Genomic DNA, 135,260 nt, shown 5'->3' with positions numbered 1-135,260 from the left:
ATTTGAAGGTTTATTTTATTGGTTTATCAAAGTTTAAATGGAACTGGACCTTCATTTTATCAGATTTATTTTTAGTTTGTGACCTCCCAGAGCCCTCAGGTCCTCAAGTGAAGGTCAGCTGGTGGTCCCAAAAGTCAGAACCAAAACATACATTTCAGCACTGTGTGCCTTGCCTGTGGAACAGCCTGCACAGGGATGTGAGGGCTTCATCCACTGTGAAGTTAAAAAAAAAATCAACTAATTTTTTTTAAGCATAGCTTTTAAGTAGTTTCTAAGTGTCTGCATGTTTTTTTTTTTATTCTACGGACTGATTGTTTTTATGGGATGTGTAAGTGTGTACTAATAATACAAATACTTTGATTTTATAGACTTTTCAAAAATGGAATAAATTCCAGATAGAAACATAAGCAATATGTGCAAAAAATAATGCTGGAACAATGTTTATGGTCATTTAATGTCATTTTTTCCCCATCTTTACTATACGGGTGGTTGTGATGTTACATTATAACAAGGTATTGGAGGTCTTCATTCTGACGGGTACTTTCCTGTAATGGTTGCTGGTATCCACCATCTTTCTGAAAAATGTATGAGAGATTTCAATTTTTTTTGTACAGAAAAAAACATTTCTTTTTGTTATTTGTTTTTGCTGTCCAATGAACCAATGACCAACCTGGAGTATCCTTTGTCTTAAATATGACCCAGCAGATGTGACCTTGAACAGAGAGATTAGTGAAATATTATTGTATGATATCTAAAGAGTTAAAAACAACCACTGTGGTTGCAACAACAATTGAAAGTAAGATTTTGACATTGACATCAATCATTTACGTTGTTGTGGTCAGGTCGTCTACTTTGTCACCTTTTTGTTTCTCCGTGGGTTTTGTCTTGCTCAAGTCTATTAAATGTTAAAGTTTGTAACACCAAGCCTTGTTTCCTGCATACCGGGTCCTACTTCACCCGTTTCTGACAAACGGGTCACCAAAAGTTTTTTTTTTTTTTTTTCAGTATGAATGACCGAAACCTCTGATGTCCTGCCCAAAAATCATAAAAATGATTCAAAAAACACTTTTTGGTAAGCAATTACTGCACCACAACAGGATAAACTGTTTTTGTAATTTCGTTTGTGGTATCGCATTAGCAAAGTCTAACCAATGTAACCAGTTGGTTAACAATCATCTTCTGTCTTTTTTTTCTGTAGCTGTTGTTGGGTAATCCTATTTGAATTAGTGTGTGCCTTCCAGCTCATTGCAACAAAAGGTAACACACCCAATGGAAACTAGGATAAATGTTGAACTTTGGTGTTTATTTTTGAACCTGCACCGCTCCTCATTAGCTGACTCATGATTAAGAAGAGGCTGGTAAGAGGCTTCTTGTATGAAATGCTTCAGTGACTGCAGGTATCTTATTGCCATGTGCCGACTCTGCTCACCAGTGGCTCTACTATTACTGACACCTGCAAGGCATTGACACACAACAGAACAGTCTGTGTGTTACTAACTTGTGTTTTTAGTACAGAAATGAAAACGGGTGAATAAAAGCTGTTTGGTGTAAAACCTTTTATTCACTGAACCTGTTTCATTATCATTATCATTTATTCCAGCCCTCTTCATTTATTTTCCTCCTCCTCCTTATGTCCAAGGTACAAACAAGATGCAGTTATTATGGATGCTTTACTGCTACTCTCAGTACAAGGATCACAAATCAGCCTTATGGTGTTTGTTCAGCCAGACATGCATATTTTTACAAAACAGATAGAGGTGAATATCTACAAAAGCATGATGATGCCAATGTAAGCTTCATCCAAAAAGTTCTTCTGAAGTGAATTGAATTGAAAACTTTTATCAATTTGACTTCTGAAAACACAGAATGAGGTCACATAAATCTTACAATAAACATTTGGGAAAACAGTTAAGGACTGCTGTCGTGAGTGGGGTCGCTTTTGTCTGTCTGTCCTTCACATCACATCTGGTGTCTCAGTGCAGAAATAACATTTTTTTTTGTTTTTACTAATAGCTTGATATGTTACTTCTGTGACTAATAACAAAAAAAATGTCATGCTTGCTTCTGTGGGCTGCTAATAATGTGAAATGAACTTGGTATTGCACTCAGACAAAATAAAGGAAATAACAAAGCAAACCAGAATAAAATAAATAAATAAAAAAACTATTAGAAAGTTTATCTTAACATTTCTCTTGGTTGTAGACCTCACAACTGAGCCTCTCTCATCTCTTAAGTCAGTACTTGACTTGCATGCACCTGAATAATTTAACATTTTGAAAAACATCTCACAGATGGTGTAGGTCACTGTGAAATCAAGGCTATGAGGCTGGAAAATTTGTCTTACAGTCCAGTATCAAGTCTCACTGTTTTAGTGTTCAAGCTGATTTTATTGATACAATTTAACTTTTTTTTTTCACTTTTACTGTTGTTTCATGTTTTGTTAATTTTGTCCATTGATTATTTGTGTATCTGTTGCTATGAAGTAATTTGTTAACATAGCATTTTTTTAATTCCTTGACGGATGGTTTGACTGTTCAGTTTTCGACTTTAAAAATCAGACTTCACTACAAGACTTTGAAACAACTCTGCCTGTGTTCAAATCTCTCCTCGACTCAGCACCAAAGTACATCTTTGACTTGTTGATCCTACTTAAACCACCTCGAGCTCTGGGAGACTCAGGGACAGACCTTCTGCTGGCACCCCGGGTCCCGGCTAAACAAAGTGAAGCAGTGTTTCCATTTTATGCTCCTAACATCTGTAACAGCCTAATGTTGGACAGGCTTCAACACTGACAGTGTTTATGTCCAGAGTGAAAATTATTCTTAATGGCTCAGCTGAAAGTGTTTTTTACCCAAATTCTTCTCTTACTACGGTGTTGAAGGGCCTATACCATACAAAATCTAAATTTTGAGCTTTTAAGTGTGTTATAATGTTCATTCCTCAGGAAAACCCCTAACCCCAAAGCAGTATTTTGATCTGTTAGCGAATATCCGAGGATTCCTCTCAAAACCTCAGAGGACCAGCCCCTCCCAATCCACAAAAATCAGCGTGTTCTCACCATAAATACATATAAATAATGTTTTCACAAACTGACGTAGACGAGTGAGAACAGCCCCTTCCAGGAAGAGTCTGCCCTGCCAGCCCCGCCCCCAGGCTAACACACACACACACACACACACACACTTTCTCTACGGAGCTACCAGTGTTTAGCAGAAACTCTTTCCTATTACATGTACATCCATGTTTACAAAAATGTTGTTTGTTGTTGTGGGCGAGACGCAGACATACTGCCGAGGCCGACTCCAAGTCGAGGTCATGAAATGAGCGGTACCCACAAAGAGCGAAAGCCGATGCCTCAGAGATCGAGTCGTCTCATTCACAGGTAAGAAAAGAACAGTAAAAAAAACTACAGTAATATTTGATTTAAAAAATTGTTTTTTGTGTGCAGAAGAACATGTTCTCATATTCATGGATATTGTTTACAGTAAAATGATTAAGAATAACATGGCATAGGCCCCTTCAAAATAAATTTAATTATAATTGATGGTTTTAATTTTGCTGCTTTTTTTTAATCATTATTTTATTGTTGTAAAGACACTGTTCATCCATATTGAAATAGCACAAAGAAGAAATATGGTGGACAGCTCTGTATGAGCCAGGAGCACCACTTTTTGTTTGTTTTCTTTAATATCCTAAGGTATATGCACAGATTAATTAAAAAATATACTGGCTTCTTCTTCCACTTTCGGCTTCTCCCATCAGGGGTCGCCACAGCGAACGAGTCGCATGGTAAATTTGGCAATGTTTTACGCCGGATGCCCTTCCTGACACAACCTTCTCAAACCGGGCTTGGAACCGGCAGAGGTAGAGAAGGGAACAGGGAGCAGCCCGGAGTCGAACCCGGGTTTCACGGACGGAAGGCGCCGCAAACCATACTGGCTAAGAGTGCAAAATAAAACATGGAAACTTGAAAGTGCCAAGAACTTTTCTTTGGGACAAAAAGCAGTTTACTTAGTGCTGTTATGGTTTTTTAGGCTACTGAGCCAACACAGTTTGCCCCCAATAAAGAGGTTTCTGAAAAGATCATAGCGGTTGTTAATTAAACTTAAAAACAAATAAATAAATAAATAAGCAGGTAAGTTATTTTTGTTGGTTTCTTAGCTGTTTTATATTACGATTTGTTTGTTTTTAAAAAAATTGGACGTTTTGTATCATTTTAAACAAGTAATAATTAATAAATTAGAGAACTGCCTGTTTGTGCCGGACTTCATCTCCCAGAAGTAATTGCGAACAAATGTGTTTACAACCAGCTGACATCCGACGTCTTTCCGTCCATTCGCCTCCGATACTCCAAGTCAACCGAAACGAAATCCATACTTGAAAAATTCTTCATGGAAAGCGGTCTGTGCTGACTCGTCAACTCAACTGAATGCAAAATTTTATCGTATTTATCAGATGCAGGTGAGCTTGACGAGACAAGCATTTTATATTGAGTTAGACAGCAAGAGATCAAACAGGCTAAGCTAATGCTAAGGTTAGCCTTCTTCTACCGAAGGACTCGACATTTACGAGAACGACGTTTTGTACCATTCTCTTTCATTCGGAAAGAAAGATTTTATAGCTGTATAACAATATTAGATTGCTAAACGCTTCATGTTAAGCAGTGCATTCTCTTGTCTAAGCAAAAAAATTAAGTTAGCCTTTAGCCTAGCTAGCTTAGTGTTATGTTGACTGGTGGATTATTCTGTTAGAAGCTTAGCCGCTTCCTGTCAAGTCAATACCTGTGCCGATTATCAAAAACTTAACAGCTGATTCTTTGTGTACCACGTGATTGGTTATGCGTCTCCGATTGTGTTGTAATGCCAACTGTGTCATGCTAAATCGCTGGTCAAATAGCTGCTGTATAGTTCCAGTGCCAGGCTGTGGAGATCTGCCTCACACAGTGTTGTTGTTCGTGTCACAGGGCTCTGGCCCCGTCTCCAGCACCTGAAGCACACCTGTCCTGACTGCTCCACGTCCACGGCCTTCCTGCTGAGCCATGACAGCCCAGACGGACCTTGATATGGTGAGTCAAGGCTCTTGAACAATCTGCTGTTCAGGTGCCCACCTGCTGCTTTCAATGTGTACTTCAGAAAGGTGTGCTTCAGTTTTACATAAGATTATTCAAAAGTTAATGTATGCACATTATTCTGAAATGGGGAGGTGGGTGGGGTTATGTTTTTTTTTGGGGGGGGGGGGGGGGGGGGGGGGATTAGCCACCATCCACTAACACTTACTATAGATTGTGACGGCTGTTCCCGTGAACACCATCTGTCTAATCTCAGTTAAAACGTTGGCCTACTTTACTTTCAAGGTTCTGATGTCAACGATTGTACCCTCTTCATGTCCTGCCCCCTCATATTTTAGCCACAAGAAAAGACCCAAATTGTGCTGCTAGAGTCTCTACTATTATATTTATTGCTTTGTAAAGTTGTTTATGTACTTTAAAATTAAAACAGCTCTGGATTTCTTGGTATTTTTACACACAGGGCTATACAATTAACTGTATTTTATTCTCTCAATTCTTCAAACATTTGCTTATAATAAGAAGAACCTATTTCAATCGGTTTGTAGGTTTTTTTAGACAAAATAACGTCAGAATAATACATTTATAAAAGGAGAATAACATAAACTGATGGAGCTGTCCATGTTATGTTATTGAAATATTAGTTAGAAATGTTGTCACACGTGTTACTTTGACCTTAAAAAGGCATCTTGAGGTTCATTGCATATCACTGTTGTTGTCTAACAAACCACATAAAGGTGGCTCAATATTTCTGAGGAGGCAAACGTTGTTTTCAGAGAAAGGCTTTAGAGGTGACTCCTAATATTGTCAGATTAAAAATCTTTCCTCAGATGGGACAACCTATAGGACAGTGTCAGGATTTTTGTTGCCATGGACGTTCTGGCAGATTTGATTTTGTTTTTGTGTTGCAGTGGTTGAAAGGGATGGGGACAAAGCCTGTTAATGATGACATGGGCATGTAACCCCACTCTGAGTTTACTGGGTTCATAGGGAGGAGGAGGAGGAGGGAGTACATAGGACCACCATTGGGGGTGGGGGGTTGTGTTTGTAAACAGATCAGAAAGATGTGTTGTCCCCGGCAACGTGGCTCTGTGTCAGATAAGTCTCTTTGTTCTCTGCTTTGTGATTTGTGAACTCATGAAAGTTCCTGCACCAGATTTAATGGCATCCCTCCGTCAGTTTGAAGTGTTGGTTGTGAAAACGGTCTGAATGTTCATGACCACCTATTCCTGAGATGTGACTCAATGCAGTCGGATCATTTTCTACAGCTGCATTCCTTCTTTCTTGTGTTTTCTGGGGAAAAAAGTACAGTATGTGCTTCTGCTTGTGGGCCATGTTAGACACAGAGATGTATTTATAATTTAGTCTACAAAGATAAAAACAGGCAGATATGGTGACAAACAGAAACTGACTGACCTGACTTGTGAGGATCAGAAAGTTTTAAGATGATTTAATCTGTAAATAGTTGTGTTGATTGTTCTCTGATTCCTGAACAGATTAAATAAATATCCTCCGAGGTCTGAGGAAGTTCAGCTGTTCAGTTAGTCATATACATGTGGAGTATCAAAAGATGACGAGTGAATACAATATCTGATTTGACCTTTTACTGTAATGATTGTCAAATACCTGAGTACAACAATGCAACACAGAACAGTGCTCATATAATACCAGTGAAAAGTGCACAAACGCCCTTTTGTTCATGTCCATAAAAAACGAAATGCATCTCTGTAAATATACTTACCCATAAACCGTGTTTCATGTCAGGAGTCATTCCCCTGACTTACAATTGGGATATTACCTTTAAAGGTTATTTATTCATTTTTTTCTTGTCATTGTGGACATTTCAGAGGAGTTTTTACCTGCTGATTTAGACTAAATGTAAAAGTAAGTCAGGAAAAACCTTTCCCATATTCAGGACAAGTGGTGTGTTTACTTTTGTGTGCATTTCAGAGCAGGTCCCACCATTACAAACCCCTCTGCACGTTTTCGGGGTCCCCTATGGTGGCCATGTACATTTAGTGGCGTGGTCCAGAGCTGTCTGGGGACACCTGGGGTTATCGCATTAGGCTGACAAGCCGGCGAGGAGCAGCAGCACCAGCGCTTTCCCCCTTAACCCCACCCTTTTATCTATTTTGTCGCTGTGTAAGCCCCCCATGAATGAAGTCTCCCAGTCAAAAGGTGGAGGTCTGGTGTGGACGAATCTAATCAGACTGGAATGCTTCTGTGGGTCAGCTCATGCCTCAAGAGGTTAGAGGGAGTTCAAGAGTTTCTTCACCACTAATGATGAGGAATTTTAATGGGACATTTGCTGTTTAAGTTGGGTTAAACAGCATTTTTATTATGGAGCCATATTTATCTTCCTTTGTTTGTTTTAGGTGCACCTCCGCCTTATTCTGGTCAGTGGCAAAACGCAAGACTTCACCTTCTCCCCGAATGATTCTGCCACAGACATCGCTAAGCATGTGTTTGACAACTGGCCAGCAGGTACATTTAAGGGCCTGTATTTGGTTTTGTTACTGTGTGTATTTAATGGAAAAAAGCTGCTACCTGCTATACTTGGGTATTTTTAGTATTATAGGTTTTGGTTGCACAAAAAATGAATTTCCTCTGAAAATTATTTACTTAGTTGAGTTTTTAGACTTGTCTTGACGTTTCATTGTATTTTTCCCTTTATATTCATGATGACTTTCAATCATTTTGAGGCTCAGAGCAGTTTTGGCTCCGATTTAAAAAGTTAAAGGGTAAATTTACTAGATTTATAGTTGAATATTCTGATCACGACTAATGTTGCAGGAAGCTGAATTTGTTTAGTTATTGAAGATAAACGTTTATCTATGTGGCTGTGAACTGTACTAAAATGAGAAAATGTATGAGACTTTTCAATCACAGTGTTGGACTTGGTCAAATATGAGCTGAAAAGTGGCTGAAAAATATTGAACTCAAGAAAAACAAATTACATCAAAATCTCCTCTCCTTCATTTTGTAGTTGTCTTCATCTCTGGTTAATGGTGTATCTTTCTGCTAATAAACAAAGAACTCACAGAAACAATCTTTTCCCTCTCACCATCAGGATGGGAGGAAGAGCAAGTGAGCAGTCCCAGTATCTTGCGCCTCATCTTCCAGGGACGCTTCCTTCATGGCAACGTCACCCTGGGAGGTAGGAATAATCTGACCCTGCCTTCAGCCATAAAACTGTTGGACGGACATCCCAGTGGCTGGTTCAGGACAGCTTCTGTTCAACCTCCTCGCAGCAGGAGGTTTATTTTTGTTGTAGATGATCTCTTGCAGCATTAGATTCATGGGAAAGAAATGGGGAAATTCCTGGCGACAGCATGGAATGTGAAGAAAATGAGTTCAGTGTGGAAAAGTTAGCTTGCTTTGGAGCTGTTGAAGAAGGTTTTTGGTACTGTGCTTACATTTATCTAAACCAGGGGTCTCAGCCTTTAACGCTAAAAAGAGACATTTGGTCCAGCTTCTGACTGACAAAAAAACCTGCGAGAGCCGCAAAGTTTAACTTCACTGTTGGGAAAATACACTTTATTTATTTTTATGTGGCCCGTCAGCCATTCATTTATGTAAATATAGCTTTTAATATTTATACTAATTGAATCATAAAAGTGCTGTAATTTTCTGTATTTAATAATCTTAACCTCTTTTACTGTTGACAGCAACCATTGACAGTAAATGAGAACTGGATGGACAACCCATCCCCCCTCGCGTTCCAAACAGGAAGTAACCCCTGGTCCCAAAATGCAGAAATCCCATAGACTTCTATTGAGAAATAAACACCTTAAATCAAGTCATTATGTTCGTCAGAATAACCATTCTTTATCTACTACCTTTTATTAACATGTTTTTTCTAATCCTAATTTTTTTCTTGATATATTTGCTGTAGTGCAAGTTATTTAAGTTACAAACTGACCAATCAGATGCCTCAATAAAAGTAAGTGGCCTTGTGTCAAACGGTAGAAGCGTTTGATTGACAGATTCTCTTTCAGTGAAAGGGGTGTGGCCTTCTAACATGCTCACTGCTGATTGGAGAGAATGATTGCCATAGAAATGTAGACGAACAATCACAGGTTACTGAGGACGTCTGGTTCCAACATGGTGACGGATAGATAGTGCTTAAACGGCGACTGAATTTGACGTCAATTGGTCGGATCCAGAAGCAAGGCATTTTTCTATGGGTGACGTGACACCTGATTTGTCCAGTGATATATTATACAGTCAATGATAGCAATATTACCTTTCAAAATAAAATAGACCCTGTGTCAAACAGGTCATTACTTGAATTAAAAATGCAAAAAACCCCAGCGTTTTCTACAATGTGCTTTAAGTTTATTTTAATAATAAACCACTATTCCCATCATATTCTCAGTTTTCTGGCATGTTTAAAATATAAATCTAAATGACAAAACTTAAAACGGAACTAAAAAATACTAAGTAACTAACAGAAATGAGCCAAAACTTCAAACCTGTTATCTACTGAAACTGTTTTCATTTTTCTACAAAGCGAAAGAGCCACAATGGAGGGATGATGGACCTACATGTGGCTCCAGAGACTCAGGTTGCAGATCTCTGATCTAAACCCACCTGTGCTAGGCTAAAACCAACATACGGGACGCACTGAAAGCTTTATTCCAAAGGCTCACATTTGAACACCTGTATATCGGCTTTCCTTTGTTCCATTTCGGTCCTCAGAAGTTTTGGGAATCCTCCTCATGCAGCCTGGAGGGAACTTTAGAGAAAACATTTGTACTTAAAGTCTTTCTGTAGAGAATGGTTTCCATTCATGTCTTCATGTGTGGATACAGACATCGATATGAGCCAAGCAGAACACTAGCTTTACCAAGAATAAACCTTCAGGATGAGCTTTGGAGATGTCGATGTGCCTTCTTTGGTGGACACTGTTTTTGCACACGACACTCCACCATGGAAGAAATGTGTTAGTCTATTAATAAATAAAGACACGTAAAAGGAAAAAAAAAAAAATCAATGTTTTTCAGCACTCTGCCCTGAACTTATCATTGATTCCACATTACATTTGTTTTTTTTCTGGCATAATTTGGGTTAGAACTACAAAAGAGGAGAATTTTGACATTTAGCTGCAAGATTTCAAAAGTTTTAAATTGACTTAAGTGAGCCTTTGCATTAACACACATCCCCTCCCACTGAGGCCGGGGCAGGAGGGAATGAGCTGTCATCTGTGGACAAAACCTGGAATTTTTTTGTAATTCTGCAATGGGAACATTGCATCACGCTAAAATAATGACTCATAGTTGGAAATGATGCAAGAGTTGTAAACATATAATGTTGGAGTTTGCAAGACTTTCTGTGAATATCTGTTGCACAATCAAATGTTCTAGTCATTGTATTTGTTATTCACTTAGTTCCAGGAAAAGAAGTTCCTCTTTTCTTTCTTCTGACATTAGATCCTGATGTGATTTAATGTGAGACTGAGAGTAATTTAAGGACAGGAGCTGCTGCAGCCAAACAGGAAACACAAGAACCAGAAAAATGCAACTGAATCAGGAATTATTTTTTAATCTATTGTCATGAGGACAATCATGGGTCAATCTATTGCTTAGGCACTGAAGATGCAGCGTTACTAAGCAACAGCTCATTTCTAAACTCTGTCTGTGGCTGTAATAAATATCGGACAAGTTTTGTGCATTATACAAATGTTCAAGCAGCTTTACAATAAAAATGAACAGTAAATAAATGATGGGTGACATGAATTATTATTAAAGTCCCACTCAGATCATCTTTTGATCATTTTTTAAGCATTTCGTGTGGTCTTTTGTTTATCATTATGCCGTTTTTAGGTAAAATCCAATAACCAGTGTTGTTTTCTAGTTGCTGCAGTTTAATAGAAACTTGCCTCTGAGATGTGGCGTGGAGTAAGCCTGCCTTACTTTCCATCATCAATTTGCTTACACACACGCCTGCTAGCTTACAGTCCCTCACAACCTCAAACTAACATTAGCAATGCAACAAGAATGGCGAGAAATATTGTAGCTATCCAGCTGTACAGTTTGGCACCAGATTCCAGCTCATATGAGGAGAACAAAGACGTACATGGATCTAGTCGTCTACTGGTGGATCTACCCGAACACCAGCTGGAAAGCTTTCAGAAGTTGTATCAAACTTTAAGAATGCCATAAAGAAACTAAAAATGTTTTTTTTCCTGTTTCACACAGACTAACAGGACTGTTCCCCGGCAAAGGAAATATATTGATTATTGTTTTTATGTTTTTTTCTCTTTGTAGCTTTAAAACTGCCACCTGGCCGAACAACTGTCATGCACTTGGTTGCCAGGGAGACTCTGCCGGAGCCCAACTCTCATGGTAAAGACCTGTTCTCCATTTATTCTTTGGTTTGTTCAAACAACAAACTATTCCATTTCTTGCAAGTTTAATCACACAAATGTGCATTGATGTTGGGATCCTGTTTGTTTTCCTCGTCCATCCCCTGAGCTGGTGACTTCAACTCTTTTCATGGCTGTGTTGTTTTCTCGCATAGGTCAAAGGAACAGAGAAAAGACTACAGAGAGCAACTGCTGCCTCCTCCTGTAAAGCAACAGGGATGCCCCCCCCACCCCACCCAAACAAAAACATCTCTCACACACATCCAAACATTATGCACACACTCCATCCTTTTCTGCTGCAGGTTTTCATTTCAGCTGCAAATCTGAATGAAATTGCTGGACGTCCCTTCGTTATTTTCTTGAATTAAACATATTTTTTTTGTTGGGGGTGGTAGATGATTTTATTTTCAGCCCCCAAGCTTTTCTTCTGTCAGCATTTTTCTCTGTTCTTTTAATTTGAAAATCCAGCAGCCTCCTCCGCTTCGTGGCTGATGCGTTTTCTGGAGCTGTTTTAAAACGGTGTCATATGTAATGAAAAAAAGTCTTGGAACTCATGACTCGTCATGGACACAGAAGTGCTCTGAAGATTTGTGGAGTGAAACCCCGGTCCTGCTTGTCACACAGACATTTCCCTGGTCTTACTCTATAGTGTTAACCCTCCCGTTGCACTTAACAAGTTTAATTCTGAAGTGTTAATAGTGTCTCATCTTCACATCCATTATGACTTTTTGGAATGCCGCCAGAAGAACTGAACTCCCCGCTTGGTTGAAGACGTGCCATACTCCTCACGGACAGTTCCTGCCTCTGTGACTGCCGGCGCCGGCGGCGCTTTGTGGCTTCATCTAAAAAAAAAAGACAGTTTGAAAACCTGTGGGTCCACCAGAAACAGGAGCAGGCATTCGCTGGCTATCTTCACTGGCTTCAGTGTGAACTTCCTGTCTTCATAAGAGCCATCATGGGAGCCAGTTAGACGCACACAGAGAAGCTGTTTAAGGCAGGAGGAAGGGTGGCGTCTGTGCCCCCCCCACACACAACTATACCCTCAACATAGTTCTTCTGTTGGATAAAACCAAAAAAAAAAAAGGAAATCTAGGCGGTGTTTCACCTCCACGTCATTTGGATGCTGTTGTTTCTTCTCGTTTGCCTTTTATCGTGGAACTCAGTAATATCATTAATATTGAAATTGAAATATATCAATTTTTATCTTGTGTATAGATATTGAATTTTAGTGAGGGTGAGTTTGTGTGTGTGAGTGTGTCTGAAGGTGTATGATGCAGCGGATGAGGACTAGTAAGGGCATGTGATGTTTTTAAGTGAAAAAGTGCTCTGGGAGCGTTGATGGGCTGGGGATCTTCAGAAACAGTGGAATAACCTTTCGATTCCTTCCATTAGTGTCCTTTGGTTTGTGTTCTTCGTCAATAAGTGTCACTGCTACAGATGTTTAGCTCATTATTAATGTAAAAACTTAATGCAATGTGGTCTACATAAATGCTTGTATTATAAATTAATAAATCTTTACATAACTTCTCTTCATTTGCGTTTATTTTCCGAAACTTTTGCGTGAATTTATATTTTTCAGATTCAAATAGTTTGTCACTGGAGGAAAACAGTAATATTTACACTTGAATCAAGGATGATATCAATGAAATAAAAATTCATGATATTATTAAAAGTTTCACTGTAGTTTAGAATATAAAACTAAACTAAGAAATGAAAAACGTACTTACCCTAGTTTTGAAGTTTTAGGATTCTTTGACAGTCTGAAGGTGGGATTAACAATGAATCCCCTAAGAAAACACTGTTCTCTGCTAAGATAAATGCTGACAAAGATAAAAAACTATCCATCCAGATTAATCAAAACTGAATTTACTTGATTTGGAGCACCAAAAATAGATTTTTAGATCATACTTAAAGTACAATAAACAAACAAATAATTGTTACAAATACTAAATCCCATATTTTCACCCAAACAATATGAAAAATTAAATGGGAGCTGGTTTAGCTCGTGCTGGTTTGCGGCGCCTTCCGTCCATGAAACCAGGGTTCAACTCCGGGCTGCTCCCTGTTCCCTTCTCTACCTCTGAGCCGGTCCCAAGCCTGGTTTGAGAAAGTTGCGTCAGGAAGGGCATCCGGCGTAAAACATTGCCAAATTTACCATGCGACTTGTTCGCTGTGGCGACCTCTGATGGGAGAAGCCGAAAGTGGAAGAAGACTTAAAGTACAATAAACAAAGTCCTGCTTTATAAATATTTTGGGTGACATTGACATTTTTTGTGTCTCTAAATGTTCAGAAATTTGCCAAGTTCATGGGTTGATTTAGGGTTTGAAAAAAAATTTGTTTATTTTTTCATATTTCCATTCCGACCTGTTTGATTTGGTATCATACAAATCTTATTTCACATAACTAACTTTATAAACTTATCAGAAAGTGGAACTTTAGGAATGTAAAATTGAATAATTCTGACATTAAATCCAGGCAAAAGCAGGTTTTTGCCTGGAGAAAATAAAATAATTACTTTGAAAAAACATTTCTTATTCGATTTCATAAATTAATATAACACATTTTAAGTTATTTGTATTGATTCATTGATTTTTTTTAGCATTATTATTTGTGTGAAATCTCAGTTTTAACAGAATATATACACCATTGATGTACAAAACTGTTTCTGCAGAGGCCCTGTCATGACCAAGAGGTTCTCTATTGTCTATTAAGAGGAGCAATCAATATTCTTCAATAAAGTTGCATGTGCAACAAGACATCACTTGACTCAATTTGTTTTTGCAGTTTTATTCATTGATCTGTAGGTGGCAGCATTTGTCCATTTGCCTTACAAAATACACATCCTGTTGTTAAAAGGTCTGACAAAAGAGGCCTTCAAACAAGATTAAAAAAATCAAACGGCTATTGAGAAGAAATACAATTAATGTGATGTTTAAAGGAGAATTTACACAAACGTCCTAGACAGAGATAAAGTTCTGAAAATTTGATGGATAAGGTCAGCAAAAAACAGTCGTTTGGTTTGAAGTTTTTCCTAAGCAGCTTCCAGAAATCTGCTCCTGAGGTGAAGCTGCAGCAAAGTCCAGGTTTCCAGTTGACACTTGCAAAAACACCTTGAAGGAAAAGGGCAGTCAAACCTTTGTTAGTTTTTTTGCACTTTTGAACCGACTACTAACATAGATAACAGTCCTCTCATTTTCCATCTGTCTGGATTTGTTTGGTGTGTTTTTTTATGACAGTGTGGGGAGAACAGGAGCAGACCGCAGTGGTGATATGCAGCGTTTTAACGAGAGTTTGGAGACTTGATCTGTTGAAATATCTGCTACTTAAGCCCCACACATTCACAGCTGCCTCTGTGGGATGAATCACCTTCTGTGGCCCACATGACTCGAGGCATGCCGGCATCCAGCCTTAGCGGTTGGGCTGTGGTCCAACGGCCGCTCACTGCAGCACAGAGCTCTCTGGTGGGCAGTTTGGACTCTCCTGCCTTCCTCCTCTTCATGGCTTCATTCCCTCAGTTGACAGCAGTCCATCATGCAGCTTGAACTGAAAAACCTTTGTAGGTAGAGATTTTGTTACAGTCTACTTGTACTCGAGAAGGTCAACTACAGGCCGGGCTTTTTGGAAATGTCAGTTTTAATTCATGGTTTTTCTGACAGTGAAATGGCCAAAATGGCTCAACGTCTGAACAAAAGGACAAATACTAAACAATTTAAACATAGACCACTAAAGGGTTTTTTTACTCACCCTTTGGTCTTGAGCTGCTCAATCTTTGCACATTTTTTTATTAATTACTACAAACAAAAAACTCTTATCATGTACTGCACACACACACACGCACACAGGCACACACACATGCTTGTGTAGATATACAGTCAGGACCATAAATATTTGAACAGAGACACATTTTTCTAATTTTGTTTCTGTACATTACCACATTGAATTTTAAATAAAACAACTCAGATGCCATTGAAGTGCAGACTTTCAGCTTTTATTCCATGGTTTGAACAAAAAGATTGAATAAAAATGTGAAAATCTAAAGCATTTTTTAAACACAATCCCTTCATTTCATGGGCTCGTAAGTAATTGGACAAATGAAATAACAAATGAAAACAAAATTGTCATTACTAATATTTGGTTGAAAACCTTTTGTTGGCAATGACAGCCTGAAGTCTTGAACTCATGGACATCACCAGATCCTGGTTTTTCTCCTTCTGAATGCTCTGCCAGGCCTTTACTGCAGCGGCTTTCAGTTGCTGTTTGTTTGTGGGCCTTTCTGTCTGAAGTTTAGTCTTCAACAAGTGAAATGCATGCTCAATTGGGTTAAGATCAGGTGACTGACTTGGCCTTTCAAGAATATTCCACTTCTTTGCTTTAATAAACTCCTGAGTTGCTTTGGCTGTATGTTTTGGGTCGTTGTCCATCTGCATTATGAAACGCCGCCGTACCAGTTTGGCTGCATTCACCTGGATCTGTGCAGACAGTATGTCTCTGAACACCTCAGAATTCATTGGGCTGCTTCTGTCCTGTGTCACGTCATCAATAAACACTAGTGTCCCAGTGCCACTAGCAGCCATGCACGCCCAGACCATCACACTACCTCCACTGTGTTTTACTGATGATGTAGTGTGCTTTGGATCATGAGCTTCTCCACGCCTTCTCCATACTTTTCTCTTGCCATCATTCTGGTAGAGGTTGATGTCCTACCAATGGCTAGAAAGGGCTGGCGTACAGGACAGCACCAAAGCACTCATCCTGGCAGCTCAGGAACAAGCCCTGAGCACCAGAGCAATAGAGGCTCAGATCTACCACACCAGACAAGACCCAAGGTGTAGGCTGTGCAAAGAGGCGCCTGAAACAATCCAGCACATAACTGCAGGGTGTAAGATGCTGGCAGGGAAAGCATACATGGAGCGCCACAATCAAGTGGCTGGAATAATATACAGAAATATGTGTGCAGAATATGAACTGGAAACCCCAAGGTCAAAATGGGAAACACCTCCGAAGGTGGTAGAGAATGAGAGGGCAAAGATCCTGTGGGACTTCCAGATCCAGACTGATAGGATGGTAATGGCGAACCAACCAGACATTGTAGTGGTGGATAAAGAACAGAGGAAAGCCGTTGTGGTGATGTGGCAGTGCCAAGCGATGGAAACATCAGGAAGAAGGAACATGAGAAACTGGAGAAATACCAGGGACTCAGAGAAGAACTGGAGAAAGCCTGGAAAGTGAAGGTGACAGTGGTGCCTGTGGTAATTGGAGCACTTGGGGCAGTAACCCCCAAGCTGGAGGAGTGGCTACAACAGATACCTGGAAAGACCTCAGACCTCTCAGTCCAGAAAAGCGCAGTGCTAGGAACAGCTAAGATACTGCGCAGGACCCTCAAGCTCCCAGGCCTCTGGTAGAGGACCCGAGCTTGGAGGAGAAACCACCCGCGGAGGGTGAGAGGGGCGTTACGTTTTTTATCTATCTATCTATCTATCTATCTATCTATCTATCTATCTATCTATCTATCTATCTATCTATCTATCTATCTATCTATCTATCTATCTATCTATCTATCTATCTATCTATCTATCTATCTATCTATCTATCTATCTATCTATCTATCTATCTATCTATCTATCTATCTATCTATCTATCTATCTATCTATCTATCTATCTATCTATCTATCTATCTATCTATCTATCTATCTATCTATCTATCTATCTATCTATCTATCTATCTATCTATCTATCTATCTATATTTATTTATTTATATTTATATTTAGTTATATATATATTTATTTATATATTTTATTTTATTTTATTTATATATATATATATATTTATTTATTTTGACATTTCACTAAATGCTAGATGATCAAATAAATTGATGGAGGACTTTATTAGTGCAGGAAAAGCGGAGACACTAATAATAAATCATAAAAATGCATTTTCCACAAACCAATATGTGTTTTCAACTTTAAAGCAGTTCAATCTGCAATTTTAAAATATTAAAGATTAGTTTAATTTGTATATCAGTTTCCGTTCAAAGGCAAGTAGAAGCTACTGAAAAAAGGGAAAACCTCAATGCCTGACTCCCCAGGGGATTTATATGTGATATATGTGTTATTTTCTGTCATGGTATGTGGTGCTGCAAATCTCCCTCTTCCTCCAGAACTTTTTCTTATCTGCCAGATTTCCTTCTATTAGAACCAGCTGTGGCCTCACACAGAGGCAAGTACAAATAATAATGATCTTTGGTGCATTTATTTCTCACTTTTTTATGTTTTTGTGGAAAAAATGAGCCACACTTTCTGTCTTCCATTTTTTTTGTGCCAGAAAGTTTCCAGTTTCAGGAAAATTTTGATGAAAAACACGTTTTTTCAGGCATTGTCCCACTGATAATTGTCAATAAATGAGGCATTACAGTAACACAATCTATTTGAGTCATTAAAAAAAAATTCAACATGTTTTTGTTTAATACTGGGCTTGACAGACAAGCATTGAAGGGAAGACCAATTGTGTTCTGAAAAGAAAACTTCTGTTTTTTCGGAGTCTACTGTTTTTATAACACATCTTCACTCTCTGGAATCGATTTTTCTGCATCAGAGGTCCTATGATGACAAGAAATGAAACAGTTGAGCGAGTCTCTGTGGAATCACTGACACCTGTGCAGGGGGTGTCTTAACCCAGTGGGGGTTCACAGCTTTCACTCCAACTCCAGAAGCTGCTGCCTCTCTTCATGTCCACAACTCCCATCTCCCCTGTTTGTGGTCATTGTTGTGGGTGGACGCTATCCTTCATCTGTTTAGTGTTTCTAAATTATAAAGTTTATAGAAAAATGGGAGGACAAGGTTCACTTCCTTTTTCATTTAGCTCCTTTAGAGATAGGGTGAGAAGCTTGGTCACCCTTGTGACCCTAGTTTGGAGTAGATCCGCTCCTCCTCCATGTCGAGAGGAGCCAGTTGAGGTGGCTCAGGCATCTACTCCAGATGCCTCCTGGATGCCTCCCTGGAGAGGTGTTCCGGGCATCTCCCACTGGGCAGTTGCCCCGGGGAACCTGTGAAGTGAAATCTGGGCATCTTTGATCAGACTGCTGCCGCCGCGATACGGTCCCAGATGAGCAGAAGAAGATGGATGTATGGATGGATGATGGATGGATGTATGTATGTATGGATGGATGGATGATGGATGGATGGATGGATGGATGGATGGATGGATGGATGGATGGATGGATGGATATTTGTCATTGTGACTTTTTTATGGTGTGGTGGTTAGCTTTCTTGCTCCGGAACAGGAAAGTCCTGGTTCAGTTCCTAGCTGGGTTCTTTCTGTGTGGAGTTTGCATGTTCTTGTGCTCGTGTGGGTTTTCACAGATTCCTCCCACAGTCCAAAAACATGTTTCATAGCTTAACCTCAACATTAGCTTTGGTTTACAAGTTTACATCTTGTGAAATTGCTCTTGTTTGGTGCCTTCTCCCAAGTGTAACCTGAGCAGTTTTGAGTGATGTGATAACTGGACATTAAGTCGCCTTTGAATTGGTTCACTCTGAACAGGTTTGACACTTTGCACACACAGAAACACAGACAGGCCTGGAAAGATTTGTTAATTATACTATTTCGTACAATTCAATTAAAAAAATATAAACCTAACTTGAAAAAGAAGTGTGTTCAGTATCTGTGTGGCACCAGATAGGTATAAATAATCAGTGTTGCAATACTCATAAGAATAAATGAATACATTTTCAAATCCTCCCACATATTTTAGCTTGACTTTCTGCCTCCCCTGTAGTCTGGTGCACAGAGGTGACCCTTGACCCGTGACTAACTCAGTCTTATCTGCAGTCTTCATGTTTGTCCAAAGACCCTACTTTCCACACCTTCAGACCAGCAGCTCCTGAACCTTGGGCACAGCCTGTCTTCAGTGCATGAAAAATGCTCCTCTGAGTCGGGCTGTATTTATTTTGATCCATTCAGGCAGGAGGAAGCTTGCCTTCTTTCCTCTCCAGAGTCATGCCATTTCTGTTTTGATGTGCCAAGAATTGAAACAAGTTGAAAACATCCTTGTTTGTTTATTTACAGACATGGTCTTTTAATGCACATGTGGACACAAATTGATTATATCTACATTCATGCTTTGCTGTTCTTAGTAATACATTTAGCAGAGGGTGTTCTCATGTGTTTCTTTCTGACATTTTCCTTTGTTCTTAGCTTCAAAATAGAAACTTATGAGCATCCACCAATATTTCTGGTATCATATTGCCAAAACTGATTTATGAAACTGAAGACGGTCTGTTTTGAAGAAATTCAGAGCATCTGGTCAGCATCTGTTGGCTTTGTAAGACTTGATGTTTTGGATAAAATTTAGTTTGTATATTCCAGCTATGTAATGTAGAAATGACAGGATTTAAAGAGTAAAAACCTGAAGAAAAAATTCTGTTTAGTGGAGGACTGTTTGCAACATCAGTGGATAATTATTATAAAGCTGTATACAGTAAACCAAAGCATATTATACATTTCAATTACGGTAAATGTGGAAAACTGAGCTCTCAGTTTGAATCCTCCTACTGAGCTCTCCATCTGATTTATGTAAATTAGGGACATTGGGCTGGTTGGTCTACACTGAACTTCATGTGTTTAGAGTGAATGTTCATCCTAACTCTCATTTATTTAAATCGTTTTGAATTGGGAGGAGATGAAAAAAAGCTTTTTGAAAAAATTTGTTTTTGAGATGTAGAAGCTACAATCAGCAGGCCACAGCTCCACTCCATTCTGATGCATCGACTGACAGACTAATAGATCCATGTACGTCTTTGTTTTCCTCGTCTGAGCTGGAATCTGACTCTAAACTCCAGTATTGCTCACCATATTTGTAGCACCGGTAATGTTAATTTGGTGTCGTGAGGGGCTGGAAGCTAGCGGGAGATCACATAAACAAGATGAGTGACGGGATGTGCGGATGGGATTATTCCACGCCAACAGTTCCACCCACAACTCAGAGGAAAATTTATAATGAACTGCTGCAGCTCTGCAAGAACTATGTCCTACAAAATAACAGGTTTTTTGTTTTTGTTTTGGCCAAAACGACATACTCATAAATAAAATAAATACTGATCTGAAAATAAATGAAAAGATGATTAGAGTGGGATTTAAAGTTTAGCCACAGACAAGATAAACTCCTTAGGCGTCATGTTTACAGAATTTTGTCACAGTTCAAATTTTCTCATGGCCCATGTATGTTTATATAAAGGACTATTAATTTTTTTATTGTGTCATATTTCACACTCACAGCACTCCTGTATTAGTCCTGAGTCCAGGGAACAAGGCAGTCGTCTGCAAACAGGGCAAGCATGTGGAACCAAAGAGATCACCGTAACCAAACACGCATACTTTGGAGGTCAAATGCACTCTGGAACAGTTCAGATGAGGTGATGTGGAGCTCTGAATGAAAGATGTACTTCTGCATTTTGAGCTGGAAAATATTTACATGCTGCATAATTCTGAAGATGATATAAATCACAGAAGCATATGAAAATAATCAGAATGATGGCACAGTGAGGAGCAGGTACTTATAAATCAGTGGTATTTACAGGGCTAGTGGGAGTAGAGCTTAGTTCTGATAAAACTGCTACAAGGATTTTTGTCCGTTCATGTGTAAAGTAGGGCCAAATAAATATGTGACGTTTTTCTAATAAACCGTCCAAAAGCACTGCAGGGATAATCTTTAGATGTGGATGTCAGAGAATTTCCCAGATGAACCTTAAAATCAAAAAGCAAAGGGAGACTTTCTATTAATAAATTTGGCATCATCTGTACCTTTAACAAATGTTTTGTTACATGAAATGTAACATGGTTTATGAATCAAGAATTTTTAACCTGTTGAGAAATCATGCACAGAAAATATTTTTGGATTGATTAGCAATTGAGTAATATTTTTGCTTTGCAATGAGGTAATTCTGTCATGTGACATGCATTATGTTTAATAAAAAACTTTTTGCCATCTATAAGATGTCAGGTGTCAAATAGAAAACGTTTTTGATTTTTTTTGACGCCACAAATCTTTGAAGGTATGTAAAGACATCAGCTCTAGATATCATAACTTCAGAATTATAATCTGCAAAATATATAGAAAAAATCAAGGAATACTAAAAGAATAGAGAGAAAATACAACTAAAGACAATTATGGGATGGACATTATCATACAGCATAGGTATAAGAATCTTTCTATGACAAACATATATGTTTAGAAATTTAAGTTATTATTGTAACACACAATCTAATACCAGTTCTCTATTATTTTGATCACTTTATTTAAATATTCACATGGCCTAAAGCTTTAGAGCAATTTTTGTTGAAAATCTGCCTTTGTGAAGTAACTTTCATTCAATGTAGTTTTAAAAAGTATCATTAAAGCCTGGTGTGAGTGTTGTCCGCCTGAGCAGAGGAAGTCTCTGCTGTTTCGTTGCTAAACATTTGTGTTTCTGGTGAAACCAGGGCTGTTGTGGTCATCTCTGATTAGATACAAATCTCCCTGATGATGCAGAACCATCACAAATGGTTTCCGGCTTTATGAGGCTCGTTTGTTCTTTTTGGCTCCAGAAACTGTGTCCTCATTGTTCGGTCCGGGCATGTAGTCCTTCCAGTATTCTGGCCCTCGCCCAAACTTTCTCCCCTCATATCACTCAAAAGCTAAAGTCGTTACACAGCCGGCTGAGGCTAAAACATGACAGATGCAGTTTGGAATTGTCCAGAATCGCTCATTACTCTGATTGTTGCTTGTTGTGGATGTGGATTTGAATCCTGAACCAAGCTTATTGTGTAATCATTACACTAAACTATACTTTTCCTTTTGCTGATTGCCACGGCCCTGGGCTCATTCTATTGTGTAGTTCTGAAGATGGGTGATTTTTCGATCATTTTTTTTGTTCTGTCTCTACTTCAGTTCATGACAAAATATGTAATTTATGTTTTCAAACTGGAACTTAGCCTCTCTGATTGCTCTCCGGACATCATTAAAATGAACTGATCTAGTTGTTCAATCATTTTTATGTCTTCACATTGTTTATGACTATTGCCAAGCAACACAGGATTCTTACTCAGAGTTTTGCAACATGATATGCATGAAGAAAAATGTTGTAATTAAAGAGAGAATTGACTTAATATTTTTTGGAAGTTATTCTTGTTGTTTTTTCTCTGCCTGAGCTGACGTTGTGCTATCACTGGGGTGATATTAGCTCTTATCACTCTGCAAGCCTATTGGGCTGTAAAATCCTTTCAGGGTACCTGCAGTTTTGATTGGTTTCTCTGTGTGTACTGTTCATTCAAACTTCCAGAGAGCTTCACAGTTCATTGCTCTTTTGCACTGCCTGCTGGAGCTTTAATTCAGTTAGAGAGGGTTTAGATGGAGGTCATTGATGGCGTCCGCTGGGCCTCAGCGACAACATTACAACTTTCGTCCTCGCTAATGGGATCTCTTGGTGGGGAATCCGAGGGGTGATTGGGATTAAGATACCTGGTTTGGCTTAGATCTGCAGTTTAGTGTGAGGGGAGCAGCAAATGTGTGGCATATGCTCAGGCTGCTGTTTTCCTGGCACCTCCACATCTCCTGACAGAACAAAAATCCAATCCTCAGAAGGTTTGTATCCACTCTGGCCAGGATGTTCAGCATTTCTGCCCTGACTCACTGAATTTGACTCCATTTGTGACTTGGAGAAAGAATATCAAATAGCAGGGAGATGGGAGCATCAACACTAACTTTCATTGTTGAAGCAGCTTGAGCCTTGAGTTGCAAGTTAGATGAAGGGCTGATGATGATTACATATTCAATAGTGTTTACAATTGACGAGCAGGGAGGGATGTCTGAAATTGAAGTCCCATTAGTTGTTTAAATTTGGGACACAGACACACTTGGGAGTTTTAATTCAACCCCCTAATGACGAGTTTCAAGCAGCATTGCATCTCATTCATGGATTTGAACTCACAACCTTCCAGTCTCAGGGCAGACACTTTACAACAAGGCCACTGAGCTAATTCTTCTCCTTTTCCACTGTTTTCTAGCACATGGAAGAGGTTCGGTGTGAAATGTCAGAGCAGAGAAAATCTTGCTTCAGGCTTTTTCTTTTACAGCTCTATTCCAATATTTCATAGTCTTGGTGTCATTTAATTTCGGCCGAGCACAAACCGCAGTTACTAATTTCTCCTCCAGGAGCGATTTTCAAACTGTTAGCACTAAAAGAGTCGGCATCCATACGACACTATCAAATCTGAGTCCCTGATTGGTCAAAGTCTGACTTGGTTTAACTTGCAATGTGCATTTAATGGCCACATCTTTTGCAGGTAGACTCTGAAAGGAGTCGTAAAAACATGCGTTGCTACATGTGAATGCAAGAGTTTTGAACATGGAAGCCTGAAACGCATGTTTACGTGCGTTTACGCAGACTTTTCTTGGGAAGTGGCTGCTTGAACGCGTGCTGCCGAGGGTGGTGTGAACGTAGCTTGAGAAGATCAACCCTTTTATACTTATTCCTCTAACTTTTCCTCCATCCTCTCATAACTCTGCTTAAGCCTTTATTTTGTTTGATGTCTGTATTTAGACCCAAAGAATTTTCACTATTCATTCAGCACGAAAACAAAAAGAGATCACCTTCAAGAAAGTTCTCTTTCATTATCATCACGTTTCAGAGGAAGAACTTTTAGCTTCTGGTCACCTAAAAACCAAACATCTTTATCCTATTTTCAGAAGTGACTCCTGTTTCATGTTTTTCTTTCTAATTCATGAAAGAAGCTTGAAGTTTTTGCCCTTCCATGACCCTGCACTAACTCTCACACAGTGCTGCACCAGGAGAAAAGGTCAGGTGGAGTTCATGGTTGAAGCTGTCTCTGATTTATGGAGCACAGGTTCAACTCATGCTCTCCATGTTTTGACTTGCTCACTGTTTCCATGTTTTTGTCTCATGCAGAGGAACAGACAAGGTTTGATTTAGATGGGAACTATTCTGCTGGACTCCCATATGAGGACACTGAGGGTGGTAACCGGGGCCTTTTTCTCCTTAAGGACGTGAAATGCCAAATTGTTTTATAAAATGTACTACAGCTACAATAACTCACAGAAATCTCAAGTGGATTTGTTTTTGAGGAATCCCCCAAAACCGGACTTGTTTTGTTGAAACGAAAAAAAAGAATCATGAGGACTTGATAGAGCAGCAGGTTTTGTTATTTAGAGTTGCTACTTTGTGACTTTTTTAGATGCAAAATGTTGAGCTTTACCGGTTTGCTTTTCATTTTTCTGTTTAAAGTAAGAAAGAATGAAAGTAGGAAGGTGGTCAGCCTAATGACAGCAAAGACGGGAACTTCTGCGGCATCCCCATGATCCACCTTGTTGTTTTCAGGCTGGCCCGGCAGCGGTTCTGGTGCTTTGACGCTCTTTGACTGAGGTCCATTCAAACCCCTGTAAACTTCAAGGTTCAGTAGGAAAATGCTTTTGTTTTCTTCTCCAAATGGACTCAAGGCTGCATTCAGTTTGCCTTTTGGTAATTGTTGTGATGTTTTAAGTTGTGCCTTTTATCAGTTTGCCTCGCACATTTAGACTGTATAAATCTGCAAATATGACAGATCAATTAGACCTTGTTTTGGAAATTCTAGTAAATAGAGTAATATGAAATTATCTTGTGTATATTTGCACTTGAGTTTCAGAACATTTTTGTTTTTCCCCCTGTAAAAGATGCAAATGTTTTTATCACTTTTGTGGCCAAATTTGTGGCTCTGAAGTGCAGCTTAACAACAGTAATGGCAAACAACACCTCCAGACCTGCAGATGAAGAAAAAAAAGAGCTTTACTGTCATATTCAAAAAACTCAATTCCCAGAGACATTCAATATGACTTTAATCCTCTTAATTCAAGGTCATCCTGCAACACATCACTCTGACCGGCACCTCCTCGTACACACAGACATGAATACAGGGGATTACCCGTCCAACAAACACACAAACATGTGCCTGTGCCTGTGTTTAATCAGAAGAAATCAGCATGTAAATTGTATGGCTGTGTCTTTCTTGATACAAATCTCAACCACTTATTCTCCCCAAGAGCCACAGCAGAAAGAGCAGCCGTCTGACCCAGCAGGCACCCAAGAAAACAACAGCTTATCAACTTTTATCAACTTATACTGCTATAGAAAAACGAATCATTTTTTTATTTTTTCCATTTACACCTTAAATCAAAAATACTGCAAACATCATGAATGTTTAAATTCCTTTTTTTTTTTTACTTTTTCACTGACACACAAGGGTCACCCGGAGATAGATTGTTTGGAGTGTTATTGAAATGCACTAATGCACTAATGTCTACGACTGCTCTGCTCATGCTTTCAATTATCGTCATTTTCAAGGTAAGAATCAATTCAATGATCTTTTCTTTTTGTCAGTCACATGTCTCTGATGTTTGCTAGAAGTGCAACTTTGATAAGATAATTGTTGGTATTTTAAACCCAAGCATGTGCAGAAGAAACCTTTATTTCATAGCAGTTTTCAACCTGGTAACATAAAATGAAAAAAATAAAAATAAAATAAATTTTAAAAATGCTATGACATCACAGCTTTTTATGGGCTTTTTTTTAAGCGATGACATCACTAATCCAGGTCCTAAATAAAAATACAAAACAAAAGCATTGATGTCATAACTTATCCTAATCTTTAAAAAAAACATGGCTGTGATGACACGTAATGACACGTTATGTCATAACGTGTCATTACGTGTCATAACGTGTCATCACAGCCTTGTTTTGTTGTTATGATTAAATATGACATCACTGATGACATCAAACCCACCAAATAATTGTCATATGACTCCATCATATTTTTAACATATATCACCCCCGTCTCTCTAAACTGTAGTTGCACAGACTGCAGTTCGAGTAGAAGATTCGCATTTAGAAGCGCATTTGCTGTTAAAGTTTTTAAAGCCTTTAATTTATTTTAATTTTTAAGAACTTCCATGATGAGTTTCTTTAGAAGAACTGCTGTGAACGTGGGCTTTCTTCAGGATGGCCAACTAGATTGTTTGCAACAAAAAAATGACAGTTTACGTCACAAGATCGAAGCTCTTCATGGCACTTTGGGTAACAGCAAAAAGGTTGAGGATATGCACAAAGACGTTGACAAACGGAAGAAAGAGGCCTCTAAATTAAACAAAAGTTTGAAAAAAGAACTTGACAAACTAAGTAGGCAGCTTCAGAATCAGATCAATTTGGAAAAACAATGTGAACGTTACCAGGACAAGATAGAAACACACAACCGCATGAATGAAAGGTATCAAAGACAAACGACAAGCATCATAGAACAACTGTCGGACCAGAAAACACTGGAAAACAAACTGAAGGAGCTGAAAGCCAAGGAAGCGCTTTTAAGAAAAAATAAATTGCAAATGGTGGAAGACTTGAGGTGCGTCAACCCTTCACAACATAATAGTTTTAAAGAGATCAAAGAAAAAGAAGTTGTAGTCCAACAGTTAGAACAGGAAACAGAAGCTCTTGAACAAAGACTCAAAGAAATGCAGGTTTCTGTCCAGAAAAAGGAAAATTTCACTGAATATTTGCTAGCCTTACGGAACAAAGAGAACTGTCTGCAAAATTCTGGTTCCAAGCTAACAAGTAAGATCAAAAAGCTGAAGAGAGAAAATAAAAACTATGACTTGATAATGAAGGAACTAGAGGCAGAACAAAAGACCCTTGAGGAGAAAAACAGACAACTTAAGAAGTTGGAGGAAGACCATGAGGAGATAAAAGAGACTGCAAAAGTTTATAAGCTTAAGATTAGCCAAATGAAAGAAAGAAATTTGGCTCTTTCCAAGGAAATCCATCAAACCCAAACTGCTATTAAAAACAAAGAAGATGCTGAAGCAGAACTGTTGGCTTTATGGGCAGAAAAAAATCTTCTCAAGAACAACACAGTCAGGCTTGAGCGAGAGATTCGAAAATTTAAGATTGAGAACGGTGTCCAGATGCACACCGTGCATGCTGAGAGGGACGCTTTGGAGTTAAAAATCCAGAAAGAAAAAGAATCCATCCAACAAAGACGACAGGAAGTCTGCGCTCTTCAACAGGAGCTTCAGGTAATGCATGATGCTACTCAGCAAAAAGAAGAACTAAAAGAAGAACTGTCTAAACTGGAGGCGCAGAAAAAAATTATGCAAAACTCGAGTTTCAAGCTGAGGTGTGAATTACAAGAGCTTCAAAATACTGGTGGCAATTACAAATTATTAAAGCAGGAACTTGAGGTGGAACAGAAGACTCTTAAAAAAGAAAGCCAGAAATTGAAATCTTTAAAAAAACAATATGAAGATGTAACTACAGATGTCAAGACTGTAAAACTAGACATTAAGTTACTCAGGACTGAAAATCAGGCTCTGTTGGAAGAAATTCAATCTTTAGACAGAGTTATGAAAACGAAGGCCAAGGCGGAAGCAGAGCTGGGTGGTTTGAGGAAAGAAAGCTCACATCTTAAAAACAGCATACAAAGACTAAAAGAAGAGATTCAAATAAAAAAGGCTGAGTTTGAACATCTTCCTGAAGGAACTGTCAACTCATCTGATCCACAAGCTCTGTTTGGGACAGTTAAAGAAGAACGGTTTGCTGTTGAGCTTTTAAAAAGGGAAGCCACACACATGAAAAATCAACTGCGTGAATTGGAACAATCTTCAACATTCCAAGGAGGCTTAAGACTAGAACTGAGTGGCGTGTTGGCTCAGAAAAAGTCGGTGGAAGAAAATAATTCCAGGCTGAAAAAGAAAATCCAAAAACTTCAAGAGGAACACCAACAGATGATCGAATTAAAAGATGAAGTTGCGGCACAAAGCAAGGCTCTTGATACTGCAAATGCAGAAGAAAAGGAGTTGGAAGAAGAATATAACCGCATCCAGGCTGATATTGTGGCTCTTCAATACAGCAAAAGCCAACTAGCAGTTGAGAAACAGGCCTTATCGGAGAAAATCCAAGAGAAAAATAAGGTTTTGAAAAAGAAGGAGGAGATAGAAGCTGAGCTGTGTGCTCTGAGGAAAGTTAGCAGTTCTCTCCAAGACAGCATAGAACAGATAAAACAGGAGATTGAAAGAGAAAATGCTGAATTTGACTGTATCAGTGAGTCCAGCTCCAATGAGCTTCCTGACACAGTGATCTCAACTTTGTTGAGGAACGTTTCAGAAGAAAAACTTGCTGTTCAAAATTTAGAACAGGAGGCTGATGTTCTGAGGCGCACGCTACAAGACATGCAAGATTCTGTTCAGCAAAAACAAGGCTTAGAAATGGAACTGTATAATTTTTCTGCAGAGAAAAGGTTGGTGCAAGACAGTATTTCCGAGATGAAGCGTAAAATCACGAATCTTCAGAACACACTTGATGAATACAGTGAGATAAATGCTGAAGTTTTGTCAGAAAGCAAGACTCTACGTACTTTGCATCAGCAACAAAGGGAGTTGGAAAAAGAACATGACAGCATCCAGGCTAAGATCTCAGCCTTTCAAGTCAACAATAGCAAACTGGCTGCTGAAAATCAAACCCAGTCACAGAAACCCCAACAAACAAAACAAAAACAACAAAAACGTTTGAAAAAGAAGACAAAGGCAGAAGAACAGCTGCCTCCTCTGAGGATAGTTACCTGTGTGCAGCAAATAAAAGGAAACCAGCCAAACGAGGGGGCTGTAAATATAAAAGACCCATTTATGAAGAAGAGCGTATCACCATCTACCAGTACAGTTTGTTCAAAACTCCCTTCACTGCAAGACGTTGTAATCAGCTCAGATAGCACATCTTATGGCAATTTAACATACAGAGACATTTCAGAGCTTGATAATGACGGTGCTTCCCTCAGTGACTTCTAAATTCAGGAAACTGATGTAAATTTAGATATCATTGCATAATTTGTTAGAAGACTCAGAATTTTTATTTAGTTATCTTATGGGCTGTTTTATTTTTATTTTTACTTGGTAAAAATAAAGTTTTTACTTTTACTTTTTGTCGTATCTTTGATTATGTATTTGTCATTATCTTGAACTAGCAGTAGGTGTTTTAAATTTATTTTATTGTTTTTATGGTAATCCTCTGTTTTATTTCAGGGAAATAATTCAAAGTGGTAAATTCAAATTAGTGAACCATAATGTACTTTGTTTAATAGGTATTAGTATTATTTAGATGTAGGAATATCTGGGAATAATGTTTCAGATGCTTAGATGTAACGGGGGGGGGGGGGGGGGGTATTTTACTCAAGGGTTTTTTTCTATAGCTGAAATGCACATTTTGAAAATAGAGTAAATGCTCAATAAAGTTTCTTAAACTTATTTAAGCAACATGCAAGCTCAGATCAACCCAGAGGAGAAGGTTCGGCTGGTACTTGTTAAGGCCTCGCCCGTTGTGTTGGCAACTGAAAAAGTCATGGCGGCCTGAAACTTTCAAGCTTTCATGGGTGCTCTCACCTGGCATGAGAATGGATTATGACTGTAGTACCAAACCTGTCTCCAGAAAATGTCAAACAACATATTGAAATTATACAAAATATTCCAAGTGGTATGACCTGTAAAATCTGTCTATTTGTAACATAAAGTAGCTGCTGCAATGTCAATTCAATTCAATTCAATTTTATTTATATAACACGATTTAAAACCAAAATGCTGTGAAGCATTAAACAGGAGAAATTCCTAATAAAACAAAATAAAAACGATCTTAGTACAAATTAATAGAAAACACTAAAGCAGTACAGTAAAAAGTAATAACTACAATTAGAAAACCAATTAAAACAAGATTGTAAAATTGAATATTAAGCACTCAAATCCATAAATATATAAAAATAAAATAAGATTTAAAGCAAATAATATAGCCAATTAAATAAAATTAAAACATTAATCATAGAGGAAATCAATGAGCTAAATTAGTTTGTATTGTGTTGATTAAAATGATTTAAGTTTAGGTGGATTTCTAGTACAATTGAGTTAAATTCTATAATAATTACAATTTTTAAACGAATTCAAGTTAATAGTTTATTGTCAAAGAAGTTGATTAAAATTATATTTAAAATGAAAATGATGGGCTTTTTAAATGTCCTGGCTGGGCTGGGGCCTGCACTCTCCGTGCTCCTGTGCCTCCCTGCTCTTTGGCGTCGGGGGGCTGTGGGACGGTCCTGCTCACTCTGGTCTGGGTGTCTGGCTGGACTGCTCGGCGGGCAGTTTCCCTCTATCTGCCATACCATGCCGGTGTCAGGGGGCCCTGGCTACCTCTGCCGCATTGGCGGGGGCCTTGGTGTGGGGACGGCCAGGCACTCTCCCCCTTTTTGCATTCCGTCATTCACCTCAGTGTGAATGATGATGTGAAGATTTTTTGGGGCCAAAAGCTATGTTTATTACACTTGAGTATGTGTGTGTGGACAGGCCCCGCCCCTTTTGACTAACCTTTACACCAGACAGTAATGAAGATAATCTCCAGCATCTTGTTGCTTTATCATTGCACCCCCCCCCCCCCACCACCTCTGTAACCATCCTCCTTATCTCCCCTTTCCCCCCTTCCTTGTGCCTTACCGCCTGTCTCCAACTTCCATCCCTTCTTTCCTCTTCTTTTTATCCGTCCCGTCCAACGAAACAACGATACAAATGTAATCGATATAAATAAAGTTTAGCCTAAGTTACAAAAAGGGGTTTATACTAATACACACCTAGTGTGTTAGAAGATCCCAAACCCCTGTTGCAACTGTAAAATATGTCCAACACAAGAGGCTTTTAGCTCCTATCTGTCTGCGCAACTGTTGAACAGGACACGTTTAAAAAAAAATCCATGTGATCAATGTTTTGAATGTTTAGATATGATATATATCGGTTTGTATTTGTATGTGTTTTGAAGTTCTCTATGTATTTTTTTATTAAATCTATGTTCTTAAGATAAAAAAAATAGTTTTATTTTTTTTTTCTTAATGATTTTCCTGAAAAATGATTAGAACCATGATTTATACTCCAAAGCTTTTCGTCTTCAGGCTGTTTTTGTGTTTAATGTTGAACTTTTTCAGCACAGTGTTGGTCTGCTATGCAATAACTAAATAAAAATTGTAAATATCATGACATAATGCAAAAATATAAATAAAAATACATACATGCATTAAAAATAATGTAATACATACATATTAATAATAAATACGTATTTAATAACAAAACAAAAAAAACAAATAAAACATATAACTCTGCCAGAGTGTATCTTTTAGATCACTCTGCCAGTCCCAAGCCTGGAAAAAAAGAGGAGGGTATGTTTTGTTGTTGTTTTCTATTCCATGTCACATCTAAGCACTGCTTTGTTTCCCCTCTGCCAGCTCTGTGTCTGCCAGGTAAATGGGTGATGTAGACCTCCTGTGACTGTCCCTTCAAAGGAAGCAAGCCGAGTGGTTGAAAATTTCTCACTGTTTCTATTGCAGAGTGAGACTCACATTCACAAGTAAGCTTCAAACAGCCTGATCTCAATAAAAGTCAGTGGCGCGAGACTTGTCAATACTGTGGCTCCTCACAGTGAGAAGCCTCGGGTTCAAATCCCAGCTGAGACCTTTCTGTGTGGAGTTTACATGTTCTCCCTGTGCATGTGTGGCTTATCTCCTCACACAGACCAAAGACATGCTTCAGAGGTTGACTTAACACCATAGAGGTTTCCTCTTCTCCCAATCGATTCCAAACGAGATGAAGACAGTCCCTACAGAGGGACTCACCTCACAATGAGCCTTCTTCCTGTTTCAGGCTCTTGAAAACAGATGCTCTTGCAGGATTTTGAGTCTGGCACACAGACTTAGACACACCCCTGGACCCAACAGATGATAGAACAGCTGGCAGCTTCTTCCACGTGAGTCTCAGAACAGCCAAGCTCTCAAAGCCTCTGAACAAAAGAATGTGATGACGATACTGTATGTCAGGTTGGAATAGTACGGTGGCCGAGAGGTGCAGGACACGCTTACATTCAAGATACAACGACAACAAATCCCAGTACAAATGAACAAGTACTGAAACACAACAGCAAATCATGAAACACAACAGAAAATCATGAAACACAACAGAAAATCATTGTTAGGAATGATTAGAAACAGAATAGTTAGAAACTCCCTTTTTACATTTTATTATACTAACTTTTACCTTTTATCACATTAATGAATAATTATTCATTATTTCTGTGTGCAAGAAACTGACGTGGTTACGAACTAATACAATACAGTCCTTTCTAGAGAATAATGAATAATGACTCAGAGACAGTAACTTATCTTTTTTAGGTTTACTCCGCACAAAGACCACAGATTTGTACGCAGGGTTACAGACAGATGAACACGGTGCATTCAAAGTCCGAACAAAGGAGTTCAGAAAAAGGCCTGGCATATATACCTTGCATTTGCATATTCAGAACCTCATTCGATGGATCATGGTGTGAAAAACCCACCCACAGACTGTTGCAGGCTAGATGTTCGAAGGTCAGAGCACCTAAAGTGTCAGATCTCTCTGGGGTTATCACAGACATTTGCCAGAACGCATACACCAGAACACACAAAGATTAAAAGGGAGGATGTTAAAGGAATGTTTGCGAGACAATAGTCTTGGTTGTGCTCTGTCTGGAGTGTAATTTAATTTTGAGATGATAATACATAGTGAATCGAGTTTAAGCTATTAATGTGATAAAAGGTAAAAGTTAGTATAATAAAATGTAAAAAGGGAGTTTGTAACTATTCTGTTTCTTTTTTTTTTTTTTTTTTAGTTTAAAAAAACTATTCTGTTTCTAATCATTCCTAACAATCATGAAACAAATCTCAGAGTCCTGAAACACAAAAGCAAATCCGGTTGCAAATGACCAAATACTGAATGACAAAAAAAACAACCTTGTTACAAATGACCAAATCCAGAAACACAACAATGAAAGTGGAGAGAAAGGTTTCTAACAGAAAGGGACCTAATTTAAAAAAACAATTGTGTATGAATTTTTACTTTTATTCATTACTGTTTTTTTATGTGGACATTATAAATACATGAAACAGTCCAAACGCATTTTTACATTTTTTTACTGCATTAAAAAATACATATTACATACATATTATGCTTTCTGTTAGAAACCTTTCTCTCCGCTTTCATTGTTGTGTTTCTGGATTTGGTCATTTGTAACAAGGTTGTTTTTTTGTTATTCGGTATTTGGTGATTTGCACCCGGATTTGCTTTTGTGTTTCAGGACTCTGTGATTTTTTCTGTGATTTGCTGTTGGTTGTATGTTAAATGTAGATGTGTCTTGCACCTCTTGGCTGCCGTGCTCTACTGTGTGTTCTTAATTTGCCAAAAATGTGGCATGTTAACTATTTTCTGTTTTATTATTTGTTAGATGCATTTGTCATTTCTAAACAGCAGAACTAGAAAACATAATTAAGAAAGTGAAATTAATCAACCTAGAAATAAACAAAAAGGCGCTATATAGTTCATATAAGTTGATGTCAGTGGATTAGGAATGCTGTAGAAGTTTAGAATGAATGGGAAACTGTCTCTGGAGCATTTAAGCTCATGGACAGCAGGTCAGCCTGATAGTCAGTAGGCAACTGTATGTTAACAAATAGATGAGTTGCTATTTTATAAAATTATCCAATGGGTTGTGTCGTAAAAAAAGAAAAAAAAAACTTTCCACCAAGTTTCATTTTGGATCTATAATACAATGAAATAAAAAAAACTGAACTACCAACATGAGGTATGAGGGGATAAGTTTGTACTGTCAGCTTGTTTTTGTACTGTGAGTGACGCCACATGTAAACAATGTTTAGAACTCGCTTACAATAAACAGTTTTTCTAGGGATAGCAGGTTAAACTTCGTCCAAGCAGGTAAGAAAAAATAATGACGTATTTGTTTGCGATTGGCCATATTTTTGTGGGCGTTTTCTCACGTTATTCTGATTCACAGTAACTGGGAAATTACAGAAGTGACAAGAATAATTCCCACAGTCCATTGCTTTTTACAGTAAATTCCCACAATTCATTGCTGTTTACAGTAAGATACCATAAAGTCTTTGTACAGTAACTTAGTGCTGACATTGCAGTAAAATACTTCCTAATTTACTGAATACCGTTACAGTGTAAGTAATAAGATTGTAAATCATACGCTGCTTGTACATCTTTTGTTTATTTGCTTTAAATAGAACTATATCTTCAATGTATTTTATGTCTGCAAGTTTGTAACACAAAATACAGTTGACTCTTTATCTATTGACTCTTAAATTTAAAATATCATCTGAATAGAAGATGCTGGAATTTGAACAATATCAGAGATCACACCACGCTGCCATCTAAAGAAACATGAGCAGAGACGAGAAACAAAGACACAGATATCGATCAGCCCACTGCAAGAGGGCCTGTCCATAAATGAAGAAAACCTGGAGCTGTGGGGAAGATTCATGGGAAGTGGTCATCTGACCGAAATTACTCCCTCCTAAAGGGATCATTACTGAACCAGAACCACAAGGGAGAAGTTGCAGGCTTCATCTGACTTTAATTTTAATCAAGTGACTTTTCAACAAAATAATTATTGATAACAGATTTACAGATTTATATTGGGGACAATGTGGGGTCAGCTGTTTTTCTCAAGAGCACAATGACCGTGCAGCCTGGAATTTGAACCTAAAACCAGACAACAGTCAACAACAATCCCAATGAGCATTAGGCATAAAATGTGTGTCCAAAAGAGAAAGAAATTGGTGACCAAATGGCCCCCAAAGACTTTTCTCATCTTCAAGTAAAAACTTAACTCATCCTTAAAACCTTTGGACAAATATTCTGCAAGATAATTAGATAAAGGGGAAAAAATGAAAGAAAACTCTAACATTATAAAAAAAAAAGTGCAAAATCCAGCTTCATACATGGTAATGGCAGTGTGATGGTTTAGGTTTGTACAGCAGTGTCAGGACCTCAGCAAGGGCTACAATGAATTCAGTCCATGGAATGTGTTTTATTCCAGAAAATGCGGGAGAGTGTCTGGTCCTGTTTGTGGCCTCAAACTCAAGAAACTTGGGTTTTGAAGCAGAACAACAATGCAAACACAACAGCAAGTCCATTTCCTTTAAGAGGGGAAATTTAGCAAACGTTTCTAGCAGCCTAATAAAGTGTGGATTTGAAGTGGCGTGACTTTGATCCGGCTGAAAAACCCTCCAAATGTGTCTGGACTCAAACAAATCTTCAAAGAAGGGTGCGGCAGAGTCTTCCACAAACAAGTCGGGGAACAGATGCCAGTAAACACAAAGACTACGACAGATTCTGCCAAAGTTTGGAAAAACCTTCATTAAGTTTATGGAGTAATTACTTTTCCCACAAGCCAACGCAGGTCCAATCTGCTTTCTCCAGTAATAGTTTAAATTGGCCAATAAAAATTGCATTTTGTTTTTGTTTGATCTGTTTTTATGTAATATTGATCTTTTTTAAATTTAGTTTAATATGAGAGGAATAGCAAATCTAAAGGAAGTAGAGGGGAATTCTTCATCACATCACACAATGACAGTCGGATGTCGGTATTTTAGCATTAACATTCAAGGATCTTTCTTTTTAGTGCATACAGACCCTTTCCCAAAAATCAGAACACCGTGAAAACGTGTATTAATTCCCCTAATTCCATTCAGAAATTTTACTGTCATAGAGTATAGATTAAAGGCCCACTGTTAAATTAAGTATTTATTATGTGTTTATCTCACATAAATTGGGGTTCCAGCTCATAAAACACACAAAAAACAGATTTTCAATTTCAACTACAATACTGTGTCCACAGTTTTTCAGAACATGAATGTTTTAAATCAAGTTTCCCCAAATAATGATCTGCTAAACTTAAAGCGCAGCTTTCCAAAATGTCATTAAATTGGTTCAGTTTGGTCAAATATTGGGAAGACTTCAGACTTGACAACTGTGCAGAAGACCAACTTTGAGACCCTCCATAGTCTGGGTAAGGCACTAAAGCTCATACCTAAGGAGGCTGCTACAGAAATTTCAGAAATCTTGTTTTCCTGGGTTTCATGAGCTGGAACCCCAATTTATGTAAAAAATAAATAAAGACTTGAAATCAATTTAACAGTGGGCCCTGCATCTAAACTCTGTGAAAGTTTCACTTTTTGAACAGAATTATGGAAATGAATACACTTTTCCATGATATTCTCTTTTCATTTTTATATTGGAAAGGGTCTATATGATGGAAGTCAGCCAGACTCCACCATTAACGTGTCTCATGATCAGAGTTATTGTTTTATCATTATTTGTAAGCTAAGAATTTTGTGTTTTGTAGAAAAAATCTTGGCATTTGTAATCTGGATCTCAGGGATGATCAAACGTCAGGACACACAGCTCCTGCCCAGCCACCTCTGCAGAGGTCCGGACCTCTACCACCCATGTGTTCCTCCAGTTTTCTCCATCAGCGGTCACGCTGACCCATGTCTGTCCTGCCCAGCTCCCCCATGTAACCATAGAAAAAACATTCAGTGATTGCAACATGCAATGCGGTTTATGAAACACCTCTAGATCACTTGATCTATGATTTGCCTTAATTTGCTTTTAGTCTTTGTTTCATTCCTGTCCTTCAGCTAATCTCTGATGTTTCTCCAAATTTTCTTAGGTTTTGTAGGATTTTTGGATCTACTTTATTAATAACAGGCCAACACATGAGAAGCACTTGTGACAATTGCAAATTTGCTGGCGCTTGTGTCCTCTGAGCTTTGTGTTCATATGGTTGTGGGTCATGCTTTGGTGAGCTCATAACGAGGCAGTTGTCGCTGGAGTGTTTTGTCATGGCTCTGTCTTTTGTGTTGCACTACATCTCTCCTTTCATCAGTTGGTGGATGAAATCCAGCTCAAATACTAAAAGCTTCAGCTGAGTGCAAAAATGCACCATTCTGGAATGTAGTTATGAGCTTCACAGGGCTGCAGCTGAATTAGAGACGAAAACCTGTGGCTGATACACACAGGGAAGGCTCTCCTCTGGAAAAAAAGCAGCACAGCTTTCATGTTTCTGCATGAAAGCAATGTTTGTGTATAATATGAAGAGTTTGACAGGGACATTTGGTAAATGTAGTCCTCATTTCATGAGGTCACCCTGTCCGACCTGCAGCTAATTTATGTTTCAGTCTCGTAAGGAAATAATTTGCAGTCCCGTACTATTTTCCAGTGAAGGAAAATGGAAAAAGAAATTTTTAGAAAAATGCAGGACAAAAACCTCAGTGGATTCCTGATGAAGGAAAGAATGCAGCTAAAGAAGGTTTTTTTCTTCTTTTGGCTTCTCAGTGCTTTCAGTCAGTCAAAGCCAAAAGCATAAAAGTGCCAGAAGCAGTTATTGAAGAAGCAAGGTGAGCAGTGAAAACATGTTTTAGCAATTAAACACATCAAATAAACTGTAGTTTGATTGCTGAAAAGTATACACATAGCCGTAAATTAGAAGCTTGTTTTAGTTTTCCAACATCTTGCTTTGGAAATGTTGTTTTATTGATCCTGACTGTGAATATTCAGACTGATGTTGTGTTTCCTGTTGAAAAAGTGTCTCCAAATGAATCCTGCATGTATCTGTGATGATTAGCAGCTGCAAAGACGAGCAAACACTGCACATCTGGCACTTTCACAGCACTGTTTGTCATCCGGATTGCACTGCCAAAGACCCGGCTGAACAGTTTGGTTTTTTATTTAGTAGACTAATCAAAGTCAATTTTGATAGACATGTTTGATTAAACTGTAATGAACAATACTTCTAGAACAATACTTTTTCTTTTTTAAATAACATCCAACTAAAGACTTGCATTAAGCAAGATTTAAAGAAACTTGAAAGACTAAATCCCATATTTTCCCCCCAAAAATATGAAAAATGTAAAGGTTCAGAACAACAAATAGTTTGTAAGTAATTTAGAGAAATAAAATCACCAATACCAAAAAGTCGTAATCAAACATTTGCTCTACCTTCCTGGTTACCTAGCAACCACTTGTGGGCGTGTCCTGAGTGTTGGCTGAACATTCCTCTGAGGACTCAGGTGTCCCAGTCTGCTGTAACCAACAAAAGCAGCAGGCGTCTGAGGAGTCTGTACGTTTGCCTTTGAAACCTTGTCTCTCTGTTTATGATGTCACTGGGCTGGAACTGAGACAAGCAAATAAATGTTGGAACAAAACAAATGCTGTTAGTAACAAGTTTATGAGCGGGAGAGCAGAGCCAACCCCAAAGAAATGATGCAGAGCTTCTGCAAGATGTTAAATATAATATGTTTTACTGATTTTATGAAAACAAAACAAGATCTAGTTTAAATGCATAATATTTAGTGAATTTTTAAGAATTATCTTATTTTTTTTAATCTTTCTCTATTTGGGTATCTGATTTGTTTTTACATGTAATGATGAAGTTATAATATACCTACTGTCATTTAGTTTCTTTTTGCTGTTGTATTGAAGGTCAAATCATTATACTCCCACTCCCGTGTTCCACTGTAGAACAGAGTTGTGGTAGTTTCTGTACTAAATCATGTTTTTGCAAACTGAAGGAGTTCATGTTCAGGCCTATTAAACTGAAGAGTAAACTTAAAAAAACTGGTTTCCATTGTTGAAACTTTTGTTAATAAACTGCAGTCTGATGATGATGTTTTAAGCTTTTCATGTGGAATGAATCTTTGTGTTGTGAATTACCTGAAGAGGCTAATCTCAGATGTCTTTATTGTAAACAAATAGCTGAGCATCGCTTTTATAGCAAAAATAATATTTGTGGTTCATGTTTAAGGAAAAGAGTACCGGTTAGTTTCTTGAAGAATAAAACTTTTGTCTTTAGAGTTTCAAAGGAGGGGGAAGTTAGGTTGAACTCTTGATGCAGGTTTGGAGCTGACACGGGTGAAGTGAGGACATTCAAGTCATCAGAGCTGTTTGCCTGCAGGAGACGTTCACACACAGGAGTGACGGCAGGAATTTTCCCTCTGAGGCTGTAAATATTTGAACCTGTTTACTGAGTTCTTTACACTGGATTTGTTCCTTCGGTCAGCCGTCCTGAACGTTTTCAGCCTCTGTTTCCTCCATGGAAACAGCTTTGGGAATGTGATCCATCTGATGGTTAGTAGACACCCTCAGTCTGCTTCCACAGCAGCCTGTTCCGATGAGCTCTCTGTATTTAAACCATATTAAAGTCATAAAAGCTCAGCAGACAGCCACATGTTTTTCTTTTCCACACTGTGTAGCATCTTGGTTCTTCCCATATTAATGACAACTGCAGCGATGATTGTGGATTGTTTCGGTTCCCTAATATCTATAAAGATTCCCAGGATTTCATTTTATGCTTCTTGCATAATTTAATCAAACACCTAAGACATATTATCTGTTATCCTCGAGTTCTCATGTTTTGGTATAGATGCTTTAATCTACAACGGTAATTAAAAAACAACAACCATAAACCTTTATTTAGTTTTGTTTCGCTACTTGATTTTTGGGCCTTTCGAGAGGTGTAATAGAAATAATATAAAGAAGAAGTTTGGTAAAACCCTTTATTTAATTCCTAGAGATCCACATGAAAAACTGATGTGATCTGCCTAATCTAACTGGCAATTATCCCTTGTGCTATCCTAGCCACTTTAACGTTGGGAGTTGGGTCATCTAGACCCCACTAGACAGTGCTCTGAACCATTTTTCTTCAATGATTTGTGATCTTCACTGGTGTCCATGGATTACATGAAATCTTTCCACCTTTATCCACCTTTGTCATGGTAGGAATAACACGTCAATGTAAGGGTGGGGTCATCTAAGATAGCACAAGGGTTAACCTGAAACTTCTCATTTCAAAGTTCTACTCTGATCCTCTTTTGTATGTTAAAAGTGTTCCCAGTTGTCGTTCAGTTACTATTATGCCGTTTTATCCAAAATAAGAAAGCCTATGTCGTTTTCTAGGACATAGTTTCTGCAGAACGGAATGAATGAAATGAAGACGTTTATGGATCTAAATTTGTCTGCAAGTGGATGAATTGGAATGGAGCAGAGCAGGGAGCTAATGGCCGGATGATTTTAGGTTCTAGATCACTGGTATAATCTTTTTCCAACAGCATTTTTTCATCAGCTCCTGATTCACGACGATTTGAATAAAAAAATACTCAGAAATGCTATTTTAAGCTTAATTTTCTTTATATATGTCCTCCATCATGATAAAAATATCACAAAAACATGTTAAACACACAGTTTTCATTGGAGAGGGCCTTTAACGTGTTATTAAAAAGCAATAGAAAGGACTGTTGCAACCTTTGCATCACTCAAGCAGATGCTCTTCTCTTCGTTTCCACCACACGATTTTGTGGGATTGCTGTTAAAAGAAAGCCAAAAGACAGCACACTGTATGGAAGACTTCCAGGCTCGGCAGCAGATTCCCTCCCACACTCCAGCCAGGCTGGGCAAAGATATGAAACGCGCTCTCCATCTCTTTCCTGAAGGGTTTCATCGCAGTCGGTTTGCATTCCTGAGTTCATGTTTTTGCTAACTGCCTTTTTCCTTTGTTTTCTTTTCCTTTGGCAGCTCGTGCAGCCAAACCTAAATGACATCATGCTGAGGGGAAGTCAAGCTGAACACGTGCCCACGAGGCCCTGCAGGAGAACCAGGGACCAAAGGCAGATCTGGATGATCAAGTATTTATCAGAGAGGGAAAGAAGACCTAAGTCCTGGCACAAATGACATTTTTTTGGTTCTGTTTATTCCCCTATGAGAAACTGAGAACAAGTGAATGGTGTTTAAAGGCTTTGAAGAAAAATGAAGGAGCAAAGAAATGATTAATCTAGATGAAAATAGAGGCATAAAGCGCTGAGGAGCAGCCTGCAGAGGAGAAAAGAGGCATTCTTTGAGTCTTCAAGGAGCTGTTTCTGAATAGGCCACAGTGATTCAGGTGGCAAACAGGTCCAGCTGAGAGTGGAGTTGAGCCAAACCAGATTCATATCAGACGTTCATTTGACTGTTTTGGCTTGCTTGAATTTCAAGCCAATTATAAGCTTAAAAATCCAAAGGGGGGCCTCGTGGTAATAAATCCCCAAACTGCTTAGAGAAACTGTCTTCTTCTCCTTCACAGCAGGTCAGGTCACACAAACTAGGTTTGACAGCCCAACAAGGCGGCAGCATCAACATCTGTTAAATGCAGTTTTTATATGTGGACACATGCATAACGTAAAAGTCTGTTGTACCACTGGCCTTTTACAGGCTCAACTCAGTGCTGTCTTGCAGCATTACCTGCATAAAAAATGAGCTAAACGTACTCAGTGTGAACTTGCCCATCTGGACTTCAGCTGCCAGCACGGAGACTTTTCATAAACAAGTCAATTCAGACAAAGAATTATTGTGACCAGCTTTCCAAATTTATTTTCCTGCCCAAACTCCCCCTTTTTATTATCCAGACCAATAACAAAGCTGGGGAGAGAAGTGTTCAGAAGCTAATGAACATGACAGCTGGATCTCCAGAAGCTGAAAAAGCATGTAGCGTGTTTTCCTCAATGAATCATCTCGGAAAGTCTGAGCATGAGACCAGCAGTGAGCTGTTGGGAGCTGGAAAGGTGGCTGACCCCTGAACGTGAATGTTTAATGATAGAGCCACCAAAGCCAGACTGATATAATTCAAAGAGGTTACTGTTAGCTTTTTTATTATTAAAAGGTGAGATTTTTTTCCAGTTGATTCTTTGAATCTTTTTTTTCTTTTCATGAGCCACTGCCTTCAGCTGTGCTTTCTTATTCAACACTTTTATTACTTCAGAACTTTTAGCTGTTTCTAATATATTGGTTTAGCTGACGAGTTAGATGTGTTTTCTCCAAATAAAAAAAGTAAGAAAATAAAGGATGTGGTCTTTAAAACCGCGATGGCGTTTCACAGTAATCTTCCCCTCGTTTTCACGAAGCAACCTCAAATACCATTTTATTCTGGAGTGCAGCGTCTAACGTGCCTGCTTTACGGTCCTTTCTGGGTGGAGTTTGAACGCCGTTCACGTACCCACAGCAGCTTCCACAGCGTGCTCACACTGCAGTTTACTTTGGGATTCAAGACGGTGTATTTCTTCTATGTGGAACAGCCACCAGGAATTTGCTGCTGCTTTCATATTAAAAGATGAAAAATGTGTTCCGCAATAACACACAACAGCTCACCTCTCTGTTTTCTTTATTTATTTTCTGTTCATCTAAAGCTTGGTTGGTGAAATTCCTAGTATTGAAATCAGTTGTTTAGTATGCCTTATTTTTTTACTTTTGTATCAATACAAAAACACATTTTTAAGAGTAGAAAATGTTCATGTGATACATGCATCTGTTGACATTTTTGTCAGTATACCCCATACTAGAAAAAAGCATTTGTTTTTTTTGTAACCTTTGAATTTGACTTAAAATATTACTCAAAAGTTGTCAGAAAAATAAATAAAATATGTGTTAGTTAGATCATTTGCTTATAACAATATAAAAAAAGAAATGTGTCATTCTTTTCTTTTTAAATTGCGCCAAAGTTTTCGGAAAGGTACTTCTGTGGGATGACATGGCATCTCTCCTGATGCCGTACAGATTACATTTCTGTTGACTCGTCTGAACTTCTAGTACCTCCAGGTGTTGATGACCAGGTACCTTGTTGGAATTTAGTCATCTTCAGCAAAGCTGCAGTACAGGCTTGCTGCACGATTTGGCCGACTGCTCAAACAATCCAGAACCAAATTTTCCATCTCTCAGTTCTGCCAGTAGACCCGCCTCTGCTGCCAGGCCCGTTTGTGCTAAATGTTCTGAGTCCAGAATGCATAGAGGATGGAGGGAACATGAAAACACTAACTTCTCATCTTTTGGTGATGTGGAATTGTTTGCAATTGTCCCAACTATTCATTTACTGTACCAGATTAATGTATTAAGTTCAGATGGCTTTTAAAAAAAACCTTACACTCTCTTAAAAGGGAATTAGTTTTTTCAGCTCAACTTTTTAGTTCTGCTGCTGAGTTAATTAGATCTTGTTTCAATGACAACCGTGTTAAATGAAAGAGGAGCCTGAAGTTCTTCTGAAACAGTCTGACTACTTGTCACATGTCATCTTTTGCAAGGCCTGATAAAGTCTCATTTAAGTAAACTTCAAATTAAAAGTTTCTGCACTATGACAGATAAAACCCAGTCTGATCCTGAGTGTAAGAATCAAGTTAATCAAATAAAAATTGTTCATACCTTTTAAATCAAAGTGAAGTCTCATCATGTGAAGTTTATAAAGCTCAAATAGGAACCTCGGGTCCAAGTCGGTATTTCTGAAATCCTTCTACATACAAATACCAGCATGATCCCAATCAGTGTGGGGTGTAGTTTACCACTTTTTTCAACGTTTTTATATGAGCAGACTCTTTTTGAGCTCAGACAGGCTCCTGCTTACCCGGCACTTTTTGAGCTGTAAATTTTCATCTCATTGGTGGCTGGCAGGAGGAATAATTAAACCCAGCAAGGACATGTCAGCACCAGATGAAAGAAAATTCCAGAACTGAGGATTCACTTCATGACACACTGCTTCTTCTGTTTTTCCCCTGTTCTCCACACATTAGGAAGCCCATTTCACTGAACTCTGCTCAGTCCTGTGGAAACACCAGGTAAAGCCATCATTTTGTTGCCTCCTGCCTCTTTGCTGGATCAACAGAGCAATTTTCTGGTTCTTCAGAAGAGCCGCTGTAGACAGGAAAGCACTTTGAACTTTAGATTTTGTCTAAACGTTTTATTTAGTTTTTGCTTGTTGTGCCGTTCTGTCAGTATAAAAAAATGGGCATGCTTTCTATCACTTTCTAAAACCTTTGAGGAGATTTTGTGTGGGATTTATGAACCTTATAAAGAAAGACGACTTGTGTCTGCACAGTTCGTTGGATGATGTCAAACAAAAAAACAAAAACAGAGTATGCTATTTGGCTGTAGCCTAGTGGATTCCCAAGCTAACCCAATTTTTTTCCCTGAATTAAAAAATAAAATAAGAAGAAAGTACATGTACTGTAAGTCTCTTTGAATAAAGTTCTGTTATGTGTGGTAAACAAGTCACACAAAAAAAACAACAAAAAAAACAGCAGGGTTCCCAGGAAATAAAACAGAACAGGAAAATGAGAAAATAAAATAGTAAAACCATGAAGCTTTACATAGGTGAAAAGAGCTTTTTGGAAATTTAGGGAGACCCCCAAGAAGAATTAGAACCCCAAGCTATCTGGCACTGGGCCAAGATCAACAACAAGGGAGAAGCTGAGGGAGAAGTGCACATCGGTCATGACCGTCCAGTATTTTACGTCGCTCAGACATTCAATGAGGGGCTTCAGAGAAAATATGTTCAATGAAATCAGACATGACTGTTTCTCATTTGCACGACAAATGACTGTGGCCGATGGAAGCATTTATAGAGAAAACATGATTGATCCAAGAACAGAACCTTGTGTGGCACCGAAATCCAGGATCTCTCTTTTTATACGCGATTACAGGATCCAATACAGGTAAGAAATCTGGAAGCGAGAGGAAAGCAAAATTACCTGAATCAGAGACTCAACTGTTTATTGAAAGCTTTGAAGAGTAAAATACCAGAAGCATGTAAAATGGCTTGGACAAAAAAGAAGGTTTAAAAATCAGTCAACAACAAACACACTGAAGTATTGTATTTCCTCAATTTTTAGAACTATAGTTGTATGCTATGCTGATCTGACACATGCTTACGTTTTCGATTTATGGCTTGTGAGGGAGCAAACGTATATAATCCCATCCCTGTCAGGCTTTACTTAACTTATATTTAAATATGGGTATCATAATCCAGTTCATAACATTTCGTTTGAGTTATTTATACTTTACCAGTCTGAGTTCATTATGAGCAAAACTTTTTCTAAATAAAGCCATTTTCAAAAAGGGGAATAACAAAAAATAAAATGTAAGTTGCTGAGTGCCAAACTCACACGCACAAACACACAAAAGTAATTTTTCACTGAGATAGCACTGAACTGAACATGCTCCTGTTCACACCCCTTTCATCCCTTTCACTCTACATTCCTTCTCAACCACAAAGATTTTCCTCTTCATCTCCGAGGGGATATACCTTACACTTAATGTCTCACTGAAGCTTTTATCAGAGGGTTCAGGAGCAGGTTGGGTGGGTTTTCTCTCTTGGATGACACTGGGGACATTGTGCTGACAGCCTGACTTGTGTTCTTGTTGGGAAATTCAACAACATTCTTGAAAGCACTGTCGCTGTGACTGGGAACTCTGTGTTCAGCACCCATGGAGCTCAGAGAAGCACGGAGGACTGTCGGTGCCATGTTCTAAATTCCACACGTTGACAGATCAGAAAAACCTTTAAGAAATCAAGGTCAAAGGATGACATGAACACTTCAGCCAACACGTCCCAACAGCCTTTTGCCTGCAGGATACAACCTTTACTTTGTGTTCACTCAAATCTATGAAAGCTCTTGGCACCAGTGATAAACGGTGTGCAGCTCTTACAGAAACAAGATTTATCTTGATAGTGTGTAGCTGTTGGCTACATTCAGACAGAACCGATAGGCTGCTGTATAGAAACAGAACTGGACTGTGAGGAGTTATTAGAATCATTTATTATTGACTGAAGAACCATGTAATTAAACCAAACAAAATTCAGTTCAAGTAAGAAAAAAATAAGAGATCAAGCAGCAAAAGCAGGGCTGTCTAGTGGTTAATTTTTATACAATCAGCTTGATTGAGTATTGTTCCTCCATAACCTTTGCAAGAGCACTTGGTGCTTGACATTCTCACCATCTTGCTTTGTCTGAGCGTAACTTCAAACACCAGCCGAGCAAGGAGGGAGGCAGATTATGTTCACTCCTACAGGGTTTTTCTTTGCTCGTTAAAAGGCAAATACTGCACCCAGGAATGGAATTTGTAATTTTCTCCTTTCTCTTGATGTTGTTACTGCTATTTTTAAGACCTCTAATTTAACTACATTAAGGAGACAAGGTTACTTCAAAGATGTGAGCATGTTTTCTTTTTGTAAAAAATAGCAAAGATGCACGAACACTTGTGTTTGCACAAAGAAGCAGCTGACAGAAATATTTAAGCATCCTTATCTTAAGAATTTCCACTGTTCTGTTTAAAATATGGATCAAAACTTGTATTCAGAAGACACTGCAGCAAAGTTACAAGATTGACTATGTAACCATCATTCGCCTCACAAAGATTGTGAAATAGTGTCAAATAAGATGATTAAGATAAATTATAATTATGCTGTTTTTAGCCAAATTCAAAAAACATGTGTCAAGGACATCGTTTCTGCAGAACAGTTGGAGTTCATTAAAAATTTGCCTCCAAGTTGTGGGTGAGGTTGTTGGCGTGGAGCGAATCCACCCCCACATCCCATCACCCATCTGTTTACACACTCTCCCACTAGCTTACAGTCCCACATACCACCAACCGAAAGTTATCGGAGCAACAAAAATGTCAAGCAGTATTGGAGCTATCCAGCCGTTCAGTTTTGAGCCGGATGCCAGCATGGACGAGGAAAACAAAGTCGCCTACAAGTGGATGCATCAGAATGGCGCAGAGCAGGGAGCTTGTGGCCCGCCCAGCGTATTTTCTGTCACAGCTACAGGCTATTTGTGTCTACCACTGATTCACCACAATTAAAAAAAAACTCAGAAATGCAATACAGAGCTTAATTGTTTTTGTACAAATGTACTCCATCACTACAAAATGCCAAAAGAACTTGTCAAAAACACCCAAAACAATGTTCATCGGAGTGGGTCTAGGGATAAGTCCTTTCTTTCAGTGAGTTTGAAGACCGCAGAGTTTAAGCTTTGCCTTGACAAGCTGATTGTGTTTCTGTACACCGCAATCACACAATCATCATTATGTGTGATTATATTCAGCCCGTCAGATCCTGTCAAATACAGCCGGTCCCTCAGTATATCACTATTAAAAACACATCTTTCGATGGTTTGGTTCAGCACCATCTTCGTTGTGAATCACCTCAGACAAGCTGAATTCATAACTTCTCGAAAAATGATCAAACAAAAGATGAAAAACGGGAGCTTTCAATACAGGAAGACGGAAGATTACACATCCCTGAGTGTAAAGGACGGATCTGTTTGTGTGGAGACAGCACGGTAATGAAACAATATTACACAGGAAGAGACTATGAAATAAAACACCATAACAAGTGTACGGACGTAAGGACTTTGTAAAGCAAAGCTTCAAAAGGTAAAGGAGATGAAAAAACTCCTGCGTCTGAAAAAAAAATCTGCGTCTCTGAGTCAGCTTTACTGTGGCATAATTTGTTAAAAGCACTTGGTCAAAATTTGCCTAGATAAAAACGCACAAGTTATCAATCCGCAAAAACAGTTGATAGACAGACATACTCTCCTGCTGTGGATGAGAGCAGTGACACTTCTGATACTGCCCAGCAATCAATCTTTATTTATGGTGGGGTTTCAAACCTGTGCATGGCTTTTATGAATGAATTTAATACACACACAAGAAAGGAAGCTTCATTTAGGTATTCAAAAAATTCAATTAAATGAGCCTGCCTTGGGACTGACAAGAAATGGTGCTCCCCTGATGTAGAGTCAGGTGAGTGATCTGGTGTGCAGGATTCAGGTGACGATCTAGATGCAGATGAGCTCCAGTTTATCCCATCATAAAACAAGAGGTGTTAAGCAACCGTAAGAATGGAGCATATTACAAGCTCCATTAAATGAGTGCTTTACTTCATGAGAAGTTTGAATCACTCCCAGTCTTTTCTGGAGGAAAGATTCTGAATAAATGTTTTGCAATGGGAAGGCAAAAAAACAAAAACAACAACAACAGAGCTCCAGGATAGAAAGTTTCCTTGTGAGCTGAAATTTCTGTGCAACTTACTGAGCTGCAACCTGCAGAGTCAGGGGCGGAGCCACGTCATCACAGAGATGTACGTGGAAGTGAGGCCAATCAAAACCAGGTTGTGCTTGTGGGAGACTCAGATGCCGCAACTAAACTTGGTGCATTGCCCGTGCTGCCAAACCACAAAATAACAGATCTGTCCCGAACTCAACATCAAATTTAACCAGCAGATTTGCTGAGTTTGAAGCTGGGAAATACAGATTTGAACTGCTGGGAAATTCATTTGGGGTTGGCGTGGAAATTGCACCAACCACCTCAATATATGGCTGATTAAAATCTAGTATAGGCGCAAACTCAAGTTGAAGTAGGACTCTATGAATCTCTGTGTCTGTTTACACACGTGTAAAAAAAAAAAGAAATCTCTTGATACTTGTTTTTAGCTCACATTTCTTATCTTTTATAATAGTAGCCTTGTTGGTTCCAGATTCCTTATTTTCTCAAAAGGTAAGTTAGTTTCCATGCAAAAACGTTCATCATGGCCTGTGTGACCATACAAGGTGGTAGAGTGTTCTAATAATGTTCCCTTTGGATTATTTTGATGTGGAAAAAAATCAATGTGCTGAATGTGAATGGATTTGTCATTCATTCTTGTTTACTTGTTTGTTTGCACACAAGTGTATTTAACACTTGATTATCTTGTGAGAAATACAAGGAATCTGTAAAACTTCACCTGCACTGTTCAGTACCAGTTGATCCTTTTTTTTCAAACATGTTAGTTGTTTTTGGCATATTTGCATTTTTCTTGCAAAGTTGAAAATATAAATATATACTGTATATAACTATATTATTTACTGTCATTAATATTATTCCAGCCGGGGATGTATGTGCCTGACTCTTTTTCTCATCATTCATGTCATATATGATTGATTACATGGGCTTTTATCTTAAGAATTTCTGAGGAAGTTGATTAAGAAGCTCCAGGTTTTACTGTATCTTTGTTGATCTTCTTTCTCTTTCGGCTTTTCCCATCAGGGGTCGCCACAGCGAATCATCCTTTTCCACCTCACTCTATCATGGACATCTTCTACCCTAACATTAGCCAACTTCATGTCCTCTGTTAAGACATCCATGTATCTCCTCTTTGGCCGTCCTCTTGCCCTCCTGCCAGGCAGCTCCATCTCCAACATCCTTCTACCAATATATCCACTATCCCTCCTCTGAACATGTCCAAACCATCTCAGTCTGGCTTCTCTGACTTTGTCGCTGACACAGGCAACATGAGCCGTCCCTCTGATGTACTCGTTCCTTATCCTGTCTAACCTGGTCACTCCTAAGGAGAACCTCAACATCTTCATCTCCGCTACCTCCATCTCAGCCTCTTGTCTCTGTCTCACTGCTACCGTCTCTAACCCATAGAGCAGAGCTGGTCTCACCACTGTCTTGTACACCTTTCCTTTGAGTCTTGCTGGCACTCTTCTGTCACACAACACTCCTGACACTTTCCTCCAACCACTCCAACCTGCCTGCACTCGCCTCTTCACCTCTTTTCCACAATCCCCATCACACTGAACTGTTGACCCCAAGTACTTAAACTCCTGCACCTTCTTCACCTCAGTCCCCTGTAACCTAACGCTTCTACCTTGATCCCTCTCGTTCAGACACATGTATTCTGTCTTACTACGACTGACCTTCATACCTCTTCTTTCCAGAGCAAACCTCCACCTCTCTAGCTGTTCCTCCACCTGCTCTCTACTCTCACTGCAAATTACAATGTCATCCGCAAACATCATTGTCCAGGGAGATTCCTGTCTTACCTCGTCTGTCAGCCTGTCCATCAGCATAGCAAACAAAAAAGGACTCAAAGCTGATCCTTGGTGTAGTCCCACCTCCACCTTGAACTCCTCTGTCTGACCTACAGCACATCTCACCACCGTCATACTTCTCTCATACATGTCCTGAACTACTCTGACATACTTTTCTGCCACTCCAGACGACCTCATACAGTACCACAGCTCCTCCCTCGGCACCCTGTCATACGCCTTCTCTAAATCTACGAACACACAATGCAGCTCCTTCTGACCTTCTCTGTACTTTTCCATCAACATTCTCAAAGCAAAAATGGCATCAGTGGTGCTCTTACGGGGCATGAAACCATACTGCTGCTCACAAATCTCCACCTTCTTCCTAAGCCTGGCTTCCACTACTCTTTCCCACAGCTTCATTGTGTGGCTCATCAACTTTATTCCTCTATAGTTGCTGCAGTTCTGCGTGTCACCCTTGTTCTTAAAGATTGGGACTAGAACGCTTCTCCTCCATTCCTCAGGCATCTTCTCACTCTCTAAAATCCTATTGAACAACCTTGTTAGAAATTCCACTGCTGTCTCTCCTAGGCACTTCCATACCTCCACAGGTACGTCATCAGGACCAACGGCCTTTCCGCTCTTCATCCTTTTCAGAGCCTTCCTAACCTCATCCTTTCCAATCTCTGCTACTTCCTGCTCCACAACAACCACATCTTCCTCCCTTCTTTCCCTGTCATTTTCCTCGTTCATCAGCTCCTCAAAATACTCCTTCCATCTTTTCTGTACACTCTCTTGGGTTGTTAGCACCTTTCCATCTCTGTCCTTAATCACCCTTATCTGTTGCACGTCCTTCCCATCTCTGTCTCTCTGTCTGGCTAGCCTGTACAAGTCCTTCTCTCCTTCCTTTGTGTCTAACCTGTCATATAGCTCATCGTAAGCTTTCTGTTTGGCCTTTGCCACCTCTCTCTTCACTTTACGCTGCGCTTCCTTGTACTCCTGTCTACCTTCCTCAGTCCTTTCTACATCCCACTTCCTTTTAGCCAACCTCTTCCTCTGGACGCATTCCTGTACTTCCTCATTCCACCACCAAGTCTCTTTACCGTCTTTCCTCTTTCCAGATGACACACCTAGCACCTTCCTACCTGTTTCCCTGATAATCTCTGCTGTAGTTTCCCAGTCCTCTGGAAGCTCATCCTGACCACCCAGGACCTGCCTCAACTTCTGCCTAAATTCCTCACAAGTTTCTTCATTCTGTAGCTTCCACCACTTGGTCTTCTTTTCTGTTTTCCCTCTCTTCTTCTTCCTGACCTCCAGAGTCATCTTACACACCACCATGCGGTGCTGTCTGGCTACACTCTCTCCTACCACCACTTTGCAGTCATTAACCTCTCTCAAATGACCTCGTCTACATAGGATGTAGTCCACCTGAGTACTCCTACCTCCACTTCTGTATGTCACTCTATGTTCCTCTCTCTTCTGGAAGTAAGTGTTGACTACAGCCATTTCCATCCTCTTCGCAAAGTCCACCACCATCTGTCCCTCCAGATTCCTTTCCTTCACACCAAACCTGCCCATCACCTCCTCATCACCTCTGTTGCCCTCACCAACATGCCCATTAAAGTCTGCTCCAATAACAACTCTCTCTCCTCTGGGAAAACTCTCTATGACCTCATCCAACTCACTCCAGAATCTCTCCTTCACTTCTAACTCACAGCCAACCTGTGGCGCATACCCACTGACTACATTCACCATCACCCCTTCAATTTCTAACTTTAGGCTCATCATCCTGTCTGAGACTCTTTTCACCTCTAGAACACTGTTTACAAACTCCCCCTTCAGAATCACTCCTACCCCGTTTCTCTTCCTATCAACACCATGATAGAACAGTTTGTATCCTCCAATACTACGTGCCTTGCTGCCCTTCCACCTTGTCTCCTGCACACACAGTACATCTACCTTCCTTCTCTCCATCATGTCTGCCAGCTCTCTGCCTTTCCCTGTCATTGTGCCAACGTTAAGAGTCCCTATTCTCAAACCTATGTTCCTGCCTTTTCCCTTCTCTCTCTGGCCACGGACCCTTCTGCCTCCCCTCTTTCTTCCACCAACAGTAGTCAAATTTCCACCGACACCCTGTAGGTTAACAGCATCGGTGGCGGTCGTTGTTAACCCGGGCCTCGACCGATCCGGTATGTCTAAAGTGTTGTGGATGATTCGCATGGTTATTTTGGCAATTTTTTACGCCGGATGCCCTTCCTGACGCAACCCTCTCTATTTATCCGGGCTTGGGACCGGCACAGAAGTTACTGGCTTGCAACCCCTGTGGCTAGATTTACTGTATCTGTATATTTACTGTACTAGATTTACTGTATCTTTGTTGATACTTCTTAATAAATGTTGAGATTCGCAGACAAAGTGAGCATTGAATGGTTTAACTCTGAATCTTTCCATTTGACTGAATAGTGTAAATTAGAGCCGTACATGCTGGACTTTTACTGGACCATGGAAAGATTATCCTCATTATTCAAAAGTGAAAGAAAGCTCTCCCTTATCTCTAGTCCTCAGCTTGTGAAGTCATCTTTTTTCAGGCCTCAAAGTTCAAGTATTTAACCATAACTGTTTAATAACAAGAGGATTTACAGTCAGACTTGCCGTGTGAGTAGTACTGGTGTTTTTTAAAATTTCTTTTCCCTATAGTATAAACAACAACCATTAATGTATGACACTTTAAACTAAAATCGATTCCATCAAAGCCTGTACTTAACCCTTGTGCTATCCTAGGCACTTCAACATTGGGAGTTGGGTCATCTAGACCCACTAGACAGTGCTCTGAACCTTTTTTCTTCAATGATTTGTGATTTTCACTGGTGTCCATGGATTACATGAAATCTTTCCACCTTTATCCACCTTTGTCATGGTAGGAATAATACGTCAATGTAAGGGTGGGGTCATCTAAGAAAGCACAAGGGTTAAAGTCCAACTCCAATCGTGTTTTGATCTATTTTAAAAGCTTTCCCAGTTGTCTTTTAATTACAATCATGCCATTTTGGGCTAAATAAAAAAACCCAAAACACTGTTTTTTTTTACATAGAGTTCATTAATAATTTCCCTTTGAGTTGTGGACAGGATCATTGACGCAGAGTAAGCCCACCCCCATTTCCCATCATGCCTTTGTTTACACTCTCTTCCACTAGCTTACAGCCCTTCAGAACCCAAAGCTAATCTTAGTGTTGCAACAAAAACGGCGAACAATAAGGGCGTCATCCAGCCGTACAGTTTTGAGCCAGATACCAGCTCAGACCAGGAAAACAGAGACGTACACAGATCTATCTGTTTTCTAGTGGGTGCAGTGGATCAGAATAGAGCAAAATAGCTTGCTGTAGTAGCTTCCATGTCACACAAACTTTTTCCAGCATCACTTTTTTTGTCTGCTCCTGATTCACAATGATTTAAATAAGAAAACACTTAGAAATACAATTTTAAGGTAAATTTTATTTATATACGTTCTTCATTGTGAGAAAAATGCTACAAGAACGTGTTAAAAAACATTACTTTCATTGGAGTGGGTCTTTCAGCAGGTGCAGCCCCCCATTACAGAAACCTGGGCGGCGCTAGGACCGTGGGAAGGAGCTCATGACGGGGAGAAAACGCTTCTTTTCAGTCCCGGTGCTGCATTTACGGTCCTGCGCCTGACCTGAGCAGCTCACCGAGGAAACTTCAAGTGCTCCTCTCATTTATGCAGCCTGTAAACGTGCAGGCAAACGGGTCCCTCTGTGGAGAAACAAGGGGAGAAAAGTGCATGTGTCTGGAGATGATGAGGGGAATCTGGAGAAATGATCCTGCAGGACTCAAATGATGCGGAGGACAACTTGACTGGGATGTAAACAAGGACAACAATCTCTAAACAACATGTAAGGTGTTCAGTTTTCAGGTTTAGAGGAGACAAATGAACATGTTCTGGTTAGAATTTTGGTTCAAACGAAGGAAAACATTTTATCCACAACCCAAGAATAACCATAAAAAACTCGAATGAGGATGCATTTTATGCAGAAATGCAGGTTATTATTGAAAGGAACTTTTTTGGTTATTGTTGCCAGTTTTGTAAATTGAACAAAATATTTGAGTTTGTCATTAAAATCTGAGCAAATAATCTTCTTTTTACTTCTCTGCATGGAAAAAAATCAATAATGCCCTTATGAATTTTTTCATTTGAAAGATTAATGTTACCACAGTCATATAAAAACTTTGGGAAACTTACTTTATTACATTTTCTTCCTGGCTCTTCTATTTAACACATTTATAAATAAGTCAGAGTCCTTTTTATTGATGTTGGAAAGCGAACAGTGAAGCTCATTTTGAATCCTGTTTTTTAATAGACAGTTGGCATAAAAACAAAAAAATGCATCAAAGATCTAAAATATTTCATTATTATTGCTAATTAGATATAAATGATATAAAATGTTGTTTTTGACCCCCCGATTTCTGTCAAACACAGAAATGAAGCTCTTTTCTTTTCTTTTCTTTTCTTTTCTTTTCTTTTCTTTTCTTTTCTTTTCTTTTCTGTAACACTGTCTACTCATAGGTGTTTGAACAGGCCACACCTTGTGTTTTAATAGTTAGAAACTGTGCTTTGTGTTTTGCCTCAACTTGCTGGCTTTTGGTATTCTTACACACCTGCTGTAGTCGTGCCATCAGAGCCCAGGGACCCACGCTTTATAGAGTGGATCAAATGTCTCATTGTTACTGCTAATCTGCTCTGAAAAGCCTCATATGTGAGGATATACATCTCTTTATTTTTTTCTTTAGTTCACTCAAACGATTGTTTGCCTCCTTAAAGCTGAAAGAAAATGCGGGAACAGAAGTTCTTTTGTTATGAAGCTACAGCAGATAAAGTTCAGTTCTGCGCTGCAGTATTAAAAGTTTGTAAGCAGCCCAATCTCTCTCAGGCACAGGATTTACAATCAGCAGTAAAAGATTTATGAGGGATTATAATGTATGTGCTGTGGGGCTGCCTGTTTGGGAAGGCTTTGCCCAATTGTCTGCTTAGAACATGGAGCCATTTTCCTCATCTCTGTGATTTTTTTTCCAGAGTTTCCGTGATGATGATGCCTCGTAAGATCTCCCTCCTAACTCACCTGCTCCTGCTTTTCCAGCATCTTTTACCTCTCACCCTTTCCCTCCTTCATCCTCCCCACCATCCACCCATCCACGTCCCCGCGCTGGTCCATCACACGCCAAAGCCTCTCACCCGCTCCAGCTTCAGCGCCCACACTCAGCTGGACTTCAACACTCACTGCAACTCCAGCTGTTTCCACAGAGGAGAGCAGGACGACTGGCGGAAGCAGCTGACGGAGAAGCTGGCCTTTGAGACGCTGTACGCAGACGGCTCCCGTACCCTCACCACGGTGGACGTGGAGGGTGACGATCACGACTTGGAGGAAGATGCTGGCTTCACGCCAAACATGCTATCTTGGAGGGGTTCGGCTGTAAAGCTCAGACACAGACGCATAAGGCGGCAGATCTACGGAGCAGACGGACGATTTAACATCAGAGGAGACAACTTCCTGTTGGATTATCCTTTCTCCACGGCGGTGCGCATCTCCACTGGCTGCACCGGTGTGCTGGTGTCTCAGCAGCACGTCCTAACCGCTGCCCACTGTGTGCATGATGGGAAAGATTATGTTAAAGGCGCACAAAGGCTCAGAGTGGGCTTCCTGATTCCCCCATCTATCAACAGCACTCAAGCTGACTTAAATTTGGCAGTAAAGCCTCTGGTTCGCTGGGTGCGGGTGAGACGTACACGTGTGCCAAAGGGCTGGATTCAGGGCCCTCAAGAGGTGAGCATGGACTTTGATTATGCGCTGCTGGAGCTGCGATGGCCTCACCGACGTCCCTTCATGCGCCTCTCAGTGGCTCCTTCCTTAGATGATCTGGCAGGGAACCGCATTCACTTCTCTGGCTTTGACAGCGACAGGCCTGGTGAGCTGGTGTACAGATTTTGTGCAGTGGAAGAAGAGTCCAGCGACTTGATATATCAGCACTGCGACGCCCGCCCCGGAGCCAGTGGCTCTGGAGTTTACGGACGTGTGTGGGACAACAGCTTGGAGCGCTGGGAAAGGAAAGTTATTGGCATTTTTTCTGGCCACCAGTGGCTGGAGATAGATGGAGAAAACAGGGATTACAATGTGGCGGTGCGCATCACCCCGCTAAAGTTTGCCCAGATCTGCTACTGGCTGCATGGAAACAGGGTAGACTGTAGCCACGACTAGAAGGGTGTATAAAATACAAGAAAGCACAAAGTCACTTAGAGAACAGGGGAAATGTCCCAATCTCTCTGGGTTGAATCCAAACAGAGCTCTTGTCTGCACCAGTTAAACAGATGTTCTTCCCTTCTGTGATGACTTTTACTCTCTATAATGCACCTTTTAATGACTCTCCCTGTGAGATCATCTAAATGACATCTTTTACTCACATTCAGCTTTAAAACACTCGCTACATTTTCACAGTTGTAGTCAAACTTTTACATGTTTTCTTCTTTTTTATGTCAAGACTTTTAGATTATGGTCCTCTGTGAGTTACTGTAATCTACTGAAAACACGCTCATCTTTTTTCTTCTCTTTTCAAGGAATCATTTGGTATTTTTAAGGGTTTTCAATGATAATCAACTGCTTCTCTACAGAACTGATCTAATTGTAGTTTATGAACATCTTTTAACATTGAGATTTTGGTCTAAAATGTGCTATTCTCATGGTGGATTGGGGAAAAATACTTGTTATTTTATTTTGATAAGAAAATCTTTGATATATTTTAATAAACAGATTTATGTGTTTGTGCTGAGCCTTTTATTTTTATTTTTGGAGGAGTTCTACTGTCACCTTGTGGTTTAGACAAATACTGCAGCTCTACGTATGTGTTGCCAGGTAAACGAGAAGAAAATATTACATTTCAACTCTGCGACAAACAAATGCTACTAGACACGTTTAAAAAGCACTAGAACACAAAAATTCCAAATTCTACACATTTTTGCTCCAGCGTCAAAAAAGTGTAGTCGCCAGTGGCTGCAGGTGTGTTTACCTGGACTGACTGATGGTTTGAGGGAGTGATGTTTAGTCATGTGGTAAAAAAAGAAGAGACAAAATTAGTACAACAAAAAAAAAAGACACTCTAAAAGGAGCAATAAAGAACACAATAAAATAGCAAAAACGTTACAAGTTCAATTATTATTGTAACATCCAAAGACGACGTGAAGCTGTTTATTGAAATAAAAGAAAGGTGTCAAAAATCCTTAAGTGACTGCAAGGTTTGGTGTCACCAGACACCCAGGTTTCAGTTTCAGTGAGGCCACTGAGAAACCACACAAATGGGATCCAAAGCTCCAGGAAAAAAAAAAAAACTTGAACACTTAATGTCCAATTATTTTTTATTCTCTTTTTATTAGGTTAATTATTATATTTCAACACTTTTCAATCTATTTATTTCACTTTTAATGTGTGCTTTGATCTACAGTGTGTGCGATCTGATGGGTGTGAGGAGCAATAAACTGCCAAGTAATTGCTCAGGGATAAATAATGTATTAACCTTGTGCTATCTTAGACGACCCCCACCCTACACTGACGTGTTCTTCCTACCATGACAAAGATGGATAAAGGTGGAAAGATTTCATGTCATCAATGGACACCAGTGAAGATCACAAATCATTGAAGAAAAAAGGTTCAGTGCACTGTCTAGTGGGTCTAGATGACCCAACTCCCAATGTTGAATTGCCTAGGGTAGCACAATGGTTAAAAACAAAACTTCTGCTGGGACTTTACGATGTTTATGAATAAATAAATGAATATGTTTAGGAATAAAGGTGGGCGATGACTCTGTCTGAAAATAAGGTTGAATGGTCAAAACAACCAAAGATGCTCACAGACAAACTATGAACACTCATCACAAAAAACGCCAGAGTTCTCTCAATTCCAATATTTCCTCACAAAGAACACAGGCTAACTTTTTCAAACTGGTTTAAATGTATTTTAAACTGAAGGAGGATTGTGTTTCTGGATGAAAGCCTGCATCTGAATTTCCCATCATGCTTTGGGGATTGAAGAAATACTTGCAAAAGATGTCCAACCATATAGGATAGGGAATATTTGCCTGTCTGGGTAAATTGCTTCCTCATTGATTTGCATTAGACTGGAAAACAAAAAGCAATTGTGCAGCAGATAACTGTTGTGCACAACCTGATGGGACAAAGTGTGAAGGGTGCTGTTCATAAATCAGATGATCTGCAGAATGTTAGTTTTTATCAGAATTCAAAGTAAAACTTTCTTTCTCTGTCACCAGTTTTAAAGAGAATGTCTGGATTATAAACAGGAATAATGCAATGAAAAATATTTTAACCTTCTTTTGACATTCAATTAAAACTCCACTAAATGAACTCCAAATGACTTCTGATCAAAAAAGTTCCATAATTTCTAGCGAAAAGAAGTTACAGAAAGTCAACCATAAGTGCTTTATTTATTAGAGATAAGCAGACAATACAAAACATCAACCACTCATTATTTAGGCTTAATTCTGATCATTGGTCCTCCGTATTCTCATCAACAGTCGTCTTCACATCATCAACGTCACATCATCAACGTTCTCAATCTGAGGAGGTTCTGGTTTTAACAAAAGTGAGGAATGTCATTGGTTTACTTCTTTTGAGGCCAGATTTTCTGACCCACAACCGGGAAAAGAGAGGTTTTGGAAATAAGTTCAAAAAGAGAAAACACGTAATGATAACAAGAAAAAGAAACAAAAGAGAAAAATGATAAATGTAAGATATGGGTTATATCGGTGTTCATACATATTAATTCAAATTACACCGAGTCACACTTACAAACGTAACCATTAGTTTGGCAAAACAAAATTAAATAAAATTAAATAATTGGAGCATATAAATCAGGAATCAGTGTCTGCATAACTAAAAGGTTTCTGCCTGTCCCTGTCTCAGCAATCATTCAAATTGTACTTGGAATAAGCAAAACTGCGTCTAAACATGGTAATTTTGTGTATTTCAATGATTTTTTCCTTCAGCAATTTTCTCAATGATTTCCCTTCTGTGCATGTAGTTCATCTTCTAGAACTGTAATGACCCCCCCCCAACAGCTTATCTTTTTTTTATTTGTTCCCAAACCCACACATCACATCCTCCCCAAAAAGTCCCACAAATGACGCCGGTTCTTCATTAGCCCCCCCTTATCCTGCCAAACTGGAATGACTCAACTGAACTGATGTGTCTGACGGGCCTCGGCTGAGGAGCAGTGCACTTTCATTTATAAAGGGGATCCTTCCAGGGTGACTACTGATGAGCCCCCAAGCTTTTCTGCAAGGGTGTGTCGGTCCTTCAGGTCCTCCAAACCGTTCACCTGCCACTCGTGCTTAATGCCTGAAGGAAAACGGGAACACCAAGAGGTTTTCATTGTTTAAAAAGATTAAATAGTTGTGTAGAATAAATAAAGATGACTCACCCTCAAACTTTCTCTTGATAGCATCTTTTGAGCTAGCGTAGATCATCTTGCTCTTCAGAGGAGCGCTATCTGGAGCCCTAGAAAAAGAGGCAGAAATAATTACCTGATGTCAGTCAAAGATATTCATGAGACGAATGGGCTCACTCACCAGAAGATAAAAACCAAGTCCTCCTTCTTGGTTTCTTTGGTCTCATAGGTGGCGTCGTACAGAGCGTAGCGGCAGTCGTCCGGAGGCAGCATCTTCACAAAGTGCTGGTACGGGTCCTGAACGGTGGTACCCAGGTCCCCCTGGAGGATCTCTTTGCCATCGTCCAGAACAATGTTCTTGAGGTCTGAGCTCAAGCAGAAGAGAACGGCCTTCTTCCTCCTCCTCTTCTCATCTTCATTCGCCTGAGCTTTACGCACCTTCATGTCGTTGAAGATTGCGATAACTTCATCTGTGACTTTAACGCCAGAGGCCTGGAGAGAGAACAGTCGCTTTACCGACAGGCTTAGGCCAAAGTGTATTTTTCGGATCCACTAAAACATTATTTGATTCTGCATCTGTTTTGGGACTTTGATTACGTCTGAAGATAATTTTGTAAAACATTTATCAGCAGCTCTTTAACACTTTCTTGTCTAACCTGCTGTAGGTTTATATAGACCAGCAGCGACTATGAAAGCAGACTAAATGCAGATATGAGAGCTGCAGAAAGGCTTGCAGGCTTACATGCAACACTTCTAAGAATCCGTCTTGGCAGGACAAATCACTAGTGGGTCTAAACATTTTTAGCTGTGTTCAAAAATCATAATTAAAAAAATAGAACCAGTGGAACTATTAGTCATCTTTGGCATCAGGCTAAAGACATGCAAAACAAAAGTAGGGAACATAATCCACCTTTCTTCTTTAAAATCCTTTATCAACATTAGAAATAAAATGACGGCCTACCCATCTTATAGATTTTGCAAGTTTTAATTATGCTGTCTGTCCATGACCTAAACCACACGGGTGGAGTTAGAAGTTAAGCATTACGGCATGTGGTTCAGTCCAAAAACAATGGCACGTCTGTTCAAGTGCAAATGAGTCACTTTGCAAAGTCATGGCTGCTGTCTCTAATAGTGTTTGGAATTTTTTAGGAGAATCTCTCATATTATGAAGTCTCGAGAATAAAAACCGTCAGCACTTTTAATGGAAGATAAAGAGAGCATAGTGAGGCAAAAACCAGAAAAGTCAGTGAATCCCCAAAGCACCACCTGCAGACATTGCATGTTTGCTCAGAGAAAGATAACAAGAATTATTTAACCAAATAACAATGGAGACAACATTTTGAATCGATTCTTTTTTTCTTGACATAATACCTCCACAGCTCAGTTCAAATGTTCCAACTTTCAAATATGGACTCCATCTATTTCTCACGTGTGCATCAATAAAAACAAGTGATAAGATTTTTAAAAATGGAAACGTAAAAGTTCTCATTTGTAGGTTTTCAATTTTACCTTTGGCCTAAAATACATCAAACAGGTTTGTTTGTAACAAAAGATAACATTTTTGTTGTGTAATAACCAGTCTGCTCTGCTCTCATTCAAAAAGTATTCAACAGTTTTACAGGTTTCCAGCTTTATTGTCCTCTATAAGCCTGTAATTCCACAATAACAAGCAAAAGAGAAATAAAAAAAATGAATAAATGTGTCCATTTCTTAAAAAAAATATGTCAGCTGTTTGGTTGGCAGGCAGGAGACAAAACAAACGTTTGTGTTTTTATGTGTTGCATTGATCCACAACAACGCAAATAATACCACACTGAGCATCCCTCGCACAATAAAAAAAAATAGCATTAGGCTTCCATTGGAGCCTTTAGCAAGAGTTACGTAATGCTGGCAAAGCCAACAAAAGCTTTCTATAAACTTACAAATTGGAAGAAAAACAATAAAATGCTCAAAATCAGCTGTGAATTGAGCAAATGACTTCAGACAGAAATCAACAACAACACCTTTGCACCAATTTAGGGTGGGGCCATGAATGCAGCACGCTCACATGAGCGCTAGCCTGCTATAAAAGGAAATCAGCCCCAGCAGACCAGCGGTTCACGGGTCTCTTCTAGCGGCGAAGTGTTAGCCTTAAAATATGCGGTGGATAAATGTTACATTATGGCTTGTTCATGTAGCGTTTTAGACTGTAGTAAATAACAAAGCACGGAAAAGATAAATTATAAAATCTCAGCTAATAGCAGCAACAATGAGCGTCTTTAGCCGGCGTTAGCTAGTTTAGCTAACTGTAGCAGCTGCACCTCACAGTACTGCGCAGTTCAGACTGGAGGCATCATCAAGCCTCGCTCCAGTATTGTCATGGCAACCGGTCTTTCACCTCTTTTTTGCCTTTTCCAATGAAGCACGAAGATGAACGAAATGGCGCCAGTGTTCTTTGAGAGGGCTGCTGGTTTCTCTGCCTTTATTATAAGCTTCTGGTTTTATTGAAATTATAAAACATGATGCAGCAGCGCCCACTGTTAAAATAGTAGATATCTAACTTCAGAGCAGATAGCCATAGCGTCCGTAACCAGAATGAGACTCCTGCGGCACACTACTGGCTTTCCTTATGTCACGATTAATTAATAAACAAAAAAACTTAATAAAAATAAAAATAGCAAAGCAAACCCAAGTAAAAGCAGGGGGAAACTGTGCCTCAAACCAGCAGGCTATTTAAAACAGACTCAACTACGTGAAACTCACCATTGTCGGAGCTGTGAATAGATCTGCGTCTGGTAGAAATTGAATGGGGTGATGCTGAATTCTGTTACGCTCACTCACTGAGCGGGAGCGCGCATCGAAGCGCGTGCGCTCCTGGTTAGAGCAAGGTGCACGAGAGAAATTGTTTCTATGTAATCTTGTTTTGTCAAAAACACGTGTCTTAGGTTATGCAAGAAAAAAAAGTTTTTTATTTGTAAAACTGGAAAAAGTAATAAAAATAAACGATTATGCTTGCAAAAAGTGATGTATATTTGTGTATATTTTATTTAATACTTTTTATTAAAAATATAAAGGGAAAAATTCTACATATTTTTAAACTCAATTTTCTTTGTTATGGATGCAGCAAAAACAATCGTTAGGAGCTTTGTGGGAAAATTAGTTTTAAATTGTTTTAAAGCGTAGCATATATTGTAGGTTCACTGTAAACTTGCAAATATTAAATATGCCGTTTTAAGTGAATACGTGCGGGAACATTTGATATTTAGACGTAAGACGTAAGAAAGGTTTTTGGGACGGCTGGAAGCTCTCCAATCCCGCCTCTCCGCGTGCGGCCACGCCCCTTTGTTCCATTTTTGTTGAACTCACTTCCAAATATGGAAGCGAACTGTGCGCAGCGGCGGCCAGTGAACGCGCCTCGCTAGCAGCGGGAGGAGGTGGGCAAGCGACGCTGATCACCATAAAAGGAAACAAGAGCCACGAAATTCACCGTGAAAGACTTTTATTCAGCGCGGCGTGGCGGGTAGAGACCCAAGCGGCGGAAGAATGAGAGGCTGAGGAGAGGAAGGAGGGACAAGATGAGCGGACAGAATAATGGGTCACTCATTTGTACCGAGGAGACAAAGACGAATGTTTTTGAGACATGGCTGTGAACAGAGCCGTATGTCTGCCGCTGCTAAAGGCAGGGGTTGATAGCGTAGTGCTTTATTTAGTGTAGCACTATTTAAGGCAGTGTATACATCACCACAAAATTTGATATGTGGTTATCAGATTTAGCAGTTTACATCAGGTTTACATGCACAACCAGACAAAAAAATCTCTGGTTTACATGTCTCAGTCCATTATTGGAGTTTTTGGTGAACGCAGAGGTCCAAGATTCAATGTTTGTTGATTTTATTGTTCAATCTGGTCATTCCTGCAGAATCACAAAGCCTACACCTCTCTACAGAGCTAGTAGGCTTTCTATTCTTTGTTTATACATCCATCCCACAAAAAGCCAAAGTTGGTTTTATTTGCTTTACGGATCATCCATCCATCCCTTGACCTCTTATCCCTTTCCGGGTCAAGCTTGCTGGTGTCCTTCCCGTTAGGTGAAAGCTGGGTAAACACATATGGGGCCCACACACATAGGACAGGTTGCCGCTTTGGTAACCCTTTTGCTATCCTAGGCACTTTACCATTGGGAGTTGGGTCATCTAGACCCACTAGACAGTGCTCTGAACCTTTTTTCTTCAATGATTTGTGATCTTCACTGGTGTCCATGGATTACATGAAATCTTTCCCCCTTTATCCACCTTTGTCATTGTAGGAATAACACGTCAATGGAAGGGTGGGGGGGGGTCATCTAAGATAGCACAAGGGTTAAAGCGCCACAAAACCACTTCCAGGAATGGTCAATTAAACTATCACACAGGGTTTTGGACTGTAGGAGGTAACCAGAGAGCCTGGAGAAAACCCGCACATGCACGAAAACTCCAGAAAGGTCCCAGCCGGGAGTCAACCGGGGCCTTCTCACTGTGAGGCGAGAGCGCTAACCTCTATACCACGTGCAGTGGGTGGAATGTAGGATGCTTCCATTCAAGGATCATTTCAAGTGCAAAAGAGCAACAAAAGTGACTAATTTTGAATAAATACATGTAAAACATAGAAAAATAAATGAAGAAAGATCCCCTTCATCACAGCAGTCATACTGGAACCTGACAACATTTATAGTTAATGGTTGAAGTTTTTTGGGTCTTTGGTACATTTTGTTTTTGTTTTGAAAGTCGACTAAGCATGCCAATAAAAAAAAGACTATTTGAAAAGTTACACCACAGAGACAAACCAATTAGTGTGATATAAAATAGCTCAAATTTGACTTAAGATAGCAACCAAAAAAAAAAAAAAAAAAAAAAGCCTGGCCTTAAATGGCTTCAAAGAAGTAAAAGCAGCTCCCTGTAGGTTATGTTATAGTGTGTGTTGAAGACCTGAAATGTTAGGAGGTGACACACGTTTAGGGGATACATTTATACTCAATCTATTGACCTCTCAACCCCCTTTCCCATCTGTTTCCTGTTTCACAATAACCATGTGGTTTAAAAAAGTTCATTTACTGTTGTTACTTTAATCAATTCTAACCACAATCATATTTTTAACACATATAGAAAGATTTGTTCTTATAAAAAAATACTCTAAATAAATGTTTACATTTAAAAATGTGGCATACAGCATTTTTCGAATACTACAAAAGTTGTTATTCATTCACTCTTGGTTCATGTCATTGCTAAAAGCAAATGTATTTATTGCTGAAATAATGGACCAACGTTAATTTTCCTGGGAAAAAGAAGATCCATCTCCATTTACCAGTGCCAAGCTTTATTTATTCAGTATAAAACAGCATTTATCACTGCTACAGCAGTCTGCATGAGATGATTACAATGGCAGTTACAGCCACACTGCATGCCTGTATGACTTTTGAAAAGGGCTATGTGCAAAAAGCACCAAAGAGGAGAGGAAGTGCAGTTTGAACTGACATCCTGAAGGTTTCTCCTCTTGTGGAAAGAGAAAAGTGCATCATGATGGTCGAACATTTTGATTTCTACAAACATATTTTTGGCCCGGTTTCAGAATCAATACCACAACAATGCAGCAGATGCAGGAAGAAAGCTTTGTAAATCTGCATTCCAGCTTTGTGTCTGAGCGCTTAAAGTTAAAGGATAATTGGTGCAAATAACCATAATCTTTTTATATTCCAACATGCTTCATTGCGAGTATAGAACATGTCACATGACCAAAAACCCGCAGCTGATTGGTCCACTGACTTATGTGTTCGAAGAATGAGGGCAGCCGAACAAAACTTTTGTTTTATTTACAATTTTATGTTGGCCAGTTGGTAAACATTGTTTACTTCTTTTACTAATTCAATTTGAACAAAGTGACCTATACTATATAGAATATTCTTTGTAATAGTTTAAAATAATCTGTAATCAGAACATCAAAGTGTATTTGAATGTAATCAAAAACATTGCAGTTTTCTAAAAAGCACCATGACGCAGCTGTGGTTTCATGCACAGCAGAAATGCATGCTGGGTTCTTATTTATCTAAATATCATGTTTGTCATTTGTTTTTTTTCAGGTTTTATAATTGTTACTGCAGTAAAGGTCAGGGTTACATTTCACAGCTGAGGCGTTAAGGCATTAACTGCAGAAGACAACAGAAACATATCTAAAGCTTACTCTTTGGTTCGGTCATTAGCTTAACTTTGTAAAAACCTTTTTTAAGAGTGACGTTTTTACAGCAATTTCAGTTTTATTTCATATTAAAACTGAAATTTGTCGCAGAAGATTTCCTAAACCTGCAGTGCTGCTGAACACAAGTTTTTGGTCGTCAAAAGCATGAATGCTCATTGTTTTAGTAGATGCTTTTTATTTAGAGCAAATTAAGAGGAATGTTTTAAATTCAAGAAATAAAGTATTTATGTTGATGCTTTAAAGCAGTTTAAAGGACGACCTTTGAAGTTTCAAAAGGCACCCTGACCATTCATCTCTCACCACACATCCAGCTAAGGACGATGAATTGACCTGAAAAAGAAAACAAGGCGTTTTCCTTTTTTTGACATATACATGTAAACACTGACTCGTCCTTTGAGATGAAGAGTAAAGTTCTAGAATAAGGGCAGTTTGTTCTGCAGACATGAACCGACACGCTGAAGTCCCTTAAACAGGATTCTGAAGCTGCATAATAGAGATGCTGGTGACCTGGCGTTGTGCTTCTACCGATGTAGTTGATGCATGATAAGGCTTTAGTGTTGAAAGTGTGCTTGTGTAGTGTGCTGCTTGAATGAGCCCCCACACTGATGTCTGAGGGGGGGGCTTCTAGTTGGATTTCTTCAGGTTTATTGCGTTTGCTCCTCTTGACTTGTTCAACACCACAGTGGCCTGAAAAAACAAAACACAAATACAAAATCTTGCATCAAGTTTTATAACCTCTTTTTATGTTAAAGTTAAATATAAAGATACGATTCTCCCCCAGGAACACTAACACACACAACACAAAGCAGTGTTCATTCATGCTACCTATCATAAGCCGTCTGACTTACTGCCCGCCATGTAAATGAGGGCACAACTGTTACTCACCGTGTAAAAAAACCAACACTAGTGCTGAAAAAACACATGCAGATCATCTCAAAACCTAACGCATGACGACTGTTTGAACCAGTTTTAGCTCTGTCAGTTTCACAGCATGGCTGAAAAGAAAAACTATGCAAACTGCAGAGAAAAAACAGGGGAAAATGGCAAACTAGCTTTACCCTTTTCAGTGAAAATGAGTACTAACATAAGAAAAATGAATGAATAAATAAACTGCTAATTTGTTATTCATCTTATTGTATCCTTATTTGACAGTGTTAATGTTTATTTTTCTTTAGCATTAACAGAAGACCTGCGGCTTTATTTTTGTTTCATAAACATGCAAACGTGAGCTGGTGTTGGCTAAAAGCAGTCCAAAACAGAGGTGTTTTATTCCAGCAGCTTTACACAAAGCCATAAATTGAAAACCTACTTTCATCTTTAAATATTAAGGCTATAGCAAAGGTAACAGATTCATTTGTTTGCATTGTTCACCCATTATCTCCAACAGGTCAAAAGGTTTTGTTTTACCAGCGATCTTCTCCAAATCGCTTCCATACTTTTTACTATAAGAAAAAAAAATGCTTATTCTGTTTGTAAATTAGGAACTAAACATAAAAATGTCTACAACCAGACAAGAAAGAGGCTTTTGTAACATCCAAACTGGAACAGTACTTCAGAATCTATGGTCCCTGAACTCACCGGTGCGTTTTCCAGCTACACCAGCTGTTTACCACGGCTGTTTCCATTAAAACTTTTTGAAACCTTCGATTTCAAAAAGTTTTAAGCTTTTGACATTTTTGGTTTTAAAAAAAAACAGAACCAGAGTTATGACACATAATCATGTTTTCCATTGGAATTAATCCTGAGAGCTTATCAGTGGAGCTTTGCCTGCTTTTGTAGCAATTTTCACATTGTTTTGACCTTGTATTTGTTTTGGATTTGAACATTTTCATTTTGTCTCTATATGTTTGAACTTTTGTTATAAAACATAAAAATGTTTGTGATTTTTTTTTCAGTAAAAAAGACAAAAGTTACCACTAAGAAGAGTTACGTGTTCAATATAAAATTATTGTTTATTGTAATCAAACACATATCTGTAAAAATGAAGTTGGGGTCGTACTAAAAAGATGAATATCAAGCATTGCCACAAAATAATGTTTTAAAGATGAATTAATAGAGCAAAATGTAAAGTTTAAAAAATACATTAAGGTACTAGACTACTAAGGGTTAAAAAAAAACCCAGAGTGAACTTTTAGACTCCTCCCTTTTTTTTATACGCTTTTAAAAGTGTGACACTTTTCACCGATTCCTTCAACTGCATGGGCAGCTCTCTTTCCTAAACCATTATTTAAATCAGTGTTTTTCAACCTTTTTTGAGCCACGGCACACTTTAACCTTGACAAAAATCCCGCGGCACACCAGCATCCAAAAAAATAGATAAATGAAAAAAAAAAAAAAAAGCTCAGTCTGTATTGATCTACAGCCGCTCTGCAATCTCACATGCATTTTTGTGATAATTGTTGCAGAAAACGCTGGAAGCTGCAGCTGTTTTTTCTAAAAGATGTATTAAAAATTAAGTCAAAAGATTCAAAAACTGTTTGATGTGTGTTCGTTGTTTTAAGACGTTAAGAGGAGAGACTCATTGTGCGCTAAAACAGTCACTTTACTGCATCATGGGAGATGTAGTGCCCGTAATCCGCCGACCGTAGAAAGACTTGCGTCTTTGAGCTTCATGGTTTTGTTCACTTGTTCCAGTCTGATACCAGATTCTGTGGAAAGCTACGCCGCTAAAGACGAGCTTTACTTGGTATTTTTGTTAGAACAGAGAGACTTTTTTGCGCTAAATCGAAACAAGGAAGTGAATACTTTAACCACTTCTGATTGGTCAGACTGATGACATGTGATTTAGCCTTCAAGAATAATTGGTGGAGACAGTTAAAGGGGCGGGACTTTTCCTTACACACTTATAGCTGCAGCTAAATCGCGGTATCCCGTTATTCTAATCAAAATGTCTTTAATAGAATCATATAAACACAAAGAAAAAATAATTTTATGATATTTCACATTCTTAACTTCTCAGTGTTTTATCAGGGTCTGTTTGGATGAACAAAGAGCTGATTTCCTGGAGATGGAAAATGTTTTTAGATCAGTTAATGAGGGCAATTTCTCACGGCACACTTGACCATCTCCCACGGCACACTGGTTGAAAAACACTGATTTAAATCAATCATACGTTGGAGTTTTTAAGCACCAATTGCTCCCTCTAGTGGATTTAAAAGGCACATAACAGTGACGACAGCAAAACAAGCGGCCAGCCCGTTTCTTCCTACCTGCTCCAGAACAACACCTGCAGCTTGGTCGATGGCCACACCCACACCCCGGTACTGGCCAGAATAGCGGATGAAGGCCCAAGTCAGCATGGCAATCATGATCAAGCCCAAACTGTAGTCACACGCCAGGGCGAAAGTGGACAGGCCGACAAAGAGCAAGACGCCCGACAGCACGTAGAGGAGGCAGACCAGGACGAAGAGCACGGCAGGAGTCCGGAAGGCGCTGAAGATGTTTTTAGACTACGAGAGAAAACAGAGCTGATGCCGGAGACCAATCAAGGGAAAATGGGAGCAAATCATATTTTTGTTTCATTATCTCCACATAAAATAATCCAAACGAAAAAAAAAACCTCATTGTGCTTGCTCAAGGACTGCCACATTTCTTCCAGCTCTTTTTGTAGCTGCGCTTGGTAACGGTCGCAAAACTCCTGCCCGCCCATCTTCTTTGTGGATGAAAAGGCGTGAATAGCCTCTTTAAAGAAGAAGCTATGTTTCTCCCGCAGTGACTCAGGAGCCACGTATGGGAGGTCGCCCCCACACACCTGTTACAAATGACACATGTAGCCCAAGAGTGAGCTGAAAGCCAGTTCATCATCAGATTATAATGTGTGTAAGGTGTATAAAGTCACCTTCTCCATGTTCTTCTGATACTGATCTTTAGCTGCTGCCACTGCTGCCAGGTTGTTGGCCTCCGCTGTAGCCTTGAGGGTTAAACATACATGTTTACATTGGGGTAAAAAACATACAACCTATTCAAATGGGATACTGTTCATACCATAAGCATCGTTTTTGGTTGAGGCAGGTCTTCTCCCTGATAGATCTTTATGTACGCCTGGTTACACAGAAATGAAAGCACATGACAATCGGGTTCTGCATCAGCAGATTTGCGAAGGGGATTATTTACCTTGAAGAACTCGAGCAGGCCTCGACACGTGACTTTGTTTCCGTTTATCTCTTTCTCAGTCAGCCAATCTGGATGCAGCAGTTTAGGAATCAGACTCTGCAGCTGCTCTTTGAATTCTGGGGACACATCTGTTGAGAGAAAAAAAAACCTCCAATCACTGCTCTGCACTGTATTCTGAATATTAGAAATGAGGTCACTTTAGGATTTTACCACAAAGTTGTCCCTTAAAAGCAGGGCTGGTGGCAACCTTCAACCCCGGATGAGGCAGCAAAAAGCAGGAGATGTTGGTGAAGCAGGAATGGATGTGCTCCCTGACTGTCTGCAGCTCTTCGTGTTGGGTCTCCTTCACCTATGAGAGGAAACATTTTCAACCCTCATTTTACCAGGGAGAAAACTATCAGTGTGGAGAAAACTGGTAGTTTGAGAAAGAATGGAACCTGTAATCGCTTATCCAGGAAATCGTTTCCACCCTTGAAGCCGTACTTGTACTCATACGGAAAACTCCAGTCTCTCACCAGAAACATCAAGGACTGGAGGGACAGAGGAGCAGCACTGATGACCAAACGTTCATTGAAAACAATGAAAAAGTGTAACCTGACATGATCTCTCCTGTACCTGGAAGGGTTTCTGAAATATCTCGTCCAAGGCAAGACGCCCATACTCTGTGAAAAGCTGGAAGCAGACAGTAGCCATAAGCAAAATAAAAGTAAAAAATGAGTGAAATTGCTCACTAAAGTCTGTAATTATCAGTCTAGACTTTTGATTTTAGATTGGACAATAAAAAACTTTTGATTCATACAATTAATGATAGTTCCTCATAATCAGAAGAAGGCTAGAAATGACTTGTAGAACTTTTTCCCCCATTTAAAATACATCAAACAAATCTCCCTATAGTAGCAATTATAAAACACATACACCTATTCTGAGCACATGCCTTGTGGGAAATTTGACACATTTATTATTTCAGGGTGACATAAGATCATCTGGTTTCTCTAATATAAAAGCACAAGGTTGGTGTTTTCTAATAGTGTTTTTCATGCAATGGGATCCCATAGATCACTATTGTTTTAATTGGCATAGAATTTCATAAAAAATAAATTGTTTAGGATTTCTCACCTGAAATAAGCCATGCAATTCTGCATTTTTAATAGATCATATATACATGTACTTTATTTGATTTTACATTAAATTATCAAAAATGGTTTGCAGTTTTCTGCAACAGTCTTTACACCAGTGATGCAAACCTCACCTGGATCTGACAGTCAGACCATGATGACCATTAACACAATAACAGTCAGTCACATCTAGATAAAAGCCACTGATTTCTGCAGAATTCTGCAGAGATGACTTTGAATTAAACAAAATGTGCTCATTTTTCATTTATAATCCCGAAATTACCAATGCTGCTGTTTAACAGAATCTCTTAAAGCTTTCACATATTTTCTGCAAACACATTAATTCCTCTCGTGTGAGGAATTGCAAAAGAAAGAGTCATAAAGTCACGCCCTGTCTACTTTTCTACAACATAAACGGAATAGTAGCGGGTCACTGGTCTGATGCTACAGTCACAGACCGCTCAGTCAGAAATGACTTAACTGTGCAGACCAACGTGTGTGGAAACAGGTAAAATAATATAAAGAAATGAATTAAAGCGAAAACAAAAACGTGATCTGGATCACATTTATCCCTCATCACTGTGGGAGTTACGTTCTAAAAATAACCAGTAGTCATTCTTTATTTTTTACAATAGTTATAGATGTTTTAAGGATGTAAAACCCCTCACTTCACATTTTATACTCTTTTCTCTGATAGAATGTATTTGACATATGACATATCTGACAGATATGAACATTTTTATATTTTCTTTCCTCTCAAACTCAAAGTTTAAACCTTCATGGAAAAAAGTGTAGTATAGACTGAAAACAAAGATAATCTTTTCTAGCTAAACACATCCTATACAGTACAGCCAATCAGGACGCAGAACACAATGCACTAGAAGAAACACAAACATGCTAAATTTCACAGGGACCAGTGTATAACATTTTAGGTTGTATTTTATATGTATAACAATTTAGGTTTATGGAGAATCTATTCATCAGATTAAATCTTTACTGTAGATTAAATTACAGTAGTAATTTATCCCAACTGACAGCAGCTTTTTTTTTAATAACACAGATATCTTGGACACAGAGTTAGAAAATCTACATTAAAGACCCACTTCAATGAAAATCGTGTTTTTAACATGTTCTTGTAGGTTTTTTCTCATGATGGAGGACATATATAAAGACAATTATTTCATTTCTGAGTTTTCCTCATTCAAATCATTATAAATCAGGAGCAGATAAAAAAAAATGTTTAAAAAAGCTTCTAGTTGTTACATATAAAATACAGTTGTACAATCAACTCCTTGCTCCGCTCCATTCAGATGCATTCACTTGCAGACAACTAGATTCCGTGGACATCTTTGTTTTGCTCATCCGTGCTGGTATCTGACTCAAAACTGTACGCCTGGATAGCTCCAATATTGGTCGCCATTTTTGTTGCACTGCTAATGTTAGGTTAGGGTTGTGAGGGGCTGTAAGCTAGCAGGAGAACATGTAAACAGATGGATGACGGGATGCAGGGGCAGGCTTACTCTGCACCAACGGCCTGCTCACATTTCTAATGAACTATGTCCTAGAAAACGACAAATTTTCTTATTTTGGCTAGAAACAGCATAATCATAAATAAAATACCACTGGGAACCATTAGAAAATAGATCAAAAAAAGATCTCAGCTATTTCAATTAATGGTTGCTTTTGTTTTAAATAACAAAAGACAGATGCACACGGAGAAATGCAACAATGTACCGGTATGTAGGTGAATATTTTGGCTTCAGTGCTGAAAAAAATCCCAGCCTCTCATTACATAAATCTGTCTATTTACGAGTACCAGACAAACAGGTACAGCAGTGCAGCCACAGACGAGTTTGTAAACCATTTTAGACGGGAAGTGTTCTTGGAAATGGCGAGTCATTCTTGAAGCATCCCTGCTCCTGTTCTATGATGACTCACTTGTCCAAGGTGGAACCAGCTGCACCCTAAGACAGCAAAAGTTCCTCCTCTAAACCTGTCAAAAGGTGAGGACTGCACCGATAAATGTGCAGCATATTTTCTTTGTTTTGTTTTATTTTAAATTTCTCTAAACTCTGATATATTTACAATTTAATTATGACTGCTGGTGTTTCAAAAAGATTCAGATGAAGCTGGAGCGACAGGAAAATGCAGCCTCTGCAGGATGTGGCACTAATCCATCAGCTTTTCCTTTAGATGACTGAAGCCAGCCCATCGAGCTTTTGATGTCAATTCAAAAAAGAGTGAGGTGACACAATACCTTGATGTACAAAAAGGAGCAGTTGTTGCGTCATTCTCAATATTTTAATTGTGCCCAAGCTATAATTCTGCACAACCCATTTCTGATTTAAATGAGGAATTTATGAAGGAAAATGTACATAAAACCTGAAATCCCATAATAAAAAGCAAAAAAATACACAATTTTGTAATATGAAGAAAATACAAACTAGTGAATTTTATTTTTGCCATAGAGCGTACCTGCAGCTGCTGCAAATCGTCCTCTTGAACATTTTGCGAGAGATTATAGATCTGCAAATGAAACCCACACATAAATTCAGGCAACAGCAGCAGACAGGAAAGCTTTAGCATTAATAGCAATCAAAGCACATCCTCCACCTGTATTGAACTGGTCATGGTGCTGAGGGCAAAGATGGTGGCACAGTCCCTCACGGTGGACTGGTCATCAAACGCTCCCTGAGTATCCATCAGGACAACAGCCACCTGCAGCAGACACAAGAAAGCACACCCACAATGCTTTGTGTCATCAACAACAGCTGGATGGATGTGCTTCTTTTGACACTTAAGTGAAACTGCACTTAAAAAAAAAAACAGAAGGTATGTCACAAACAAAACAAGTTCCAAGGGTTTGACTGATTTGCTTTTTTCAGAATAAAGTTACAGTTTGGATTAGTGCTGCACAATATGAGGAAAACTCGAGATTTTCAAGATTAATTAATTTTGCGATGATGACATAACTTATGAAACATAAACAAATAGCAAAACAATCAAAAACATCATTTCCATTTCACCCCAACAGTGTGATTTAAATAAGAGTCAACACAACTTAATTTTTTCTCCAAATGAGCCTCGTCTACATAGGAGCCGAGCATCTAACATAAAGGATTCCATCCGATTGGTCAAATGGATACAGGGATTTATTTGATTAGTTGAAAACTTCAAGCTGTCATGAGATTGTTTTACCACATTTAAGGTAACCATTTAGCGCAATTTTCGGCGTCTTTTGCGATATGTGTATTGGACAGCTTGATATCGTGATAACGATAATTTGGTGATTTATTGTGCAGGCCTAGTTTGTATTAAGAATTGGCAATGTGTTTAGGGACTAAAATTTTATCCAGAATATATTCATTATAGAGCTCCAGTTTACAAAAGTTTGAGTAAAGAAAAAAAAAAGAGAATTAGTTATAAATTACTTCAGTAGAAACCTTCCAGATCATTAGAAACAGATTGTTCCAAAAGGCCAGGATGAATAGAATGCAGAAAATTCATAGCAAAATCCAGAATACTGTGTTTATTCAAATATGGCGTTCATACTAGTTTAGTTAGTTAGTTAGTCTGTCAGTTCCTAACTTTGTTCTACCCATTTTAACAAATAAACCCTGTTTTTTTCTTTTTAAATCGGTAGGTAAACATATTGCAACATTTTAACATGCTAACAGATGTAATAGACACTAAGTTTTAAAACAGCAGCCTTTTCTCAGTAATAAATACATCTGAGTCTAGTGAGCATTTTCCTTCTGTGCTAAATTTAACATTCTAAACTAAAATGCATAAAAGGTTGTAGTGCAGTTTAGCTTTTTAAATGAAGCTTTCATATGAAACTGCCACTGTGCTAAATACACATGCAGCAGTACCTCTGTTCCATCACTTTTTTGAACCACAAAGACCTCACTCCAGAGCTGAATGCCTGTCGTTTCTGGTTCTGAACCACCTCGCCATGAAAAACCAGTCAGGGGCTCATCATCCCGACCCAGCCAGTTCTTGTCCTCCTGTGGAACCACAGATGACTATCAACATCTGTCATGTCAAAGTCACAACTACTTAAGAAGTTAAAAAAAAAAAAACAACACATATTTTTGTCCTCTCACAGTGTCACTGTAGCAATACCAAACAACACATTTTATTAGCCTCGCTGACTCCATGCCAGCCTAGGTCACCATTTCCCAGCAAATAGGTTGACTGAGAATAGAAACCATAATAACAGATTAGTCCAAATTTTATCTCTTTTCAGTTAGGACACTCCTTCAGAGGCATCAAATTAAATCTCTGTTCGTCAATTTAGGCAAGCAAGTTTGTTTGCATGTTACAGTGAGGATGGGCCATGCATGTGCATGTGTTTTCATTCCACAGACGTGTTCAGCGACTTCCAAACTAAGAATACCTCTGACATCACAGGAGGAGTTTTTCACTATAATTCTTCTGCACCAAAACACCTGTTCATTAATCGTAGAATTTCCCAGCATGCGTTAATACAAAAAACATTTTTTGGGGGGGAAACATGAAGAGTATGACGTCAGAAATAATGGACACTGGCTCACCTTTCTGTGCATGTACCGAATCATGAAATCAAGCAGGAAGCTTTTTCCCTTCCTGAAAGCTCCAGCCACCGACAGAACGACCACGTGTTTGTCCCTGACCTCTGGAGCCAGCAGAATCTGGGACAGAGCTTCTGTGTTCAACTCGAAGGAGTGATCATCCTTGGATACGGTGATGATCTGGACAGGGCCAGGTTTGATTCCCATTCTGCTAAAGGCTTGGTCCCTGCAAAGTTAGAAAAACCATTCGCGTTTTTTTGTTTTTTTTCCAACTCCCTCAGGTTCATTCTTTTAAAAGAATGAGTTAAAAAAAAGTTCCAGTAATGTTAAATAATTTGAAGAATTTACTTAGGATCTCTGAAAACAAAACCATTTTTTCAGTTCGTTTTAATCATATCAAAAGAAAACACACATCTAGTGTAATAAGTAAGAGAAAACTGCTGATGTCAAATAGAACAAGAAAAAACCCCAGCATAACTGTGGTTCAGAAAACTGTCTTTGCCCATAAAAACACTGAAACAGAGCAAAGCTTTTTAGCACAAGTTCATGCAAAGATGTGAATAATCGCACTTAAAAAGCTCTTTACTCTGTGAATATAATTTTGTCTGTGGCAGCTAATAGTTTGAGAAGCACTGATCAGACAATTACATTCATCTATGTGAAACTACTAGCTGCAAGCAGATGGGTGTCATGCTGCACCGCCTGCAGCAAATGATTCACCATGCTGTGGAGAAGTTTGTCTCATTTGAGATGGGATCAAATCTCAACTGTTGGTTTCCAAAGAAATTTTTTATTTTCAGAGGAAGACTTTATACTTAAAAAGTGTTCAGCTACAAAAACACTGAAACGTAAAGTTTGCTTTGATTAAAGATTCTGGGTTCTAAACTAAAAATCTGCCGCATTTGACACTAACTAAGTGTAGGTCCCATTGGCAAAAGACTATTACATAGTATAAAAACTATCATTTTACGAATTTTATGAGCAAAAAAAACAAACAAAGTTGAAGTCGACAGAATCTGATTGAAATTCACCAAATCTTTCACATTTCCGTTCTAAACTCAGTATTGTTTAGTCATAAGTAACTGTTCACAAAGCCAATGATTTCCACTGACTAATAAAAACAGCACTTTCGTTAAGAAAGTTTTTGTGTTTACATTTGTATTTGTTATTTTTGCTAAAAAAAGCTAGTACAAGCTGTGTCAGCCAATAAAAGTTAAGACGTTGCGTAAAGACTAGTTTTGACTAAAAATCTTTTTTCGAATGGGTTTAATGCACAAACTACAGCCGTTTACGTAGATTTTGAGCATAAATGCAGAGCTAATTGTCAAAAGTAAGAAATAAAGCTAACACTAGTGCACAGCAACGTACTCAGACCAAAACTAAGCGCTAACTTCCCTTAAAAGTTATAACCGCTAAATAAAAACTTAGTAAAATATTTTGATGTTTAAACATCGTATGAATATACCACACTCTGCTAGCTTAAGTTGTATTTGACACACTTTACCTTGGCTGCTTCAACACGAGTTCATGGAAGTCTGGAAACGATTGAATTTTTTTCGGTGACACAACTACAACCATGAGAACTTTTCTCCACCTCAAAACGCTGAGCTCTCACCTTTGACCGCACGCAAGCTGTGATGGGAAATGCAGTTTCCATGAAAGCTCGTTCTTCTGCTTTGACCTCTCAATAAACTACATAACCCACATTATTGTCCCTACACCTTCTTGGGAAATGAAGTTTAATTGCGGAACGATGACAACGGAACCACCTCACAGGGTTTGCAAAACAGGGGCTGGGTGTTTGCGTTTATACAAATCATATTCACGATTCTTTTATGCATGAAACGCACTTTGTAGCTTAGCAACTGCTTTGTGTTTGAGGGTGTGGAGTAAAAATAAAATTTGCGTACAGCACCATCTAATGGTGAAAGATACATAAACCCTTACCCAAAAGGAACATAAAGTAGCGGTCCTCTACACCCAAAAAACAAACAAATAAACCAAAAAAAAACAAACAAAAAAACATAAAAATATAGCCAAAACACCATAGGAAAAAGTAAAAGTTTATTTCAAATGTAAGTAATAAGACATTTAATTTCAAGAGGAACTGAAACTTAAAATTGAAAATGATTGTCCTTTATTCAAAGATGATAATTAAGGCTGAAAAGTGAAATTAAATGTTTATATTGTAAACTCTACATATAATTGTTATAAAATTTAGATAACTACATATTTGATGAATTAATGGCAGAGAACTATAATTTTTTAAATGGAGGAGAAATCTTACAAGAAATATTCAGAACAGTGTGTGTCTGTGTGTGTGTGTGTGTGTGGGGGGGGGGGTGTTCATGGAAGACTGAAGTCTGTTATTAAAATAATCAACAATATAATCACAGGGTGCATACGAAATCTGAGTGGGAGTTTGTTTAAAAATATCAATAAAACTTTCTGCCACTTCAGGAGTTATACAGGACTTATGTGCCATTTCCTCACAGTTCTCACTGAGACTTCCTGCTGGATTTCACTGGTGACATTAAAAAACACACAGTAATGGTCTGATATGGCCTAGTCAATAACAGAGGACACGACGGACAGGCCGTAGGTAATGCCAAGGTGCAGAGTGTGTCCTCTGGTTGTGTGACATGTTGTTGAAATTCCATCAGGCATAGATATCACCATTTTTGTCAACATGTAAATTAAAATCACCAGTTATTAAAATCCTATTGTATCTGATGTTAAGTGATGATAAAAATAAAGAAAAATCTTCACTAAAACAAGAAGGAGGTTTTTAGGAGAGACCACAGCACTGAGACAGGCTTTGTTAAAATAGTAAATGATGTTAGATGTAACCTGGACTGTCGGAAACTCTCAGTCCTGGTACTATGGATACATGCTCCTCAAAGGTCTTTGAAACCAATTGTGGGTCCCCCAAGGTTTAATTTTAGGCCCACTACTTGTGGACAGGTGTCTTTTATGCAGATAAGCGTTTCAAACAGACTTTAATACTTATTAAGCAGTGGAAAATAGAAGAGCTTCTTAGAGAAATAGCAACTGGTCTGTGAAGAACAGAATTCTTGATTGTTTGTTGGAGCAAAATAATTATTTTCTGCACTGTTATGTAAATAAAGTGTTTTAAACTTTCATTCAATGTGAATTCCTAGATTTGTTTTTTACATTGTGTCTCTCTCATCTTTTCACTTCACATGAGAAAATTTGCAATATCAGTGACTGATCAATTGTATCTTGACAAATTCTTGTGCCAGCAGTAATCATTATTTGGTGGAGTTTTGTAAATAGATACTTCGTCGTGGTTTTAAAATTTTTCAAATCATATCCTTGTTTGATCGTATGATTTAATGCTCTAAATCTAAATCAGTATTTTTGTGCATTTACTAGCACAAGTTGATTTGACACATGGTCTGTAACACTGTATTCTTTATGTCCAGCTGGTAAATAATCTATATTTGTTGCCACTTGGGGACGTCATCAGGAGGCATGGGGATTTTTTTCATAGCTATGCTAATGACACTCATCTCTACATCGCTTTGTCTCCTGATGACGAAGAGTCAGTCAACATACTCTTAAAATGCATTTTAGACATTAGGTCATGGATGGCAGAGCACTTCCTACAGCTCCACCAGGACAAAACAGAGGCTTTAGTGATCTGTGCTGAAGACAAGAGAGAGATTGTTTTATCTAAACTAAAAAATTATAAAACTTCTCAGTGTGTGAAAAAATGAGCGTTATTTTTGACTCTGAGATGATTTTGTTCCAGAAATTAAAAATTTAACAAAAACAGGATTTTATCATCTTAAAAATATTGTCATTTCACTCTCTTGCCAGCACAGAGGTGCTAATGAATGCTTTTATTTCCAGCAGATTAGATTATTGTAATGCCCTGCTCTCTGGTCGTCCCATGAGAAAGATATTGAACCTTTAACTGCTGCGAAATTCAGCCGGACCGCAGGCATGCAGACGAGGACCAGGGGGCGGGAACACATTTCTTTATTTTTCATTTCTTTATTCACATTTACCATTTTATACCTGTCTAATAAGGTTTATTTATGTACTTATTTGTTCATAATTCTATTTTAATTTTTTTAGTCTTTTTACATTTTAGTTGTAACTCCAGTGTTTTCCTCAGAGGGATCCTCCACATCAGTGACTGACCCTTCTCAGTGAACGGGGTCACTGCAATGGGATCTCCCAGGTCTGGCTCTTTGTTTAGCTCTGGGGGCTCCTGTGCTTGTATATTCTGAGAAATTGAGTTGGGGGTCACTGATGTGGATATGTCCCCAATATATCGTTTCCCCACTTCAGTACAAAGCCACATTTCTACATTGCATCATTTTAACATTTTTCTTATCAATGGATGTGTCTGTATGTGTGTGTTGGGGGGGGGGGTGGCCATGTGTGTGTTTTAAACAAAATATTTGTGTAATGTCTTGTCCTATTGTTTTTAACTTTGATTATGTTATTATGTAAAGCCTGTTGAGTAGGTTGCGTTGTAAAACTGCTACACAATAGAATTTGATTTGATTAATGCGATTAACACTTAAAGAGGTCTAAAATTATTTAATTCTCACAGGTTAGCCCACATCAGCCTGCTGCCTCCCAATATGAGCACCTCAATAATAATAGGAAGTCCAACCCCTCTAGAGGTCTTGAGTTTCAGTGTCTGGACTGTGCATAGACATGAGCCCAACTCTGTGTCCCTGGTTCCTCTCAACCTCCTGCTCAGGCCTTCAACTGATGCCTAAACCAGTTTGCAGCAGCACCTTCTGAGCTCTCCTGGTGTTGAGCTTCTCTTTTGTCTTTCTACATTTCAGGTTCATTTTGGTTTGCTCTTGTTTGTGTGATATTTCACTTTTGTTTTTGAAATAGCCAGGCTCCCTTATTTTGTTATTTACAAATCCCCCTTCATTTGTGTCCATGTTTTATTATCCCTGTTTGTTGGTGCAATACTTGCAATAAATGGCCTAGCTGCCATTTATTGCTGATCCCTCACAGGTATTTTTTTTTTCTTCATGTTACACATTCATCCCTTTTTACGTAGGCAGCATAGATTGAAAGGGATGAAGGATCTTTGAACCGCTCTTGGTCTGGCTCGTCACTTAGGACCTGTCTGCTATGGGTGACTACAGCAGGGGCATTAGCCCCAGACATCTTTGCTCTTAGGACCACTCAAGCTCCAAGACCCCTCCACACCTTTAAAGTTGGTTTACTGAAGGCTCTGTATATATATTTGTATGTTTGTCTATAAATCTCTTTTCAAATTTTGTTTGACAACTTAATCTCTCTATGTATTTTTGATATTTCACGTGTCACTATATTTCTCTGTAAAGCAATCTCTGTATGTAGATATATTTATGAGTCTATATTTTTATTTGTTTTGCCAAAGACAAAATATCCTAACATATTTGTATATACACTGACCGAAAATATAAACGCAACACTTTTGTTATTGCTCCCATTTTTTATGGTATGAACTCAAAGATGTGAAACATTTTCCACATAAACAAAACAACCAGTTCTCTTAAATATTGTTCACAAATCTGTCTAAATCTGTGATAGTGAGCACTTCTCCTTTGCCAAGACAATCCATCCCACCTCACAGGTGTGCCATATCAAGATGCTGATTAGACAGCATGATTATTGCACAGGCGTGCCTTATACTGGCCACAAGAAAAGGCTACTCTGAAATCTTCAGTTTTGTTTTATTGAGGGGGTCAGGGAACTCAGACAACCAGTCAGTATCTGGTGTGACCACCATTTGCCTCATGAAGTGCAATACATCTCCTTGGCATAGAGTTGATCAGGTTGTCTATTGTGGCCTGTGGAATGTTGGTCCACTCTTCTTCAATGGCTGTGCGAAGTTGCTGGATATTGGCAGGAACTGGAACACGCTGTCGTATACGCCGATCCAGAGCATCCCAAACATGCTCAATGGGTGACATGTCCGGTGAGTCTGCTGGCCATGCAAGAACTGGGATGTTTTCAGCTTCCAAGAATTGTGTACAGATCCTTGCAACATGGGGCCGTGCATTATCATTCTGCAACATGAGGTGATGTTGTTGGATGTACGGCACAACAATGGGCCCCAGGATCTCGTCACGGTATCTCTGTGCATTCAAAATGCCATCAATGAAATGCACCTGTGTTCGTCACCCATACCATATGCCTGCCCATACCATAACCCCACCACCACCATGGGCTACTCGGTCCACAACATTGACATTAGAAAATCGCTCACCCACACGAGGCCACACACGCTGTCTGCCATCTGCCCTGAACAGTGTAAACCGGGATTCATCCATGAAGAGAACACCTCTCCAACGTGCCAGACGCCATCGCATGTGAGCATTTGCCCACTCAAGTCGGTTACGACGACGAACTGGAGTGAGGTCAAGACCTCGATGAGGACGACGAGCATGCAGATGAGCTTCCCTGAGACGGTTTCTGACAGTTTGTGCAGACATTCTGTGGTTATGCAAACCGATTGTTTCAGCAGCTGTCCGAGTGGCTGGTCTCAGACGATCTTGGAGGTGGACATGCTGGATGTGGAGGTCTAGGGCTGGTGTGGTTACACGTAGTCTGCGGTTGTGAGGCCAGTTGGATGTGCTGCCAAATTCGCGGAAACGCCTTTGGAGACGGCTTATGGGGAGAAATGGACATTCAATTCCCTAGCAACAGCTCTGGTGGATATTCCTGCTATCAGCATGCCAATTGCACGCTCCCTCAAAACTTGCGACATCTGTGGCATTGTGCTGTGTGATACAACTGAAGATTTCAGAGTGGCCTTTTCTTGTGGCCAGTCTAAGGCACACCTGTGCAATAATCATGCTATCTAATCAGCATCTTGCGAGGTGGGATGGATTGTCTTGGCAAAGGAGAAGTGCTCACTATCACAAATTTAGACAGATTTGTGAACAATATTTCAGAGAGCTGGTTATTTTGTGTATGTTTAAAATGTTTCACATCTTTGAGTTCATACCATAAAAAATGGGAGCAATAACAAAAGTGTTGCGTTTATACTTTTGGTCAGTGTAAATCTATTTTCTTAATTGTTATATTTGTACTTTTCAAAACAAAGATCAAGAGTAACTGAACAAAGGACAAGTCAAACAGAAATAAACCAACTAAATTAATACAGAGCAGTTAAAAAAGAATATTTATTGTTAATTGGAAGGTTGAGAAACTACAACATTAATAAGGAAAAGAAATATGTACAAATAGACTTGGTTCTCTACTTCCAAATAAAAAATATTCTTTAAATCAAATTAATGACAACTTACATTTGTTTAGTAAAAAACATTAACATTTTTTAATATTCAATAATTTAATATAAATTCATTTAATAAAGCTGTCAGACCTTTAAAAATGGTTTAATCCTACCTACTTCATAAAATTGAATTTTATGTGAGTCTAATCAATGTTTATCTACTATAATAGTCATTTTCCCACTAGCTAATGTTATCTAATATTTACACCTATGTTTACCCGCATGCATTGCGGCTGACTTTAACGGCGTATTCTTCTGATTGAACCCAACTGAACTGATGTGACGGATTCACTTTCAGTGTGTCCAGCAGTTGAGAAGAGGCGTCCGGCTTTGCTTTAGGGCAAATGGTCTTATGTTTTCCTCTCCTATTGGTTGTTTTCTTAGGTGCAGCTCCAATAGTAAAAATACTTTTTGGTGATTCAAAACAAGTAGAGTCTGTCATTTGGTTCAATCCAGAGGCACTTTCAGGTCTATCAAATTCCATCTGTGTTGATGTCTTCTGTTGAGCTGCACACACAATTGTCTCTGCTTGGTTGCTGATTCTATTGGTAGCTAAGTTGGACAGAAAGACCATCTCTACCAACTGAATTTCAAGATTTTCTCTTTTCTCCTTTTGGTTTCCAATTTGATCTTCCATGTGTAAATTTAGATTGTTGATTTCAAGCAGTTGTTTTGTGACCATTTCTGTCTCTTTTAAAACTGCCTTGTAACCCTCTGAGTGGCTTGGTTTCTTTTCACCCTTGAGGGACATTCTGGATCTTCTCCTCAAGTTCTCTGATTTCCTTTCGACTCTCTTGTCTAATGTGACGCTCCTGCTCAATACTTTTTTCAGAAAACAACCAATCTTCATCAGCCTGAAGTGCCTCCTGCTCATATTTCTTTCATTGATGCTCACTAGATCAGCGAATATAGACAACAATGCCTTTCGTCCGAACAGTTTTTACCAAAAAATGTATTTAAAGTTATTTTTAAATACACCATCAACGTTTTTATCTTCAGAAGACAATGGACTCATAAATAATCGTCACAAAGCGCTCAGAAAAATTAGATTTTAACTTCGTGAAATCGATGTCATATCAGCCATTAAAAAAAAAAAAGAAAAAGTAGTGAGCACAGTGTCCAAATTGTTTTTAAAATTTAGGGCACTATATAGTGCCGCACTAGATAGTTTTTTAGTAGTTAGGGGTTAGATGCATTTAATAGGGGTTTAATGCGGACACAACCTTAGCTTTATAAACTTTAGGTTTATGAGCACTATAAACCTGCTGCATTTGGAGCCAGCCGTCTGCCAGTTCTTGTGACAAGTTAACTAGGAAGACTTACATACATCCCACTTTTAATGAATGGATTTGATTTTTATAATACAAAAAAAGTAATAGTACAGAAAACTAACTAAAATTGTTATTCTAATAATCTAGAAAAAACAATAAATAATATGTAAAAGAAAATTTTAGTGCATACTTTTATCTTTATCTGTATTGAAAGTAGTATCTGTATTTCTTTTCACAAATTGTAATTTTTCTCTCAGTTTTAATCACCTTTAACATACTTTTACTTATATTATGTTTTCAAACCAATCAGAAGGGTGACAAAGACATACTTTTTTAATCCTCTCTCTTTTATCCACAAGTTGTCCTTTTTTATGTTAAAATAGTAGACATAATGCTTTTTAAATACTCTATTATTTTTATTGTTGGAAGTGTTTGAAATAAACAAACAAAAAAGATTTTAATTCAAAAGAGCAGCAACTCATTGTGTTAAATCAAAAAATAAGAAATCATGTGAAGTAATTCATGAACAGAACTTTAATGCACCTTGAAATACAAAATGCTTAATTGGATGGCAGTGAATTTGTCTAATTAAATATGGTCAAATTGTTAATTTACTACTGACATGCCCTAAAAGATGATATACTTGGCTTTCTGATTGACTAATGACATGAGACTGGGACTTTGTAACATGAAAAAAAAACATATTTTAGGAGTTTCAACTCAAGCAAATACAATCTAAGGAATAAAAAACACATAGAGAAGGAAACTAGCATAAAGATGAACAGAATTACAATTATTACTAATTATGTTACTGTTAGCTAAAATAAAGGCCTAAATAAAATGAAAGTATAAGTGCAACTAAATCACTTCAGTGCATTTTCTACTTAAAATCAAAATATACTCAGTAAATATGGTTTAAGATTAAAGCTAGTTTGAGAGTGAAGGATTTTTGCCTCCCCTGAGAATAAAGTGGATCATCCTAAAACTTCAATACATTTACTGTATAAATACTTTTAGATTTTGGAATTAAATAGCACGATAAGAAAAGAAAAAAAGGTTTTGCTATGATAAATTGTTCATGAGCATATTAACCACATACTCAGTCCTGATCCATCAAATGCATGCTTCTTACACATGTGGCATCCCTTACAAAAGGAAATACATGATATGCTGTGTTGTGCACTGAAAGTGGCTGAATACCAGAGGAGAACTGCTGTTACCTCCATCTTAGTCCATCTACAGACCAATATCGTTAAAAAGTGTCACACGGCAATACATAATTCCCGGGGCAGTGTAAATATTTCTGTTAACAGTGTTTTTAAGTTATTGCAAAAGGGAGCTATGAGCTAGTAGCCACCACCTGCCAGGTCCAGCAGGGATCCAGCAGCCTCTTGAGCTTCAGCATCCAGCTGAAGGATCTCCACAGTTTCCAGATCCAGCTCAGAGTCGCCTGGCAGCACAAAGTACTGGAACTCATTAGACTGGTAATAATGCAACTCAATGTATCCGCTGTCAGACAGTGGGTCTTTCTCCATTTCTCTGCTGACCTCCTCTTGCTGGTATTCATCCGACTCCATGGCGACAAGTTCCTCGTGATCTGGGGTCAGAGGGCACGGCTGGTTTTCGACAAAATCTGGGTTATCAGTGATGAGGATTTGGGATGAGGAAGAGGAGGAGAGGAGCAAAGTCTGAGAAAGAGAATCTGCAAAAAAACAAAATATCAAACTTAATTTCGGATAACAAAACTGTTTCATGAGCTAACACATGAGAGTTTAGTGTTTAAATCATAAAACTGAAGGAACCTGTGCGAAAAAGAAGCAGCTAGGCTAGTCTTCAGTTACCAAGGTAATAGACGGTGGTTCCCATGCCAACAGAACACAAACACAGGAATGTTGGGGAGGCTTTCACTTAGGAGAAGTGAGAACTACTGGGCCGAAGAGCAAGAAATCCAGCAAAACAGAGACTTGCACAAAGTCAGACATTTATTTTTGCAAACCCTAAGAAGGAACATGAGCCCTGAACCTCACACTGACCTGAGATTTCCACCATGTCGCACACTGCAGGCACTTCATAGTCAGCTCCTTCCAACCTGCATAAAACATGACAAGACAGTCAGACACTTACAAATGCTGTAGTTTTGCCCTACTCAGTAGCTTACAAAGGTAAAAAAAAGAAAGCTATGGTAAAAAACCATCAATTGTTCATTTATAAAGTGTTTTATAAACTGTAAGATTCTTCCTTTAGTCATTTCTATTGTTCAAATCTTAAAGTAGTTTTCCCTCTTAAACATCAACCTGAAAGATGCTAGATTTCAGCTCAAAAACAGATGAGTACGATTTTCCTGGAATATTAAACTAGAGACAGATGGATGAATCGCTGGGACGACCCCCAAAAGGGAGAAGCCAGAACATTTTACAACCCGATGATTCTAACTGCACGGCAAAAATGTTCAATAACCCTGAAAAAAAAGAATTTGATTCACGAAGGCTGCTTTCACACCAAATAAACCAGTTTATCAGTTTGATTCACAACTTCACAATTTCATTACCGTCTACCATTTGCTTCAATTTAGTGTCTGTTTATTTTTCAATTTACTTTCAAAGCAAATTGTATTTAGTTGAGAAGATATTTTACATATCTAGTGATGTAATGCAGAGTTTTCCTTTAAAACAAGACAAGACACTAAATGTTTTTTTAAAAATACAAGAACTACTTAAAAAAGATAATCCACTCATGGCATTGGTGAATGAATAGCTTATTTTCCAAGTAAAGATCAATCAATCAATTGATCAATATTTAATAGTTTGAGCTATTATATTTGTTGCTACCACAATCCTTGTATACATTTTATTGCATTTTCAATTTTTTACATTGTTTTTTACGTGTACTTTCGAGCCTAATTCTAGATTTTGGAAGGTTTTAGAATTCTGAAAGGCTATTAAAATTCTTGGAGGAAAAAAAACCCAAAATATTTATGTGTTTATGTTTTAATTGGAGAAAGTGTAACTGCATAGAAAATAAATCTACTCACAGTGCTGGCTTATTTATCAGATTGTTGCTGGTACTGTGGAAGCTGTGGGTCTTCTTCAACACCTTCAGCAGTGCAGGACGATACTCAGGACATACACACCAGAACGACCCCTTCCCCACCGACTGCAACACACAAACACAGGCAGAGATATCCAAACAGTTGTCGTGGCAGCCATGACAGTTATTGATTTATTTAGATTAGATTTTGCATCGTTACCTGAGTTCTGTCCCTCTGAATGCGACGGAAGCTCTTGCTGAGGGAAAGGTTGTGTCTGACAGAGTTCCTCCAGCCTCCGCTGGCTGACCTGTAGTACGGGAAGTTCTTCACAATCCATTCATAGATGTCCTTCACGGGCAGCTTTTTGTGTGGAGAATCTTCTATTGCCATGAAGATCAGACTGCTGAAGGAATACGGTGGCTTTGATGAGGCAGGAGGAGGAGGTGGAGGAGGCTCGGCAGGTGTGCAGCTCTCCTGCTGGGGCAGAGGCATCATTTTGGCGAGGGGCTGCAATGGGAGCAGGTTGTTCCTCTGATGCAGCCAGCTGAGACAGGTCAGGTCATCTTGGTCAGGTGTGGCGTCCTGACTGACGACTTGTGCGTTTTGTCCTTCGGGGATGTGAGACGTGGTGCCGAGTGAAAGAGGGGAGGATGAGTGTGGAGACCCAGGTGAAAGCGAGGTAGGGGATGGAGGGAAAGAGATGGGTGAAAGAGGGAGGGACATGCAGCCATTTGTGAGGGTTAAAGAGGAAAAGGGGAGAGACCCTCCCAGAGTGGTGGGATACCGGGACAAGGATGGCAGTGTGTGAGAGGTGCTCTCCATCTCTCAAGAGGAAATGTCCTTTGTCATCCAGCTGGATGGCTGCTGAAAGATGAAAACAGATCTCCTCAAAAGTTGGACTAAAATCCTCTAAAAGAACTAGTGAGGGGTTCATCTAGGAATTTCTCATTTACAAAACTTTGAAGTGCTTTTTAAAGCAAAATATGGAACAAGACCTTTTTATTTAACCTAATAAATTATAGTTTTGATGCAAAAAGGCAGCAGACATTATTGATTTAGCAGCTTCAGTGACATGTTTTCCAGTCGTTCCCCTCTGCTGAGCATGCAGTTCAAAGTCCTCATTTCCATTTTCCACCTCAAACAGGTGCAACATCTCACAAAAAGGCGTCTCTTTTAACTTCATACTGAATGCCAAGACAGATTTATAACTGAGTGTTATTAGCACGCGGGCACATGGTTTAACAAAGCACGTCAGCGGGCAAATGGCGAAGCAATATTAAGTTTCATTTGGCTATTCAGGAAAGACGCGTTTTGGTTCCACAGGTGACCTCGTGGCTTAACAAAATAAAAGAATTTAAACATTTTTTTTTAATTATTATTTTAATCAGACTGCAGATTACCTACACGATCAGCTCTCCTCGCACGTCCAGAATACGCTGCTGCGAAAATAAAAGGAGAAATCCTGATGTGAAAAGTAAAACACGCTCGATCTCGTCTGGCTGCTACTGCTGCTGTCCGTGGTTTCCACGGTAACCAAAAGGACGCTAAGCGTGGAGCGCGCTCCCGAGCGCAGTCTCGCAAAGGCAAGAGAAGAGGGTGCTTTTTATAAAAAAAAAAATATTCCTAATTATGTATAATACTTACATACAATTAACCTATATTCACACATAAATGTACTGTCATAGGTCTACAATGCTCACTACTTAAATGCCATATAATGTAGAGAAATACTTTCATGAGTAAACTGTTTATATTTTAACATTAACATGCTCTGTAACTGTCAGTGCTAAATTTTCGGCTTTGTGTCTTTTCTCAGCTGACAAAGTTTAATAACAGTTTCCTAAAAATTTAAATTAATACATATTAAAACAACCAAAAACACTTGAGATGCTTGTGTAAACACCAGGGCTGGGTAGATCAATTCGATGACTCAATCTGAATCTTTCTGGAATGAAGTGTAATGCTATATTGCGAGCTCCACCTAGTGGCTAAACTGAAACGCCCTACAGGAGAGACAGGACATTTATTTTTGTAGTGAGTCAATGTAACCCTTGTGCTATCCTAGGCACTTTAACGTTGGGTCATCTAGACCCACTAGACAGTGCTCTAAAACTTTTTTCTTCAATGATTCGTGAACCTCAATGGTGTCCATGAATTATATGAAATCTTTCCACCTTTATCGTGGTAGGAATTACACGTCAATGTAAGGGTGGGGCCATCTAAGATAGCACAAGGGTTAAAGCCTCTACAATGTTAATGATCTGCTCTTTTTTTTTTGTTTGAGCTTCTCCTGTTGAGAAATCATGTAACATTGTATGGTGAACAATCTCATTGGTTTATTCTTTCCCTAATAGTATTTACAGTATGCATACTGTATCAGCTTAAAATTAATATATTCAAAACATAGATTATTCATGTATTTGCATACAAATGTCTAAATCGTTAAACCATGTAAATTCAAAATTGAATCCAATTGAGCTGATGGAAATTGACAAAAAAATTGTGATCCGAAGTGATCCAGGCTCTAGTGAATCAAACTGAATTGATCCTGCAAAATTTTGACAATAGTAATGGTAATCATTTATGTTTTTACCAATTCTTCTTATGTTCTTACTAATACCACAGGTTAGCCTATTGCTTCTTTTTTACTAACATTTGTAAAGATACGTATTGCATTTTCTCTAGATATAAGTACTGTAAAACATTCATGAAATAACTGCAGAAGATGTTGAACATGGGAAGCATATAAAAGCATAACCACAGCTCGTTTATTGATTATTCTATAAAACTTCAAACATTGTCATGCTTAGTCAAATTTTAGATAAATAAAATTCAGGATGAATAAAGAAAAGAGGGGATCCAGCAACACTTTTAAATCAAGAAACTGCACTTGAGCTTCTGTCCATGTGCAGTGTACACTGTGAAGTAAACACTGTAAAGCATGTCTGAGCTTAAATAGAAACTAGTTGTAATAATGAAGCAGATCCATCACTGAAAGCCTTGTGTGCTCAATGATAGTTGGACAAAATCATTTGACTGAATTACTAATGAGTCAATGCAGACGCACTCAAATGTGCCACACTTCCTTCCAATTACAATTATTTCATTATGAACAAGCATAGCTGAAAAACAATTACACACTGCTGTTGCAGGTTTACAGACAGACTTGAAAACGGCAATTGTACTCCCTTCCTCTTTTTTGTGTTCTGTTCTCTTGCTCTGGCAATCAGTAATGACATCACAGTCACCTGACCAAATGAGATGTTAACCAGTATATAATGATTGGCTGAAAGATTGCAGTTGCCACAGTTATGTAAATGCGGATTTGAGGTTTGGCACTTGATCCCATTCCCATCGAGTCCGAGGACACAGACGTGAGAATCTTCATTTTCAGGGATCGAACCTTTGAAGGAAAAGATATAGATTGACATTATTGATAGAAACAGTAAAAATAAACACATGGCTTTTAGATGAAAAGCTAATAGACAAAACAGAAAAGTTTTACAAAGGGCTACATGCCAGTCTTCTTGGCTGACGGCAGAAGAATTCCTGAGTCTCTGACGGTTGTCTACTGCAGTCACCATAGCAACTAAATGCCAGCCCATTTGCTCTCACTGCACTCGATTTAGACTCAAAATATATTACCCTGAAACTCAAAAGTAAGGTGACAATATTAGGTCAATTACTCTCCCTTCAAAAAAAACCTATTTGGTACAAATAAATCCAAAATGTTCATTAAAACGCTGAGAAGTTAAGCTTTTTAATGGCAAACTTTTTGTTTTTAAAAACAAAAGATTTACAACTTTACAACAAAAACAACACAAGAATCAAGTCTGTGTGAATTTGTTCGACAGGAATACAAACCCATTTTAAAAATCTGTAAATTAATAATAATTTCATGTTTTGTTTAAAGATCCGCTCCACTGAAAATTGTGTTTTTGGTGTTTCTAACATGTTAATGTGGTATTTTTGTCATGGCAGGACATTGATAAACAAGACTAAGCGTAAAATTGCATTTCTGTGTTTTTTTTTTTTTTTACTAAAATCATTGTGAATCAGGAACTGACACAAATAAGCTGTTAAAAAAGCATATGGTTGTAATGTAGAAAACACATTTATTATTATTCTTTTGGCTAAAAACTGCATAATTATTATTAAAAGACCACTGGGTGCTTTAGATCAAAAGATAATCATAGAGGGTCTTTAAATTGGTGTTTTGGTCTGTTCTCTTTTTTGATTATCATGTCTCAGTTCTGTCAATAATCCTAAAAGTACTTACAATGAAGAACATTATTGCAAAGGATGACCAGGCGAGGGCCACAAAGTAGCCATCACTGCCAAAAAGCAAACCGCACGTCATGGTGAAAATGATCCTGGAGGAAGACATGAACAAACACGGTCAGTAAGCATGGATCATTTCATAAACGCTAAATGAATTTCAAAGTGTCATCTTATAAAGTGCCAACATTATTACATTCCCTTTCTGTATGCAAAACCTTTTTTGAAAAGGAAAGCTACATTAAATGTATGCTTGCAAGTTTTTGTGTTTTAATGTTTGATGTGAGAGATCTGCCTTATTGATTCACTTACCCAACATATTTGTATCCACTGTAGGCGATGAGATCAAAGGTCGAGAGGTCGCTGTGTACCGTCAGAAGGTACAAACTTAGCAACATGATTAAGACCTCGATGATGACCCACACCAGGGCAGTACTGGCACACAATCCAAGAACCTCAGGACTGAACCTTCACACAAAGTAGACAGACACGCACGCCCCTGTTAAACTGCTCGGACACGAACTTAATAGAAGCGAGTCCTGTTGTAGATGAGGTGTTATAGTACCTTTTTTGAATACCGAGGGCCATTCCAGCAAGTAAAATGTAGGTAATGAAAGCCATAGCTAAAAGATACAAAAATATGATGAATGCATAAACAAGCAGCAGGATAGATTCAGAGAAATATGAATTAGGAAAAAAAAAATCTAACTTGGTATGTAGAGATCAGGTGCGTTCACATCCTGTCTTGGGGTCAGCGGAGTGTCTCTATGGTAACGGACATCCCAGTCCTAGGGAGACAAAAAAAATAAAAAATAGCATTAATATCTGTAATCAGAAACTACTATAAATAACATGATGATGACTGAAACATACACCTTGAAACTTCCCTTTTCTGTCACTTTGCATTTACACAATAAAGAAAAATGCTGGCAAATTCAACCGTCAGTGGTTGAAGAACACTTAAAAAAAAAGGACATTTGAAGAGTAATTTATAAAAAAATACTAATGTGAACCCAGTTTAGTAAAATCACATAACTATAAACTAATACTCAAGTAAAGCTAAAACAACAGTTAAACAGCTGAGCTGACAAAGGAGTGGAAGAAAAGTATAACCGGTCTTTTGAAGAGACGTTTCAAAAGTTATGTTTAATTGCCTAAAGCTTTATTTAAGATTCAGACAACAGAATACACGAATGTGCACTAGTTCTTATTAACACACGTGCACATCCACATGGCATAAACTTGCAGTTATACCATCGTCATCTTTAGAGCTGTTGTGAAAGCGCTCCCAGTGGTCTTTTAATTATGATTATGTCATTTTTTGCCAGAATTTTAAAAAAAACAAAGTGTTGTTTTCTAGGAAATAGTTTCTGCGGAGTGGCAGTAGTTCATCAGAAATTCACATCTGTGTTGTGAGCAGGACAACTGGAGTGGAGCAACCCCGCCTCCCTTCCCCATTGCTTTTTGGGTCCAAAATGTAAGCCAATATCTACATATTTTCTTAGAGTTGCATCCCGCTGCAGCACATAAGTGTTGATTCTCCCTCATTTCTCTACTCCTGACGCACACCTGAGCACCAAAAATTGGGTCTTTACATAACTTTCAAGAGAATTGAAAAAATGTGGACTAATAGTTGCAATGATGTCACTGTAATGGTCATTACTCCACATTCCAATCCTCTCTGGCATCACTCATAGGTTTGGGAAGTTTAAAGTGAGAAAAAAAGTTTGCCCCACCCAACTGAAAACATGAGGGACATGACGGAAATGAGGGATAGAGCTGGACATAGAGCAGTGAACGTTTTGAGTCCAGCCCCCTGCCAGTCAAAGAAACACGTCCATAAAAACACACAAGCATCAAAAAGAACAAGTTTAATGCCAAGTTTTCATAAATAGAGAATAAAAATACAAACTTCAAATGGATTTTTGAAAACTTTGTGTAAAATTTGTCTTTTTAAGATGGAAGGAGTCAATGGGACTTTTTTTTCTTTTTGTAATCATCCTATTATATGTGTTTTTAAAATAATTGAACATTTGGTATTTCCTGGTTTCCTACAAATCTAGAAACTGGACGTCATGGCTAGGTTTACTCTTACACTTAGATCTAGTTCACATGCTATTGAGGAACAGGTTTTAGTGGTTTTGAAAACAAGAAACAACTTTTACCTCCGTTTAGACTGACTGAACTCACATCTACTGTATCAGAGTATTTCTACACAAGAGTGGAGACCCGATAGATAAAAAAAAAAACTAGAAATATTCCTCCTGCACTCCTCTCGTGTGATTACATTTTTGGAAAACATTCCAGAGATAGTAATTGAAGTCCCAGATGTTTGTTATTTTTCCATAAACTGATGTAGAACAGAGTCTGACAGGCTTAGATTACCTGGTGTGTGTAGGGGAACATGAGGATCATAAGTTTCTTCAGAACATATCTAGTGTCCACTGCAAAGAAGTATTTCAGTTTGTTCACGGACATGAATCTGCCGATCTGAAAAGCAAAACATCATCACTTTACCAGATTAGAATTAAGCATTTGTCAGATGAAACAAATAAAGCAGAAACAGTTATTTCAAAGAGTTGAAAAAAATATGCAATGGAGGAACAAAATGTTAGCAAAAACAGTAACTTTTAGACATAATCGACAAACCCAAAAGCTTCCAAAACAAAAATTACTCTTCCAAAAAAAAAAAAAAAATTACTGGCTTTTTTTTTTTTTGATATCTGTAACTTTAAACACAAGAAGTTTAAACAGATTGTGGCAAAGCAATTTTATCTTAATACTGTGTTTTTCTGTAGCTTAAACCCCTTACACAGTCCATTTGCCAAAAAGAAACATAAAAAAAATTATACGGTAGATTTCTACATTTTGGACAACAAACCTTCATTTATTCCAAGCGCCTTTTAGGCAATAAATGACGGACCCAAGAAAAGGCCAGGAATGAGATGACCCGTGATAAGACAATGTGTTCTGGTGTGGTTATTCATGAGAAGAAAAGTATCAAACTAGAACAGTTTACTTTTTTTTTTTACCAACACCCCAACATTGTCGAGTTTTGTGGGATTTTACACTACAATTTTAACGTTTTATCCCAAAAAGTAAAACTGGAAGTAAAACTACAGAAATGTAAAAAAAAAATTAAAAAAAGTCATAAAGGCCTCGGTTAGACATTACAAATTATGGAAAGCGGCCAAATTAGCAACCCACCATTTTTATTTCAGAGCCAAATACAGTTTCTAAATGAGCAACGATTGAATGTTGTATTTTCTCACCTCTTTGTTTACAATTTCTTGTCCACGATTGGCTAAGGAGGAGCCGTACATCATTGCTGCACTAGCCATTGGATCAGCGAACAGATTGTTCATTCCTGGACCCCCCTGCGTGTCATTTGGAGGTCCTTCCATGTTATAGCCAGAGGCATAATAGCCCTGACTGCTTGGTCCAAGTGCTGCTGAGCTGGTGTCTTCAAACAGGACAGGATCACCTGTTGGAGGAGCTGGACGAGCTCTCTGTTTGGCTGTAGATGAAGCAACAAAGTAAAGTATTTACTAAATATGGAGTATTTCTGCAACAACACAGCTAATACTTCTGAAGTCTACTATCAGAACTACAGGCATTGTCTGTTTAACTGCTAACTGCATTATGTTGTCTTCATTGCAAAAGACACAAATACATTATTCAGGAATATTTCTGATCTCACAAAGCTTTTCTAAAATCCAAATTTGAAAAAGAAAAAACAAATCACCCCTGAGCTCAATGACGTTTTAGTAGAAATAAGTAATGTAATTAGGCAACCAGAAGGATCTTGCTCTAAATCAGCAAAACCTCTAAATTTTAATCATGTCTTTACTTAATGGTCTATGTTTTACTGAATTTCACATCTGTTTTTTTTTTTTTTTGTAAATTGAAAAAAATTGGACTTTGGACAAGTCTGCTCTATGAATAAGGGTAAAACAGAGGTTTTTGGTCATTGTGGTATTTCAAAAGAAAAATAATGTAAATGTATAGTTTTAAGGCATGTATTCTTCACTCAAAACGTAAAAGGCATCAGGTCAGATCGTGTTGCTGCCTAATATATTGTTTGTTTAGTTTGAGGAGACCATTTTTGACATTCAAATGTAAGTTTTGGAGTTAGTTATGTGTTCATCGTTAACAAACAAAACATAGCCCTTATACTATATTACTGTTTTGAAAAGTTGACTTCTAGTTAAATACAAATTTAAAGATTCCAATGATAGTTCATTGCATTCAGCCGTAGTTTTTTTAAAGGGAGCAAATATACAGGAAGTTTGTGACGAAGGAAGCAGAAGTGAGTGTGTGTACATAAATGTAAACTATCTTAACAATGTATATATTGTCTTTATGTAGTCTCCTTTCAAAAGCTTACTTGCGCGGTATCCGTGATGTGACAAGTCCATATTCTGATGCCTGCTGCTGTGGTCTGCTTAAAACAAAAACAATGACATAATATTTATTAGCTACATTCTATTCCACTTGGCTTCAACTACTACGTCTTCAACATTTTAAGCTATGCAAATGGCATTTTTTATGTCAGAAGTTTCCAGTGAGGTAGTATTATTCCAAGATAATAACAGTACGCAGTTCGGAAACTTATTTTATGACGCTAAAAATCGTTCAACGGTATTTTATACTAATAGCTGCATTGTGTTAGCAAGCTAGCTAGCTGTGTTAAATAATCTTAACATCGTTGGGAGTTTATTAGACAAGCAAGAGAGTCCAGATAGAATATTAACAAACCTTATTTTAATCATAAACTTCTACTTTCCTAAGGTAAGTCATATTTAAAAAACACAAAGTTTAATAAAGACCTTACCTTCCTTGCTAACGTCTTAAGCTAGCTACGTGGTGTTCGCGCTGACCCGCCTACTTGCTATGATTGGTTGAATCCAGGGTGCCTGCGTGGCACAGCTTTTTCTGTTTTTTTCAATCATATAGTTTAAACAATCGTTGCTTACTGTGGTTGAATAAGCTTGGACTGATGGCATTAATTATTACGGATGATGCTCTATTTGATTCCTTGATGTTGAGTTTGTACGTTAATGTTATGTTCAATAAAGCATAGGGGGGAAAAAATTGTTTAAACAATCAAGGCATGTTCCTCTTCAACCGAGTCATTATATTATGTTGGAACGGCAGCAGAAGAGCTCAGAGCAAATCAACGATTTTAACTATTACATTTAAAAAAATATAGAGAAATAGGAAAATTAAAACAAAAGAGAGAGAGAGAGAGAAAAAGGGCTTGAGAGGGAATAAATCTGAAAACTTTAACAAATCTATTAAATACGAGTTTTCTTTGGCATTTTTATGTTTCATTTATTGTAAGATTTTGAATATAATTTAAGGTAGTTTAAAAAGATGTTTATGTTGAGTTTTACTTTTATGAATTTGCAGTTGTGAATAAAACGTTTCACAATAGCAATGTGTTGATTCTAGATTTTGTATCATTAATAAGGTTTATTTTCATTTTAATAGCATTTTTTTCTGTCAGACATTTAGGAAAAGAGGACCAGAATAACATAGCTACTTCTGACAGTGTTATCTAATTTTTTTAATCTGTCTGTCTGTCTAATTATTTTTAAGTTTCAATTATCCCATAATAATTTAGCAGTTAATTTCTAATTTGCAGTTATATATTAGAGAGTAGTTGTGATCAATTTTAAAAATCTAAATAAGAAAAAGAAAAGACATCTTTTATTGTGTGAAGCCACATTTATAATGGTTCCACAACATATTTGGGGGGCCTTCTAGCTTGATTCCAACTATTCTGTTTAAAATTTTATGGATTGGGATTTATGATTAAAAAGTGACTTTGGTCATATTTAGGAAATGTTTGGAAACAAAATCTGATGCTTTGAAGATTTACTTGTGTTCTTGTAGACAGTAGAATCAGTTTATTGCCATGGGAGGGAAGGTCTCACATTCCTAGAAATTTAATATGATCTATGGTGAAAATATTCAATCACTACGAATACAAAAAGTTATCAAATCCAACATGAATGACTGTACAGATGAACAGAAATCAAGTATGAGTGTATACACCTTTTGTGCAAAATGTGGCCAAGAGAACAGGTAAAAGAAAGTGAGAATGATTCATATGTTTTAAAGAGCAGTTCGGACATGAGTGCAGCATGCTCCAGGTTTGGACTATCAGTCTGTTCTTGTTCAGACCTGAACTGTACAGCCCTTATCAGATCATCTCTGCTCATTGTACGTAAGCATAAATTGACAAGGCATGAAACGTAACACCAACCAGGCACAAGAGTCAAAACGTGTAGAGTTGGTGTGTTTGTGCGTGGGTGTGTGCCTGTGGGTATAGGTGAGTAATGTGTTGGGGATGAGTAGACTGCTGGGGGATAAGAACTTCCTTTATCCCACATTCCTGAAAGAGAAAAAAAAAAACTTTGAGGACACGTGTGCTATAAAACTAAACATGAAGCAATCTCTTACTCACAGTCACCTGAAAGGGAAATAAAACGGGCAAATAAAAGATAACAGAGAGAGCCCAAGGGTATATGAATGTGTAGTCAGAAAAACAAAAGTGGCTGACATTTGACATGCATCATTTGTAATGTGATGATATCCATATTTCCAGACCTATAATCATCCTGTTCTAACCTTTAGCCTACATTTATTTAAATCCAGTAGAATAAACAAATCATGCATCATGTTTGCTCTGAATATTACTGGGTAATGTAAATCAGCAGTAAGCCTCAGATAAAAAGGTACAATACTATACTACTTTGACTGCATCCATTTGTAATCTTCCCTGTCTGGTAAAGAACCGAGATTATTTAGCCGTGTCTTAGTATTACAAATGTCCAAACTTTTAACTCAGTGAAAAATGTTGCAAAGCAGAGTTAAGGTAGAGGTGTTAGCAGTAACATGAGAGGTGGGTGCGACAGCCACCAACAGGGGAAAACAGCCGATGCCGGGAACGCTGTTCTCCTGGGGATGCAAAGTCAGCAGCTGTTGTATCAAATTAACCTCACCAAAGACACACACACATAAAAAAATAGTTGGAATGGATTGTAAAATGAATGAGTGATCCTAATTCCTTTTAACTGAATCATTTCCACAAGCTTGTGTGCTAGAGAGGTTTGTAAAGTGAGAGTAAAAGCCCAAAAACCTCAAATTACAAGCACATGTGCTTCCATCTCTGCCAAATAGGAATTTATCCTGGGAGTCACGCAGCATTATAGTGAGTTGTTTAATTGAAGTAGTAGTAAGGAATTAGCTTGATGTGTGGTAATTGTAAATACATTTTAAAGCTTGAATAATATAGATAACCAAATCTGTTTAAAATATAAATAATTGCCAAACATATTTTTAAGTATGTATTGTTGTTCATAAACAGTTTTGTTTTCTATATCTACAAAATCAAATACATGCATGAAGTGAAAGTATCCATCATTTATCAAAATGTATGTGGGCTAAGCATATATGAATGTTGACTATCTAAATTAGAAAAACTTTTTAGTTTTTTACTTTTATTTTAGATTAAGTGCTGGTGTGGGTAAAAAAAGTCTATTTATTTAATTTAAATTAATGTATCATTGAGAATCAATATAGGTTATTAAGTACGAATTATTCCATCTTATAATAAAAAGTTCAAAAATTATATTTTGTTTGTGGTTTTGAGGATTTTCTTCAAACATTTAATACGTTAATTTAGCTGCATGCATGCTCTCTCTTCCCTTGTTGAAATAAAAGCCTTCTTTCTCACCTGAACTTTGGAAAGATACTTTTATTTCCGTCACGCATTGGATAATAAAATCCCCTGTTTCAGTTTCTAACCACGGGCAGAAGCAGCTTCAAGAATCCCGGGCGTTGTATCATTGGGAGGAAACTATTGCCATATATGGACAGTGACGTCACGGCACGTGGTAAAATTCGTGAGAGATTCCAGACAGCACTATTTCCCGTAATCGCGGAGGGGCGGGGTAAACTTAAAGAACAACCTTAACAGTTTACATCGTACAAATTCTTTCCAGACTTTTCACTTGTCATTTATGACTAAGGACGAGGACCAACACCAACGATCATTTTCTCAAAACTTTGGTTGTTTTGAGAGAAACTTAGGGAAAGTTCTTCTTCCTTGTTCCCCCCTGTCACCCTTACCGAATTGGAATCTACCGATTTACGACAAAAAGGTGGGCTCACCCTGAGTTTGAATTAACAAGCAAGACTCATCTCGAAAGTTAAGCTCACACGCTTAAAAGGTCCCGGCCAGATTCGTTGTCTTTTTCGTTGACGGTGAAAGGATGTTTCGAAACTTTGGAAGTCAGGGAAGAGGGAACCCGCCATACTCAGGTGCGGTCTCTGGGTCAAGCTCCATATCACTGGGAGGCGTCAGCACTTCGACCACGCAACAGGAACAGGTATTGGTACTGTTCTGACATTATTTAATGGAATTATTCTGAATGATTGAGGGATTATCAAAATTAGTTTCATTATTATCATCAATACGAAAGGTTATACACTAGTTTTGCTTTAGCTGTATATTTTTAAAGCTCCTGTTTTCTGTTTCACAATAACAATAGTTGGACCTTTCCTATTCTAGTTTAATTACACAACTCAAAACATCTATAGGGTTTTTCAGATCATAAATGTGTTTCAAAGTTCTTCTGTGTGTCCGATCAGTCACACTAATGCTGGACTTAGTTTCTTCATGACTATAATCTGTTTGGTTTTATTTCAGAAGTTTACAATGGCGGGTAGCAGTCACTTTGTTCCCAGCCTCAACGCCATCACAACAAACCAGGACCTTCAGTGGATGGTCCAGCCGTCTCTCATGCATCCTCCAGGCCCTTCCCGATCACCTGTGGCTCCTTACCCAACAATGCCGGCGGCGAGGGCGATGGGTCCACAGCCTTCCCCGTCCTACCTCCTTAGACCTGGTGTGATAAGAGCACCTACTGCACATTCCTCCAGGCGGAGGAATGATGAACAGGTAAGTACAAGGAAAAAAGGCATAAATCTTTTGAAAAGTCTTTGGTGATGGGGTTTGGCCATGCCTTTAGTGTTAGATAAGTTGGATTCATTTTCTTTCTTGGCGTTTATTTTTTCCTTCTCATTCAAAGGAGTGGAGATGAAGGAGTGGAGATAGTGGCTAAATCCCTTATGTGTCATTTCCTGTTACTTTCAGTGACATAAGTGTGTCATATCCTTATTACATACACACAATCAACCCTCTGCAAAAGGATGTTTACAAAAATGTGTTTTTAAACATTACCACTTAACTTTAAAAAAAACCGATTGCATTTGTCCACTGGGGGTATACAACAGTTTGATCCTGTATGTCATTTGATGGACTTTATTTGAATTACTGACAGAAAAACTATTGAATCATATGTGAAAAATTGCTAGAAATCAGAGATACTACACATTAAAAGCATCATTGCCCCTCTGTGTCATCATTTGTCTTTACCGGACACATGTTGGCACATATCCCCGTCCCAACTTTGTAACTTCATGGCACAGGAAGTGCTTTGTCATGTGACTCACAGGGGCAAGCCAATCTCTGTGACTCACACCTGAGTCACGAGTCTGAGGGAGTGAGTCATCCTTCAGGAAGGGCGGGAAATATTGCCGCATCAGTAATTATGTAGTAGGGTGTCGAATGCAGTCAGTGTTGTGGTGTCACGCACAGAAGCTCAGTCTTCCTAAATAATTCAGCTGCCATGACTGTCTGTGGACACATGGTGGCAGTATTTGTCCTTCAACATCACCTGGACTTGGTTGCTGTTTTCTTTCTTTCTGCATTTTAATCTAAAGTTGTTTTATTCATTGTAACTTTTCTTATTTCCTGTTTCTAATCAAAGCTTTCCCAAGACGAGCTGGAAAGGCGCAGAATAAGAAGAGAAAGGAATAAAATGGCTGCGGCGAAATGTCGCAATCGTCGCCGGGAGCTGACAGACTCGCTGCAAAGCGTGAGTAAACACCGAACAATGCTGTGAGTTTAGAGTCAGGTTTAACTGTACTTCAACTTATTTTTCTCTGCTTACTTTTCCTTGGTGTAGGAGACGGACCAGCTGGAGGACGAAAAGTCCCGTCTGAAGAAGGAAATCGCTGACTTACAAAAAGAAAAAGAGAAGCTGGAGCTTGTTCTGGAAGCTCACCGCCCTATTTGCAAAATAGAAGAATCTGATTCAGATTCCGACCCAACTCCAGCAGCTTCTTCTTTAGGAGCCATCAAGATGGAGCCAGTGGAATTAAGCATCCCTGGACCTTCAAAAAAACCACCAGTCAAGATGGAGAAGCCCAAACCCAAGATTACTCTCCCCACCAGGCCTGTGGCTTCTACCTCATCTACGTTTGCCACCGAGTCCGAGTCCCTCCACACCCCCATTCTCATATCTACTCCTTCCCTCCTCTCCTTTTCATCCAACATGGTCTTCACCTATCCAGGTGGCTCCTCGGATGCCAGCTCCTCCACCACGTCTCACGTTACATCCCACCAGCAGCCGGGGGCCCGAGAGCCCTGCGGGATTGCTCACCGCCGCAGCAGCAGCAGTGGCGATCAGTCCGACCACTCTCTGCACTCCCCCTCCATCCTCACCCTGTGATCTGCGTAGCCGGCAGCCAACACTAACACTCACCTCAGTCAGCGGAGGGGAGACGTTTGACAGAGCTATCTCTGGGGAAAGTGATGGAAATGAAAGTGATCTTAGGCATTTCAGGATGATCAGCCACTTCATTTCAGTCTTTTCTTAGACTATTTCAAAGTTTGAGGCACTACTAGAATGTGAATGTTACACTCTTCCTACTATTTAAAAAAGTCTTTATATTTTGATGTTTAAAAGCCATATTGTGGAATAGAAATGTGTGAGATTTAATCACTGCATGCAGAGTATATACACTCTAAAGAAAAGTTTATATATTGGTTTCTTGAGAATTTGATAACAGCGTAGCTTGAAATTTGTTATTAACTTTATGTTTTTAAAAACTGTCTTTGAAAAGGGAAACAATTATTACAATTTTGGTCATTACTGTTATTCTGAATACTCTACATTGACCTCTAAGGCTGGACCATAGGTGTTGATACTGACCGTTATTCACATATTTATTTTGAGAGTGTAATATATTTTTAAACTTTCAGACATGGAGGGCCGTGCCTTACTTTGAGCTTTTGTCAAAACTGTGACTAAAATAAATAAAATAAAATTCAAAAAAAGTGGGCGAAGGTGAAAAGTTGTTAAAATTTGTTAGTTAGTAGAAATTGTGACTTTTTTTTTTGCAAGTACCAGGATATTGTAATAACTAAAACACTGGTTGCTATTTTTCAACTTGACAGTTTAAATTAATTATTATTTGCATGCAGTTTCACATAAATAACACATATTTTCCCTTTTTCCCCCCTTAGCATGTTTGGTCAATTAAAACATGTTCATTAATGACATAAATTCTAGGAAATCACTTTAGCTCTCATTAAAAAAGGAGTTAATTGAGCCGAAAAAGTGCAAAGGTAATCAATTGTGATGCTGATTTCTAATGGCAGCTCACGAAGGTGCGTGTTGACCGCTTCCTGACCCCTTAGCTGTGACAGGCCCACAGCTTCCCCAAAATCTCCCGCTAAATCACCTGTGGCTACAGTAAAGGCAGCGCTGGATCGCTGAAATGAGGCTCCAGTGTCAGAGGCGGAGCCCGAGTTAGAAACCAACACAGAATGTCAGAACAACCAGTGCAGAAATCGATCCAGCGTTTGCCGTCACGTGAACGCTCAAGCACACAATGAACAGTCGGGACAGCAACAGGGTGTCACACCCACTGTATTTAAAGCTCTTTAGTGCACTACGAGCATAGCCCACCAATGAAACAGCTGACCACAAATTAAGTCTTTTTCTAATCCATGTGCGTCATTTATGATTCCAACAGAAAATAGTTAGTTCCGTTAATACAGACAAACCAATAGAAAGAAGGGGTCAAAGGTGAGATGATCCTGTACGTTACAGATTAAATACAAAAACATGACTTACAGAAGAAGAAGAGCCGGGAATTACCGGCCTAAAGAAATACAGCGGTATACCAAATGAATATCATAAAAATGTCTAAACAACCGTCTCTAACCCACTCAAATAGAAGAAAAATCATTAAAAACTTGTAGACCTTCCAGTTTGATTCAAAGTTTCCCAGATGGGTTTTTATAAACTTCTTTTTTTTTAGTTTAGCTCCATCAGTAATTTTTAGATCTGCAACTTTTGTGTTGACTGCTCACATTAACTAGATCCTACAAGGCAGCCCCACTCAGCCAGGACCCCCCCCCCCCCCCCCCCCCCCCCCCCCCCCGCGTGGGCCATCACAAACTGCCTGAACAGTCCAGTCATCGTATGGCACTCATATCCTGTCCTGAGGAGCAGAGTGGGTTTGTTTCTAGAAAAAACCTCATATCAAATAGTTGTGTTTTCATCACAATGCTTCTATGTCACTGCTATTGGGTTTCAGTGGACCTAATATGGCTCGAAACTGGACTCAAACAAATCTTGAGATCTGCCATTTGGAGATCTAAGATTGTGCTGTCCAGTGCAGTAGAAATAAAAGGCTTTTATACCAGTGTAGGCTAGTCCAGTGCATGAGATAAATTTACACATGTGACCCACTTTTTGGTCCCATTTCTTTCCTTTTTTTTTTTTACAATACATGACTGAAAAAGGAGAAATCCCAGAAGAATCGTTAAAAATACTGTAAAATGTAGACACCCTATGTGGGAAATGACATGTCTTTGTAAAGTCCTGAAGTTTATCATCAAAACCGTAAGTGGCACAAAATTCTTAGCAGCATTCAGGCAGCCCTAATTTTGTTTCACAGCCTCCTCCCTGCATGAGGAGGAGAAGCCCTGATTGCTGACGTAAAGCTGCCATCAGTCGTCAGGTGAGCACACCAAGTGAAGTTGGTCCGGACTTCCCACGCTGCCGGTGCTGGAGCTCCCGTCTCCAAGGTCCCGGGCGACCATGCAGGGCAGGTTGAGCTCCGTCGACCCTCCGGGACTGGAGTCGCTCCTGCTCACGCACTCCTCCTCCAGCACCAGGCACAGCTCCTTCAGGTCTAGATTCTCCTTCACCAGCCCGTCCTGCATTCGCTCCAGGTCGGCGAGCTTTTTTAAGTACCCACCTAGGTCCTCACGCATCACTTTGGCTGCGTGATGCCCAAACAGCTGCCATTCCCGGGCCAGCTTTTTCACTTTAAGCCGGTCGTCATCCAGAAAGCAGCACAGGTCTCGCAGTTCCACGTTCTCCTCTTGCAGCCGCTGGTTGATGACTTTCAGTTCCCTGATTTCCAGAAGGTGTCCCTGCAGCTGTTTGTTGACTTCTTTGATCAGCCGGCCGCGTTGGATCAGAGCGGATATCTTCTCTGATTCCTCTTTCCGCAGCCGGCTCACCAGCTCCTCTTTGGAACAGGCCAGTAAATCCTCGTCTGACATCTTGGACAGTTCTCTGTTGATCACCTCACCGTCACTGCCCATTTTAAATGTGAAAGTCCAGTCAGTGGGTTCCTGAGGTTGAATTACAGCTGGATTTAATGCCAACACAGTTACCACATCCTCATCTTCACCTCACCGTTTTCCAGATGTGACTTAATCACTGGATGTTTCATAAAATGGTGGGATCTTTTCATTCCGCGGCTCCTGTCCTGTTTCTGTGTCAAATCCGCCCACAGAGCACAATGCCTTAATGAGGTCGTGGATGAAGATGCACCGCAAGCTCCCATTAACGTCAATCTGTCAGACTCAGCATAGCGGGCCCCCCTTCTCGGGCCTCGGGGAGCGCGGCACCTTCCGTTTGTCCACCTCTCCTTTCACCTCCCAGCGTCAAAAACAGCGTTTCTGAACCAAAAAAAAAAAAAAAAGGCGCGGTCTATCCACGGGGGCTTATTCCAGCCCGCCCTGCAGATGTTGTGCTTTTTCACGGTGCTCGCACCGCCACATTGATGAGCTCGGCGGATGTGCGGGTGTTGAAAGGCTCTGCGCCGCAGCCGCGCGCTCTCCCCGAGCGTCGCCACGTCGTTGTGTAACGCGGATGAATAACAGTCCACTCTCACCTGCTATCAAACGCGCTGCATCCCCACATCCTCCAGGGCTGAACTGTTAACCACAACAATGTCCGCCTCCACCACTTCCACCACTCTGCCGAGCTGCGCGTCCACACCGTTCAACACGCAGCTGCACCGGAACAGGCTCCCGCTGTCCTTCAAAATAAAAGCACGAAACAAAGTGCTTTTTGATGCAGGTTAGTCATCTGTGACATTCAGTAGAAGGGGTGTAACAATTAATTAAACATATGTATTATCGATTTACATTTCTACAAACCATCCAGATCAATCTGCCTGAGGCAAGTTGGTAACTGAATTGACTTGTGCCATATCAAATTATTTCAAAATGAAATAAATCATTTGAAATTAATACTGGAAAATACTATTTGGATTGAGGTTTATTTTACTATAATGCAAAAGGACCAAATGCTATAACAGTGGACAACAAACATGTGAAAGCAGCAAAAAACGACCAAGTTTTGAATTTTGCAAAAATGTGTGACCAAACAGTGTGGTAGAATTTTCCAATAATGTTCTGTTTGTATTATTTTGATCTGGAAATGCAACAGTGGACCGAACTTATTAAACTAAAAGGTGAGTGGATTTGCCATTAATTCTTGTTACTTGTTTGTTTGTTTGTATACATATTTAATTTACACTTGATTATCTTGAAGAAATGCAAGGAATCTGGAAAATTATGATGTGAATCAATTTTTTATTAAATTGAATCGTTACACGCCCACTCAGTAGCAGCATCATGGAACCAGAATGGACAACAACGATCCCTTTTGATAAAGTGTTTGCCCATTTATGAATATGAACTTCTGAGCACATGGCCCCTACTGTTAAAATAATTGCCATGGATCAAAGTCTTTGCTAAATGTTTTTTTAAGTAATTTGTTGTGGACATAAATTTATAATCAAGGTATACTAAAAACTCAAAAATAGGACACAGTCTTTTCCTGTGTTGTTAAACTCTAATTAGTTGTCACCCACCGGAATGTGTACATTTTCCTGCTGACATTTTATCAGAGGAAGTGAAAAGCTTTCTCAACAACTGTAGGGAAGCATTTGTTGGTTTAACGCCCAAGACTTAACTAAAGAATTTGGTAGCAATGTCGGGACCTGAAAGTGCTCCTCACAAGATACATAAAACGTGGTTGCAGATTTTCATTCTGATTTTCTGCATCTGTCTTATGTTGAAAGGATTTATGGTTAAATGACTGCTGTTCAGCATTTTAAAGATCCAAACAAACCAACTATTTGAGGACAGAGATGCACCCAATAAGTTTATTTTCATGTTTTTCACATTTTCTTCATTACGAAGCTGTTTGTTGAGACATATTTAACATATTTGATTTCACATTTCAAAATAACAAGCGTTTTTATACCTTTAACTTGTGTGCATTTACACTTTAGAGCGCACATGTGGAACCAGTGTGTGATGTTCAGGCTCACTGTGATGGAAAATAGTGGAAGGTTTCTTTTGAAAAGAATTGCAGGAAGTTGTACATTGTATGATATGTGAGAACTTGACATGTGGTAAATTGTGGAAATCTGAAACGTTTGTGGGGTTTTTTCTATTCTTTCCAGTTGTTACTTTAAAAGTTTGTGTGGGACAAAGCTGAAGTCAAAATTATTTAACAAAAAGAAATCACTATGTCTATAATTAAATCTGTTTCCCCCCCACAAATTGTCCCATAAAACCAGACAAACAGAAGCAGAGTTTAGATGAGAAACAATGAAGGACTGTTTGAGTCTGTACACCAGGAGTTCATTCTGATCTTTTGAATGATAGCATGTTTTCAGGGTTCTAAGAGCAGTGAAGTATGGAGTAAATACATCATGAGACATTACAAGTTTCTTTCCACAGAACATTTTGTGACGATAGACTTTTTTTTCATGGGTTTATGCTGAGGCATTCAGCCACATCCTTCCGGCCTCTGTCCCACCTCCATTGTTTCAGTGAGGCCACAACAATGCAGGGTGTTAACCCTGCAAGTGGGAATCTGTGCATGGACTCTGGGTGTCATATGAGGTTAGAAATGAGAGTGTTGACGTGCTGCAAGAGATCTGAGAAAAAGGACACAATGACTGGCTCTTTTTTTCTCCCCATGTTGCGATTTTAAAGGACACGCGCGGAAACACAGAAAGGGAGGGTGAGGAGAGAGATTTACAGGGATTTATTTGGATTAATCCCCAGAGGAAAAGAGAGCAGATTGTGTACAAGCAAGCAGCAAAGCAAACCATAAACTGTAGAGTTGCTTCAGGCAAATATGTCTATTTTTGATGTTATGAAGTTTGTAATGAATTCATTAATGCAAGAACAAAGGTCAGCCAGAAAAATGAGCGGTGCTGTAAAATGCTCTGCTGCAGACCGTTTTGATTATTCACCATCATTTGATTTTAAGCTGAGAGAAATAAAAATGTAATGAATTTGTGTTACATTAATGGGAAATTAGTACAGTTGATTGGAGCTGTTTGGTTGTTCAAATAATCTTATTGAAAAATATTTTAAAAAAATGAATGAATGGAGTTGTACTGGGCTGCACACTGGTGTAGTGCTTAGCTCCTCACAGCAAGAAGGTGTTGGTTAAAGTCCTTGTTGGTTAGCTCTGTTTCCTCTCTCAGTCCAAAAACATGCTTCAGTGGTTGTTTGTCTGTGTGCCTGTGATGGACTGAAAAACTGACCATGTGCGCGTCGCCCTCACCCTGAAGCAGATTGGATAGACCACAGCCTCCTCTGTGATCGTGCACAGCACAAAGCAAATGCAGTAGATAAATGTTACCATACGTTTCACTATTAAATTAACTATTAATGGGGGGAAAAAAGTATATCACATGTAAATCACATGTTTCGGCTGTTTTCTAACTTGCAAAAAAAAATGTTTAGGTGTGCTTTTCTTGAACTGTAGCAGCAAATAGCAATTAACATTTTCTTGTGTTTGTTTGAAAAGGAAAGAAAGTATGAGATGATATAATTTAATAAGAATATTATATCAAATTATGTTGCAAACAAACTAAAACAAACAAAACTCCAGCCTAATCTTCAAACATCTTCACACACTTTGAGCAAAATGTCATTATAATACTGTATATATATACTTATTACAGCATGTATCCTATTAAGTATACTTTTAAATTGTTGCTGTAAACTATACATTGTTTGTTCCCAAAAGATTGCCCTGTGTTATTTAGATCTCGAAGAACTGTTCCAATTTACTCTTTTTTTTCTCCTTTTGGCTGTTCGCTACAGGACAATATCCCTCTGCATCCTCCTCACTGATGCCAGCCAAAACTCATGTTCTCTTTCACTACATCGCTGGAGTTCCTGCAGGAGTTTCCATAGGGCCTTGGTCATGGCAGTAGGAGTGCAGGTATCCTTTTGCAAATATATTTTATAGTTCATTCTTCATCTGAATCTTCTAAATCTCGTTTTCCTGTCTTTTTTCACCAAAACATTCGAAACAGTCCCTCTGATAAACTAATGCCTGATCCTACCTGTTATTGCCAGTCCTATAAAGAGAACCTAAACATGTTCAGCTCTGCCTCCAGTTTGTTTCTCAGAGCCTCTGTCTCCAAACCAACAACATATCTGTTCTCCCCAAAGTCTTCTGCACCTTTTCATTCATTCTTGATGACAACTCTAAACTGTTAGTCACACCTGTTCATCTCTGCATTATTCCAGACAATGCATTTAGAATTGTCCACCTTCTTCACCTTTACATTCTGTAACCTGACAGGGACACCTACATTATTAAAAACTCTAAATTTAGAATTTAGTCTAAAAAATTGTAAATTCTGTTTGGTTTGTGTATGTATACACCACTTAAGTGAGAGATTTCTTTTGGGGGGAAAAATTATCAACTTATTATAACATTATAGATATTTTATCTTTTTTTATTTTATTTTGCAGCCCCGCTTCATGATTTCATGCGATTGGCTGAGACTTCCTATGACGTCACGTCACCGGAAGCTCGTGTTAGTGTGTTGACACTGCAGAGCCCAAACCACAGAGATCGAGTACCGTTTTATCAGAGATGTTCGTGCTGTAAACTGCTTTTTAAGCCTACGGCAGTTGTTTGATTGCGTTTTATTTATTTATTGTTTTTTCTTTTCAATTTTGTGCCATGTCACAGTTTCGTCGTATGATAGTTTTTTTTTCTCTGTAAATGAACGGATGCTAACTTTGCTACCTAGCTAGCACTGAAGCTAAAGCCAATTATCGATGGCGAGTCCACCAAAGCCCAGCTAACAGAAACCAAAGAGTTACTTTTAATCAAAGGTTCTTACATAAAAACCAGTTCATTCAACGCTGAAAACAAGGTAGAAAATAGAGTTGTAATATTTTAACTTGTCTGAGTTAGTTTAATTTCTGCTGTTATTCACTTAACCTGCCTTAACTTAACCCTATTTTCTAACGTCCGGTTCTTTTTCTTCGACCTTCACAGATGGCAGTAGAACTGGATGTGTTTGTAGGGAACACCATCATCATGAGCGAAGAAGTTTACCAGCTCTGGTTGGATGGATACACAGGTAGGAGAGTAACAACATCCTCCGTTTGATCTTCTAATAACACTTGTCTGGTTGAGACATGATGTCATGTCTGTGACAGCTGCACAACATGAGAAGATGATCACTGTTAAAATTACTTAATTAAATAATTAAATTAATTGTTTGCATCATGGTCATCACAACTAAAGGGATTTGATTCACAAGTTAGCTTCATATTTAACATAGTTTGGATTGAGGATTTATTATTAATTTTAATTTCCAATACTAAATCTTTTTGTTTAGTTATGAAAAATAGTTTTTATCATGTAATGATCTAAAGTGGAACTTAATTTGATAAGGATATTATAACATTTAATAACGAATAGAACAGTAGTTTTGTTGCCAAAAAATTCAAGAAATTATTGTAATGTAAAATAAATCAAATTCGTGGATTCCAAAAGTCTGCATTGTAAACTTTACAGGTAAGGTTGATTTGATTCATTGTTCTTTTAAAAACTCTACTTTAGTGCCATGGCATTAGCTTTTGTATTCATAAATAATTTTGAAAGTACTTTTAGTTAAGTCATTTTACAATATAATAGTTTTTTTTCTTTAAATAGGATGATTATTTTTTTAACTTGGAAATTGCATGGAAACGATTTGATGCAGTTAGTATTTTTTAACATGCAAATAAATTATTATATAATAAATATTTTCAGCAAATCATAAATTAATCTATAAAAATGAAAGAAATTTTTTGCAAAGATGATGAAAATAAAAAAGTAAAACAAAGCATACATACATGACTTATTTGACTAAATAAAATATTTGATCATGAACATAAGAATAAGTATAATAAAGAAAATACTTGCTTCTGGTGTCTATTTTATTTGGAAAAATTAGGAAAATTGCCCTCTGTGGGTTTGGCCTTAGTAACTAAAATAGTATCTGAATTATTTTAACAAATAGAAGATTCTACAGAAATAAGAGAAATCTATAATTAATTTGTTCACAGATGAGTTAAGGATGACTCTGATTAGATGTATGAACACACTAACAGTGATTTTATAAAAACATGTAATCTGTGTCTGTTTATATTTTATATTAAAATCTAAGACCTCAAGAAAAAAAACGTGTAAAAGTGAAATTCACTGTTAATTTCACCGTCTGCACAGATTATACTCTTAGATTTTTATACTCTACATACCAATCTATTTGAGTCAAAGTAAAAAAGTCCAAATGTTGAGCTTTTAAGTGTATGATAATCATTCCTCATGAGAAGAAACCCCAAAGCGGTGTTTTGATCCATTCACGCATTTCTGAGTATTTCCATTAAAAACCTGCTTTCTGATCACCAGCCCATCCAATCCACAAATACAAATGAGACAAGCAAAAGAGCTCTGCAACGGAGCTAGTAAGAGCTATGTCCGGTGAATTGGTGCGGTATGGCGAAGCTTGGGAATCTTAAATCTTATGATATTTTTCTTATTTTCATCGAGACAATAATAAATCGATCATTCTTGTTTTTAGTTTTTCCCCTCTTGAACGCATGTGGGTCACAGAGACACGGAGATAGCGGCAGAAAGCGGCTTTTGCAGCAGGATGGACTGCGTATGTGAATGAATCCAGACAGGGAGACCCGATTACAGATGCTTTTGTGCTTTAAAAAAAATCAATCTGATCTCTAAACATCCTCCATGTCTTCCATGCAATGTAGTGCGGCACACACAGATAGAAATGTGAAGGTATCTGCTGTAAATCCTAATATTGCTCACATCCGTGTTTATGAATGACTTGACGTGAATAATCATTTCGTTCACACAACTTAATTATTGCGTGCGAATGAGATATTACTTTGCGGGAACAAGATATTTATTATTCTACCCATGTCAGGTCACGGGCTCAGTACAAAAGAACTCAGGAAAATAACAAATATTTGATAAATATTCCTCCTTTGGTGTGGCAAAGGTAATATATCCTCATTTACATAGATATTGTTTATTATAAAGGCTTCAGAATAGCATGGTTTAGGCCCTTTAAACACCTTTCTGCCAGCGCTCAGAAAAAACAAATGTGGATTTTTGTGTCCATGAGAAGTTAATCACTTTTAAGTTGGGCCGCGTGCCACGTCTGGCAAAACGTTCATGCAAATCTGCCCATAATCTTTTGTGTAATCTGCCTGACAAGATTAAAAAGAAATGAATGAATGAATGAATGAATGGGGGACCTGATCACATAACCTTCACAGAGGGTTTGTGGCAAACTCACCTCTTTTCTTATTTCTTGGGCTGATTTCTTTCGTGCCCTCCTCTCCCTGTCCTGCTACATTTGTCCTTCTGTTTCAGCCAGAATAAGCCTTTGAGTAAAATATTTGCAGTGTAATCCATGATAAAATTGTTTATTGTACTCTCATTCAGAAGATTGTGGAGTGTTTACTTACTTTATCATTGCTTTGATTTGTAAAAAATATTTATATCGGTTCATGCTTCTTATCTTATCTTATCTTATCGAGAAAGTGATGTATATTTCATTTCATCCACGTCTGTGGATCATCTGTAAATAAACCTGATTTTTCTACCAGTGAATGATGCAGTGAAGGTTCGCATGGAGGGGGGAGTCTTGGACGAGTTTGATGCTAAAGCAGATGTGGTGTTGAGCGATACCATGGACCAGTACCGGACTTTCCAGATGTGCGAGCGTCTGCTGCACAGTCCGACCAAACTAGCCAACCAGCTGCTGTTCCAGATCCCGCCTCACAGACAAGCCACGCTGATAGAGAGGTGATGACTTGGGTTTAGTCTTTCAAACTTTATGTCTCTTACTACAACTTTTCTTTTCTACTCCATGATCGTCCTTCACTCATTTTTAAACGACACGTTGAGAAGACCCTTTGTGCTTCTGCGTTTAGATACTATGCCTTTGACGATGTATTTGTGCGAGAGGTTCTGGGAAAGAAACTCTCCAAAGGAACAAAGAAAGATTTGGATGACATCAGTGCCAAGACAGGTGTGATGCTGAAAAGCTGCAGAAGACAGGTAAGAAAACATATCCCATGTTAAATGGTTTTTCATTATGATGAGTTGACAGTCTGTGCAGTTGTTCATGGAGCTGGTTCCACATTTGTGATGTCACTTCTTTTGAGTAAATCTGAAAAATCTTTCAGTTTGACAACTTCAAACGCGTTTTCAAAGTTGTGGAAGAGCTGAAAGGACCCCTGGTGGAGAACATACGTCAGCACTTTCTGCTGTCTGACAAACTTGCAAGGTAATTTCTGGGGATAATACTTAAAAAAAAAACCCAGCTCTGATTAGGAGACAAAATAATGTTGATAGCCTTCCATTTTTTGTTCTGGGTGGAGATTTTGATTCATTCAGAAGAAATAACGAATCAAAATTTTGGGATTTTTAAAATTGTTTTAGGGATTATGCTGCCATTGTTTTCTTTGCCAACAACCGCTTTGAGACGGGGAAAAGGAAGCTGCAGTATCTCACGTTTCAGGACTTGGCCTTCTGTGCCGGCCAGCTCATCAACAACTGGACGGTGGGAGCTGTCGGTGAGGCTTCTTGATTTTTCAGGGGGTTTTCTTCGCTGTTTTGCTAACATGATATGATGTATATTGATCCAAATATGGATCAAACCTCTTCTGCTCCAATATTACCCTGATTTAGCATCAACATAAAAGCAGAAACACAAGTGAAATTATTTTTCTCATAGTGGGAAATAAATTCAGGCTTCAAAGAGTTAACCAACATCTTCCTGCGGAATGGATATTGATATCTTGTAGGGTTTTTGTTGTTTGTTTATTATTTGAAGATTAAAAAATACCCAACAAAGCTGTAAACTAAGCAGGATTCTAAAGAGAAAAACAGAAAAGTCTTCTATGAATTTTTGATAAAGAAGTTAATGAGGCGCTCTGACCACCAGAGGTCCTTCAGGTCTTGCTGGTCGTCATAACGCATTAAATTAGACTTAAATGACACAAGCCAGTTATAGTCTGAATGGTGATATTATGAAAAAGCTTTTATTAAAAAAAAAATTACAACGTTTTTATAGAATCAGAAGGAAATAAAATCTGTTGGCCTGAATTGGCTCCTGTCTGTCTTTATCTAGATAACATGGTGGAGGACATGGATGTCGATCTTGATAAAGAGTTTCTACAAGAACTAAAGGAGCTGAAGGTTTTAATTACTGACAAAGACCTGCTGGATCAACACAAAAGGTACAAACACTTGTGTTTGGATGGGAAATCGTCCACCTTGTTCGTGTTTCTAACTTTTCAATCCGCCCTGCACTGCTCAGTTTGGTCTGCACTGCTCTCAGAGGGAAAACAAAGGCTTTTAATGAGATGGAGGCTAATTTCAAGGTGAGAGACATTACACCCTCTAGTTTCACATCCTCAGTGTAATCTGGTAATTGTGTTTAGACCGAGAGATCTTCATCTCTTGCAGAATCTTTCCAGAGGCCTCGTCAATATTGCTACAAAATTAACCAACACCAAAGACGTCAGAGATTTCTTTATTGATCTTGTGGAAAAGGTTAGTTCTTTTTTTTAGGTTTAATCTATGCGGCAGTAAAGAATAAAAATAGCTTCTTATAAGACGGTGCCCTGAAAACCTTCTCTCCTTTTCTTTTTGCAGTTTATCGAGCCGTGTCGATCAGACCACTGGACGGCTGCAGACATGAAACTCTATCTCACGCACTACACCAACTCTGCGCACATTCTCGACACCTTCAAGTCAGTCACTGTTATTTTTATGGATTTATTCTGCACTTTTATCAGTCCTGCCAGGGTTACATTGTTTATTTTTTCTTCTTTAGCTTTCCTGAAGTTCTCAAAGGCAGCTTGGCTTCAGAAAAGCTAAAGTGTGGGGATATTTAGGCAGCATCTTCTCTTAAAAACAGACATCTCTCTTCTGCCAGAGGGGGTCTCCCAGTCGCACCCACGATTTCTTAAACTGTAGTTCCCTTTTCTCTGATGCTATCTCTCAGGAATGTTGTTAAGGGTTTGCACAGCTCTGTACCAGTACTAGCTTAACAAAGAGATATTCATAGAGAAGCATATACCCCCTTGAATGTACTGAAGGGATGGAGATTGCCTCATTTACTCTGTTAACCCAGATTTCGTAATTACAGTTGGTCATGAGGCTCACTGTGCGTCACTCCTTTTTTTCCCTAAATATCTTGCCTTTTTCTGTTTTTTCCCCTCTCAGGCATCAGGTTGTGTGGGATAGATACATGGGCGTCATCAAAAGCTGCATCTTTAAAATGTACCATGACTGAGCTGCCTCCACCACAGCGTTCTCCTGCACCTCCACCCGAGACGAGAGGTTCTTCTCCTCCTTTAGTTCAGTTTTTTTTTATTCCATGTTCTGATCAGATTTTTCTAAAGTTCATTTTAATGGTCGGTTGTATCGTCAGTCGCTGTTGCATCTGTAAATTGTATTTTTAATTTCTAATAAGTGTTTGTGTTTTTTGTGTTTAATGCCCATCATTAAAGACCCACTCCAATGAAAATAGTGCTTGTGACATTTTTTTTCATAACAAACATACAGAAAATTATGCTTAAAATTGCATTTAAGAGGATTTATTCATTTAAATTATTATGAATTAAGAGCATTTTGAAAAAAGTTGTAGATGTGATGTAGAAGTTACTATGGCAAGCCACAAGCTCTCTGCTCCGCTCCATTGTGATGCATCCACTTGCAGCCAAATAGATCCATGTACATCTTTGTTTTCCTCGTCTGAGCTGGAATCTGGATCAAAACTGTACGGCTGGATAGCTCTGATATTGATTGCCATTTTTCTTGCACCCCTAATGTTGGGTTGGGGTTGTGAGGGGCTGTAAGCTAGCAGGAGAGAGCACATAAGCAGAAGGATGGTTTGCTTACTCTGCGCCAACAGTCCCACCCACAACTCTGAGACAAATTTCGAATGAACTCCCGCTGCTCTGCAGAAACTATGTCCTAGAAAATGACAATTTTTTTATTTAGCCCAAAAACATCATTATTAAAAGATCACTAGGAACACTTTTAAAATAGATTAAAATATGATCATAGTGGGACTTTAAGTGCTTTTTTCCTGTCAAAAGGAATTTATTGTTTCGTGTTGAAACGAGGGATGAAAAAAGGAGATGCAAATCATGCAAAAACAGTTTTAACACTTAAGGCCTTTGAAAGTCTGGCATTCACTTAGGCCGTTTATGATCCTAAGTAATATTCACCGCGTTGCTTTTGGGATGAGTGAAGACTCCAGACTGTGTGTGGGATGTCTGTGGCAAGACCACAACCATCCCAGTCGGGGGATTTTTACCAACATCCCCCATATTGACAGCTGTCATCTCTGCTGCCGCAGCTGGTAAACAGGCAGAAATCGCTTTTTAAAATTTATAGATTTAAAAAAAAAGGTAGAGTCTGCTACTCTTTAAAATTTGGTTGTAAATCTAAAAAAAATAACTACGAGGCTAAAAGGTAAGCCACATGACAAGCTTTTATTTTATAAAGCTCCACGAGGGATGACCTTGTACTTTGACCTTTAGGTTGACTGAGTTTTCAGTAACAGCACCTTTTCTTTAGGGCAACATCTCGACCAGTTTGCTTCATAAATGACAGATTTAGCAAGAAAACAAAACTCGATTTGCAGCCCAGCATTACACAACGCTACAGAGCGAAGTCGACGGCCGTTTCGTTCTGTGTATTATCTCAGCACCAACAGTTTATTCTATGAAACGAGCTGAGAAATTTTCCGAGTCAGTCTCCCCACACTCACTCTCCTCCACTCTATAATTTTTTTGTCCACATTCCATTAACTTTGCTCTCCCCAGCTATAAATATCCGTGTCAGATTGGACCAGAGCAAGAGCTTTGGTTGCTTTATGGGGGGGGGCGAGGAAAAGATGGGGGAGGTAAGTATAGATAAATGGGGGGTACATGGGAAAGGGGTGGGAGAGCTTGGGGCTTTTGCGGGGGTTTATTTTAAATGAAACCAGGTGTGTTGTGGGACCAGTACGAGGAGGACGGGGGGGGTTACTGGGAAAAAAGATGGACGCGTGTGTGTGTGTGTGTTTTGTCCCTGTGATTTGGACAGATTTGGTATTTGGCCCACAGACCAGGAATTTGCATCCTGGGGGGTCAGGGAGAGGGGGTTTAGAGAGTGGAGGATGGCAGTGCAGGGGGCCAGAGGGGGGGTAAGAATGGGCTGTCCCTTTCTCCTCCCTCCCTCGTCTCTTCTTTCCCTCCCTTTGCATGTGTTCATCTGCTCCAGCTGTCGGTCTCGCCGCTCCCTCTCAGGGTCACACAGGCAGGAGTTTAAAGGACCACTCTGGAGCGCCAGCTCATCCTGGACCAGCGCGGCCGGACACACAGGTCTGAGGCACACTCACAGACCCAGCAGACCAGGCTTCAGTGAGTCTCCAAGTTTTTTCTTCTTTTTTTTTTTTTTATGTTTCAAATAGAGAAATAGTGTATAAGTTGTGAAGTTTACAAGAATTTTGTGTGAAATGAGGGAGATGAACCTCCTGCCCACCTCTCTGGTACAGGCCTTCCACGTCACAGCTGTGCCCATGCCCTGCTGTCTGCTCCGCTCTCCAAGCTGCACCTGGCTTCTCTCAGGAGCCAAGATAACGTGGCTGCAGTTTGCTTCCTGGCTCAGGCTGTAATAGGAGGTTAGACAGGAAGAGAAGCAGTGACTCACAGGACTTATTTTATGGGGCTGTATATTGCAAAATGCCTCTGCCTCCTCATTTTTGAACAAAGTCAGTGTCACAGTCCTCAGGGTAGTCACTTAAAGCCTCACTCATGTTTCTGAAACACAAACACATGCCCGTACAAGACAGCGCCGCATTAACGCCATCAATCAGGTGGTAATTTCGGAAGCAGCCATGTTCCTGTGAGTGTTGCACTTCTTCATGTGTCACATTGTCTGCAAACGCTCATCAGTCAGGCCTCTGCTTTGCAGAGGGATGGAGCAGCATCACCCTGAGATCACTGACAAAGTCAACTGCACTTGGTGAAACTGCATCCATCATCTCTGAAAATGTGCTAAAGACGCACAACCCCTAGGTGTAGACTGATTTGGTAATAGCAGGAAGTCCCGTGTTCCTGGGCTGCTGCGCATCCTGCACGTGTGTGTGTGCGCGTGGGGTTGAGCTGTGGTTTTTTTTAGGGTCTGTGCACATGGTGACTTTAATAAGCTGCCTGACATCTTGCCTGTTAAATTGGACTGACTGTGTAAATCTAAACGTGGGTCAACATGATGCGGCTCTGAGGAGTTCCAGCCAAATTTCAAATGTTCACAGGAACAGACTACAGGAATGTATTTTTTTGCATTAGCATTTCATTAATAGTTTTTTGTTGGATCACTTGATCCAAAAAAGAAACAGCTGAATAAATATTGTACAATGTCAGTAAATAGGTAATTTGTTATTTGTTAAGATTATTTGATCACAAAGGAAAACTGAGGGAATATCCTCAGATTTTGTAAGTGGTCCGTTAGGTCATTCAAATCCAGTTTTTCTCTTAGATTTGGTAAGAGGTACAGAAACTTTCTTTTTGCATCTTGAATAAAATATTACAAATAAAAGTCAAATGTAGTTAAATAATAAAAATAAAGAGTAATGGATTTTATTGAACTGACTAATCAATAAGTGAATGCATGTTTCCAGTGGTGGTCGCACTCAAACAATGAAGCTGTGGGTCAGAGCCACATCCTCTGACATCCTCCTACGCATCCTGTGGAGACATGAGAGTTTAGGGGAGCAGTGGCTGAAGGTTTGGCTCCAGATGTCCTGTTATTTGAACCATGGGGGGTTTCCCAGAACTCTATACTCTGGGAAGCATGGCAGTTAGCAGGGCATCCCAGCTGACTTGAGGAGCCCACATCCTTTTCATGGGCATTCCACGGTCCACCACCATTTGATGTGCAGTCGCAGAAGGGCAACACCCATTCATCCTCGCTGCTCGACCCCTGAATGATGGTCAGTTTGTTTTTTGGGTGGTTTTAGGATGCATTCCTGCTGGCTGTCGGTGGAAGAAGGCCGAACCGTGAGAGGTCACGTACCGCGGTTGCAGTAACAGCGTGTTGGGGTTTTCTTCTTTGGCTGCAAGGGTCACAAATGGCCTGTGATGTCATCCAAGCAGAATTTGAGGGTGTCCGAGTCACCCTGCTGCCTTCTGTTTGTTTAAACCACAAATACAACAATAAGCTGTTCCTGCAAACGTGGCCACTGGAGTTTATATCAGAGCTGGAGACTGTACATGCACACAGCCTGTGATTATAACTTTCCCGTAATCAGCCTGTTTTCCTACCTCTTTGCTCTGCTAGGAGACGGACTGTTGATTTTTATTGTTATTTTGCCTACAGGTAAAGAGACTCAGTCCATCTGAACGCCAAGCAAATAGAAAACTGGGAATCCAGTTCTTTCAGTTAGCATGGTTGAGAGGTTTTCACTAAACCAGCTTTGAATGAGCTAAATGATCCTCTGAAATAATCCAAAGGGGACGTCCTTCTCCGTGATTTCAGCTGCTCTTTTTGGTGAAAGGTCACATTGCAGCTGCCTTACAGTGTGACCTCTCATGAACTCGTGCATTACACCCCTCTGACCTCAGCAGACCTTATCAGACTCACAACAGCAAAAAACCCTGTATTTGCGTGGTATTCTAAAAGATGTTCCCTCTCCTCCTTTTGCACATAAAATTCCAGTAGGTTCCACTAAAAAACCCAAAAATTAATGTAAAAACCTTTGTAAGACGAAATAAGTAACTTGGAAAAACTTGAGCAAATGTCGATTTGGGTTTTATCTCAGTAGATCCAAATATAAAAGTAGGAACACATTTAAGGGCAAGCGCCTGAGTGGGAGATGCTGCTGCGAAACATGCAGGAGGCAGGGTCTGCAGCTCTGCAGCCTCCCCCCTGACTGCCAACACATGGACACAGAGGGCCTTTTGTGAGCAGTTAATATAAAAATATTCCTCAGATGTTGACTCTATTTTCAGTCGAAAGTTGTCACGGTGTTTGTGTTTTGACTTGGCAGACTCGTTCATTCTATTTATTCTTGGTGAACTAGAGGAGCTCTGTTTGGCTCGCAGACGCTGAAAATCCACAAGGCCGACCGTCTGTGTGTTCATTCACCTCTAAAGAAAATGCTTGACTTTCCCTTTTTTTTAGAAGAAAGCGGCAAAAGTTTTTAATCGGATTCAGTTTATTCTGTGCTTTTTACGTAACTAAAGTTAATTTTTAATGCCCCCCCCCCCTTCTCTCTTTCTGATGCAGATACCACTCCTTGACTGTGCATCTCAGCTTCACCTCGCTGCCACCTGGCTTATAGTTGTGTGTGTTCGTGTGTGTGTGTGTTTTTTACTTGCAGTCCGGCCCCACTGCCCATCAGTTAGTGTATTAGCATGCAGGCTGCTTGTGTGTCAAATCTGTGTGTGTGCATTTGTGTGTCAGTGCTCCTCCACAGTGTACTTTCACAGTTGCAGAGAGAAACTGACACCTACACGGTAAGGATGGACCGCTCTCCCTCTTTCATTCTCTCCTCCCAGCTTCCCTTCTTTTTTACTTTCATTTTGATTTTTATTGATTTGATCAAACTTCAAAAGGTTAAAATGCAGGCAAGATCTCAGCTTTCAGAGACTTTCTGATAATCTAAGAGTCAAGGGAGCTTGTTCGGGTTCAGAATTAATTCAATTGATTTTGAAGAGTCTTGAATTAGGAGAATTTACAATGAAACTGATCTAATCATCACCTGATAACACTACAAAAACTGAATCTCAAGAAAGTAAAAAGACCCTGATTTCAAAAGAAATTGTCTTATTATGTGTATTGCAAGAAAAATAACCCCATCGAGAAAACATCTCTTAATGTCAAGATTTCTTTCTTAAAAAAATCGGGTAAGAATTAGTTCTAAGGGGACAGTTTTTGCAGTGAACATAAAGGCAGCTACAATAAAAAAGAATTACAAAAATGTGTATGAAGTGAACGTAGCTGCATTTGGATAGCAGTCTCTGAAGTCTTCAGTTTCACTCCTGAAAATTTTCAATTATTACTACGCTTGGATTTGGGAGGAAGCTTTCAGGGAAACCTGCTTGTAGACTTAGCATCTTTAGGAAGGTTTAGCAGCACATGTGAAGTGCTTCAGGTTTCTTTCAAGAAGTTTAGTGTGACGAGAAGAATTTTCTATAATCCACAATCTCTGATTCTATCATCCTAAAATCTAGACTAGAGTTTGGAGCCTGTAGTATCTATAACTATAAGCGAATCAAAGGATATAAAATCTAACCGAGTGGCTGCTGCATTAAGACACTTTTCTTTAAACTCTAAACCTATAAAATAGTTTTGTAAAGTGTTATAGCAGCAACTTGCCTTTTTTGTTTGTCGGTCTGCTTTGAGATGCTCATAGTTCTGCATGAATTGCACTGATCAGCCTTTTCTTTTTGCAGCCAGCGTTCCACATAAATGTTTCCATCTCACCACTTTTAAGTAGCCAATGCTGGGGTTAAATTTGATTTCAAAACCATGTTCCTTCAGGCCTTACTTTTTATTTCCATGAGGGTCACAGTAGCTTATTTTCCCCCCTCTGGATGATAATGACCTCTTTTTCTAAGCAAAGGCCCTGAAATGTGAGTTTCTGTAGTGACATTTGGCAGCAGGGTTGATGTGTAAAATGTCACCAAGCCCTTTAACAGAGGCAGGGTTTGAGACCAGCTGGCTCACCACTCGAGCAGAGAAAACAAGTCCCCCTCTCTACTGCTGCACTGCTTCTTTTTTCGTGCTCCACTATTGAAGATTTGTCATGAATTATGAGTATATTATGCAACACCTTGGCTCACAGGGACTGCTGACATCTTTCTTTCCATCATTTTCTCACGTGCTCTCTCCATTCGTTTCTGTAGGAATGCACAGATGGGTATCACTGGGACCCTCAAACTGACCACTGCAGAGGTAAAGCTGCACTCCTTCTTCAATCACTCCAGAGCCCTCATCATTAACCCTGAACAAACGTCGCCTTTTGCTGACCATCTGAATCTCTCCTCAGACATAAATGAGTGTGAGACCATTCCTGATGCCTGCAAAGGGGAAATGAAGTGCTTCAACCACTATGGGGGTTACCTGTGCCTCCCTCGCTCGGCGTCGGTCATCGCCGCTTCAGAGTCCCCCATCGCTCCCACGGTGCCCTTTAACCCCTGCCCTGTGGGCTACGAGTCGCATGGAGACAGCTGCGTGGGTGGGTGTCTGCTTATCTATCCTGGAGCAAGACAGGTGGCCTGAGGACGAGGGATCAAGCATGCTTGTGTGTGATCGATTGTTGTTTGTTGTTAGCGGCTGCATTTTGTGAGGGACAGGTGGCTGTAGCCAACGCTTGGAGTGGATGGAAATCCATGGGAGGCAGTCAGGGAGGGCAGGAATCTGGACAATTTCACACCGAAGCAGCTGCTGTGTTTTTAGAAACCTGCTAGAAGGCAGCAAGGTGCTCATGTGGAACGCTACAGAAAGCATGACTCAGTATGGTTTTCTCAGCTACTGGGTGCAAGTGAAGAACATTCTGGTCACCGTGTCACGCTGAATGAAGCCCTCTGAACCACATTTCACATGTCTCCTTACCCATGTTCCCAGATGTGGACGAGTGTGTGCGACATGAACACGACTGCCAGCCCAGCCAGGAGTGCATCAACACTCTGGGTTCCTTCACCTGTCAGTGCCCCAGAGGTTACAGGAAGGTTGGCATGGAGTGCATTGGTGAGATGATCGGTCTTCATCCTTGAGTTGAGGAGTTTAAAGCTCATGTCAGGTTTGAGGTTTATTTTTGTCTGACCCTTTTTAGACATTGATGAGTGCAGGTACAGGTACTGCCAGCATCGCTGCGTGAATGTCCCCGGTTCCTTCTCCTGTCAGTGTGAGCCCGGGTTCCAGCTGGCGGGAAACAACCGCTCCTGCATCGGTGAGAAAAAAATCCTTTGCTATAGTGAATGAAACAGGACTGATGCTAGACAAAGAAGCTTTTTTGTGATCAAACCTTTATTTTAACACATCTTCACTTTATTTTGCCCTTTTTGGGAAAGAACATGTTTTAACATGTTTAAATATATTTTAAAGCCCCCCCCCCCCCCCCCCAAGGAATTGGATTTCATGAACAATTATGGCTGGATCCAACAACTTCATTATAAATAAATAAATACAGGTTAATGGATAAGAACACTAATAATTACAACAACAATATTAATTTCAATAAAAAAGCATGTTTGAAAAGGAGCAAGCAGAAACTTAGTTTGTTGATGCCCCGCCCTAAATAATAATGAAAAAAAAACTATGATTCTATTCTCAAGATAATATAACAATATTATTTTCATCAATATTAATAAACACATATTTATTTAAATCTTAGTATTTATATGTATCATATTTTCTTGTATTGTGCCCATATGCTTATAGATATTTTTAAACTTTAAAATATTTTTTATAATGTTTTTGTTTAAACCCCAGACTGTTCCAAATTTTTGTTGCTCACACAAACACACAAACACACAAAATTCCCTGCGGTTGGTTTGTACCATTAAATATTGAATTAACATGTACAGGAATTTCCAAAGTTTAATGAATTAAAAATGTAAAATATTCCTCAAATGTGTTTTTCTGTTTAAAAACATCATTTATTTAATAATTAAAAAACACCCATAACCTCTAATGTATAAACTTATTGTTAATGACCAGTTATGACAGAAACATTTCAGAAAAATTAGTGAATCTTTTAATGTTGTGTGGAAAAAGCCGGATATGTTAAACATTTCTGAAACAGTTAACTGCTCCTTGCTCCTCTCATGACAGGATTGAACACATCTCAACCTTGGCTCTTTCCTGTTTAACAATAAGTGGATTTATTAATCATTTGTCTTTGTTTCATTTGTTATTTACTACACTGCCCCCTAGTGTTTAGATGGGTATTACATTTATTAAATTAAACAGGATAAATAAAGGCATTGAATGAAGCTGAAAAATGTTTTAAATAAAATAAAACTTGTGATTCCTAGTGAATCATTGGCCATTGTTAGGTTTAAACCGGTTAAAAGAGACAAAACCCTGATAATTATTTAAAACAAGCAGACAAACTACCAGGATCACTGTAATAGTTAAAAAAAATTAACCACAAAAACAATCTTCAGGAATAATAACAATAATAATTCAAATAGTGATGCTGCTGTGGTAGAATGTGTTCATTCATGTTGCATGAAACTGACAGGTGTCAGCAGCTCTAGAGCACTCAGCTGTACCTGTCCTCCTCCTTTCAGATGTGAATGAGTGTGAGATGGGCGCCCCTTGCTCCCAGAGATGTTACAACACGTACGGCACTTTTTTGTGTCGCTGCGATCAGGGCTACGAGCTCGGCCAGGACGGTTTCACTTGTAATGGTACAAATCCACTCTCCTGCTCCACGCTTTCCCCATGTTGTTGTGCAGCTGATAAAACCTCCCCATGTGTTCCGTCAGACATCGACGAGTGCAGCTTCTCCAGCTACTTGTGCCAATTCCAGTGTGTTAATGAACCCGGGAAGTTCTCCTGTGTGTGTCCAGAGGGATACCAGCTGCAGGGCACCAGGACTTGCCAGGGTAATGCTGGCCTGCCTTCATTTCTCCCTTGGTGCTCTGACAGAGTCACGAATGCTGCTCTGGGTCAATATGCATTCATGCCCTGGCAGCTGTCCTGTCAGGTCCCGTTCCATCCTGACGAGCTGTGTGTCCTCTGCAGATATAAATGAATGTGAAACAGGTGAGCACCAGTGCACAGACACACAGACCTGTGTGAACATCCACGGGCGGTACCAGTGTGTGGACAACGATCGCTGCCAGGACCCCTACGTTCAAGTGTCTGACAAGTGAGTGAGAGGTGGCGTGTCGTCTTACCCAAACACACCTTTTCCTCATTACTGAAGTATGTGCTGGCTATCAACACAGAGTATAATCAGCCCCAATGCTGACTGCAGCTCAGACTGTAAAATTACCTCCATTACTTTTTCCACGTCTGGGTCCAACATTACAGTGTTTGCTTTTCTATGTGTTTCAGCGCAAAAAGCTAACTATTACAGCTGTGAACAAACTGCAGCAGGTGGTTCTGAACATTAACGATTTCTAGGCATGAAAAGCGTGTCAGAAAAACATGAAGGTGGTTAAGGAGCCACTCCGTTCATTGTTTGATTACTTCTAGAAACATTCCCAGTCGACTTTTAATCCTGATTACGCCATTTTTAGCATAATTCCAAAAACCTGTGTCATTTTCTAGGGCAGAGTTTCTGCAAAGTGGCAGGAGTTCATCAGAAATTTACCTCTAAGTTGTGGGCTGGACTTTTGGTGCGGAGTAAGCCCACCCCTACTTCCCGTCACCCATCTGTTTACACTCTCCTGCTATCTTACAGCCCCTCACGCCCCCAAACTAAAATTACAGCTGCAACAAAAGTGGCGAACAATATTGGAGCGATCCAGCCGTACAGTTTAGAGTCAGATTCCAGCTCAGACGAGGAAAATGAAGACTTATATGGATCTATGTGTCTGCAAGTGGATTCATCGGAAAAGATGAGAGCAGGGGAGCATGTAGCCTGTTAATTTGTAGCGTCTAAATGACAAATACACTCTTTTTCCATCGTCATTTTTCATCTGCTTCTGATTCACAACAGTTTGGAAAAAGAAATTCCTAGAAATGCAATTTTAAGCGCATGTTAAAAACACAAAAAAAAGATTTTATTGTGACTGGGAAGCTGCACCCTCTGTTGGCAGATGTATGAATTCCCTGGCGTCGCTTACTCTAATCAAGGGTTGTTCTCTATCTGTGTGGGAGCAGCCGCTGTGTGTGTCCCATCATTAACCCCGTCTGCCGAGACCTGCCTTTCTCTGTGGTCCACCGCTACATGAGCATCACCTCAGAGCGCACGGTCCCCTCAGACGTCTTCCAGATCCAGGCCACCAGCGTGTCTGTGGGGGCTTACAACACTTTTCGCATCCGTTCTGGGGACGACAACGGCGACTTTTACATCAGGGTGAGTGCTTTAGTAGGCTTTACAGGGAGTGCAATGACTGGTTTAATAACAACCACAGCACAGGGTTTAAATGAACACAAATCCTAACCAACAATCTTTTAAAAGGCACAAGTGGTGAGTTGGAAACAGAGACTTTGTTCTTGATTCAAGAATTTCTACTTTAATGAATACAGCTCAATCAGTGTTTAAAAAATTCAATGAGAATGGATGCTTTACAGGTAATTTCACATTTCTTCAGGCTTTTGATTATTTTATCCCCGGTAAGCTTGTTTAATTTACAGATGACAAAAGGTAAAAGAATATGCATTTTATGACGTTGTTGCTGCCTTAAAAGCCTTTACATCCCTCCAACCCTAAATGTATCTTTTTTATTTATTTTCAGAGTGTTAAACATTTAAAGTTATCAACAAAACTCTTTTTATAAACCAGTTCAACATAAAACTTCACATTACCACGGCTGCACTTGAGGGATTTTTCCTTCACTTGTCATTTTCTTTGGCTCTTTAAATTTGCCAACATCAATTTAGCCATTAAAGAAAGAAAAACTCTGAGAAATTCTTACTTAGGAGCATAAGTATTGATCAATTTTGTTTATCAAAAAACATTTTAGTTAGGCAAAATTCTTATACGGTAATACCTGCATTTTGATCTATGTAATTTTTTTTTTTTTTTACATCCACCTTACTGCACCTTGTGCAGTAAGGTGGATGTAAAAAAAAAAGAAATACCAAGACAGATGAACCAGACTGGATGACCAATATACTCTCCCAAAAAGGACAAGAAAGAGAAAAAGAATCACAGAGAGCTTGGATCGTCAGTTGAAAGACTAAAAGTGAAAAATACTTAGAACGTCTGTAAGACCAAGAAGTTATATATGAAAAAAAACTATATTTTATAAGCAGAAGATTCATTTCTGAAGATTTTAAATCTTGCAGCAAATTTAAAAAAACTTTAAATGAATGCATCAAATACTACTTTAATTTTAGCTATATTTGCATAAAAAAATTAAACTAATGCAAGTTAATGGTTTAGGTTTTTAACAACTGATGTAAAACGAGCTTTTGTTGTATGATAAATCCCAAAATTGTCTAAACAGCAAAATACTTATTAAAATCTAAGTTTCATCCTAAATGCTGTTAGACAAGGAAAAAGGCCGAAGCTTCTCTTCAACCCCAACTATGAAAACGCCCCATAAAAACTAAATAAAACTGCAGATTTAAATACTAACACAATCCTAATTAGATTCTAACAAAGTCCCATTGCTCTTTACAACAGTCAAGGTTCATGAGCTTAATAATGTTCACTTTGTTTAAAAAAGTTTTGGCAGCCAGGACTAAAAAGTAAAAACCCTAATAAAGACCTTAAGGACTAAAGTAAATGTTAAATGCTAACTAAATCGAAATTTGTCCTAAAACTTCCACAAAAATGGATAAAAGTCTGTTTAGCTCTCAAACTGTTGAGTTAGATGTTAAATTTGGTGAATAAAGCTAAACAAAACCACAAAACAACTGCGAGATAAATGGAAAAAGATAAATTAGCTGAATAATGTTTAGCTATTGTTCAAATTGATAAGCAATGAAAAGGTTTGACTATAAACGGTAAAAGTCAAGTGTTGTTTGACACATTTTTGGATAACATTAAAAAGTTGGACAAAGCTGAACAACCAAGTCATTGCTTAAAAGGAAGAGCTAAATGCTATTTTCTAAATTAAAAGTGGAGTTCAAGAATTTTTTTAGTGTGCATAAAAATTATAAATATTTTAAAACTATTAGAAAGATTGCAAAAGCCAAGAAAGAAAGCAGACAGCCCTGTAAAAACTGAACAATTGCTTGCATAAAGGGTTGAAACAGCTAAAAAAAAAAAAAAAAAAGAGCCATAAAAGAGAAGATGTTGCATTTGGACAAATGTTTTTAATTCTGTGGTTCTTCCTCTGGTCAGGCATGAATGACAGGGGTTCATGTGTAACAGTATGTTACCTCCTGTCATAGCAATGTGTTCAGGAACATGTGTGTTGTTTTCTGCAGCAAATCAATAACCTTAGCGCCATGCTGGTGCTGGCCCGCTCTGTGTCAGGGCCCAGAGAATACACGCTGGACCTGGAGATGGTTTCCATTAACCCCCTGCTCAACTACCAGGGCAGCCACCAAAGCAGCTCCGTCCTCAGACTCTCTATCTACGTCGGGCAGCACGCTTTTTAAAAAAAAAAAAACAGGAGCAGAGTGGCGTAAAATGGATCCAGAAGAAGCTCAATGCAGTTCAACCAATCACTGTGATGTTACATTATTAACTTTTTTATCTGTAATCATCTTAAGAAAGGTTTCTGTCAGTCCCTAGTTTGTGTAAATATATTCACAAAAATATATTTTATCCTGATGTTTTCCTGTCACACAGATGAAAAGTAGTTTTTTTTGTCCACCTCTTTGTTTATTTTTTCTGCTTTTTTTGTGTATTTTGTGCTTCTCACCTAACCTGGCAGGATCATTAGGAGCTCAGTGGGGTTTTCATTTGTCCAGGTGAAAGCAGTCTGTGTGACATCCTGTCTGCCTTCAGGTGAAAGATCAATGATTTGAGTCAGCAGATTGATTTGTTTTCATTTGTTTCAATCCCGATTAATTGTTTTTCCTGTTGACGCTTCACTCAGTAACCACTCACACCAGACCTCAGTGCTCACGCTCTGCTTTCAGCCTCCAGTTGTTCTTTGCATTGCCACCTGACGTCACTTTGCGTCATAAAGTGTTCTAAAACCAATCAAATATTTACCTTTTCATTAAAGTTATTTTTATAAATGAACATCCAACATGTTCGCACTGCCAAGGATTGTTACTTTTTTCTGTTAATTTCACAATAAAAGTTTCTTTTTTTTGCTCTTAAATTCTGTGTTATTGTACAAATTTTCCGATAGACGTTTTAAATCCTTTGCAGCTATGGTAGATGGTAAATGGTGTATACTTACTTAGCACTTTACTTCCTGTGCTTTACACTCACAGCCCCATTCACCGATGCACACACACACACACACACACACACACATACACACACCACTGACATGCATGGTGCCAACCTGTAACCACCAGGGGCAATGTGGGGTTCAGCGTCTTCCCCAAAGACGCTTTGACATATGGGCGAGCAAGGCAAGAACTGAACCTGTGATCCTCCACTCAGAGGTTGACTGCTTTACCTCTCCATCACAGCTGGTAACTATTTGAAAAAATGTCACTTCTTTCAAAACAGTAACAAATAAAGATCCAAAAGTTACATTGTAAGCTCACCATAGTGGTTTGACAAGGCAAACTAACAATAAATCTTCAAGTGTGAAGGCAGATCATCTTCTTCTCACTGTATTATTTTAGCCTTAATTGTTTACTTAATTGTTTCAATGTTATTATGGCATAATTTTTATGTAGAATAAGAAATATTGTTAAAAACGGTGCGAGTGAGCCTTTGCACAGACTCATAGGGCTTTATAAAAGACACAGTTGTAAGCAGAAAAGTATTAATGTTTTTGTGCTCAATAGATGCTCTTGTGATAAAATTGTGACTTTTTTGGGTTTTTTTTGTGTCATGTAACGCAAAGTTTGTTCAGCTTTAATAGCAAAACATCTATCCATCTTCTAAATCCACTTGATCCCTTTCAGGGTCATAGGTTGCTTGAGCCTAGCCCAGGTATTATTGGGCCAAGGGTGAGAACACCCTAGACGGGTCACCAGTCTGTTTCAGGGCTGAAGCAAAACCTTTGGCTTTAAATGACAGAACTGGTTAAAATTAAACATAGCTGCTTAAACTACACAAATAGGGTAAAATAAAATCCACAAACAGTTTATCTGAGCCTTTTGGTGACATCTGGCCTTTTTAGACTTGCTTTAACCCATGTCAAAGCTATCTTATTGAGGCCACATGTGTCCACCAACACATGGAGGAGCTACAGCTTTGGACCTTTGGGCCATATTTGGTCTACATAACACAAAAATATCTATCACTATCAGACAAAGAAAACAAAGAAAAAGAAAATATTGGACGTATTTCAAAGTTTCTGCAAAGATAAAAAAAATAGTTGGATTGTCCATAGGTGTGAATGTGAGTGTGCATGGGTGTGTGATTGTGGCCCTGTGACAGACTGACGAACTGTCCACGGTGTCGCCCCACCAGTGGCTGGGATAGGCTCCAGCAGCCCTGTGACCCGAAAGGGACAAAACGGATTAGAAAATAACTGATGAATGTCAAACTTAAGATGATCAGTCATATGATTTGAAAATTAAAAGTAAAAGAGATACATATCCATATACACAAGTAGATGTTGCCATTATTATCACTCTAAATCATAAATCTTATAGATACAGAACACCACACACTGAATCCCTGAAATGTGCATTTAAAAAAAACAGTTTAACTGCTTGAAAATGAGTGGGAGGAAGCAACCTTAAGTAATCCCACCCCTATTATGTTTTAATAATTTGTTTACCTTTATATCATAACTCAGTTTGTAACTTCAAAGATGTTACAATACTCCAGAAATTACTTATCACAATTCCAGTCTGAAAATGCTTGAATCAAAGTGGATTGCTCAACCCTTGTGCTGTCCTAGGCACTTTAACATTGGGAGATGGGTCATCTACACCCACTAGACAGTGCGCTGAACCTTTTTTCTTCAATGATTTGTGATCCTCACTGGTGTCCATGGATTACATGAAATCCTGTCCACCTTTATCCACATTTGTCATGATAGGGAGAACACGTCAATGGAAGGATGGGGTCATCTAAGATAGCACAAGGGTTAATTAGTGAAGATTATGCGTTGATTATCATTAATACATTTTGTTAGGTCAAAATCAGTATGCTTGTCACAGCTGAACCTAGTTAAAAATAAATGGTAGATGAAAGGTCCATATTTCATGGCTAGTCTTTGATGGCCACAAGCATGGATGATTACATAACTTATTAAAAAATATCTCAAAGATTCACAAGGATTATCTTAACACGTCATTAAAGGTGAAATGAATGTAACAGAAAGGATAAAGCTGTAGTTATTAGTAACATTTTTTTTATATGTGAAAATGTTCAAAGGAAGCATTGTGATTTATAATTAGAGCAAAGCACAACTCTCTGTCTACAATATGATATTTCTACACTGGACTCCATACAACTAGCAAAATGTATTCAGTGTGTTATAATTATTTCCAAGCAGACGTTTGACATTTTCTTTAAAAATACACCAGCATAATTAAATTCACAGTAAAAGCTGCATCTGAAAAAGAAGCCAAACTAAATCATTGATTCTAGTGATCTAGAAAAATAATACAAGTAAAATAAGGAGCAAACTGGGATTGAGGGAAGCCCTCATTTCACACCCCACTGCTGTTTTCTCCACCCACAGCACACAGCCCCCCATCTGTCCTCACTGGGGGGGATGACTCACACACAGACCTGCTTTATGTAATCAGATCTGACAGTTTTTGGCCAGCAGGGGGCAGCAGATCCTTTGAGAGTCCTCTGCAGCGGCGTCCAAGAATAGCAACAGCTTGAGGGACAGTGGTGGTTTTGTAACATAATTGGCAACTGAGCCAAAATGTTCTTACAGTTCGCCCAAATTCGCCTACTAGGAGGAGGAAAACTGAGAACGTTTTAGTTTAATGAAGAGACTAGTGAGAAATTCACCAGACTTGAACCCGCAAAGAACTGCTTTCCTCCAGATTCTTTTTCTTGCATAACTTATCATGATGGAGAATGAAGATGACAGAGGCTGGTGACGGTGACTGTGCTAAGAGTGTAGTAGGGTAGGAGGCCAAATGTAGTTTAATATAGTGGAAGACGGGACTTTAGAAATGGTGTTACATTAAGATTAGAGGAAAACCAGAGAGAAGAACAGAAACTACTTAGCAAGCTGAGAAGCAGCACTTTGTGACATAAAACAAAGACAAAATTATCTCCATGGCATGTAAAACAACCTACCATGAACAGCATATTTTTCGTCTGCTCCTGATTCAAAACAATTTGAATAAAGAAATACTCAAAAAATGCTATTTTCATCTTTATTTTCTTTATAGATGTCCTCCATCATGAAAAAAAATCCACAAGATCATGTTAAAAGCACCAAAAAGTGAATCTTTAAATTTAGAGATAATTTAGAAAGTCACCCTTCAAAGGTATATGAAGCACACATAAAATAAATCAAAAAAAGGAGCAAATCGAGCACATAACTGCAAATGTCATAGAGTCCTACAGGGCAATACCGTGGAGCTCACTGTGTGCAGTCAGAAATATCCTCTGTAGTTTGTGTGTTCTTATAATTGTGTGATATGGGTGTTTACATATGGGAGCATGTGTTTGAAAGTGTCAGAGCCCACGTTCATGAGTGGGAGGAGTGTTTGGGAAGGCGGGGAGTGTTGGAGGCCTCTGTGCTTTGGCACCCTGGCCAAAGCATGATCTAATTTCTGGACCAGTCAGATCCTGTGGGCCACAACCAACAAGGTGCTCGTAGTGGGAGATGAACTCTCCTGTTGGGGGACAAAAAACTACAACACAGAGGAAGACAACTCAAACCTCATATCCATGTTTTACAGTCATGTTCTGTCCTTCAGTTAGATGTATGTTAATATGATCAAAGGAGCAGTCTTTGATCTCCTGTTGCATCTCAAAAAAACCTTCATGCTCCCCCTCTCCATTACAGCACAATGCAGGTATTATTTTTATGAATGAAAGAGCGAGGTGGAGTGTCATTTTCCTCCACCCACGACTCAGAGCGCTGCAATTAGTTTGTTAATTAGAAGAGCGGGCAGAGGAATCTCAGAGATATGAAAAACGAGAGGCATAGCTCAAGGAAGATGGGATGATTGGAGAGTATGAATAGTGAGGAAACAAGCAGGGAAACAACTCTGGACATCTGCAAAGATTGCAAATATCTGTTAAAAAGGTGAGAGGTAGAGAAGGACAATTAGGAATGTAGACGTATCAGCACATCATCAAACTTGTTTGTTTGGTGCCCACTCTCACCTGACCCAGAGGGGGCCCTGGTTCCAATCCCAGCTGGGTTCTGACTGTGTGGAATTTGCATGCTCCCCAGTTTCCATCTACAGTTTATCCTCCTTCACAAGTTGACTTAGGAATGAATTTCTTACCATGCCATGGACTGGTGAACTTTTCAACTTTTTGAATGTAAAAACAAACAATATCCACATCTGCCTAGGATACAAAAATCATAGGCAACGTCCAAATTCCCTCCCTAATCCGCAACAACTAAAAAACTATCTAGTGCGGGAATATCTAGTGCCCTAGATTTTGAAAGCAATTCGTTCATTTTTTTGTTAATGACACATGTGATGTCACTGATATCCCAAAGTAAAAACCTAATAAAAATAAACATTTCACAAAGACTATTTATGAATCTGCTGTGTTCCAATGATGAAAACTAGCATGGTTTATAAAAAAAAACCAACAACAACAACAAAAAAACATTTTTTCACATGAAAAATAATTCAAGTGCAATGCATCATAGCCTATATTTGCCAATCACTGCGGTGACGCTAACCACTGCACCACCTCACAGCAAGAAGGGCCCCGGTTCAAGTCCCGGCTGGGGGACCTGAAACAGAACACCAATGGGGACCTTACTGTGTGGAGTTTGCACGTTCTCCTTGTGCATGTGTGGGTTTTCTCTAGGGACTCCGGCTTCCTCCCACCATCCAAAAACTTGCTTCCTAGGTTAATTGGTTAATCTAAATTGTTCATTGGTCTGAATGTGAGTGTGCATGGGTGTGTGTGGCCCTGCGACAGACTGGTGACCTGTCCAGGATGTCCCCTGCCTTTGCCCATGAGTGGCCGGGATAGGCTCCAGCTGCCCTGTGACCCCAAAAAGGACAAAACGGGTTTAGAAGATGAAAAAAAAAAGGATTATGGAATATAGATTCAGACAGCTCTACAATATGGTATACACACCATATTGTGCACTAAGTAGTGAAGGAATTTTACCACAACAATTGTGTTAATTCAGGCAGCACAGGATTTCTTTGAGCAAAAGCTGGAACAGTTTTTCTGCACTAACTTGATTTTCCTGACAACAGGGGTTCAGAACTCTGCAGAAGAAAAATGTCAAACCAAAACAAGGTGATCTTTACAGTCAAACTTAGAGACACAACAAACTTGGATTTGACCAATGGAATGACGCTTTGATGCAGTTTCAAAAAAGGGCGATTTACCTCACTTTGGGTAAGATTACAAAGCAGCAAGTCAGAGTCCTTAATAGTTCTGTCTGATGTTCTGGCTCCTTTCATGAACAATGCAAAAAACACAAACAGCTTTAAGCATTATATGAGCTGAGGAAATAAAAACACAAAAATCCTTTATGTGGCCTTGTGAAAAGCGCTCACACTTGTGTTGTGGGTGTAGGGGTGCAAACAGGTCAGTGCGGTCTCCATGTGGGCACCTTCTCAAAAACTTGTTTTGTTGAATTTGACCTACAACACAAAGAAAACTAAACAGTGTTCCAGAAAACCGCCTCCCTCTTTGTCTGCACCCTCTAGCAATATAAAATGAAGTTGCCAATTAGCCAACAATAAGCAATCACAATACGAACAACTAGCCAGCCCCAACTATTATCCTGCTAAGTGCCAGTCTCCAAGATTGAAATGCCAAACTCACGAGAAAAATGGATTAATGTCAGGACAGAATAAACTCTCCCCAACCAGTTTGGGCTCACTGACAAGCCTCAACCAGAAGAGACGATGGAACAGAAAAGAAAATATGTGAAGGTAAATGTAGACTTTCAGCTAAAACATTAAATAGCAATTTAACAATTTCCTTAGAATACCAGCCAGACAGACTTTACCCCACTCTCACCGAACACTTCATTTAAACCAGCAAGCCCAGTAAACGCTCCTTCACAAAACAAAAAGACAGACAAACCAATCAAGTTTAAAATAGCCTCATCTCCCTGTTAGCATTAAGCAAACCATCTTTAAAAACATTTCTTGGAACACAACAACTGCTCTCTCCCAAACATCTCAATAAAATAAAAGCCAGACATTGCATCAAGTCGTTTTCCTAGGTTTTGCAATCACCTGATACATCCCCTTACTGCATCCTTTATCTTTTTCCACAAGAACTCACAGCCGCCAGCAGCAGTCTTGGTTGTTCAGTTAATTCTCTGCTTTAGGCTCCACTCTTTAATATCCAACCCTCCTTGCAGAGAGCAAACTGACTTTGCCACAAACCTCCTAAAATAGGGGTGTGCAACCCCTAGTCTTCGAGATCTACCACCCTGCCTGTTTACCGGTTCTCTCTGCACTACTTCTGCTGATTCAGGTAATCAGCAGTAAGAAGCTGGAGAACAGGCAGCGTGGTAGATCTTAAGAACCAGCGTTTCAGGGGTCAGGCAGGCATGTCCTTCAACCCATC

At 38.9% G+C, this 135,260-nt stretch overlaps 11 protein-coding genes across 20 annotated transcripts; 6 read left to right on the top strand and 5 right to left on the bottom strand.

Moving 5' to 3' along the window:
- The first annotated feature begins 4,283 nt into the window (after positions 1-4,283).
- Positions 4,284-12,960, top strand: LOC101173950 (ubiquitin-like protein 3). 2 transcript variants are annotated; one of them, XM_011479993.3, is made up of 6 exons: positions 4,284-4,401; positions 4,964-5,065; positions 7,441-7,549; positions 8,136-8,222; positions 11,335-11,412; positions 11,588-12,960. In XM_011479993.3, exons 2-6 carry the CDS (start codon positions 5,039-5,041, stop codon positions 11,638-11,640), a joined length of 354 nt encoding a protein of 117 aa, XP_011478295.1. In that variant the 5' UTR covers positions 4,284-4,401; positions 4,964-5,038; the 3' UTR covers positions 11,641-12,960. The 2 variants fall into 2 exon arrangements, with proteins under 2 accessions (XP_011478295.1, XP_011478294.1); XM_011479992.3 differs by having other exon boundaries at positions 4,285-4,461.
- Positions 12,961-26,466: 13,506 nt separating this feature from the next.
- Positions 26,467-29,362, top strand: LOC110015733 (early endosome antigen 1-like). Its single transcript, XM_020706473.2, has one exon. The coding sequence runs from the start codon at positions 26,556-26,558 to the stop codon at positions 29,286-29,288; it is 2,733 nt and encodes a 910-aa protein (XP_020562132.2). The 5' UTR covers positions 26,467-26,555; the 3' UTR covers positions 29,289-29,362.
- A 24,299-nt stretch (positions 29,363-53,661) lies between these two features.
- On the top strand, positions 53,662-56,839 carry LOC101170278 (serine protease 23). The gene is made up of 2 exons (XM_004073207.4): positions 53,662-53,916; positions 55,095-56,839. Exon 2 carries the CDS (start codon positions 55,105-55,107, stop codon positions 56,272-56,274), a length of 1,170 nt encoding a protein of 389 aa, XP_004073255.1. The 5' UTR covers positions 53,662-53,916; positions 55,095-55,104; the 3' UTR covers positions 56,275-56,839.
- Positions 56,840-58,488: 1,649 nt separating this feature from the next.
- cfl1 (cofilin 1) lies at positions 58,489-62,341 on the bottom strand. Its single transcript, XM_004073140.4, has 4 exons — positions 62,212-62,341; positions 59,651-59,961; positions 59,503-59,579; positions 58,489-59,420 (listed from the first exon to the last, which is right to left on the bottom strand). Exons 1-4 carry the CDS (start codon positions 62,212-62,214, stop codon positions 59,308-59,310), a joined length of 504 nt encoding a protein of 167 aa, XP_004073188.1. The 5' UTR covers positions 62,215-62,341; the 3' UTR covers positions 58,489-59,307.
- Positions 62,342-64,779: 2,438 nt separating this feature from the next.
- Positions 64,780-77,090, bottom strand: LOC101173476 (atlastin-3). Its single transcript, XM_004073139.4, has 14 exons — positions 76,962-77,090; positions 75,461-75,683; positions 74,777-74,911; positions 73,518-73,622; positions 73,380-73,430; positions 70,405-70,461; positions 70,227-70,319; positions 70,000-70,138; positions 69,790-69,917; positions 69,661-69,717; positions 69,515-69,586; positions 69,236-69,427; positions 68,886-69,125; positions 64,780-66,363 (listed from the first exon to the last, which is right to left on the bottom strand). Exons 1-14 carry the CDS (start codon positions 77,033-77,035, stop codon positions 66,301-66,303), a joined length of 1,629 nt encoding a protein of 542 aa, XP_004073187.2. The 5' UTR covers positions 77,036-77,090; the 3' UTR covers positions 64,780-66,300.
- A 7,431-nt stretch (positions 77,091-84,521) lies between these two features.
- LOC101170028 (forkhead box protein N2) lies at positions 84,522-89,092 on the bottom strand. 4 transcript variants are annotated; one of them, XM_020706476.2, is made up of 6 exons: positions 88,439-89,092; positions 87,258-87,902; positions 87,042-87,163; positions 86,044-86,099; positions 85,558-85,712; positions 84,522-85,460 (listed from the first exon to the last, which is right to left on the bottom strand). In XM_020706476.2, the coding sequence occupies exons 2-6, from the start codon at positions 87,858-87,860 to the stop codon at positions 85,350-85,352; spliced, it is 1,047 nt and encodes a 348-aa protein (XP_020562135.1). In that variant the 5' UTR covers positions 87,861-87,902; positions 88,439-89,092; the 3' UTR covers positions 84,522-85,349. The 4 variants fall into 4 exon arrangements, with proteins under 4 accessions (XP_020562135.1, XP_004073254.1, XP_011478292.1 ...); XM_004073206.3 differs by having other exon boundaries at positions 84,522-85,712; positions 88,443-89,090; XM_011479990.2 differs by having other exon boundaries at positions 84,522-85,712; positions 87,258-87,899; positions 88,443-89,090.
- A 685-nt stretch (positions 89,093-89,777) lies between these two features.
- yif1a (Yip1 interacting factor homolog A, membrane trafficking protein) lies at positions 89,778-96,241 on the bottom strand. 3 transcript variants are annotated; one of them, XM_011479991.3, is made up of 9 exons: positions 96,151-96,241; positions 95,704-95,757; positions 94,589-94,833; positions 93,702-93,806; positions 92,026-92,104; positions 91,882-91,939; positions 91,629-91,784; positions 91,318-91,411; positions 89,778-90,441 (listed from the first exon to the last, which is right to left on the bottom strand). In XM_011479991.3, exons 2-9 carry the CDS (start codon positions 95,732-95,734, stop codon positions 90,283-90,285), a joined length of 927 nt encoding a protein of 308 aa, XP_011478293.1. In that variant the 5' UTR covers positions 95,735-95,757; positions 96,151-96,241; the 3' UTR covers positions 89,778-90,282. The 3 variants fall into 3 exon arrangements, with proteins under 3 accessions (XP_011478293.1, XP_004073186.1, XP_020562131.1); XM_004073138.4 differs by having other exon boundaries at positions 95,704-95,760; positions 96,151-96,239; XM_020706472.1 differs by lacking the exon at positions 96,151-96,241 and adding an exon at positions 96,075-96,138.
- Positions 96,242-98,981: 2,740 nt separating this feature from the next.
- fosl1 (FOS like 1, AP-1 transcription factor subunit) lies at positions 98,982-102,516 on the top strand. 2 transcript variants are annotated; one of them, XM_011479987.3, is made up of 4 exons: positions 98,982-99,715; positions 100,039-100,287; positions 101,159-101,266; positions 101,357-102,516. In XM_011479987.3, the coding sequence occupies exons 1-4, from the start codon at positions 99,599-99,601 to the stop codon at positions 101,900-101,902; spliced, it is 1,020 nt and encodes a 339-aa protein (XP_011478289.1). In that variant the 5' UTR covers positions 98,982-99,598; the 3' UTR covers positions 101,903-102,516. The 2 variants fall into 2 exon arrangements, with proteins under 2 accessions (XP_011478289.1, XP_004073185.1); XM_004073137.4 differs by having other exon boundaries at positions 99,128-99,715; positions 100,036-100,287.
- Positions 102,517-102,690: 174 nt separating this feature from the next.
- On the bottom strand, positions 102,691-105,490 carry ccdc85b (coiled-coil domain containing 85B). The gene has a single exon (XM_023959065.1). The coding sequence runs from the start codon at positions 104,794-104,796 to the stop codon at positions 104,194-104,196; it is 603 nt and encodes a 200-aa protein (XP_023814833.1). The 5' UTR covers positions 104,797-105,490; the 3' UTR covers positions 102,691-104,193.
- Positions 105,491-108,645: 3,155 nt separating this feature from the next.
- fibp (FGF1 intracellular binding protein) lies at positions 108,646-115,364 on the top strand. 2 transcript variants are annotated; one of them, XM_020706470.2, is made up of 11 exons: positions 108,646-108,739; positions 109,814-109,898; positions 112,438-112,636; positions 112,765-112,891; positions 113,020-113,120; positions 113,276-113,409; positions 113,967-114,075; positions 114,156-114,219; positions 114,305-114,391; positions 114,494-114,591; positions 115,067-115,364. In XM_020706470.2, the coding sequence occupies exons 1-11, from the start codon at positions 108,722-108,724 to the stop codon at positions 115,134-115,136; spliced, it is 1,092 nt and encodes a 363-aa protein (XP_020562129.1). In that variant the 5' UTR covers positions 108,646-108,721; the 3' UTR covers positions 115,137-115,364. The 2 variants fall into 2 exon arrangements, with proteins under 2 accessions (XP_020562129.1, XP_004073184.1); XM_004073136.4 differs by lacking the exon at positions 108,646-108,739 and adding an exon at positions 109,332-109,688.
- Positions 115,365-117,061: 1,697 nt separating this feature from the next.
- Positions 117,062-128,745, top strand: efemp2 (EGF containing fibulin extracellular matrix protein 2). Of its 2 annotated transcripts, none has more exons than XM_023959064.1 (11): positions 117,062-117,216; positions 120,122-120,351; positions 121,744-121,792; positions 121,887-122,075; positions 122,465-122,587; positions 122,673-122,789; positions 124,135-124,254; positions 124,333-124,452; positions 124,592-124,718; positions 125,678-125,873; positions 127,898-128,745. In XM_023959064.1, the coding sequence occupies exons 2-11, from the start codon at positions 120,250-120,252 to the stop codon at positions 128,069-128,071; spliced, it is 1,317 nt and encodes a 438-aa protein (XP_023814832.1). In that variant the 5' UTR covers positions 117,062-117,216; positions 120,122-120,249; the 3' UTR covers positions 128,072-128,745. The 2 variants fall into 2 exon arrangements, with proteins under 2 accessions (XP_023814832.1, XP_023814831.1); XM_023959063.1 differs by having other exon boundaries at positions 117,062-117,255.
- The last annotated feature ends 6,515 nt before the right edge of the window (positions 128,746-135,260 follow it).

Source organism: Oryzias latipes, chromosome 10, assembly GCF_002234675.1.
Source record: "Oryzias latipes chromosome 10, ASM223467v1".
NCBI lineage: Eukaryota > Metazoa > Chordata > Actinopteri > Beloniformes > Adrianichthyidae > Oryzias > Oryzias latipes.
The sequence above is the reverse complement of the archived record's forward strand: the minus strand, read 5'-3'. Positions and strand labels throughout refer to the sequence as shown.

Coding starts and splice junctions, on each gene's coding strand:
- LOC101170278 (XM_004073207.4), top strand. CDS start 55,105: ATGATGATGCCTCGTAAGATCTCCCTCCTAACTCACCTGCTCCTGCTT.
- ccdc85b (XM_023959065.1), bottom strand. CDS start 104,796: ATGGGCAGTGACGGTGAGGTGATCAACAGAGAACTGTCCAAGATGTCA.
- LOC101173476 (XM_004073139.4), bottom strand. CDS start 77,035: ATGGTTGTAGTTGTGTCACCGAAAAAAATTCAATCGTTTCCAGACTTC. Junction 69,918..69,999: donor TTTTAAGGGACAACTTTGTG/GTAAAATCCTAA, acceptor TTCTCTCAACAG/ATGTGTCCCCAGAATTCAAA. Junction 66,364..68,885: donor CAGGTGTTGTTCTGGAGCAG/GTAGGAAGAAAC, acceptor TTGTTTTTTCAG/GCCACTGTGGTGTTGAACAA.
- cfl1 (XM_004073140.4), bottom strand. Junction 59,580..59,650: donor GACTTGGTTTTTATCTTCTG/GTGAGTGAGCCC, acceptor CTCTTTTTCTAG/GGCTCCAGATAGCGCTCCTC. Junction 59,421..59,502: donor TATCAAGAGAAAGTTTGAGG/GTGAGTCATCTT, acceptor GTTTTCCTTCAG/GCATTAAGCACGAGTGGCAG.
- fosl1 (XM_004073137.4), top strand. CDS start 99,599: ATGTTTCGAAACTTTGGAAGTCAGGGAAGAGGGAACCCGCCATACTCA. Junction 99,716..100,035: donor CGACCACGCAACAGGAACAG/GTATTGGTACTG, acceptor GTTTTATTTCAG/AAGTTTACAATGGCGGGTAG. Junction 101,267..101,356: donor TGACAGACTCGCTGCAAAGC/GTGAGTAAACAC, acceptor TCCTTGGTGTAG/GAGACGGACCAGCTGGAGGA.
- efemp2 (XM_023959064.1), top strand. CDS start 120,250: ATGCAGGCTGCTTGTGTGTCAAATCTGTGTGTGTGCATTTGTGTGTCA. Junction 122,076..122,464: donor GCATGGAGACAGCTGCGTGG/GTGGGTGTCTGC, acceptor CCATGTTCCCAG/ATGTGGACGAGTGTGTGCGA. Junction 124,719..125,677: donor TACGTTCAAGTGTCTGACAA/GTGAGTGAGAGG, acceptor GTGTGGGAGCAG/CCGCTGTGTGTGTCCCATCA.
- LOC110015733 (XM_020706473.2), top strand. CDS start 26,556: ATGCACAAAGACGTTGACAAACGGAAGAAAGAGGCCTCTAAATTAAAC.
- LOC101170028 (XM_004073206.3), bottom strand. CDS start 87,860: ATGGAGAGCACCTCTCACACACTGCCATCCTTGTCCCGGTATCCCACC. Junction 87,164..87,257: donor TTCAGAGGGACAGAACTCAG/GTAACGATGCAA, acceptor TGTGTGTTGCAG/TCGGTGGGGAAGGGGTCGTT. Junction 85,713..86,043: donor CGACATGGTGGAAATCTCAG/GTCAGTGTGAGG, acceptor GTTTTTTTGCAG/ATTCTCTTTCTCAGACTTTG.
- yif1a (XM_011479991.3), bottom strand. CDS start 95,734: ATGGACTTGTCACATCACGGATACCGCGCAA. Junction 94,834..95,703: donor ACATCACGGATACCGCGCAA/GTAAGCTTTTGA, acceptor CTTCATCTACAG/CCAAACAGAGAGCTCGTCCA. Junction 91,785..91,881: donor GCCCTCGGTATTCAAAAAAG/GTACTATAACAC, acceptor CTTTGTGTGAAG/GTTCAGTCCTGAGGTTCTTG.
- fibp (XM_020706470.2), top strand. Junction 112,637..112,764: donor CAAGCCACGCTGATAGAGAG/GTGATGACTTGG, acceptor TTCTGCGTTTAG/ATACTATGCCTTTGACGATG. Junction 114,076..114,155: donor CTGCTGGATCAACACAAAAG/GTACAAACACTT, acceptor TGCACTGCTCAG/TTTGGTCTGCACTGCTCTCA.
- LOC101173950 (XM_011479993.3), top strand. CDS start 5,039: ATGACAGCCCAGACGGACCTTGATATG. Junction 5,066..7,440: donor CCCAGACGGACCTTGATATG/GTGAGTCAAGGC, acceptor TGTTTGTTTTAG/GTGCACCTCCGCCTTATTCT. Junction 8,223..11,334: donor TGGCAACGTCACCCTGGGAG/GTAGGAATAATC, acceptor TTCTCTTTGTAG/CTTTAAAACTGCCACCTGGC.